General features: G+C 38.4%; 3 protein-coding genes across 3 annotated transcripts; 2 read left to right on the top strand and 1 right to left on the bottom strand.

The window, feature by feature from the left end:
• The first annotated feature begins 54,391 nt into the window (after positions 1-54,391).
• On the top strand, positions 54,392-105,271 carry LOC124165531 (homeobox protein GBX-2). The gene is made up of 2 exons (XM_046542975.1): positions 54,392-56,250; positions 103,559-105,271. The coding sequence occupies exons 1-2, from the start codon at positions 55,743-55,745 to the stop codon at positions 104,497-104,499; spliced, it is 1,449 nt and encodes a 482-aa protein (XP_046398931.1). The 5' UTR covers positions 54,392-55,742; the 3' UTR covers positions 104,500-105,271.
• Positions 105,272-107,365: 2,094 nt separating this feature from the next.
• On the top strand, positions 107,366-125,657 carry LOC124164908 (ancylostoma secreted protein-like). Its single transcript, XM_046542138.1, has 11 exons — positions 107,366-107,569; positions 108,890-109,060; positions 110,798-110,885; positions 111,901-112,033; positions 113,669-113,841; positions 117,820-117,926; positions 119,888-120,058; positions 122,219-122,306; positions 122,688-122,820; positions 123,829-124,058; positions 125,484-125,657. The coding sequence occupies exons 1-11, from the start codon at positions 107,453-107,455 to the stop codon at positions 125,621-125,623; spliced, it is 1,551 nt and encodes a 516-aa protein (XP_046398094.1). The 5' UTR covers positions 107,366-107,452; the 3' UTR covers positions 125,624-125,657.
• Positions 125,658-126,623: 966 nt separating this feature from the next.
• Positions 126,624-140,993, bottom strand: LOC124165750 (acidic mammalian chitinase-like). Its single transcript, XM_046543234.1, has 10 exons — positions 140,964-140,993; positions 139,530-139,598; positions 136,892-137,104; positions 135,681-135,781; positions 134,828-134,959; positions 131,593-131,720; positions 130,206-130,317; positions 129,304-129,489; positions 128,067-128,195; positions 126,624-126,801 (listed from the first exon to the last, which is right to left on the bottom strand). Exons 2-10 carry the CDS (start codon positions 139,582-139,584, stop codon positions 126,670-126,672), a joined length of 1,188 nt encoding a protein of 395 aa, XP_046399190.1. The 5' UTR covers positions 139,585-139,598; positions 140,964-140,993; the 3' UTR covers positions 126,624-126,669.
• Positions 140,994-144,179: the final 3,186 nt, after the last annotated feature.

Below are 144,179 nucleotides of genomic sequence, written 5' to 3'. Positions count from 1 at the left end.
TTATCAGTTTGCTAATTAATGCTCTTACTGCAGATGAAGTCAGGTATAGGTCGATAATACAGGTTCTGTGGTATCATGATTTGCTTTTTTGTTTTATATTTACCTCCCTAAATCTCTATTTTGTTTGAAGATAACCTCAAATCCACTTCATTGGCGACAGATCAGCTTTTAACGCCCATCTCTTTGGTTACATCACGTCCTTCACCACCACCGTGCTTGTAATCCCATTTTCCCGCTCGTCGGAATCCCTTTCAGCGCCGGGATAATCACCAATTAGCACAAGTTCCCTTGGATCCCTTTCAGAGTTTTATGGGACCTCAACGCTTCGTTAATTCGGTACGACGAATAGACCGTGGAGGGATTTTCGAAAAAGGGTGAGGAGGGAGGAACAGTATAAAAAAGACGAGCAGAAAGGAAAGTGACACGAAAATAGAATGAAACAAAAAATGAATCCTGCCCTTCCCTTGAGTTGGAGGGATCTTGACTCTTCCCTTAATCTATTCCGGGGATTCCCAAATTTTTTAGTCTCAGGCAGCTACAGAGTATTACATGTATTCTATACTATAGAAGCTATAGTATTCTTTGGCATAGAATATACTTTTTGATACAATATAATGAGTAATGGTTCTTCCAATTAACAATAGGAACAATTATGCAAAGGGGTAATTTAGTGTTTCAATACTTAGGAACAACTTTGTGACAGTCAGGTAATCAAGATATAGATGGACTTTTATGATCAGGATATAGAAATATAATTATGATCAAGAGATAGAAATAGTATTATGGCTATTGTGTCATATTGTTACTTTAGTAATGATATAGTGATGATCAAGACATCGATGGATAACAATGGATTAGCTATAGAATTTTGGATTTTATATACCCTTGCTTTTCCTTGTTTTTAAGCTCGCAATCAAAGTTTGGCGTAAATGCGCATGCATGGCAAGTACGCGCCTTGGCTTGAAATATTAATTGCGTTCCTTTAAAAATACTTGCGAAGTCTTTGATCTGAACCAGAGAGGTAGTGTGAGGACTCAAGTTTTCTACACATTACCATATCGATTCCGGGATTAGGTCCATAGAGTTAACCCCGGTCAAAATATGGCTGGATCTCAAATATTTAAAAATTACCAGTGAGAAAATAATGAAGAGGTTAAGATGTTTGAGATACAGGCGAATTTTGTGAACTTGGTGTGCTTTATATATCTTTTGACCTCTCCTCATGTAAATTTTCACTGGAAATATGATCGTAAGCTTTCCCGGAGAATAATTTGAAGGCTTTTTTTTTTTAATTCTTCTGGGTTCTCCACTGGTTGAGGCTCTCCATAGCACACATGTGCCCTGAGGATAGTGCCCGAATCGAGCATTGAAACGTCAGCCACGGAAATTATCATGTGGAGAACCCGCGAAGCATTTATTCCATAAATTCGATTGTTTCTGGCTTTACCTTGTGAAAATCCATTCTGAACAATAAAAAAGTCGCGAAACACTTATGGGAGAGTGACCACAGGAGCGATTTTGTTCCGGATATTATCTACCTCGAGAAAAAGGGAAGAAGGATGGACTGCTTGGAGGAGTTGGAGATTAGGAAGCACATCAAGAATGGAATTTTAGCGAATGAAAATATTTTTATCAACTATTCCCCCCTCTTGGAAATTCCCCTGAAGATGAGAAACGCTCCAGCCCCAACGCAACCCCCCCTACCAACGCGTAATAGCAACCAGATAAACAACAACAAAATAACTGTTAATATAACGATTTCTGTACCTGATGATGTCGCTTCTGAGACGAAACCGGTCGTATTGAATAAATCGTGTGAAAAGGTACCATAACCTTTTATTGTTCATTTATTCCATATTTTCACCTCTTTTTATATTCCCTTATTATTACTATTAAATTATTTTCCGATTAAGGTAGGTTACCAAGGATTACTTGAGAAGCATTCTAGTTACTTCCCCTTCTTTCATATGGGTACCTTCTTTTTCACTACACAGTTGGGCCTTTCCCTTTCATTCTATCTAACATTCCTATTCTCTTCCTTCCTCTCCCTCGTTTACCTAACATTCTATCCTTTAGCACTGTTTTCAATATCCCCTCTCCGCTAGGTACCTGCTTCATCCATACCTTCTATCTCTTCCGTATCTAATCTAGAAGCTGCATATTCTCACCCACCATGTCCAGCACTTCATCGTTCCTCCTCCTGTCCGTCCAATTCAACTTCTCCATTCTTCTCCACATCCACATCTCAAACGCCTCCAGTCTTATTTCGCTCTCCTGCTTAAGTATAAAATATATATCCTTATACACTATGAAAATTTTAAAATGATAGCATGAGTTATAAGAGAGTAGTCCATCACTGAATAATACTGGTCGGGCATAAGGTATGCGTTCTACCATTCTGAGTAGGCACATGAGTTATTACAGACGACCCATATTGGGCTGAAATCGAAAAAGCCGGTCAAAATGAATTTTGTTTTCACTTTTAACTTTGGGCAGAAACTATTGTATAATCTAATCACAGAATCATCATTGACCACATTATTGAAATAATTTTATTTCTAAGTAATTTCTTTTTTTGTAATTTTTAAGTTATAATAATACTAAGAGACGTCCGTCAAGTGAATATGAATTGGTCTCAAAAATGTTTTCCTATTTCTTGAGTAAAATTGACTGAAGTATTTTGCTGCAGTTGCGTTTTGTTTGGAAATACATATAGCATAAAGAATACTATAATATAAACAGGCTTTTTTATAATCCACTGTAGTGAAAATTTTTATTATATTCATAGTTTTAATTCCGTTTTATTAAACAATTAAAATACCTTATTATTCTGACCATAGGAGAAGCGTACATATATATCTTCACAATCGCAAGCAGAAATTTTTTCTGGGCGGAAATGGCTCGTTAACCATCTGGGGAACTGCGGAAGTGGCGGGCGCTTTTAAACTCTGCGGGTGGGTGCGGGAAGCGCGGTCGTGGTGCGGCATCTCGGGTCGTTCAAGAGCGTCACGGCTTTTGTCATGTCAGCTGCGGCTCCATCACCCCTTACCCGTGTGGCCTCCGCTCTGCTCGTACTGGCCTTTCTCGAGTAGAAAAGATAACACTTCTATTGATCCGCTCCTCCACCTCGAATTATTTTCTTTTTCCATGTCCAGAGTCGCCATGAGGGAAGTAGCCACGTGGCTATTGCGTACTCATACCCGTTCGAGACGTTGTACTGGTTCTTTTTCACCGCCCATCGTGTCCCATTCTATCTTATCATTCATTCGACCAGCCTCTTGGATTCGACCGTCAATAGTCGGACACTTTTCGAGTGGCGTATCTGAGTGCTCGCATTTAGCAACTGGCCGCCGCCCTTATTTCGCAATGTTTACTCATGCAAATTACGGTGACCGGTCCTACAAGTACCCTTCAAATAGTAATGTGTGTAATGTTCGTCGATGATCACGCAGAATATTCGATCGCAATACGATGTATGAGTCTTAATTACAACAGGATATGTATGACTGAACTGAAGATTTCTCTACGTATCTGTTGATCATCATCAATCTCGGGTCTTCCACCGGGTGACTGACTCGATAACTTTTGACGTTTCAATCATCGAATCAGTAAAATTCATCGTGAACTTCTGTAAGTAGTAATATTAGAACCATACTTTAACCATAAACTTAAAATTGACGATAGAGTCACCTAGGTAAATCGAGAGATTAATGAGGCACAATACACTACGAAAGTTCACTGAGGCTACGGCAGCTATTCATATATTGACTTAATAGCATTTGTTTGGTTAAATTCTCACTCGAGTGTTTATTGAGGTGAATTTTAATGAACGTTATTCCTACGACTGGTCTGTACTACCGCCCTCTATTTCTTCCTATCCCCTTCAAGAGAACTAAATATTATTAGTGAACCGAATATTGCGCTACACTGTACAAAATGAAATGTTTTAATGTGTATTCATACATTTGCCATCTTATTAAATATTCTAGTAAATTTTACGTCGAACTCTGTGATATTGATGCACTATTTAAATCTTCATATTGCATGTACTGCTTGCTGACTCTAAGGCAGTGGCGTAACTAGGAATTTGCTTTGGGGGGACGAGTGGGTTTAGGGGGGATATTCCTCCAGGAAACGGCGAGTTCAGGAAAAATTTTGAAAAATAGCATGCCTGAAAATGCATTTTATATTATTTTGGTACATAAAATTCAACTTTAAGCAGATGTAGTTATTATTTATCAAATCCAGACAGGAGTAAATATATTTTTGATATATCTGAGGCTTTGGGGGGGATACATCTCCTCAACCTCAGGTCCATTGTTACGCCACTGCTCCAAATATAGCCATGTGTGTTTCAAGGGGACACACTTTTTCCAGAATAATAAATTTCAATTTCTACTTCTATTCTATTTTCTATCCCAAGCTAGTTAATTAATGTTCAATTCTCGTTCATTCGTAATTACTTTTACTTATATGGAAATGTTCTTCGTAGCGATAAGTTAAAGTTTGTTAAAAGTTTGTTTCGTTTCGAATAAAATCCCAGTGGGCTATTTAGTGTTGAGTTTCCTTCTTTTCTCGTCTCTTACTTGTGAGAATATGCCTCCGCCTTCAAGATGGCTGACTGCAGCGGAGGATGGAGATGGAAGGGGAGGTGAGGTTAGGGGAGATGACGGGACAAATGACGGCGGTGTTGCGGGGGAAGCTATTTCCAGATTACGAGGGGATAAAAGCGGGTAGAAGAGGGGGGCCCGGGAGGGGAAGTAGGGGAGGTAATGGCTGAGGTGGCGAAGAGTGAGGATTTTTTTTTCTTGAAGGAAAATCTTCCAAGCTGCGGGAGACTGGAGAGATGACCAAAAGAGGGCGTCAACAATGAAGGTCGCTTAGTAGTAGTAGTATTGTGATTTAGGGTGCGTCGACGGCTAGGTCAATTCGCACCACTACTATATCATTTAATTCCGATATTTCAATGGAAAGAGAATAAAAGGATAGCCACTTTACATTGTGACTTCGTAAAAATCGGTGAGTAAACTTAAATTTAAAAAAAAATGCTTATTTCCTTGAGGAACCGAAGGGTATTATTTAAATTAGTGGGGTGGCCTCCTAGAAGGGATTCTAGGTCTCCCCCTAGATTAATCCGTCTCCGCGCGTCGCGGTACTTATCACATTCTATGAGGGTATGTCGGATACTTAGCGGTCATCTAAAATCATCGCATTAGGGAGGTTGCTTATTTTCAGTAAAGATATGCGCTTGAGTCAAAGGGCAGTGCCCTATCCTCAACTGTGTGATGACTACCTCCTCTCTCCGATTGATCCGGGAAGAGGAGGGCCACGCTGCTGCTACGCCCTTGATACCGCGGAGTTTGTTAATATTCTTGAGTCCTCCACGACTCCCTCCACTGTTCCAGTACTACATTTCTGAGTGAAGCTCTCAGGTCCTCGTAGGTCGCTTAGTGGTGATTGGAGCAATTTTCTTACTACTTACTATTGTGAACACTTTTATCGATTTTGGTGCCTCAAAATTTCTCATCGTAGCCAAGACAAAAAATTGTAATCAAATGTAAATAATAACTTATAATATAGAAACACACAGAGTAATATTTCAATATTTCACTTCTAAATACTTTAAAGAAAGTACGTTCCGGCACTGCTAATTTTTTCATGACACCATTGATCATAGTGTCATACAAGAACAAATACCTTTCGTAACAACTTAGACAGCATTAACCTAGAACCTCTCTATACAGGGTGGAGAAAAATTTTGTCGTTAAATTTTAGCCTTGTATAGCTAGTGCCAGTAGGAACCAAAATTACTGTTGAGTGATGTTTAAGTGAATTGAGAGTGTTTAAGTAATTAAGTGATGTTTAGGTTGAAAATGCATCATTTTCATACAACAGAAACTTTGAGCCAAGCACTTCAATTGGCCGTGAGTTTGCCCTGTTGCTCGATTCCTCGGATACAACGCGATCTCTGTCAGGCAAAGCATTCCGAGCCGTGAATTGTCAAGAGCAAGAGTTCTCACGAGACGGGAGGCTAAAACTCCAGACACCACATAAAACCTAAACCCGTGTCCTTTTTTCGTTGACGCGTCGCGACGGAATATCCATTATGTAACCGCGGAGCGAGTTGACTGTAAATACTGCCCCCTCCCGTTTTAATAATGAGCGAGAAATCGGGAGATTGGAGTGGATGGATGTCCTGAAGGACGCCCACGCACAAGAAGAGGGGGCGCTAATGAGACATTTTGCCGGCGTCGACGCGGATGTGAATCGGTGTCTGAGGCGATAAAAAGGGATTGCTCCATTGGGGCGAAGGGAGGGGAGGATACGGGGAGGTTAACGAGGTGGGGGGCGGAATAATTGGGGGGTGGGTGGTTTGGGGGGGGGGGGGGGTTATCGCCGATTTGGACTCGGTCGGGGGATCTAGCTCTCGGATTAAAGGCGGCCTAATGCGGGTACGCCGTGGACTTGGCAGAATGGAAGATATCTCCTTAAGGGGTCGCACCACGCCCGACCGACTTGTATTTTTTGTCACAGATCACGTGGTTTAAACGCGTAATTCGCGCTAATTTAAAATAGGTCAAACCTTGCGCTAGTTTTCTCGTTGAATTACCCTAATTTGGCGCTAATATTTTTTATAAACGCCGCCATCATCCTTAGGACAGTGTAATCTCCTACGTAGTGCTTAATTTAATGCGGTATAACTTTTTTAACTACCTGCTTTACGAACCAAGCCATGGCATACTTCTTGGCAGGTTAGCATATATTCTCCCCCGTATAGATGATTACCAATTCGATCGAAAAACCGTATTAGGAGGTATATTTTTTTCCGGCTTTTATTGAAATTCAGATATTCCTATTTTCGAGCATTTTCATTTGAGAGGACGCACGGCTACTGATCGAACGGTCTTTTTGGGGAACGGACAACTTGGGTAATATTTATGCAATCGTCTTGATATTTTCAAGAAATATTAAGGAGACCGTTTTAAGTTTTTTTGCTTCTCAAATAAAAAAAATATCTTTCCATTATTTACTCTGATGTATCGTGTAAATATTCGCGATACAGGTAAATGGTGAATAGGTTAAAAGAAAATACTTTGCTTTTTGCTAAGAGGTAATTAATTGCCTCGATAGTTTTCAGCAGCAACGTGTGACTTTTAAGGGAGGAGATCCAAACCGAAAATGGCACACATTGTTATTGAAATACATACATCTTATATATAATTTGGATAATTTTTTTTGCTGAAAGTCCTCGATTTTTTTAGTACTGCTCTTGAAAACTGGGGCGAAAATTAAAATAGCTGAAAGTAAATCACTATTCCCTTTTCTCTCCCGAAATAAAAAACAAGTGATATATATGTGAATACAAATTTATATTTGGTGAAGTATTTTTGGCTTTCTTCCGATATCAAAATCACTTCTCTTTTTATTTCTTCTCAGTGCAAAAAGGTTGCCTTAGCTATGTCCAATTCCAGTGCAAGTTCTTATTTTTGCGGGGTCTATGGCCTCGTTCTGGTTACTTTGTATAATAGTCGATCGTATATAATCTTGCTATTTTCTCCCTCTTTACTCATCTCTTCCTTTTGACTACACGTATCATTAAGCATCGTACTCGAGGCCTGAAATCGTTTACGCTCACCGCTGGCTGACTCATAGACGCCTTACTCGTCTTTTTGGGATGAAGCTTCAGTTGCGTTAGTCAAAGGAGAACCTACCAATAGATCTCTTTGGCACTTCCCTCCGGTATAAGTTAAGCGGTAGCGGGTAATTTCTTGCTGATCTCCTGTAATTCGAGTTTCATCAAGCTCACCATAACTGATTTCTAGGAATTGGTATGCGAATATCACTCATTGTAACGTTTCCAAAATTACTCGTGCGTGCGAAAATTTGCAGAAGAAGTTTGCACTTGGCCAAGTAATTATTACCACGTTTTATTATACTCGCTTTCTTGTTTGTCCTTTGGGGAAAAATCTTGCAACTAAAACTCCGACCACTTCCCGATTAACTAAAGCACTAAAATTTACAGGATAGGCCAGAACTTGATGACTGTGCAATTTTCGTGCTCTTTTACCACGATCGGAACAGTATTTCGTAAAATATTTAGAATTAAAAATTAAATCTGGAGTTCCAAAAATGGGCACCTAAATTCAGGCGCTGCAATCATTATAGCCGTATTTAACTAACTTTATAACGCCGTAGTCTAATAGTTATTGCACGAAAAATGTGGCGCGCACGAGAGATTATAAAATTAATAATTTCCGGTCAATATATATCAGATTTGTCCCCTAGCGAAAGTGAATGTAATTTTAGATGGGCACCACGTTTTTCGTTTTAGGTACTTGAAATGTTATTCTAAAACTTATTTTACTTTCTCATCAATCATATTGGAAAATTTCAATAATTTAAGGGGACGTAGGCAGTTATTTTCTTTTTTTTTAACAAAACGTTGTTTTTATAAAAGTTATATTTTTATTCTTTTATATTGTTTTATTTTCGAGTGGCAATAACGTTCTGAAATATAAAGTACTAATTTATTATAAAATCATCTGAATTTTGATACAAAAGGGATGTCTGTATTTATTCTCAGTCTGCCATAATGAGGCAGAGATATCACTTTGGCTACCGTGGTAGTTGCTACCTTCCAAGGATTTACTTTTCACTGTGTGAAGTTTTCATTGGGGTTAGAGCCAGGATCCCTTTCGCGTTGTTCAAAACTCTTCTTTGGACCAAAAATACTCTAAACTAACTGAATGAATATTGAAATGAATACTTGAAATTTTCAACGATTGTACAATTTATTATGACGTAGGAGTCAATGTTACGACATAATCTCCAAGGTACAAATAGTCTGTGGTGCATTCAATTTAGTCTTGCTTATTCTGCCCGACCGTCGGATTTTATTCGTAACAATAGCGTGGTAGTACTAACGAAACTAAATTGAATGCACCTAGGTCGTAATAAATTTTATAATCGTGGAAAATTATAAGTATTTATCTAAATATAGAAAAATTCCACTCCATATTGCTTGAATCTTGGGATTTAAAACGTAATGAATACTTAAAGAGCAATCCCTGTTCCTTAATTACTTCTCTAGATCAAGCGTCACCATGTGTTTTACTCTTAAGATTGAAATCTAGGTGGTATTATATTTTATAACCGTGGAAAACTGCAAGTATTTATTTTGATGTGGAAAATGCCACTCCATATCGCTTGAATCTTCGGATTTTAAACGTAATGAATATTTTAAGAGCTATCCCTGTTCCATAATTACTTCCTCTGGCTCCAACGTCACCACTGTATTTTACACTTAGCATTGAAGTACGGTACGGTATTTGGAGGAGGCGACCGACAGCTGAGGTCATTTGCGCCATGAGGGAAGGGTAGGTAAAGAAGGGTAGGTAAGGAAGGGTGGAGAGAAACCCGGCGTCGGCATTAACTGCTCTTAACGAAAGGTGCCAAGGGGACCACGGCTTAACGTCCCATCCGACGGACGGAGTGTTGCGCTTGAAATGTCCTCCACACAACATTCAAGCAGGGATCGGGCAGTCTCTGATAATTCTCTGCCGCTGCTGGGATTTGAACCCGGGCCCACCGGGTGGGAAGCCAAAAGTTAGCATTGAAACCTAGGTGGTAGTATATTTTATAATCGTGGAAAAATACAAGTATTTATCTAAATATAGAAAAATTCCACTCCATCACGCTTGAAAGTTCGGATTTTAAACGTAATGAATATTTTAAGAGCAATCCCTGTTCCTTAATTACTTCCTCTATCTCCAACGTCACCATGTGTTTTACTTTCGAAAAAAAGTTGCCTCCCTCTCCTCCGCGGGAAAAGACTTCGCGTCCCCGTTTTTTTTTCTCAGAACTAATTTTTCATCGTTCCCCTCCCTATCCGAAAAAGACCCGCCACTACCATCCTCATGCACAACTAAACTCCCTTTGTGACTCTGTCTCTATTCGAGGTCCGCCTCGCATCGTCATCCAGCCTCTCAAAACCAAAGCGAAGCCTTCATCTCCGATCTCAAAGGAGTTCTCGCTTATGCTTTTAAAACGGTCGATTAAGTCTTAGCACCTTCCCTTCACACTTCGGCTTCCTTTTCACACTTTTTACCCTTTAACTTCGTATTTCATCCGTCCCTTCCCTTCAGTGACGTGTACACCGTGTCGGTGAGACTCGCCTCCCTCTCTCCATTGCTGCATGAGGATGTCCAATGGAAAAGCCTTTTACTCTGGGCATATTAGAGCATGCGCTGATGTAAGATTGTGGGTACAGCGAGAATTATTTCGCGTGAAGTGACTTCGACAAGTAATGAAAGCGAAACTAGAAAATAGGTTTTTTTCTAACACATCTTTTTTTCTGGTGGGAAAGCATTTACTAGAGGAGCATCTTAGATTAGTGGTATGGTATTTAGAGGAGGCGACTGACAGCTGAGGTCATTTGCACCGTGAGGGAATGGTAGGCAAGGGTGGAGAGAATCCCGGCGTCGGCATTAGCATGCTGTTAACGAAAGGCTCCAAGGCATCGTAACGTCCTCTCCGACGGATGGAGTGTTTCGCTTTAAATGTCCTCCTCATAGCATTCAAGCAGGGATCGGGCAGTCTCTGAAAATTCTGTCACCGCCGGGATTTGAACCCGAGCCCCCGGGTGGGAAGCCAATAATGTAGACACCACACCACCCCGATCCCCTCTTAGTTAAGTGGGTAGAGTATTAACCTGCTGACCGAAGTATCGGATGCCGTGTTAAAATTATTATTAAAGTATAACTCTACCGATTAAGGCAGGTTTCGATGGTGTGCTTAAGAAGCATTCTGGGAAAATCCCCTTTCTTCAAGCGCTTCCCTCTTCAATTCACAATAGGGCCAACTCCCTTACATTCTATCTAAACACCCTCTCCCTCGTTTTCCTAACATTCTACCCTCTAGCACTGTTTTCAACATCCCTTCCCCGCTAAGTACTCGCTCAAAGCATACATTCATTCTCCTCCGTGTCTCCGTGTTCAAAAAGAAGCAGAAAAATAGAATGATTGTGTTATGGAAGAATTTCTGTTCCATCAACCTGCTTCGCAATTTCAATATTAAATAATTGGCCATGGTAAATGAAACAACTTTATACTTTCCGTACAGCTTTTAATGTGTACCCTGATCGATTTCAATGATTAAGCATTATTTCAAAGAGGGAATGCCTAAAGAAATAAGTTGACTCCCTACGTTATCGTGATCCGCATGGTTCTTTGGAATCGAATCTAGTATCTTTCGCATGCAATGATCAACGTTCGAATTTCCCCGAAGAGTAGTATTATTCCATTTGGTACTTTAACGATTGAATAATTACCGTTGGTTGTAATATTTTCGGTCGCCAGACATCTCGGAATCGATGAGACGAAATGAACCACTCTCGTCAGCGCCTACTTACCTAAGAAGATTGCGGAGATTAGGATGCGGCCGCATCGGGATATGCGACTCAAGGCCTCCTCCCACGCCATCCCGCTCCCGAATATCCCCTTGCCCCCTGGCTCAGGAAGCGAGGGTTTTCTGAGGAAATGTAAGGAACTGGCAAGATTGGACGGGGAGACATTTCCCCGACACTATGAGATGAGGGCGTGGAGATGAAGGGACAAGAAGTTCGAAGGTCCCAGGAGATTAGAGGGCTACACTACTTAGGCGAAAGGTGTGGCTTAAGACCATGACAAAATCTCTATTAATGGAATTCCCACACTATTTGTCGTATTTTCTTTCTTTACGCTACACATTATCTCTCTATGTCCCTAAGTCTTAAGTTGACGCCATAATTCCAAAGCATATGGAGTAAAACGTGTCAACTATATTCTCTATTTCATGCATAAAAATTTACCTCAAGTTTTAGGCAGTGCATCACAAAAAAGACTTACGATATACGAAAGATGCACTTAAGAAAACGCATCACACTCGTCACATTGGTCATATATTATTTTTATTACGAATAATTCATTAATTTATTGGCTCTATGGCGTTTTAAACTCGCAATTTGCGCCATCTATAACTCTTCCGCAGAAATAACAGCAATCTGCTGTACACATGGTATTGAAATTGAGTTGAGGTGTTTCTTATCCAGGCCGATGCCTTGTCCAGAATTTACTTCTCAATTCTACATAATATACGTGTTATTTCTTTGTTCTCATGTGCCTTATCCCATGACTCATTGCCCGGTGTAGTATGCCCTCTCCATGATTTACGGCCTAAGTTGTATATAGGTTTCTCCACTCCCGCGATTCCAGTGATTTCCACCGGTGGTCGTAAATATTGGCGCACCAGTCGCTAGAATACATGTCAATATACGTATTAGCTCGCGGCGAATGTAACCGTATATTGTTTACATTTAAGCGCAATATACATTCAATTCAGCTCAATTAATTAATATTAAGATCAAATAACCTATAGATAAAACGAAACAACGCATTTAACAATTTACAAGTGAAATGTATTCTCTTCCGAACAATATATAAACATGTGTTTCTGTGGCCCTGTGATTATGGTGCTCATATTTCTATGCGCTAGTCCTATGTTAGTTTATCGTCTACGGTACTTTCTTTCAATAGTTTCCGTAAAATTACGTTTCTCAGAAACCTCTTAATTACAATTATTTTCATGAATATCGCTGAAAATTTTATTTCTATGCGAGTAAATCTTTAGTACATAGGCGGCATGTAATGATATCCTATTTTTTTCACAAGGAACTTCATTTAAATTATTTTATTTTCGTGTCGCAAGTCGACCCATTTTTACGATACACATGTACTTGGTTTTCATTTATGTAGCAACACGATATTATGGACACATTCTTACAATTCAAGCCTATTTTTTTCTACGAACGCCGTCATTGACGTTTGGGTACGAATTCACCCTACGGTTAAAGTAATGCAAATTTGTTTGATTAAACCGGCACTAATTCGTGTCAAAAAGGTCTGATCGATTGGGATGCGTCGTGAGCGATGAGACCACTGCCGGGTTAAGGAAGGAAGGAAGGAGGACGAGAGCGATAATCCCTTGGGGAACCGCGGCAATCTTCACAGCGCCATTACCACGGGATGTCCGGGACAGGCAAGTCGTTTTCGGGGGAAGTTCACGCCCACACATCTCGTCCCACTCATCAGACCCTCGCTCGCTTCACCGAGAACTCCTTTTTTCCCAGGAATGGAAGAACACTTCCCTCACGTCCTAAATCTTCTGGAAAACTCTCGACCACAAAATCGCACACGAGAATCGGGTTGAAGCAGTTTTCAACGGAAGTCTGCCGGTGGCATTTAGTAATTGTGCGCAGATTGCGAGTGATAACATTACAATCAGCGGGGGAGGTAATGCTGTTCAAGCGAATTTGACCTCAAATTCGGATGACGTGGCATATTTATCCAAATACGGGCATTGTTTGGGGGTACAATAAGCGACCGCTTGCGGCGCGTGTGTGCGATCCACTTCAAAGTCCTCTGGATTGCCAAATAATAACTACCAAGTTATTATATGGCAATCCTGGCCTATTGAGGGAGTAGGGAGTTTAATACAGAGGACTCTGGCCCACTTCCACGATAATGGTTCATTTGCATCGTGTCGTCGATTTTGCATCGAACAATGAACGACTCATGGAAAGGAGTTTATTCCGAGATGTTCTAGCTTCCTGAATGTGGTCCTTTTGAATGATAATGTATAATAATAGTTATAATAAGTAATAATAATTAGTATAATAAGCCTCTAGCATTATATTACGTCACCCAGGATTTAATTCCTGTACGCAGCTTGTGCCTGGGGTTTATCAAGGAGATTTTTTAGGCAAAACTGCGTAAATACTAGTAAGCTCTCGATACTGAAACCGAGTGAATACCGAATTAGCTCATTAACTGAATCAACTCACACTCGACATGTGCTGCATTTAAAACTTTGCTATCTTCCCCACAAAACTTATCTCCAGTACTTCGTATCGGGCTATACTTTGATAGATTTAATTTAAAATAGACCTCAAAGGAGGTTTTGGGTTGTCTATTGGATTATATGAAAAAGTATGGATTTATGTGATATGTACTTCGCTATCGAAAATTTTATGCCCCAGCATAAAGTGGGAGAAGCAGTCAATTCACACCGTAGATTTAATTTTATTTAATGCAATATCAATACCCAGTTTATGGAGCATATAGTTAGAAAATTTCCATTGACTGACTCAATTTTAACGAGATGGATCCTCTAATTACGATATATAAAGCGTAAAACTGGATGAAACGCTCGTTTGTGCAAAGTTTCGTTTCAGCAATTTACCGATGTTGTAAAAAATTTAAACTAATGAAACATCTTAATAGTGACCTGAGTTAAGTAAAAGCATATGAGAGAAGAGAAATATAATTTTAAAGTGTTGTGTCTTTCATTGTTGCGAGCTCAGAGAGTCCCAACTTGTTATTACCCACCCCCATACTAGCATAACTTGGACCTACAGCCTTGTTTACGATAGCTAAACTTCACATAAATTGGCATAACTATGGTTTTGGAAACTCTGGCTCACAACTGCTTAAAATAGCGTTACTCGACTTTGGGAAGTCATTGTTTGGGGATAGCTTTTATTGCTCTTTTAATTTACCGGTAGCAAAGAAGATATTTTTTCTACGAAGAGATGTAAAAACTAAATTCATTTAAATCGATTTTTCAAATGATGCCCGATTTGTGCCTCGATTGAAGGTGTTACTGGTCTGTTTCATAGTAAATACTGGTGTATACAAAATATTAGCATTAAAGTACTTGTCGGGAGTACGTGTCAGACTTTAGTACCCGAACGTTGATGGCGGCGTTTGTAGAAAAACTATCGTGGAAACTGGCTAAATCAGCGGGGAAATTTGCGTGGTACTTGGTCGATTTTTTGCATAACAGCGAAATTTTGCATGATAATTCGGAACGCTCAGAATGGAAATCATTTTTTAATTCGCTTTACATCCAAGTTTTGTTTTGTATAATCGTAAATCATGTAGGGAGACAACGAGATGAAAGCCGGCATAAATATAATATGAGATTAATAAATTATCCTCGAAAATGACACCGATTTGTCTAAAAATCCGCCCAACTCAATTTTAATATCGTTTCCTCGTCAGCCTGCTGTTTGGTCTGCAAAACAATGCTACGTGTCTAAGCGTTAATTATTTATAGGTAAACATCCAAAAGCTGATAAATTAATTTATCGTTAATTGCCGACTTTAAATTTATTACTATTTTATTCTATGCACTGTACGTCCAGTTACGCCAAGTTATGCTGTTTTAACGGGGCACAAATTGTTATTAATTATCGCAGTCGTTATAAGAGATAGGTAGCGCTAATCTCTTACAGGAACCACTGTCTCTTCAACCGCTGGCCCTGCTGTAGCATGCGTAAAGTGTTAATTTCTATTAAAAAAATACACTAATGCATGTTGAAATATGTGATATTTCATTTTAAGGTTTCTTGGATAAATATCTATTACTTAGATTACTTACACTTACTACTACTTTTTTTTTTAATAAAGCGACCCAGGTTTCGATGAATAATCATCATAATCATCACCAGGCGTAAACTAATAGCTATTCACTGTGTCCGGCGATATCTGGTGGAAATGTTTTATATCTATGAGAATAAACTAAAATGGTAAACTTCCACACAATTTTGTTTACTGAAGTACCGATCCGGTTTCTCATTAATAGCTATTCATTCCAATTTGTAACCTCAGTTTCGTAAATAGTTCAAAAATCATCTCTTCTGCCGATATGTAAATAAAATTGCAATAGATAGATAAATAGCTATTAATTTACGCCTGATAACGATTATTATTCATTGAAACCCGGGTCGCTTTATTAAAAAAAGTGCTTAATTAATCGATATTCATGCGAAAAACCGTAATTATCTATGCTCTAGCCCTTTCTATTCCTCCGCATCATAGAAAAAAATAGAGCAATGCTTCATGTGTGGCGACGACACTTGACTGATCCGAACCAATGGACCCAGTGCGTGGAATAGGTTAGATTTAAAATAGCGCGACGCTTTCCGGGGCTTTCATCTTCCGGGGGCAGAGGAAACATTTTTTTAAGAACACTTGCTCACACATTTATCTAATTATGCACGTTGAAGAAGATAGAAGTATTCATGAGGACAGGATGATGAAAGAGTGATGACAAGCGATGGGCGAGTAGAAAAAAATGAATGTCGCAAAGCGAGGGGGTTGTTAGACGACGATTTTTTCATTACACTGGTTGCTACGCTCTTTATCTTGTATCTTCTAAAATTTTTTGTCCTTCAAAAAACTTTTTTACATGATTTTGAGCCAAGTTAGTTTGCAGCAACTTCATGTAGGTAAAGTTATTTCATTTCAGTTACAGCATAGATTTGATAACTCAGAAAGTAAGATCCTAGCAATATGAAATAATTATTATCGGGTTCTCCACAGGGTGAGGTAATTTGACCCGGTGGAGAGCAACAAAAGTCTTGTTTCCACTATTGCACCGGGAAATCCTACCATATACCTAATCTTAATTTGGTAAAGTTTCAACATTTTATTCGCTACCAAATTCTCCTGGTATTAATGAATTCATGCCAGTTTTTTTGTCAACAAAGCATTTCTGTTTCAGTTGCATTCGATTTTTTTGAAAAGTATTCGTATGTAAGTATGTCAATTTATGATTTTTATGTGTTATTTACAGAAAGTAGAGCGTGAAAAACCCATTTCGAACCCGTAATACACCTTTTTCACTCAACACCAGTATTAATTATTTGATTGGAGATTGATAAGGAGCAATCGTGCAATGATTAATGAAATAATGCTATTGTGATAACACTCCCAGAAGGTGATAGTAAAGTCTTCTGTAGCAAATCGGCGTCATTAGAAAATTCTCCAGATGCGAATCCCAAAAAAACGTTTTTGCACCCGTATTCGTATTCTGATATTGTCCCCGTGCGAGGAGATGAGGAAACACAAGTGACCATTAACTTCAAGTCCAAAATTGTCATCGTAATGGTAATCCATATATTGCTCAGTATGAGTTTTGGTATAATTGTCATAGGAATTTAGGAACCTGAATATCATAGTGCTCTTCGCAATGTCCTGTAAAGCCGTTGTTCGATTCTTTCGTGTAGGAAATGAAGTCAACTAACCACAAGTTATGTTACCGCCGTTCACGCCACATGCTTGTAATATCACACGTTCGTGTATTGACCGATTAGCTCGACTTACCACGTGTCTACAATGCCCATGTGTTTACCTCCTGCAATGTCTAACAATGTATCTATGTAGTAAGTTGCAAGGTTTGTGTAGCACCTTATATTAGCTCTGAGACCTGATAGGGGGTGTGAAAGAGGCGACAACAAAAATTCAGGAGCGAAAAGTAGTGAGCATCGCGAAGCGAGTGATTTGGTACACAAGTAACCACTTTAGCCTCCTAATATTAGTAATGCACGTTTTATTTTCATTGGTAACTATGAAGAAATCTGTGCTAAGTAATATTAACCGGCAATATAATTTTTCTAGATCATAGATCAATTATTTCTTTGCCTGACCTCTTTCTATGTCTAGCCATATCTGTATACAGTCAGTTATAGGTATGTGCAGCACCTCATATTACTCCGAGATCTGAAGCGGTGTGTGAAAGAGGCGACAAAAAAAATTGAGGAGCGAAAAAAAGTGAGCATCGCGAAGCGGGTGATGTGGTTTGGGAATGGAGCGGTGGGGTGGGGGCGCTTTGAGATGAGTGGGCGTGGCCGGGGGTTAGGGGAAGGGGGAGTTGCTCGCCACCGGTCCTCATTACGACGCTCCGGCGTCGGATTAGGGGGCCACACCCCCCAGTCAATGTCCAATCCAACACCCGCCCACTGCTAGCGTCCCAGGGACACCTATTCTCCGAACCTCAGCTCCCATACCATGGAAGCATCATGGTCGTTCTTACTGCCTGCTATCGCCGCAAAGATGTTCACCAATTTTCTTTTATTTTGGATTGCGATTGAGTTTGAAAAATAGAGATATCCATCATCGTCAATAGTCATTAATCCTAAGATTGGTTTGACGTAGCTCTCCTCTCAATTTTCGTTTAAGGTATTCTTTTAACACCTGCATAATTAATAATTGCACTATATCTGTCAGCTGGGCGAAGCTGCGTCAAATTGTCGCTGTTCAGTTGATATTTACTTTTTTAATCTAAATGGTTGAGATGAGATGGACTCACGGGAACAGTTTCCATGTTCGCACCTTAGGCGCGCTCGTTGCGTGAGATAGATCGCTTGGTGACCCCAGAAGAAGGAGCGCTGCATCACCTCCAAAACGTCGACCAAGAATGTGGACGGTGACAACTTGACGCAGCTCACCCCGAAGACCGAGATAGTGTAATTATTATTAGTTTTTACCGCGAAGCCTACCTTTAGAATTCAGAAGTACGTAATTCTTTTGTTTAAAAGTTATTTGTCGCCTACAAATTCATCTCATCCTAGGCCTACTTCTACCACATATTCCTTCCACCTGCTCTTAAACGATGATTTCATTAGACAATCGTGTCTCATAATATACTGCCTTCTAAACAACGTTTTCAAAAGACTTATTTTCGCTCCTACTCTTCTTAAAACTTCCGCATTTTTCACGCGGTTTATGCATCTTCATCATTCCTGTATATTACATAGAGATCCATACTTTTTTTTCGTTCCATCGCCTATTTCCAGTGCTATTTGCGGCGAAAAATCGACGATCTTTTCGACGACCGATTCGTTAATGACGTCATTGACTCGTTTCTAAACGGGCAACCGCTTCACAGCTACTCTTCGGATTCGCGTATCTGCCTCACGTTTACAATGCTAAGAAAGATTCCTTACCGCAATTGGAATTTCTTCCCACTATAATAAATGCAAGGTGCAATTTCGTTAAAGCACATTCTCTCCCCCCCTTCATACATCCCCCGCCACACGCCTATTGAAGCGGCTTATAATTATGAAACAGTGGTAGAAATTAAAAGAGAAGTACTTCGCACCCGTCCGGTCACTCGTTGGAAATGCTGTGAGCATATGATATCCGTTGAAAAACACTTAATCCGTTTATCCCGGGAGGAGGAAGTTGGTCTGATCACTATTGACAACACCAACTCACTTAAAGGTGCGGTAACTTTCGTATTTTTTTTATTTTACGCTGACAAATAAATGGCTGAGTGAGGCCTTATTTCTTTATTATCGCACCAGGCCTTATTTCTTTATTATCGCACCCACGTATTTATCTTTGAAGAAATTTAATCTGTCCGCCACTTTCATGTAAAGCAACTTTCTTCTCACCGTGTTTGAAGGCGGCTCTGACCTTTGTACCTCTTTGCCGTTCTCACGCTACCCGCATTGCGGAGTGGGCATGGAATATGCTCCACGGACCTCGTCGCGCGGCATTTCCGAAGAATCCTCTTTAGCCGCGCGACGACTTCCTGACAAGACGCGCAGGAATCTCCAAGAGAGACCGAGACGCGAGAGGGCGTGGGCGAGGTATCCCGGCCACTTCCGTCGCTGTGCGCGCGGACAAAAGGGGCGGGCGTCGAAAGCACGATTCTCGACGCGTCGGAAAACAATTGAAGTCCGAGACGACCGCATTCGGGCGATTTGTCTTCGGAAGAATGCAGCGAGCATTTTAGATTCGGCGGAGTAAGACTTAATTCTTGAACTTAATAAAATTACCGAGAAAATCTTCCCGTTTCGTCAGAAACTGCTGCGGGCGTAATAAAGCGTTAGGCAGATGTTAATCGCATTAAACTGGTACCCCCTAGAGACTCGGAGACTGCGCTATGCTTAGCTTGCTTGAACAATTGAGAATAGATATCTGTAAGAGCGACACGGAGAGCATCATATTAGAACCCCACTATACATATATCCAGGTCCGACAGAAATGATAAATCAAGACCGCACGACGACATTTCCAGGCGTAATTTCTTTGGAGTATTTCCTTTTTTTAATGTATACGGCAGGTGTCCAAAGACCACCGCCACACGTCTATTGAGGCGGTTTACTTGGTGGTGTTGGTGAAGTAGAATTCTGGTTACCTAATAAGCCATGGGTAGCAGGCCTCAACCAACCAGCCAGTACCAACCCCGCGATGTGGTTTATTTACGGGAAAGTAGAATTTTCGATTCAGTGATAACGATTGATTAACCTCGTGCATTGCTGCTGCCATCAGCGAAATTCAAATTTATTTTAAAACTTATTAATTTCAATTTTTTAAGCTTATTCAATTTGAATTTTCTAAGCAATTATAGCACTTCCTGCGTTTCCTTGTACCGTACCGCGCCGTAGAGCTCTGAATTCAGTATTGATCTCAGCCTCATGTCTTTGGATAGTGGCTACTGAACGCGGACTTGTGCTGGACCAAACGTTTAGCGACATCAAGTATGCATCTAGAAAGGGTCTAATTATTCAATATAATATATTAATCGCCGATTTACATCGAAGTATCCTCTTTAAATATTTGGCATTCGGACTCAAGTACGATTAGCGATTATGTATTCATTACCACTACATCCAAATTAAAAAATAATGTTGCGGTGACTTGGTGGCACTATTTCATTAAAAATAATCCGTTACACATTGCCATTTCTCCAATATGATTCCAGGCTTCGAAGTTCAGAGCATGATACCATATACTGTCAACTGTTACATTACATAATTAACGTCAAACCTAAGATTTATTTATTAGGTTTCTCCATTCCAGCAGCACTAGTTTCTCGCACGGCCGTAAAAAATGATTCTCCTTATTCTGTCACGAACCGATTACCTGTAGAGTTTTTATATGCGCCAATGAGCAAATATTATATCATTAACTAATTTTATGATAGTGTATAATAGCGATAATAGAGTTAGACAAATGGTGCTTCCTGGCTCCAATAACGGGGTTGCCGAAGTTGGAAACCTAGGAACAGTGAATGTCGGCTACTTCCCTTTTTTGTCATCAACCTGGAGATGATTTATATTGGTTCCCAAAGGTAGGACTAAAATATTCCATGCACGGTTAAAAGTGCTCTTAACATTCATGTCAATAAGTCGGGCTGCGCCTTCAATCTTCAGTTGAGGGATCGATATCATTTTTCGGTGATCTGTGATTTCTCAGAAAGCCATCAAAATCCGAGAACCGTTCAGCTATCATTTATTTGTATGCAGCCTTTTGATAGCAAGTTATAATTAATGATTGAAAGAAGCTAAACTGTTCCACTTGCATCATAAAGGTCTTTTATTCATATCTTAGTTCTTGTTTGTAATCTATCCAGACAATTTCGTGTAGAAAGAAGTTGAATGCTATGAAATTTTGCCTCTTCTTCGGCGTGTAATCTTGTCTGGAGCCTAAACTAATTATTTGTAGCTTTCTTACATCGTAAAAGCGTATTTTATCATTTTTATCTGGCTGTTTATAGACATTGTGTAACTTGTAATAGAAATTAATTGATATTATGTATCGAAGCCGAGATGTAGGTACGATTGTACGATTATATGAGAATATACCAAAATTTCCTATGAAATTTAGTCCACATGAGGTAAATGCGACTTTTTTCGTCGACTTTTGCTTTTTTTCCTTACAGGTCTCCATTACACAAGTTGTTGCCGTACCAATAGCCTTTCTTTTACGTCAAGTGAACTTACCAACCTTGGGCACACCCCGCTTTCCTCGGTAAAACCGTATGTCATGCAATTTGCCAAAAATCTCCTTTATTACCCGTGGCTATCGCAATCATCGGGAACACGAAGGCGCTATTAAGCCTTAATTTTCTATGGAACCAATATCGTTATTCGTAAGGGGTTGTACACCACCGGGTGTATTCATAAAATGTCACCTTTGTTCTCCAAACGCTGATTGGGCGATTAACGTGTTTAGCCTTGCTGCTCACACGTCCCATCGCTTATGCATGAGGAATCGCCGTCCATTACAAGAATATATATACGCAAAGTGTTCCCCCTGGGCTAAGCTAAGTCGGTCTAATCTCGATTTCGGCTCTGGGGTCTGTGACGAGTCACAATCCGCTTAGGAATGAATGATGTCAATCGAAGAATTTTCCGTGGAATGGCCCTGTAGGAAGGAAATACTTTTACGACGGTCAATTGTACGAGGTGGAAAATTAAAAAGGATTTTTTAAAAACAGACTTGCAAATCTAGATATCCCTGGCTGCTTCCTGAATAGGAAGTGATTCTTTTTGTTTACGAGCTCAAGAGCTTTATGACGCACGGTATGTCTGGCGTACGCAAGATTTTTGTGACTTTTATCTTTGGGTTTCATATCGTGAATAATAATTGAGTGGGCAATAAAAGAATTTGCCATGTGTGGAACCCTCGCTTCCTTTCATTTTTTTTTTGAAATGGGTACGTTATCTCATTGCGAATACGATGAGCGTGGAGGTTTTGCGCTGGCCACACGATACATACGCCCAAATATGTCAGCCTCTTCCTTAGTTATAGTGTTGATTTTGCGGTATCAATTAGGAAAGTTTGGAGTATTATTAGTATGTATTATATTGTTACGTATGTAGGTGCAGTAAAATAATAAGCCTGATGTGGAAAAAAAATCCATTTAAGAGCAATTAAACTTGTTAATCCATTTTTTCCGTCCACGCTGCTTGTATGTATTTCTGTCGAACAGAAAATGAAATGTGTGGTTAATGTCTATGATAAAACCATCTTTTTAATGTCGATAATGGTGATATCATACCTCCGCCACAGTTCTTAAGGGCACATCTAATCGAATTTCATTGTAATAGATAGTTACAGAGTATAGAAATCTACATAGATGCATATCTAGATTTTTAAATTTCCAGTATAGTGTATCGTATTGGATTCTATCTTGATCCTTACGTGAGATCTTTCCTTTGATGCTTTTGCTGAGAACCTATTTTTGCTCAACGTTCCTATCTTACCTAGGATTCTGTAGAAATACAGTCGTAAGTTTACCATTTTCAATTTTACTGAATATATTATGCTATTTTTGACGTCGCTCGAGGCCTCAGACGGGAGTGTGGATTACCTCAATTTGGTTTTGGAGGTGCCGTAAAGAGGATCTCAGTTTGGCGCTCAAAGAAATTATATAAGTACTTAACTATCTTTTATTTACTAAGGCCCTTTAGGTTTAATACTGAGCATTTTGAAATCATATCTCATTTTTATCATAACATAAAAATCTGTCTAATAAAATGACTCAATAGTATAGAGACTCAAAAACAAATATAGCGTTAACTATGTAATATCACCCGAAAACATTATGCAATTAACATTGTTATGCAATATTACATGGCTTCTCGGCACTCATATTTGTGAAATTATATTTAAATACGTCCTGTTGTTTGTTTTTTCCTTTAAGCTAGTTATTATTTTCATGAAATTCTGAAACTTTTTATGCTGCTTCATGAAGGTTATTTTTCATTTCCTTCAGGGTCAGGTAGCTCTAGGAATGGATTTTTCGATGGGGCTTTGGTATTCTTTGGGCAAATTTTAACTTAAATAGCTTTAACATCTTCTATTTTTTTACTTAATAATAGATCGAGTAAGTTAGTGTTGCGTTCAAACATTTATTTGCCTGATGCAGCAACACGGAATAACATTTCCCAAAATTTTTTTCAGTTTTAAAATCCGAATATTCAAGCGTGATGGAGTTGAAATTTTCCATATTGAAATAAGTACTTGCAACTTTATTCGATTATAAAATTGATTACGACCTAGGTGTCTATGTACTAAGTCATATTCAAGGTAAAAGCGGTGCCATTGCATGAGCCAAATTGCGCCATTGGTGTCTTGAATATGATGGAGTGACATTAAAACCGAAGTCGTAATAAATTTTATAATCGTGGAAAATTCCAAGTAGATATTTATTTCAATAATTTTTGTTGGTGCGAAAAAATTATGAAGCTTGATTTAAATCTACTGGAATTTATGCGTCAAATAGGGAGGGCTTACATTCTTAGCCCCCTAATCCTCTCCCACCTGTGAGCCCCCCTGATTTCCTGTATTGCTTTCCTAGTTGGATTTTAATTCATCAAATTTACTCTTATAATTTATGGTTCTACGTTAGGAGTCGTAAAGAAAGTGATTCGTGCCATCGCCTCGGACATCAATACACGACATCTAATAAGGAAACGTAGATGCCCACAGTCCACTGAAAATGTTGACTCACCTTATTGACACCGCCTCTTAAAAAGGATCACAATTGGCATCCGGTCATTAAGCCCTCGGTGTTCCGTATTCGTATCTGATTAGTTTAACCGAATATGTGACCCGAATGGTCAATCATATTGACACACCTTGAAGTATGCTCTCATAATCTTATAATAATTGTGGCAAATTGGTCTGTTATCTTAACTACACACTAATCGATGGCTACGCGTAAAGGAAATTCCTTCGAGAAGCAAGTGTTCAGTCATTTTAATGAAAATTATAAAATGCTCTTCTTAGTGATAATCGTCAATTGATACTAAAAAAAATTGGGTTTTCCATGCGATATGTTCTCGGCAATAATTACAATGTTTACATGCTCTCAAACGATGACGGTTTTCCAAGCTCAGGAAAAGTGTAGAATGCAACTGAAACATAAATTTATTGCTAAAAAAAAGGGATTTGAAGTTCATACAACTAGAAGAATTACTATACGAATAAAATGTTGAAACTTGGCTATCCTACTTTTACAGTATGTAAGAAAAACGATGCAGTTATTGAAGTCAATAACTTAAGTTACTGAAAATGCTGGAAACTTGGCTCACATATATTGAAAAAGTATTCTTTAGGGATAATTAAATTTGAATTTCTCTCTCTTGTGTGTTTTTTTAACATAAAAGGATGCTACCTATGAAAACAAAGGTATTTTCAAACTCGCGATATTTGTTTCTAGTTATTCAGTCGAGAAATTTTCTCCTTAACTTGACATTTGCAGTAAACATTATCATTTAAGTAGTGGTAATAAATTATACCGTAATATGTAATAAAGCCTAGTCAGTAATGGTTATTGCATACCTGTAGTGGATCAACCAATGTGCTCACAGTTAAGTGAGATACCATTCTTTTAATTCCGGAAATATTTTTAGTTTACCAGTGTGAAAAATTAACAAGTTTTGTTTTGTGCCTGATGCCTAATTTTGCGAAAGGTATTTGCACTGCACAGTGGATAGTTGAATTGTTAAAATACTCAGAGGAGGCTTTGCAGCCCCTAACACTCAACCCTCTTGGGTGACAAAAAAAGAACAAATTATCGAAATGCTATTGGACATATTGTGATTTACGTCTCAACCGCGTCCAGCTTATAGCCCAATTAAAGGGCTCAATCGGAGAACGTTTAGAAGTCGCGCATTGGCCTCACGTTTTTCCCAGTAGAAAACACTAATTTACCTACTTTACAGGGGGATTTATGGAGCTTGGCTGTTGAAACTTCTACTGGCTAGGTAATTGTACAGTATTTCAGAAATATTATGAAACCAGTTGCGTCTTCTTCCGTTGGGGGAGAGTATCATAGGATGGTTTGATTTGAGCATCACAAATGCTTAGATTTTTCCTGCCTACCTATACAGGGGCGTGGCAGTTGGTTGCAGTAGTGGTTCACTCGGGACATGATTCTTTACGGTATCACTTTCGTCTTCGTCCGATCAAAAAGCGTGGCAGAGGATAGTATTTACCCCGATATACATATCTTCTTTGTCGTACTGGGAAAAGAGAACGTAGGTAAAAAGTACTTAATGATTTTGTAATCGACCTACCCCCTCGCTGTACCTGGGTACTGCGGTCTTCTTCTAAGTAATCAACCCTTGGGTTGGTTTGCAGCAGTCTCTCCATCTCTGTCTGTCCTCCGCCAGCCTCTTCAGCTCTATGTAGCTGTTGCAGCCCATGTCCTTCATTACTTGGGTGATATAGCTCAACCTCGGCCTTCCTCTGCCCCTCTTCCCCTCCACAGTGCCCTCTAAATCTGTTTTTACCAATCCATTATTTTGTCTCAGTAAATGTCCAACCCATTTACTTCTCCTTTTAGTTAGAATACTCCACAGGTCTGCTTTCACTCCCAGTCTTTCCAGTATCTCCTCATTCGTTACCCGGTCTACCCATGAAACTTTTAACATTCTACGGTAGCACCATAGTTCAAAAGCATCAATTCTTTTTGTCTCTGCTGCTCCTATCGTCCAAGTTTCACTACCATAAAGCATTATGCTCCATACAAAAGTTTTGAGTAGATTCATCCTAATCTTGATACTCATGTTTTTTGAAACGTATATCTTTCTCTTCTTATTGAAAGCTATTTTTGCCTGTTGTATTCTACTGCTTATAGAACTGGTACTGCGGTAAAGAAATATATATGTGAAACACGTAAGTTAGAACGAATTGGAATACGCCATTAATTATTTTCTTGTGAAATCGCCGGAATACCTTTTCAATTTTTACGTAATAATGTAACTATGAATGCGAAAATGATTGGATATTGCCTTTGTGTGTCATTGCCGCCTCTTTAATAGCCTCACCTGTTCCCGTGTGTAATATTTTCAACATTTTAAGTTCCAAGTGTGAGGGAATGTACTTAGCTGAAGATAAGCTCGAGCATGAAAACGTGCTGAGAAACTGAGACATGATTGGAAATGTTGCCAAGACGGTTTTGATCACTGGATTTCTTTTTGGCGGCACACGTTCATGAGATCTTAAGATGTTTGTGTGCTGGGGAGTTGACAGAAAAAAAAGATTTGGATGAATATTGGCAGCGTTTAGCAACGGGGAGAAGGAGAGGAATATTTAATCAATTCAATCTGCATGTGGTTTACTTTGAGTTCACGTGTCATCCAGTAGAATGGGAAGTAAAGGTACATGCCATATGGAATTGAAGTGTTTGCGAACAGTTGTAAAAGGGTGGTTCGTTTGGACCTGAAATCGCTGTTTAGGGAAGGAATATCGATTTTTTTAATGGAGGGAAAGATAAGTTACGACCAATAATAAATCTTCCAATTTTTGCCATTCTCTCGTAAATTTAAAGAAAACAAACGCGAAAGTAGTTGTTCTTTCAAGTCAAACAAACCCGTGGAGTATTATACGATGTATTTCTGTAACTTATGTATGGGTCTACGGTAGATTGATTGAACAATTAGGAATTGATATCTATCAGCGCGATACGAAAAATATAGTCTTTGAACCTCACTATGTTTCAGGTCCGATGGAAACAATAAATCAATAAATTAAATGGATAGGTATAGTAATTCGTTTTTCCCTCGGACAGTGAAGGACTTCAATAATTTTGGGAGGGACTCTGCACACTCATCTTAATTTCTTTTTTTTTCGTTTCCTTTCTTTGTTGACGGTTGGTTCCATAACACCCCTTGCCACACACCTATTTAGACGGCTTGATTGGTACTATGCAGATGTAGATGTAAACAATACATATTGAAACAATACATATTCCTACTTTCGGTGATGGCTTGAACGAGGTGATGTTATTTGACTTCTTCAATTCTTTATTACTTTTCGTGTTCAAACTCGCTCCTTTTCTACAGCTCGTTGATCCTCGTATTTCCTTGTAGTATAACATGAAAATGCTGCTGAGCATGCATACATGTTGGTGGTGCCCTTAAATCGTTAGAAAAGTTGACGGTGTGTCAATCCATAAAATTTTGAGAACGAAGAAGTTCTCATTGTCCCTATTTTTCCCTTTTGAGATCTTCGCTGAAAACGTTCATTAGTATTTCAAGATTTTGTGTTAAATATTCCCCCAAACTGATCTTAGCCCGTATTTTTTTCCAATCCCTCCCTTTATTCTTAAATGGCATGGAGATCCGCGAGTCCGGGTACTGAAAAGTCTCTCTACCTCAGGCGCTTTGTTATCTGTGTTTTATTTGCCGGTTTTAATTCAAACTTTTGAAACTTATCCGACCTGTAACGTCGAGTCTATATCTGAGACGAGCGCAACTGAGTCTAATATATCTTAGCAAGTGTCCGAAGTAGCTTTTAGGTTTCTTCCGCCTCTGCGACGCATTTACCCTCATTGCAAATGCATGAAGGCAATACGTTTTACTCCCACTGGAGATCCAATTGGAAGAACAGCTTTTGTGCAACGACCGTAGACAACAGTTTCGCCTATGATCCTCGTATATATGGACGTTGTGTTGCCTCGTATATATGGACGTTGTGTTGCCTCGTATATCTGGACGTTGTGTGCCCCGGAAAATGATGAATCACCATTCTATTCACAGAAACCTGAAGAGCTTAATGTGGAGAAGTAAAGTTCATACATGCGCCTGTGTCTAATTTTCTTATTTTTTCTTATGTAGCTCTCTGTCTATGTATGTCTATGTCTATTGAAATGATTTTTAAAAGGACTTTAATACGTATTATTAATATTTTATTATTATTATAACATATGTTTTTCATTTATAATTAAATTAAATTAAAATTTGTCCATCTGCCTAATTTATTATTTTTCTAATGAAACTATGTCTATTGAAGTGATTTTAAATGGTCATTTGTACGTTTTATTAATCTTTTTATTACTATAGCACTTAGGTAAAGGCAGGGCAGTGTACCCTCGTCATAGCTCTATTAGATAGACTTGTCTTGATGCCGATTCGTAGGACTTTTCCGATCCTCTTTTTCTCGTTTATCACGCGATTATTTAGGTATCTCTTTGCGCTTTCTTACTTGACTTGTCGTCTCAATGGATTTCGTACTAATCGGAGCCTCGCCTTCAGGCTAAGGTATGGACAAGCGGCTTCGGGCATTGATATAAAGGAAGCTAGAGGGGGACCGGTGGCGACGTGCGGGAGGAACATAAACTATCGGACATTCTCCGCCAGATAGCGCGCGCGTATCGAGTCCTATCCCCTCCCTTCGCTGTCGTGTTCTCGGTGGGTGGGTTTTCCTCTGCGGACGACTGGAAAGACATCCACGGGTAGCAAGGCAGGCTCTCTTGAAGAGGTCTTGTGAAGAGATCGTAAATATCGGCTTCCAGAGTAGGCGTGGTCATCGGTTGGACAGGGAAGGAAGCGATGAAGTTTGTGGCGGGGGTTCTGCGCTGTTGATGAGGGGAGAATACTAAGAAAGCTTATAAGGGGATGGGGGCAAGCCTTACGCAGCTATTGACACTTGTGGGGGGAGTGTGGGAGCTTTGGCTCGCTTTGTGAGCTTCGCATTGGGGGACACGAGGTTGCGGTGACGCAGGGGACTTCAATGAACGCGTCGGTGTTCTATGTCGGGGGTGGAGTGCCTCAGGAATTTTTATCCAAAAGGAATTGAGAGGCAGTGGTCAACTGGGGAGTCGTCGGCGAAGTTGCGGAACGGAAAGTCAGCTAAAGTGGGGACGGATCAGATATACATAAGGCAGCGGAGAATAAAGGAGTCCAGAGGGACACAGGGTATTGGATACCTATGGGTCAAAGTTTGTCATGGTTTATTCATACGCATATTCCCGCCATGTTTGCGGTCCGAGTACATCAAGCCGTAAATCAACGTGCGGATATCTTTATAAAAGGGCTAGAATATCCTCGAAGATGGAAATGTCCACTGTATTTTAGGTATAACTCTGGAGGGAAAAAATCAATTGGAAGCTTGAGTTTAGGGTGCATCAGATGATAACGTTGCGCGGTTTTAACTCTTGAAATCCTCTGTCCACCACACATTTCTCAAAGAAAAAATTCTATCCTACTTTAGGCTCTATGTTTATCACAATACGCCCTTTTCTAACCAAGATTTTTCGAAGCGATTGACATTTATGAATGGGAAGTTGTAGAGCAGTTTCGTAACTAAGTATTGTTGAAGGAATTCTCATTGTTCCTCCTTGTATATTCTTCGTGCTGGTGATAATTCGAAGTATTGATAATTTCTGGACTTGTGACGTTTTCGTGGGTTCCGTCTTATAATGATTTTAAAGTTGATTAAAAAAAAAGGTATATTATACAAATACTGAACCTTGCGCTCTTTATTTAATACGAACAAAATAATGATAGCGTCTCATGTTATTTTCCGTTAACTAAACGGTTTTCACGCCGAAATTTAGACACATTTACTTCAGTATTAGTATTTTTGATGGAGTGCTCACCAGTGGCGGATACAGAGAAAATTCAAGGGGGGGGCGCAAAAGACATCTTGAGTTACCTTTACTTTTATCGCAATAAAAAATAATCAAGTCATATGCAGAGCTTCAGAAATTTTAACTAAAGTGATTTGACACACATTCAAGACAATGCCATCTTATGATATAAAAAAGTTAAAATTATGGTTCTGCTATGTTTGGCAATACGGGTGGCCCCGCAAAGGGGGGGCGCGCGCCCCCTGCGCCCCCCATCTGTATCCGCCACTGGTGCTCAATTATATCATACTTATAGCCATTACTTTAAAACCTGATTGTGTAACCAGTTTTTATGGAGGAACATATATCCTTGAATAGAAAAAATCCTGAAAATCTGTCTTCCTTTCTTCATTTATGTCTTACTTGCGAAAAAATAGCCCTTAAATTTTATTTCATTTCGTTAATTTTAAAGATTTGATCATATTTAACAACCCATTCCGTCGGAAAACATTCAAAATTATATATAACTCCTCGTCTACAGCTGCCCATATCATTTATGTTTGTTTAATTAACAAAAAAATATAATTGCCAGCGTTCGTTTCCTTTCGTCAAGTGAAGTAGCGAGAGCGTGATAAAATTTTATTTAAAGAATTTTTATTCTTTAACCAAATTTAAAAAAAATATATTAATATCCTACTAAAGGCGTTTATTATTGAATCTGTGAATTAATTAAGTTCAGGTATTTTAATGTGGGTTAGTTGCAAAAGCATTGGTTGGTATGAGTAGAATTTATGCCGAAAATACTAAATTTAACACCTTTTATCCTTGCCACTTTCATTCAATAATCCCAAAATATGCCCAATGTTTAGAAAGATATACATGCACAGTTATGCCGTAAGTATTCAAGGGAAATTTTGTGGAAATTTTATTTTTCTGATATTTTCTTTTCAGATTTTTATTGATCGTAAGAAAATACTTTGACATCTTCAATTTTACCAATTTCAGTTTCTAATAATAAACTTATTACAGAAAGTGAAAACATGTGTTCCCCATCATAATGCATGCTACATATCCTCTCTCTGACCACTTTCACTGCACAATGCATTCCCTATAGGGTTGTATAAATTATAATTTATTAAGTTGAAAAATGCGTGTGGGAAAATAAATCGGTGAAAATTCTTGGATTTTTCTGAGCGTGGGAAACCAATAGTTGATTTTTTATTCACAAGATCACGATACTATAAATTAAAATCTATCCCATTGGTTGTCATCCATGGGGTATTTTCTATTGTTATTTTTCTACGAGTTTCTGACATCCGTTTCTATTGCGAAACCGGAAGCTATAAATTTTATCGAGTTAATCGGTGTACGATGGGTTCGACAGGGTCGTTTTGCCGCGAGAACCTCGATTCGTTTCGATCGCTAACTTCACTCTAGTCACGCTTCGACAAGTCCTTGATCAACCAAACGGCCGAATATTTTCGACCCTGCGCGACCAAACCTACGTCTATGTGAGTGGCCGATACCTTTAGGGAACGCGAACCTCCCGTTCGATCTGTCATTTTTGACGACGGATGGCTGGCTTGAAACTTTATCGACTTGAAAATTTCTGGGAGTGTTTCAGTATGTAAAGGGCACTATCTGCAAGGTACGCTCGGAAAGTAAGCTCTGTTTTGAAATAAAAAGAACTACATCTAGATCTACATAATACCCTGCAAGCCAGTAAGTTAGGGTCCGACTGGCCATGAGGTAAACTCTTGATTTCAGAGATTATCTTTTTCAAACCAAGCTAAAGGTGCAGAATCCAAAAATTCGTTTCCCCTTTCTGAGAGTTCGCTAATCTCTCCGTCAAACATTACCAGCATCAGAAATTTTCCGAAAATAAAATACATTCTGGACCTAGCCTACGTTAGAATTAAAACTCCCACCTTCTATGTCTACTGTACCCTCCTTACGTTAGGGTATATAAATTATTCCTTGAGGGCCCCTAGTATCACCGCCACACCACGCAGAAAACATGACGATAACAAACCCTCTTCGCGTGAAGATTTCAAGCAATCATTCACACGTACTTCAGTGTCCTGTTTTTCTATAAGTACTCTACCCTTAAAGCAGAACAACAGGTAACGTCCTCAAAATGGCTTATAGTTATGCGAAGCTTAATACCTCATTTTTGCGTTGATAGTTGAATGGAAATCGAATATTCTCTGAAATTTAATATTTCGGATCAATTGAAATAATGACACAGAGATTACCATCTTCCGTGTTACGGAATGTTCGGATAACTGGTTAAAAATGTTATTTTCTGGCATCTAGTTTTCAATTCTGGACTCGGGTGCTGAATCCGAAAAATCGTTCTTTCCAATCCTCACTAAGAGAACGTTGCATTCATCCTCATAAACGTTTTTACCATCGTAAATTTACCGAAAATAAAACACGTCCCGGTGTTCTTTTTAAGCAAATCGAAGAAATGAAATCTCACGTGTTCCCTGCCTACCGTTTTCTCTTGAACTCTGAGCATGTGGATGAATTATTGGTAGACGGCTCCCAGTATTACAGTGAGCACTCAGAAAACCCCAACAACAACAAAATCTCCCAGTGTAGCGATTTAAACCAATTAACCCGCGTGCACTACAAACTAATTTCTGTTCATCTCTAAGTACTGTACCCTTGAAGCCCTCAGAATAGCTATTGACATTACTGCCTAATAGCCTTAAAGTGAGGCCAACGTTGATAAAACGTGAATTTTCAAAAACGCTGATATAATTATAGAAACTGTGAAAACAAGGCAGAATTAAGACCCTCGGAATAGATGGTATTCAAAGCCCGATAACTCTCCATTTTTTGTCCCAACACTGGGAATATGATGAATTGGAATTATTTGCCCACGATAAATACTGTGTATGGTTTCAAATAATGGTATTTGCAGAATCAGCTTCCCGGTTACGACACGTTCGGACGACTGGGAAAGGACTCGTATTTTCTAGGATTAAGTTTTTCAATTCTGGACAAAGATGCAGAATCTAAAATTTCCAGGCATTACTCAGAGAAGGTTGCACTCATCCTCATAAACGTTTTTTGCCATCGTATAGGTGTTTTCCGGATATAACTGAAGATGATGTCACTCTCGGATTATTCTATCACTTTTCTGTGTTCTACAACGACTCGCTAGAAATTTTCAGTCTATCACCTGAAACACCTTTCATTTCTGCCCTTTGGTTCCCGAGATATCGCACCGAGAGTGAGCGCGCGCCACCCCTGTCAGACAATTTTGGTGGCACGCGGGTTGCATACTCTCAATATTTGATTTTCATCATACTCGGGCATCGTAAAAGCATAAAATTCTTTAGATAAACGTTGAAATTTGTTAATTTAACCTTGAGTACTATAGTTATCACTTATTATTGCCAAAACTGGTTTAGTAGCAGTGGTTTATTCTCCATATCTAAATCTTATATCTGAGTACTTCTTTAAATTTACCGAAAATAAAACACGTCCCGGTGTTCTTTTTAAGCAAATCGAAGAAATGAAATCTCGCACGTTCCCTGCCTACCGTTTTCTCTCGAGCTCTGAGCATGTGGATGAATTATAGGTAGACGGCTCCCAGTATTACAGTGGAGCACTCGGAAAACCCCTACGACAACAAACCCGGGACGATTTAAACCAATTAGACACGCGCACTCCTTGACCTGAGTGGGGTACACAACCCGTGGCCTACCACCCCATTTGCACGTTCAACGCCGCCGAAGCCGGCAGTTCAACGAACACTGCGTGGCCAAGTTTCCTTCCTAAGGTTTGACCCATTCACGAAACGTTCCGCTTCGAATTATATACATTTTTTTTCAAATGTCCCTTGTTCCCTTTCGAAACCTTCTCTCTCTCTCTAGGTATGGAAAAGGGTGAAAGACAAACTTGACTTATTTCACACGAGTGAAGGGGGCATCTTTTTTGGGGAAGCCCTCGAAGCGATCCGGCACGCATCTGTCGCCGTTTCAAAGTGAACTGCATGCAGACTGTTGAGGGCCCCGAGGGTATTTTCCCCGTCTGCCGCTGGAGAGGCTTGCCGTTTGCCGCCAGTTTGGATCGCATTCCAGCCCGGAGTGGCCGTGACGAATCTCTTGGAAACGTCTGCCGGAAACCAGGCTGCGACAATCGACGTGGGGTTTTACTGTGGGTCCTCCCTTTGGATATGTGCGCAATTTTGAAGGCTGCAGCCGCCGAGCGGAATGAAAGACATTGGAAATTAGAGCTTCGACTCTAAACCATTCACGTTCTTCGCTTGGATTTAACACTTAACGTGCTGACCTGATCACTGCAGATCTATACCATAGTGCTGGCCATTTTCAATACGTTTGTGTTATTCCTTAATAACCGAACTTTGATATTTGATGCGTTTGGCATTATTTTAAAGAATGAATGTTGCTTTTGTTTTTTCATTTGTATATTTACAGGTTTGTACCACTATTTTTAAATAAAGGCAGACAACAATTTTTCAATAGACGGATGGCGTATTATTATGCCCGTTGTAAAGATCGAAGCATTTCACGTAGCGAAATATTACGCTCTTAGCACGATTTAGAGTGGAGGGGATCGGGGGATGCGGGTTCGAATCCCGGTCAAGACGAATGATTTTTTTCTCTGTGGAATTTTCGAACAATTTGTGGATGACTATAAAGTTAATACCGTGGCTAGTCCAGGTATAATTAAATTAGTTAGAGTGGCGGTGGTCTTCACCGACCCTTCGACACCTAAATCTAGTTCCACGCTGCGTCGTCATCAGGACTCAGTCGAAAATAAGACCGAGAATATTAGTTTTGAAATTAAAAATATTTCGGTGATGGTAGAAAGTTAACAATTTAAAAATTTATCTGAAAAAAATAAGTACCTCTTTCAATATTCGCACCAGTGTACTGTAGTTTTTACAGCTTGCAAGATATCGCGTTCCATTACGCTCGAGAATTCGGAAATTATTATCTCAGTTTTATGAATGGGTGAAGTGGTTTTTGTTGAGTAAATTTATGCAGGAATGATAATCGGCTACTGCGTATGGGACCAAGTTTCACCTAGCAAGATCCCATATCACGTGATGCATGTAACTTATCTAATGGGCCTGATTTGCTGTCTACTATATACAATTTTGTTTCGTTTGTTTAAAAATAAAATAATTAGTAATAATGAAATCTTAAATTAATTTCAATTATTTTTTTGCTAACAAAATATGAGAATTTTAAGGGCATAATTAAATCTATAAGTATTTCATTCGAAAATTACTTCAACCTCCCAATATAGTATTGAAGTTAGGATTTAGGAGTTCGCACCGGCTTTTGGTTATTGCATAGCTATCTGGAGAGCTCTTGTTTAAATGTACTGTGTTCCAAAGGAGGTTACGAATCGTATTTTTCTCAGCGTTGTTAAGTACCAGAATATTAATTCAGGTTATATAAAATAAATTCGTGAACATTCGTGAGTTCATGACTAATGAGCAATTAACCAGTCCGTGGAATACCGCAATGAGAGGTTACTAAATGAGAGTTATCCAGAGGAGGTTTAAAAAATAGTTGTTTTCATTGATGAGTGAAAATTTTTCTTTAATATTTAAGACGTAGGAAGTTATATTTCAAAGTCCGTGGAAACATTTTTGGATGTATATCTTTTGCCCAGCCCCATAAAACAGTCATATTGTATCAGGTCTGGGCTTCTTGCAAGCCACTTATGAGGCCCCAAGCCAGGGTACTGGAAATATCTCGTCCAACTACGCACGCACGACATTTGTAAAGTGAGATGGTGAGCCATCTTGCATAAAAATAATGCTATTGATGTTATCCCATGCGGATACAGAGAATCAGGACCCAAGGTGGGTCATCTGAGTGTTACAACGCTACGGGGCCGGGAACCAAGTCAGAGACTTATACGCCCGCTCTCCCGGGGAGGAGTTTGGATGGGAAGGAAAAAGGAAAGAGGCGCCGCCGCGATGGGAGCCCGACGACGCCTCTGGGATGGGGGTAGGGTTGGAAGGGAGGGACGGGGTAAACACCTCACCGCTATAGAGGCGGAAAGGGCCCACCATATAGCGAAACCTGGCATCAGCCATTAATGTGCCTACGATTTCGGTGGATACTCCTATTAAAGAGAAAAATCCATCGATCAAATCGTTGGACCCATGCGGATACAGAGCATGAGGGATCAGGGGAGCCCTCCGAGGATACAACGCACCGGGGCCGTGATCCAGCAATGTTGCTGGTTCCCCCGATCACCCGGGGAGGGGGTTGGAAGTGAGGGAACTAGGAAAGAGGCGCCGCCGCGTTAAGGAGCCCGACGACGCCTCTGGGGTAGGGAAAGGGTTGGAAGGGATGGAACAGGGTAAAACATCTTACTGCTATAGCAGCGGAAAGGGCCCATTCACTATTTCACTCACCATGCGGATTCAGTGGGCCATCTGGTAATCATAGCCTTATTTATTGCCCTACTTGTACACACTTTTTATAGTGATTATTTAAATATAAAACTTCTGCTGCTATTTTACAATAAATATTTATATACCAGCCACCCTGTACATTATATTAAAGTCACCAAACTGTATACATAGATTTAACCTTAGGTAGGACCTTGATTTTATGAATGGGCGTTGTGGTTCAAAGTTACGTGAGAGGGCACGTGATGGCCGAGGGAGACACGGGCGGCTGATGAATGGTGGAACAGGTGAGGAAGGAAAAGGCGGAGGAATGAGGGAGGGATATGCTTGGGGAGGAACACGAGCGTTGTGGGCGTGTGAGGATGGATCTGGGACGGCCAGGGAAAAGATTTCCAAGGAGGACAATTTGTCCACAGCCGACCTCTCTCCTCGTCCGCTGAAACGGCACTTCTTCAACTCCCGTGTTGAATGCGACGTCAAATCAGGCGGAAAATCTCTCATACCCTCTCCCTCAAACCTGCCATTTCTCTCGCGTCATCTACTACCCAAAGATTCCTCCATCTATCTCCAAATTTTTCGGGAATTTATCTCTTGTGAGAAGGAGTGAGGGTAGGTTGGACTTTTTTTCGGTGCGCGCGGCTTTCTTCTATCTCCTTGCCAGTGGCTAGAAAGGCTTTCTTTAAATGTCGCCAGCAAGGTGGTGATTGTGGTGGCAGCTGCTAAGGTTTGTGGCTCGTGTCCGGTATTTTTCTGACCGTTTGTCCGCGGTAGGTCCAGTTGCCTTGAAGGTGCGTGTTCGCGTGCCAAAAATGTTGTTTTTATTTAAAACAGGCATGGCATTTTTCGGGGACGTGTTTAATTTTTTGATCCTAGATATGGTGGTCGAGGAGACAAAGTTTCCTTAGGAGACAGAAGGATTAGGTGAAGCTAGTACTATGCCGGTTTGGGGTTAAAAGAGTCCGGGTTAAAATGCATGAGATTATAGGTACATTTTATAAAATGTACAAGCAAGTTTAAACTCGGTATAACTGCTTCTGGAAGTGTATTGTACGAGGCATATTCATAACGTAAGGGCCGTTTACTTATTTTTAAATATTGGCTCTTCAGAACACAGTTTTACTCCTGCATCCGCTGCATCTGCCATGTGCTGATTGAGAAGCAGTAGCAGCATATTTTTTTGTTTCAGAAGTCGCCTGCTTGTCCGTGCATGCAAATAACAATGACCGCGACAATAGAGTGTTTGCATGGGTGAGGAATAAGCATGAAACCCTTTCCATTTAGTGCATACATGTTTGAAGTTCACACATGTTTAATGAAAATTCCATGTGTTTTGTTATTAATTTATTATTTAAGTTTTAATAACGTTTGTTTTAGCATCGAAATTCTGGAGGGTAAAACGGCCTGTAATTGGCTATTCGTTACGTGACGTCATCTCCCATAGTATAGTTGCAAGCGGACGGGAGCATTGATGAATAACTTATATTTTACGTATTTTACGTGATATTTCTTCATTTTTCTGCAAGTAAATTTGCAAAATGGAACCTGGTTTCGTTAAGGCTTGTTCAAATAACCTCCCAGACCCCTTCGTGATCGGTGTATACCTAGGGCCTATCTTCGTTTTTGTAAGGTCTGTAACTTCGTTTTCTCCCGAGTTGGGAGAAAATAGACTCGTGAAGCGTTTCATCCAACACTTAAGTCTCTAACTCGATTGCATATAGACGATGAAGTAAAGAGTGAAGTGAGTTGTGAATGTAACATCTTCGAGGAAATTATTTCTTCCATGCTGGTTCAACCAATCGTATACATTTCGATCAAAGGTATCTATATCTATAAAGGTGACTATTGCGAAGGGGATATGTTTCATATTTGAACTAGCTGTGCTTTAGGGATACATCGAACGCGTATTAATTTTCATTCGTTTGTTCGCTTCTAAGTTCTGTTTGATTTTATTACGTATTGAACCTATTGCCAATTCATTGTGAGCTTTCGCCAATGTTTACATTTCACGCATTTCGTTGCGCTGTTGTTGGTTTTTGTTTTGGTCATATTTTGGTTACGGTAGGAGTGATAGTGAAATTCGAAGTTTTCTGATGTTACAATAACTGATTTAGCAATTTGTTTCAGCCTATTCATTTAATTGTCTTCGCAATGTTAACGTGAAATAACGTAAACTGATTCTAAGTCGTTAGTGATGTGTGGGAAGTGACATGTGAAGAATCCTTACGAATTTCAAGGAGTGCAAATTCTTTTAGTGTGGTGTGCAGAGTGATTGGAAAACCGATAATTATGCTTTATTAGTGTTACATAATAGTGTTTTATATTTATTGTGAGCCAAGTTCTTCATTGAAACAGTTGATTCGGCATATACTGATTATAAGTATCAAAAAGACAGCTCGTGAAATGTGTGCGTGGTAGTGCTATTTGTGATATGATGAGCAATAAATATGTACAAGTAAGGGTAATTTTGCATTGTTTTTTATACATTAACACCACTAGTAAACTATTTTTCCCTATGTTTCCGCACTTTTATGCTGTCAATATTTGAAAATTTAAATGTAGCGAGGCAGGTTGTTGTGTTTCCTCAACTATAACATTTTAGGAGTTGCAAACATGTGTCACTAATTGCTCGCATGTAGGTATTTGCAATGCATCAAATTTGTACCATTCATACATTTACCGTAACGTTATTTTCTTTACGATTCTTACTGCATTGTAAAATTTTTAAATTTTCCTTTTCCACTCCAACATTGTGTATATTTGCTTTTCGAGTATAAATGCTTACAATACTGACGTTGCTAATTATGTTTTTCCATAATCATCAAGCATACATAATGAAAGTAAGCATCCGAAGTGAAAAAATATGCAATGTACATGTATATCATCAATGAATACACGGCCGTTTGTAAACAAGAATAACTGCATCTCAAACATACATATGCTTCAGTATTACTCATTAGTCTCTCCTTTCTGAATGGAATAAAATACTCTTTTGTGTGTAATAATGGCATCGACTTAAGATCCCTCCGGGCTGCCAATAACCATTTCCGTCGTAGTTCAGGCTTATCGGGAACATCTACAAATATCTTGTTCGGTGTAGAAATACGGGTGCTCCCACAGATCGGAACAAAACAATATTCATTCCGGAATTTTGTCCTACAAGCCATTAATCTATCTTCGCTCATGGCTACGAACTTAAAGAATTATTGTACGAAATATACCACTAATTTATAGTAGGACAGATGGTTTATTCCGTCAGATTCACCTCAGTGTTCGTAAACAACAATAAACAAGGTTTCCATCAATCGCAGGTGATCGGAGGAACTGCAGTCAGTTGAGTATGGGGATTGACGTCACAAGCCGTCTGATATGGCGGCGGAGTGTTTTAAGCGCAACATTGATTTTGGAATGTTTATTTGTTAATAACAAATTCACCCATGGTCGTACGACTGTAGGAATTGAAATTTTGCTTAATAAAATCAAACTGATATTTTTAACAGGCCTCACCAAAAAAGTGCAAATACTCTATAGGTATAATACTTTCCTTCATCAAAGAAAACAAAAGGCAATAATTGCGATTCGTTACCCACCATTAGTGTATTCATAATATACAAATTATTTAATTTGAGGAATACCGGTTTAGACGAATGGCAATGGTCCATTTTTATCCTCATTTGAAAAGGGCCAGATTGGAGCCCATGTGATGCCACTCCACGTGACGTCACAGGGACCTAGTTTCTATAGGAGAAGATAGGAGTTATACATCGTCTGAGGTTACCAATGCATGCATGAGGCGCAGAGCTCAGGGAAACATGTCTTAATAATCACTTATTAAAACTGGCTAAGGTCGGAAAGTTTTCCTCGTTTGATAAGGTATTAATAATCCTTATTTAAGCCAAGCGCTACCAGCCAGCAGGGTACTCAGCTACCCGCTAGCAGCCTGCGTCGTATCAGCGCTAAGCCTCGCCTCAAGGTCACCTCACCGGGCGGTAGCGGGAATCAGAAATACGTCGTACGGAGAGATTTCCCGGCATGCGTCGCGTTTTCGCGCGCTAGAAAATTTTCACTTTTCATTTAATAGCGATAAATAGATTTTGTCGTTTAAAAATCTAAAAGCGTGAAATACGTACTCCAGGAGTAATAATCTTTCGATTTAGGCAATAAAAAAATTATAGGAAACCACCCTATTGTTCATCCCGCCAGCTATGAAATGCGTTCTGTCGTACGACTCTTGTATCCAAAATGATTGCCGATGGGAGCTCTTTGACCATCCACCATACAATCCTGACCTTGCACCTAGCGACTACTTCCTTTTCTTCCACTTGAAACAGTGACTCGGGGGACGTTTCGAAACCGAAAAGGAACTCAAGAACGGCGTTCTTAATTGGTCCAACTCTCAGGTGGCTAGTTTCTATGCGAAGGGGTTAAAGAAGCTGGTGCAGCGGTACGAAAACTGCTTATAAGTGAATGGCGATTATGTAGAGAAGTGAAGTACGTTTGTAGCCAACTGTAAGTGCCAATAAAATGTGTTTCATTAGAATAATTTTTTTCCTGTGATCAAACGGCCCTTACTTTATAAATATGCCTTGTATACTTTGTCTTCTGTGATTAAAAATATATTTGAGTCATTCCGCCTCAATTGAACGAGAGATTGACCCTTGGCGTCTTAGATTTGGATCAAAATTTCTGCACGAGTGTATATACTCATCTCAATCTAAATATCCTGAAACCGTAATGCGAAAAAAAGTTATTTGTGATTATATGAATTAGATTTAAAATGCGCCGAAATCTATAGATATTCTAAAGAGATTCGGTAGAGATTGGTAAGGAATAATTTGATACAAGGCGCTATTTTATGGTATGATTACGAGCAAATTTATGTATTTATGCTTTAATCGCGCAAGTTTTTCCGAAAAGAGTCTCAGGATATTCATTTTGAGGTGAATATGCACCCGTATTGAAAGATTTTTTCGGTGTAATCCCGCGCAATTTAGAGGTTGTTTCCTTGCTGTTGCTAGTCACGTTTTTTAAGCGAAGAAGTCAGCTAACCAGCTACAGAACCACCGCGCCGGAGGCGCGAATATTCGGGCTGTACCGGTGAGTCAAAATTCACCCAAACCAGCCAGTTGTCAAAAGAATATAAAAATGGCACATGTGTACCATTGTCAGAGTTATATGTTGCTTGTGTGGAATAGGAAACTTAAATCTAATAACAATAACAGGAACTGAGCTTTGGGTTACAATCACAAAAAGATATAAAAAAAGTGAACTAAATTTATGACAATAATAACCTATGATTAAAGAAGGAGAAGACGAACGAAAGACTCATAGAAGAGAGAATTACTAGGCAGTGTTATTTGTTTTAGAGTGTTTGAATTAATTGTGTCAAAAAGTGCCTAAAGCCTGGACTACTAACATAATAATATATTTAAGGATATTCGAGTAGAAGAAGTTGATGATTCCAGTCTACGGTATTTATAATGGATTCCTAGGTGGGTAGAGGTGGGAAGGAAGGAATAGGAGTTGTTATTCTACTAGAATTTATAAAGGATTCCAACTTTGGCTGTTTCTAAGGCCACAGTCCCTAATGAAGTTATCCTTGCATTTCCTCATCTCCAACGCCTCATGGATCGGCGGCGATATTAAATTTTTCAAACTGGCGATCATTTTTGTTTTTTTTTCGAAGTTGATTGCATCAGCGGAAGGAGAGCATCCTACCTCGAGACCCGCGATCGACTTAATGATTACGAATGTGCTTTAATCAATGAATTAAGCGCCTGTACAGAAATTTTTATGTGAATCCATGTCCCTAAGGACCACCGTTTGTTGACTTGGGGAGAAGTGACCCGTTTTATAATACTCCTACCATTATATTCTAAAATGCAAATACTTAAAGCTGTTTACTTGACCAAATAATTCGACATTAAGACTGTTTGCTGTAACGCTTTCTAGCGGTGAAACGAATGGACATTCCGAAAGCTTTCTCGTCGTGATCATCATTCATTTTATCTTTGCCTCCAGGGATTGCGAGGCAGAATAGCACAACGCTCGACGGAAATATCGCATCGTTCATTCAACTCCGTTCGAGGAATACTCGGAACACTCCAGTACGTTGATATTCTTCGGACGTTATGTCGCGTAGGCTCGGGACACGATCCCTCCGAATAAAGCCATAAATATATTTATCTTCCCCGCTGAGGGCGGTGACACAGCCGTCCGAAGTCAGTATGAATGGCTGACGCAAAGCCCTCCTAAGTGCTCCAAATCTGCTCTTTATGATTCGCTCTCTTTCCTCTCTTATGACGTTAATTCCTCCATGCATCCGACGGAGATCTGCGGTATCCATTTTCAAAGTGTCCTAAAAAATGAACATAATGGCTCTGCGGGGATCTGACTTCGCGGGTGGAATTTCCCACGGTTTGCGGAATCAATGGGTTACTAGTATCAGCTGAACAGCTGGAAAAAGGCGATTTGCAAAGATTTACTACTTATATATTTGCGGAAAGTGATTTTTTAACCTTAAGGGTCATTTTGGGTAATGAATAATTTTTTAATGGTCGTGGGGCTATACTATTAAAGAACAAAATAATGTACATTTTGAGCAACATTATCACTGGTTTGAGTACCGGTGGAGTCAAACTTTTGCCGGCCTCTGTGGCGGAGGGGTAACGTCCTTGACTTCCATCCTGAAAGTCGTGGGTTCGAGTCCCCCCCTAGCGAAATTATATCTATCAAGGGTATGGATGTTGTGTACATTTAATTTTTAATATTTTATAACCCCGATGTAAAGGCTAAGAAACGCTAATTTCGGTGGTGTGGTAATAAATGAATAAATAAATATAAAGAGAAAATATAAAAAATGGAATAATGACGTAGTGAAAAATTGAACATTTTCAGCAACATAAAAATGCTGAAAAAAATGTTGGTAGTTTTTTACAAATTCATCTGCTAAATTTTTTTTCTCGAATTTAACAATAGAAGGAAATAAAGTAGTAAAACTTTGAAAGGTGCACTATAGTGAACTCAAATTTCAGTAGCTTCAAAATTGTGTGTTATCGACATAAACAGCATTGGTAATTTTGGTTCCTACTAACTATCCAAGGTTGAAATTTCACGGCAATAATTTTCTCCGCCCTGTGTATTTACCGCATGAAAGCTGAAAATTTTCACAATCTTCGCGTCTCCTTTAATCCTGTTCGATGTAAGAAATGTGATGCGCCTCATTTCCATTTCGATATGAATTTTATGGCTCGTTTTACGATAATTATAACAAAAAATATTTTACCAACGAACAATCAAGCACAATTTGTAGCACATCTTAATAGTTCCACTGCACAGTTTAAAAATATAATAATGGTGATAATTATGGTCCATTGCGCACGTTGAATCCATGAAAATAGCAATGTGACTGGTAGCTAGCTCTTTCTTATGCATTTTCTGTCATTCTGTTTTGGCCGCTAACTACCTCAAAATTACCAATTAGGAGACATTTCAGAGCAGAATAGTCTAGGCGAAAGGAAACAATTTTGCGACACAATTTTTATTCTCCACCCACTATAGTCTGAGGTTTTGGATTGGTCCTCTGCCGATTTGACTCCAACTAGCGCAGAAGTGTGATCCGAGTCAAAAAGTCACTCAACCCATGAGTAGGGAATACGGCCATTCCGACAATCTGCGTGGGCCTCGCCCGCATGTCGGTCTGGGAGAGAACGAAGGTCGCCCCCAAGGGGCCTGGCCCATAAAGCCCTTCTCCGACCCCCTCCCCTGGGGCCCTCGTGTCAACCAGACTCCCATCCCATTAGCACACACAAACGGAGTCACTTTTCGGGCCGCGCGCTGCGTACGCAAAACCTTCCACCCCTTATGCCCTCTATACATTTTTTGCCCCCGCCCTGGGGCCTTTGCCCCATTCGGAAGTCAATTTGTCCGCCTCCACCGCAGCTCCCGCCGCTCGCCCTGGGGGGTTCGCCCCCTTCCCCGGGGTCGAAAGGCCTCCCCATGCCTCTTACTATAGAAGTCTTGCCCCCCCGAAAACTCTGCCTCCCTGTGTCGTTACTCAGGCCTTGTCTCCCCGAGGGGTAAGGAACTCTTTTGCGGCTAACCTCCATTTGGATCAACTCCACCCCCGACTAAAGAGGGGCTTTCCTCGACTGTCTCTCGTCACGTTACTGTCGCAAGTGCTTCTAGTATCGCGACGTAGACGACAATGAAGCTACACGTAACTTGAGTTGCAGCTTTTGCCGCTGATTCAACACACGGGGCTCTTATTTCAATCTTGAACCAAAACATTAACTAAGAATTCGTAAGAATATATTGGCTCCAACTGTGTAACGTAAATTTTTAATTATTTCCAGGGTGATTTTGGAACTTCACCCCATGATCCTTTCAAATTTTTTTCGATAGTGCTTCCAGACCCAGCACACGACATCAAGAGGACGATTTTAGAATCAAGCGCGTCAGAAACCTTAGATCCTTATGAAACGAGACGATGTGGATGGCTGTCCATCGGTAGTTTTGGGTTTGATACCGTTAATGGGTGACGAAAATTTGAGCCCAGAATCGTCGTAATCAGCATCAGATCAACTCCACCCCGGGCGAAAGAGTGAACTGACCTCGACTTTCTCTCGTCACATGACTGTCGTACGTGGTTATACCATCGTGACGTAGACGACTATGAAGTTACACGAACCCTAAGCTGCACCTTTTGCCATGGAGTCATCACTCTGAGATCTTTTCTCAGTCTTGAACCAAAACATTATCTAATAATGCGAAAGAACGTGTTGGCTTCAACATTGTGACTTAAATTATTAATTACGGCCTGGGTGATGTTGGAACTTCAATATCGGTGTAGGATAATTTTAATATCATCACCTGGCCGTGACGATCACCGTATCCAGACGATTACCATTGTTTTATCGGTCTCAGTGAAAAGTCTCGATATAATATGGTTATGTGTTAGTGGTAAGAAACGCCTACCAATAAAATTTCTCGATTTACCTTCCGATAAAAATCGTCTGCCGGTATCCGATATCACGATAGCGGACATAATTATCCTGATATTTAAACGGTGTGCGATTATTTCTCGGGTGATTTAAATTTAGCGCGATCCTTTTAGCGGTCATGGTAATGTGAATTTTGCTTTGGACCGATACATTGCATAATGCTAAAGGGAGGGACATTTTTTGGTAACCTCCGTTTGGGTAAACTGTACCCCGTCAAAGAGACCTTCCAGAGGCCAGAGGGGGGTCCAGGGGGTCCGGAACCACCCCCGAAATATACAAACACAATTATTTTCATTTATGAAAGAAAACAAAAATAATAATATTGAAATTACGTTAATAATATTGAAAAATATTGAATTTACAAAATATTTCTTTAACAAATGTCCTTTTTCAATTATGAAAAGTGTTAAAATTAGTTAAAAACCCATTACTTAGTACCCTGTTTTTCAGAAATTTTCCCTCGTGTTTCCCCCCCCCCCCCCCCGTCCCCCGAACGAAATTCCTGGCTACGCTACTGATCCACCCCCACGCACCCTTCAAGTAATTCTTGCGAGTTCTTCTAGACCCAGCAAGCCGGTAGTGGGCGACGAAAAGTTGAGACCAGATTCGTCTTAAGCATCCTTACCTTTCAGATCAAAAATTGATGTTGATTCAGAAACGTGATGATAACACAAACTTATCTATTGCTTTGTGTATTTCATGAAATTTTGTCTTTAACTTACGAGCGAGTGCCTTCACGTGGATGATCTTCTAATACTTTTTTTCCAATATTCTGAACTCATTAGTTGAATTGCGATTTCAGTTCGTAGTGAAAGTGACCATAACATCATTCTTAAGTATTTTTTTAAACTTGGTATTTTTTTATCGTTACCGTTTTCTTACACTTTGCCTTAAATATAAAATTATCTAAACTTGTTGACGTGAAAAAGACGAGGCCCGATTTTTATTCATTACTCTGTCCGCCGACAACGTCTCTAGCTCATCGTGGCGATTTATTCTAAATCACCGAATATGTCCAAAAGATAAGACCCATAGTGGAAAATTACCAATAAAAAACATAACCCTCTCGCAGATGAGTTGTTGTCGTCACGAGCTTATTGCGAGCGTGTGTCAGCTTCTTCGCTGCTCCTCCGGCTCGCACATTTTTAATATCCACATAATAAAAGTACTATAAATTTTAATAATCATTATGAATATATGTTTTATCAGTGCTCTATTTCTGGTGCTTTGATAGTTATTGGAGGACCATGGATAGCTCTTCTACCCTCCTCACAGTGGCGTAACTATGGGGGGATGAGGCCTCCCCCCCCCCCCCAAAGCCTCAGAGAAACCAAAAAAATATTTAAAAATCCTCTCTGAATATGATGTATAATGATTGCATCTGCTTTAAGTTAAATTTTAAGAACCAAAATGATTTAAAATGCTTTTTCATGCATGTTATTTTTCAAAATTTTTTATGAACTCCTGAGGGGCCCACTAAACCTCCTGATCCCCTCTCAAAGCATATTCCTAGTTACGCCACTGCCTCCTCGTGTTTTCCGGACCACACAGATAATATATTTTTACTATTTTCAGAATTGTGTATGGACTTGTTCGAGCATGGAATTCAACGTGGGAATTCTAACCACCCAAGCTCGGGAGGATAGGGAAACCCTTCTCCTCAACAAAAGGTAAGTGCTAGCCTTTTTTGCTTTATTGTTTCTGTTATTTGTATTGCAGATATTTTGACACCAATTTGTCATATTAACATGTGTATTTGCGAAGAAATATACGTTGGCAGCTCGTGGGAATCTACTTTTCCCATATATTCAAGGTTTGTTTAATTGGGAGTTTCAAGTTGCAGCGGAATTACATCATAGCTTCCCACCACGTTGTTCTGGTTTCAGATGCATGGTGGTGAAGATTAGATATGAAGTCACAGACAACACTGCACTCGTAATACAAAGGAATGTGATTGAAGTTAACGGTATTGTGCGACCTTGTTTGAGAGAGCATTATCGAAGTGGATGAGCGGTTATATTTGGATAATTATCTCGACAGTAAACGTCCCTGCTAGACGCAAAATTCGTGCATAAAATCGTACGAATTTCAATAAGGTTTATAATCAGAAATATACTCAAATTTTATTTCGTCTGCATGGATAAAATTAGACGATACTGAGTGTGATATTTCATAGATTATTTGTATGGATGCGATGTTTATTTTTTTATGTATTTTAATGGTGCCGTTAAAGTTTATTATTGAAATATATGTAAAAAAAATTCATCTGCTTTCGATTAGTGTCCATCCTGTTTGTGATGTCACTTCATGCTGCGTTGGTGATTCACTACGGTGTGCCCTTGAAAAAAAAATGAAACGTGAAATGACATCACAGCATTCGCCTACCAACGCAAGCCTTGGGTGTGATGCTCTCCTTCAAACACGTTTGGCTTCAGTATCGGTGGAAGATTCTCCCAGATTCATGTGAATATTTGTACAGTTGATATTCAGTCAACGTTTTTATTTTCTATCCATCGTATCCACTGCATAGGGGCTTCTTGAAGTACAGCATAATGCCATTTTCTTCATTGTTCACTCAGTTAAAACGATATAATTTATTGATTTTTAAACGCCAAAAGTGGTTGATTTTATGCTGTATAATTTTTTATGATCCTCAAAAAAGCCAGATTAATGATGATGATGTGAAACAAGCAAAACTGGCTGTGAACTTACGAAATTGGCCTATTGCCGCAAATAGCTACGGAAGTAGTCGACAGATAGATACATGAAAAAAATATGAGTCTTATCGTTTTTTGCCAACGAGTTTCGATAATTTGGTAAATAAGGCAGACAGTTAAAAAAATTTACCGATAAACAAATACAAATTTTAAAAAAGTAATAAAGGATCATTGTTTTGAAAGTTTTGCCATTGGTTATGCCGTAATTTTTTTCCTTAAAATGCAGTGCTAATTTCATTCGTACTCACAGACGTCGCTCGACGTCATCAATGTAATGACGGCGACATTAATTATCATTCATTGCGACATTAGTGTACAAAATAAACTAGCCCAGAGTGACCGAGAGTTCGGCGTAGATGCTAATTTCGTGAGTCAGGGGTCGAGTTAGGGATCTAGTATTTCCATCATCCCCTAGACACCCTTCCCCTTCTCACCCGGGCCCTTTGCCCTAGGCCTAGACCCCCAGGCGACCCCCTCCGTCAAAGGGTGTGAGTGAGGTGCTTTTCGGAGAGTTGAATGGGCGTATGTGAGCGAAGCATAAAGGTCCCCCGCCACTATGTAAGCAAGCATCTGCCTTTCAGGGTCCGGGACCACCTCCTTCCTGCTTTTACCCTCAATAGTCCCTGGAGGGGGGGGGGGCAGGGGGTGAGATTTTTGTTGGTTAGCTCATGGTGCTGAGGATGCCCACTGCAGTCATTAGTTTAGGATAATCCTGTTATTTGTGCCAGTGAGAGGCTATAATGTCTCTTTATGTGTTCTCTTTTTTTTTCCTACCGTCCCATACTTTTTCTTTTTTGTTTACTTTGGTTGGTGGGCCTTCTAGGGTATGAGTTTCCACTTATTGGCTTAGGATTTTTTAAACGAATATTGGGCTGTATGACCGTTCCAGAAAATGGTTGGTTCATTCGTTTGGCATTTGTAGAGTTTAAATGCGTGAGTGAGATATCTCTTTGATTGTTACGAATGTGTGTTGGGATCGAGGGTTGGCAAATACGATCCTTGTGTGTGATGAGGGATACGTAATCAGGGAATCCACACAAACAGTCTCTGCATTGGTAACCAGGGAGGAATAAAAGAAAAAAGAGAATGTATATTCTTTTTTTACCATTGCCATGAATCATTGTTCATCGTGCTTCTTGGTGATAATATAGTCAGGAATATTTACTCAGAATTAATTAAATTGAGAGAAAAAATAATGTGTCCTACCTCAATTGCTTTAATAACTATATATTGAAGTGATTAATGTATGTTATGATATATTTTTGTATGATTTAAGTGCTATGTTCTGATCTCTATTTATCAGACTATTGTAATTGGTAATAACCATAAGCATTTCTGTTATCCTTTTTCATTGATCCTTTTCATATATTATTTCTAAGATGTACTGTTGCATTGAACGTCAGACTATTGCGCTTTGTTAAGTTTTGTAAGGTGAAAATATCTCAATCGCTTATTAGTTAAAATAATTTAAAAAATTACTGTGATGAATTTCTTTAAGTTTTTCTCACCCCTTAGTCATTATTACTATGCATTGTTTATAAATTTGTAAGTTGTCCCCAGGTCAGCACGAAGCTATTATTAAACGAATATAAGGACGGATTATTTGGGTGTAATTGTCTCGGAAGTCATTAATATCCACCTTGATAGGGAATGATTTTAGTTTAAGTTAGTCTAATCTACTGTTTAAACGAATCAAATGCATTAACAGTTTATTTGATACAATTTGCTTTCACTGAGTTTTCAACTGTGTTATTTAAAGTGTTAATAATTAACCATCGTCATTTTCCCGATAAACTATGACTTCCGGTGACGGTCCAGACATGGATTTTCTAGTGCTATACACATATCGTGATTGATGTAAGTGTTATATTTCCTGTGGTATGTCAATGGTGAATGAAGTTTCTCTTCGTCCGTGGCGTAAAAATGACCACATAACGCCTGAAATACTCAACAACAGAAGTGTTTGTCGTATCTTAGGGTACACATTGAGCTGCTTAATAATAATCATTTCAACCCTGACAAGAATTATTTGGGTCTTGAATGTAGATCAAGTGGATTGTTTTTTCAACTAAGCTCGTGGAAAAAACTGAAGTTTTCATGGGAAAAGTTTTCATTTCATCTCACGTCACAAATTGCTCTGCATTTAGCTCCAATTTTCAGGAAAAGTTATCACAATATATAAGCTTGTCCAATAATGGATATTTTTCTCAGTTTAATATAGTTATTTTTGCTGTGACACGTCATTATGGAATGCAAAACTTCTCATTGAAGTCTCATGTCGGGCTAAGAACATTGATTTGTGTGGCATCCTTTGTCTTGAGTCTTCCTCGAGAATAAATATTTGCTTGTACGTATAAAAATGGTATCTGGTCATTTGATATTGCTTAATGATGCATGTGGAGGTCCTCTTGCATGCTGCATGTTGGTGATTGCTCACCCCCTGCCTAAACCCTAGAGGTGACTCGCAAGAATGTAATTGTAGATGTAGATATTCATGTGTTCTTACAAGATTTGGAGATGGGTTGATCATAATATCTCCACGTTTATACTATTAATTTGTTGATTTTCCACACGTATGGCCCTTTTACAATCCAGTAGCCTCGGAGTAAGATACTTGAACAAAGAAACATCCCGGCCTCCTTGACAACAATACAATATGTGATGGTATCACTTCCGATCGCAAAAGGTATGAATATCAATTTGAATCAAATCTTTTCCATTTTGCAAAATACATTATCATCTCCTCCAGTGTTGAGGTCCGATTCGGTATTTCCTTTGACTCACGCAGTCGTGGTGGAACCCTCTTAATGCGCCCTCTCGGATTACCAGCCACGTTCACTTTTTTTGCGGTGCTTTGCAGCGCCATTTACGGAGATGGCGGGTGGAACCACAATTATCGTTCCCGTCCCCACCGCCGGCGTCGCCACCCGCCGTCCGGACTTCTGCTTCCTTCTACTTATCCATTTCCACTCGCCCCACTAATCTGGGAAAATCGTCCGCGATAAATATTGCGACACATTAATCATTCCCTCAGCCGTTGTGTTTATATATATGATTTAGTCCCTCTATCCCTCCCCTATATGGCGTAGGGGGCTATTAGGGAACGAAATAAGGGTGGGAATTGAGGGGTGGTTTTTGGCGGAAAGGAACGGGGATGTGGTGTATATGGGTTTCTTGCAGCCTCCCGGAGATTTTGAGGGGGGGGGAGGTACAAAGTGGGAGGGATGTGGTAATAAATTTTCCCTTTGTTGAGCGGCGAGCATAAAAAAGAAAGACTGTCCAACCGCTTTGCCTACTATCCCCCCTCCCTTAGCTCTTTTATCTCATGTACCCTCGTCGTACATATAGTAGCACACACTATGTGCCATTTTTCCTTCTGGAAACCGCAGTTGCTTTCCTCCCTATCTGTCTATTCACTCCTCCGCTATTCTCTCCTGCATCTATAACCATCTAGCCCGGTCTAGTTCAAGTTCCTCCCCTTCGCTCTCCACCACGTCTACTAAGTCCCTGATTTAATATTCATGACCGTCCTGGCGTAATTGTTCGTAATAGCCTTACATTTCACCCTGTAGTCGAGCCATACCTCTGAGATTATGTTAAACCGTGCCACTCTATAGTGTATGAAAATACGTTCGCTCATCAATATGTTTTATTTGTAAATTGAGATAGAGTTTATAAGGTAATTGATAAGATAATTTTGGTTTTCTTCCGCGTCAGTTGGCATGGGGACAACATTTTCACCGATAGGATAGCTACGGAACTGTTGTCTTAAAGGCAACTGGCACGGAAAATAACACGAGGAAAATGTAGAGATCAAACCATTACCTTAGAAACCTTTGGTCTAACTAGACTCGTATTTATCCGGAGTCTACTTCTTTACCTATCCGCGGCGAATAATCGATGGACTTATCCTTTCATAGTTGATTCGACGATGTCACTAACTCTTTCAGAGGGTATCACCGTGTCTCCGCTACTTCCTTATCTCGCGCATCGGACTCACCTGATTCATTGTAATAAACACTCGAGGGAGCGATCCTCAAGGAGGTATTATCTCTGAACGAGATGATGACCCAAAACTCGGATATTGTCACAGGCTCAGGATAATTGGGCTGCAAATTTCGTATTTGTTATTTTTTTATATTCTGTAAAAAAAAGACAGAAGAAGGCTGCTTTTTATAGTGAGCTATATTTTCCTTCCATCTTTTTTATCCTTGAAAATATTAAGGTCTGAGTGAATGACTGCATTGCTCCTTGTTTTGTTATCAAAATTTTATCAGAAAAATACCAAAATCATCTTTAGTAAATTGAGAAAAAATCGTAAAATATGTCTTCAATTTTCGGAAGCTTAAAATGCACGCTCCTATATTTTTTTAAAGAAAGCAATGCAAACATATTTTCCAAGTGCATTGTTAAAATATTTTATGGAAATAACTGGTATAAATACATATGGTAATCGTTAATCTTTTGGCAAAGCGTTTTGACATGTGTTCCCATCCGCAGAAAAACATTTTAAATTTACTATTTACATTTTAAGACTAATTAAAGACCGGAATATAATGTTTGATGATGATTTTTTTAAATTTTTTGGTGGAAAAGGGTTTTCAGTGAGTGTTTAGAAGCGTGATGCGAATATATCCATGCATTTTGCTTGGTGTTTGTTGTTCTAACTTAGGATTTATAACCTGTTCTCTCTCCTCATCTATCCACGGCTCTGCTGAATTCGTTCCACATCCTTAATAAACAGTCACGTCTGACAAGCCACCTTTCCGCATAGGAATTTGTTTCCGTCACCGTATATATGCTTGCTAGGCCTATTTTAAAATATGTTGTCATAATTTCGTGAAATAATATTAAAAATAAAAGATTTTTTGTAGTTTTAAACGTTTTTGAAAGATTACAATCCTTGTTATAAAAGGAAACCAACTTAAAAGTCACGTATTAAATATTTTCTTAAGTTGAAAGATTTTTCAGAATACCAATCATTTATCGAAATGGATATCCAAGCTAAGCCAAAAATGAACCTATAATTAAATCTTTTAAACGTGTTTAAACAATTGTTATAACCGGATAAGCAAAGTGGCCTTCAGAATCAATTTTTTTATGATATCTTATATGCTCAGGACAATGTTTCTTATTATTTCTTTATGAGTTGAGGGAGGAACAAAATTTAACGGCAATACACGGTTTTAACCATTGTAACTCGCGGTTCATCGCCGTGTAACGTGAACAAAAGAACGATATGATCCGTGTTCAATTATTAATGAGAAGGAGAATTGAGGTAATCTCTATTTTTCTTCCCCAGCACGTATCCATGTTACGAAATAACTATCTGCTCTTTATTAAATCGCAATTGCTGGACAAATTTTTCCTTACTGCCTTATTAAAACGAAGAATGATATGAATAGACCTCCACTTTTGTATTATGTGTGCTCTAGATATCTCTGAGCATGCAAGTGCACACTCAATCATAAACATACGGAAAGCAAAGACACTCCTCTGGCAACGTCGCTTTGACCTTCCCATCCCCACAGTATTCCTACCCCCGTAGTTCAACTCTCAGTTCTGGTCTCCCCAATACAACCGCTCCCTTCTACCGCCCAAAAGCGGTCCCATTCCCTGGCGTTAATTCGAACACTAAGTGCTGGCAAATTACTCCGGCTTCCCTTCCCCCTTAACGCGCCAATCTCGGCTCCCACACACAAACTCACTGCACTCCACCCCGCCGCCTTTACAGCGATGGGCGGGGCGTGAGGATTGCAGGAGGGGTTGGGAGTGATCGGGTAGGAGTTCGCGCTACGAAAGGGGTGTATTAGGCGAGCCTCATGGAGTGGATTGGGAAGGGGTTGCGGAGGAAAAAAAAGGACAAGCGGTCGCATGTGTATGTAGTCGGGGGGACGTCCTTGTGGGGTCGACGGGCGTGATGCCGCATATAATTTCCGCTCCCGACCAATCCGGTGGGGCGGCGCTAATGAGCCCTCCCGCCGGTTGGCCGGGCGATGCCGGGACGGACCAATGGGAGTGCTCGATCGACCCTGTGGCGGGATTTTCTGGCGGCAAACCCATCCCTTTTTCTCTTACCGCGGAGCAAGAGAGTTTTGAGTCTTCATTCTCCCCGAACGAAGTGTGGTAGGGGAGGGGATTGGGATGGCAATACGCCCCCCCTTTTTTATACTGACTTCTCTTCCCCTCTCCTCCTCCCACCTTCTTCCACACGCTGTTGACATCCAAATTCACCCCACCCATATATTCCTGCTGAAAGTCCCCTATGCCTTATGCCGAGAGGGTCCGTTTCCTCCCCATACCCTCGTGGTCTCTCTCTCCAACACGGGGTACACCCCTGAAGATCGAGTCATTCGTGTCCAAACGAAGCCGCGAAGAGGACCGAAGGGTTTGCGTGTTGTCACCTGTGTTGACTCAGCGTGAGATGCAGTTGTGTTGCATAAAAGTGTAGGTGTTGCAGCAAAGGCGCGGAAGAGGATCATGTGTTGTAAGGACACTTCAAGAATCTCTGCTTGTCATTCCGATCATTCATCTTCGTCTTGGATTACCTCCGCTCGGGAAGTGAAGAAATATTGTTTGTCGTGACGTGAGTCAAGATTTCCGCAGAGTGCGAGATTTTTTATGGGACTGTATCAGGTTTGAATCTGCTGTCACTGTTGTCTTTTGTTTCAATCACTTATAAACTGTTATAATTGACTGCGACGAAATCGAGCGTACTTTTGGTGTACGTTTTGCTGAGGACATCGCGTTGAAAACCCCCGCTAAATCCTAACAGAATTATGTGGATGGACGTAAAACTTACCAGTGAAAGAATTTGTCTCTATCTTGTGAAAAAGAAATGCTGATTTTTTTGTCAAAGAGAATAAACATTCGAGTGAGATAAGATCTGAGTTTTCAATCAGTTTCATTTATATATTTTTCAATGAACTGCACATGAAACGCTCAAAGTACAAACGATTTGTTGTTGATTAGGAGGGGAAAAAATCGAATTCAGTGCCATTGGTGGAAACCATGTGGGAATTCATAAGATACTGAATACACAGTTTGCGGTCGCTGACTGAGTCTTTAGCAAAGAAGATGCAGCAAGAAATTCGTCATATTTACTTGCTCTGAAAGGCATATTATTACTATTTGGTCTTGATAGGCTTATTTACTGCTACCTTAAATTGTGCAACGTATGTATATCAAACCATTACCTGTAAGATGAACGCCGCTCAGTGAAAAGATATCAATTTACTATTATTCACTGAGAGAAATAAATTCTGCCTCATATCGAAGGGTGGCCTCTTCGTCAGTACCCTGCTCTTTATGTTTTGACTGTAAGAGGACCGTGCCATGCCATGTGACTTTTCTGTGAAAATATTCTCTGCCTTAGCTGAAAAGATACGGAGAAGCATCCGAGAAAACGATCGAAGTGTGACTCAGTTGAAAGCTGCCCGTAGTCCATGGTGTGACACTAAAATACGTCCATTCCAAACCTTAGGAAGTTATCATCACGGCGTGTTGCAGTGAAAAGAAAATCAAAATTTTGGTTCCCAAAGACACTTTAAAATTATGGTGCCGGGAATCCCCTGAGAAACATCCCTGAGAACTCTTTTAATTCAGGGAGTCACCTTCGACTCCTTTTATCGGGTCAACATGATGGAAGCCTATCACCACCTCCTGCTCATGCCCCCGGGACCGACGCCTCCACCGCCCCCGCCGCCTCCGACTCAGGCCTCCACGGCCCCACCGTCCTCCTTCTCCATCGAGGCCCTGATCTCCTCCTCCGGGAACCGCCAGCAGAATCACCGCAACGTCCCGTTGGGCGGCAGCGCCAACGCCGTCCACCGCGTCTCCGAATACCCGCCGCCGCCTCCTCAGACCTCGCCGCCGGGGGACGAGGCGGCACTCGGGGGCCTCCTTGCGGCCGCCGCCGCGGCGTACGCCCCCCTGCCCCTCCTCTACCACTCATGGCTCCACAACCACCGCCACTTCCCCCCGCGGCCCCCGATGGGCGATGGACTCCCGGAGGGGCTCTTCCCGAGGGCCTCTGGGCTGGAAGAGGGCGCCGCGATGGTCTCCGCCCTGCCGCCGCACCTCGGACTGCCCCCGGTCTCTTCAAGGGACTACGCCCCCACGGATCTCTCGACGAACGTTCAGACAGGTTGGTAAAAATTTCATTTATCATTTATTTTTCTATCACCCACTTTCGTATCTTCACCAACTTTTTTTCCGGGATCGACAGAAGCCATGGATAAAGAGTGATCTTTTGCCTAACGGATAGGTATAGGAATTCGTTTTTCCCCCGAACCAAAAAGGACTTCAATGGATGCTAATCAGGAATTTGTTTGAGCATTTGATTTTATATGTAAACGGCTGGTGTCCTGACATCCCTTGCCATACGCCTTTTAGGCAGCTAGTGGGGTAGTATGTAGACGTAGATGAACCACTTAAATTAATGCTTAATGACTTAACAGGGACAGGCCCACTGCATTTTGATGATGAAGACGTCGTGTTGAAAAACCCGGCTTGTTTATATAAAATTCCTTACAGAACCACATGCTCGGACCTAATAATTACCAGCGAAAGAATTTTCCGTTATGATGTGAAATAATGCTGAGTTTTTGTCGAAGATAATGAACGCTCTTATGTGAATAAAATCTGTGTTTTCAATCAGTTTCCTATGTATATATATTAAATACACTGCACATGAAACGTTCTAAGTATAAATGATGCCCATGCATGCGATGCGATGAATCTATTTGGTTATGTAAATAACTTATCTGTTTGATGACTTGAAATTGATATTGCTGAAAGTAGTCTTCAAATTTCAATGCCTAACTTTACATGTATAGCTATTCATTTACTCGTAGATTCACATTTCTTTGTTGGAGACAGTCTTATTCAATGGAATGGTGATGTTGTTATAGGGAAACGAGGCGTGATAACTTTATGAATATATATTCAGAAATTGTCTTTTTTCCTCAATATTATTCTTCTTCCTTCAGAATTCTGCTTTTTTATATCGTCTGTTATCTATCCTACTTATGTTGTGCGTTAGTTGTTACATATTTCCGGATGTTTTTTTAGTAATCATTCGTACAAAACTTTTTATACACAGAGATTTTCTTTTAAGAATTTGAAATAATGGTTGTGACCTAAAATCTTTAAAAGTCTTTGATTTTTGTCTGGTAGATTCTATTACCTAATTTGAATGAATGGATAAAAACACTGCTCATGTCGTGCACTTTTGTGAGAAAACAACGGTGCTTCATTGGTGAAGAATCGAGGGTTCCCAATGCTGGAAAATTCGTGAAAACAATGCACATAATTCATGTTGTTTTCAGTTTTTCATGAAAACAAACCAATTGTTCCTCTCCTTGGGGAAAAGTTGAGGAGTACATTTTTAGGGGAGGTCCAAATTGAATCATTGGGAGCACGCATTGGGCAAGGGTATTTTTAATATGGGAAGTGAATTCATTTTCATCTTCCATCTCTTATTTTATGTTTTATATATATTTTTCCGCCTTTTTCATTCCTCTGTTGAAAACGATTTCATGTTTAGAGTTTCGGAAGGAAATAGAAACTGTACAATCCTTTATTTTAGGTATGTTGCATTAACATCAATATTTGTAATTTCCTATTTCTTATTTCGTCCGACTTTCTTAGTTACGTTTTACTGGTTTTTCATTATAAAAAATTATCGAGAATGTAGGTAACCAATTGACCTTAGAAGTCCTAAGGCAATCAACCACGCTGATTAATTCCTGCAGTCCAATAAAATTATTAATCACACTAATGTTAACAATATAGTACCAATAAGAAAGAAAGTAGTCAAGTCTAGAAGCAGTGTACTGCGAACGAGAGAGATTTTCATTCATAATTTTTAATAACTTCAAATATGGTGAGGTCTCGGGAGATGATACTTAATTTTATCAGTTAGTTTTAAGGTCCTGTGATTTCTTTTCTCACTTTCTTCCAAATTAGATCTAGCAGTATTCTTTCCCCCCGAATGTGAAATAAACGATAAGGGAGTTCATGACAGAAAGAAAGCAATTTATGGCTATTGAAACTTTACAACGAGAGAATTTTACAACAAGGTTTGCCGTTTTTAGCCAAGTACATTTTCCTCCATTTTGAGTGATTACGCCTGCATATTTTATCATCGAAGGAGAAAAAAAATTGGAAGCACACATTGGGCAAGGGTATTTTTAATATGGGAAGTGAATTCAGTTTCATCTTCCGTCTCTTATTTTATGTTTATATATATATTTTCCGCCTTTTTCATTCCTCTATTGAAAACGATTTCATGTTTATCCTTGAGTTTCGGAAAGAAATAGTGACCAGATAGCTAGAATATGAATTTATACGATACACAAACACAAATAATAAAATTCAAGTTAGAAAACGCTACGAATGAGAAGGCTGTAGCGGATGTAGCTCTGATTGTGGAGCGCTGGCAATACATTTAAATACGTTCAACCGGTGGGTAAACAAGGGGAACTTCACTCCTATCTTACCCCAGGGAAATATGAAATCTTCTGCCCTTTACATTTTCCCATCAAGATTTAGTATCGTCCAATAGTTCTAGTATTGCCAAAAATCTTTCTTTGATTTTTTTATGACATGATGATTTTTTTCTCAAAGAAAATTTTAGTGCCGATTCTCAGGTGGTGGTGTGAATTTAAGACATGTTTCATAGTGTGGCTGAATATTTGTCGCTGTAATCATACTTTTTAGGATATTAGTTTTTCATATAATTTTACGAGAACTCAAACTAGTTTGCGGTGGCGTTTACTGATCTCTAAAGCGCAAGTAGTGAAAATTTGGAAACTTTTCGAATCTGGTATCAATCATTTAGATAAATTGGAATGTTTTGCATATCATCGAGGTGGATTCTATTTTAGAGAGTATTTTAATCATTCTTCTATGGGGTTTCCCATTTTTTCAGTTATCGGTTTTAAATAGACAGAATAATGACATGATTCGATCGAAACGTTTGACTGGTCCTCGTGGAAAACCTGACTAATATTTATGTATCAGGAAGAATTAAGTAAAATATTGTGCGAAGCTCAGGCTCAAAATAAGTGCCAATATTTCGCACACTTTCTTTCTCTTCGTCGTGCACTAGTGAATAGGTACCTAAATACTAATAATGGTTTCACGGGCATGACATAATATCATTTGTGACATTTGTGAATGTTACCCAAAATGTTCCAAGGTGACGCTAAAAAATGGTAAAGCTAAAGTGGCCAAATTAAATATTGTAAATGTGAAAAAACTCTGCCAGATGCCATTATGCAATGGTCTTCGTTTACTTGAAATATCACTCGTGGATATCTACTGAATGTTAATTTGAGAAGTGCTTATCATACCTCGGGGTAAGGGCATTAGCCAGTAGTACTCGGGGCAAAGTTCTGATTGTCATAAAGATAGCGCCATGAAAATGTTGTGGAAGAGTGAACACAATATTATTTGAAATCAACTAATTTGGGCGTTACCTGGTGGGACGATGAAATGTGCATGGTGAAAACAAAACCTAGTACTGTTCCACTAACTTATTATTATTAGCTGTCAACTAGTTTCGACTTCTATACCGTCATTATCAAGACTAACAGCTAAGACCTGTTAGTCTTGATAATGACGGTATAAACGCCGAAACTAGTTGACGGCTTATAATAAAAAGTTTGTGGAACAGTACTGGATTTTGTTTTCACCATGAACAATATTATTTGTTTTGAACTCGTGACGAGCATACCTATGGAATCCTGCGCAGAGAGACTCCATTAAATGAACTAATAAAATGCGAAGGAAAGCTGGGTGATTCGTCAAAACTGCAACAAGCGAAAGGAGGCGGTTAAAAATATTTCACACGAAATAGACTGGGAGCCGCTAGAGCCTCAGCGGCTACGTGAAAGGCTTGGATTTCATGAGCCGCTAAGAATATTTATTTCAGTGCGATTATCTCAGAAACACAAGATGATTCTAGTTTCGACAGAAACGATAAAATATGAGGGATATTTTACCTAACGTATAGGTATAGGAATTCTTCTTTCTCCCAATCAATTATGATTTGTATGAATACTCATTAGTAAGGACTGGTAGGTAGGACTAGGGTAAATTAGGTAGTATATAAAGTGGGACTCATTAGTCAAATATGTCCATTGCGCATCTGCTTTTCTCCTTTATAATTAGTGACTGGTCCCTTACATCCCCTTGCCTCACGACTACTTAGGAATTTTACCATTCAAAGGTACCTGATCCGTCAGCCACGAAGAGAAAATTACAAAAAGGTAAAAAATCATTTGTATTGATCGGTATACGGTCCCGTATCTCTCAAATTCCTGAAGAACGAATGCGGTCCATTTTTCACTGGCAAGAATACGGGAATGTACGCTGAAGGCTAATGAGCGTTCATTTACTTGAATAATGCCTGTGGTGATCGCTCTGTCGTTCCAAGTTCCAGGCTTTATAGCCTAGGAGCTTTGGCATTATGCGCACAAGTATACAGCTTTTAGGCATTGTAACGTCTGGCAGCATGAACCATCATGTCTTATAATGCCAGCAAAACTTCGCATAGGAGCAAAATTTCTTTTTAATTCAATCGGTAGAATACTTTTCATATAATTGGGAGTTCCGGATTCGAGTCCCGATCAAGGATTCTTCCTGCGTGGAATTCGTACTTCCCATGGATTTGCGGGTGACTTCCTGAAGGCACGTCGCTGGCTAGTGTGCGTTTATTTCCTGGAGTAACCCAGCGTGGGTTTTGTAACTCTGTGGGAATTTTAAACCTGTTATGCTAACACAAAATTACCACAGCTAAATTATTCACGGGTTTTTCTCCGCCTTAAAATCTGTTCAGTTTATAAGCATTCTACCTTTCGTTCGGAAAGAGATCTAACGAAACGTAGGCAACCATGAGGATTTTTACCCTCTTTAAACTTGGTAATTTACGTGGTAGAGCACATGTCGTAAATTCGGGAGATTCGGGTTCAACTCCCGATCAAGGAAACTTCTTTCTTTGTCGATTTTCTTTCTTTCCATGGACTTGCACAATGTAGCAAAAAGCACCCACAGCTAAATTCTTCACAGGTTTTTCACCGCGTTAAAATAAGTTGATTTGTATTGTACCTTTCGATCGGAAAGCAATCTAATGAAACGCCGGCAACTATGGAGTTTTTAACCCGGTGTAAACCCGTGAAGAATTTATCAATACCATCCGGGGAAAACCCTGAAATACCAAAACGAAGTAATCACGTCACTGCAAGAAATGATCGCCTTTTATTGCCATCGCTTAGTATTCCGGAGGATACGGACTTGGTCCGCCTTCTTCGTTGGGGGTTCGTCCACCGGCCTAACGCATGAGCAGTGGTCCGACGCTCCACAACCTTGCCGGCATGGATACAGTCGACATAAGTGCCCATTGTTCCGGAACCATCTCTGTAAAGGCTACAGAAACCCACCGGCGTATAACACATATATTTTTATACCTCAGTTTTTATTGTCACCGCTAGCGTATTTTTTTAGTAACTCTCTGCCTCCCGCGAGGTTCGCTGTCGATGTCTTGATTTGACATTCAGCCACCGTTCCCCGGCTGCGTGTGAGGTTCGCTAAGGGGCATCTGTCATCAGGGCCGATCCCAGCTGTCAAAGCCTCCGCGAAGATGAAATGCTGCCGTTCACCGGGCGGAATTAAACATTAGGTCATCGTTTGACCGCCCACTTCTCACCGCGTATCCTTTGATAATTCACGGCGGGTGTCCTTTGGAGGAATCGAAACCGTTGAGATATTTCCCCGCCGCGGCGGCTTCTCTTTCTTATCATCGCTATTGATTGTTTCGGTCCAATCGCGCGCCCATCGTGTTGTTCGGTTGTCGATGAATGGGAGACGTCGCGTTTAGTATCTTCGCGCGTAAATCCCTCATCGGGAGTGTGTTGTGGTGTCGATCGGATCTTCCCGCCTCTAGGAGTCAGAAGACGAAGCACAAGAACGTATCGTTAACTTGAAGAAGTTGTTGGGTCGAAACTGATCGAGAATATTGTTTCAATCGAGTACCCTGGAAGCCAACGGGTACAAGTGCAATTTTTATAATTTCGGAGGCAGGTACAGAACCTACCGTATCTCAGGAATAATAAGTATGATCATTTACCTTCACACATATACTGTGAATTTTAAAATGTAAACGAATGGTCGGTGGGGAAATAATAGTTTTTTTAAACAAAAATTGTATTTAAACAGTTATAGGTGAAATCTCTTCTCTTCAGAGCGACCATATCATATGACTTGTCGTAGTCCAGTGGTTTAGGTGAACGGTTACTCGCTATTTTTTGTTTAAACTATTCGTTAAATAACCCCATTAAGATGATTAATTCGAGAACAACGTTTGATTAAATTCTGAGACGTGGTTTTCGGACACTCCCCTTGTCAGTGATTTACTTATATCCCTTTGCGTCTAATGTGTTGTATACCCCAACAACCATTATCTTCACTTATCTCCAAAATTATAAAAATTGCACGTGTAATCCTTGACTTCAAGGTCCTCTATTTATAAAGTTATAATCTGTTCTTCTGAAAGTTTTTCGAGAACCTTAGAGAGGATTGCTAAAAAGGAGAGAATCTTTTCAGGCAGAGGAATTTTCGGCTCTTTTCTGTAATCCTTTTGATTAAATTTCGCTTCCATTGACTTTGGAAATGATATTTAAGCTGTGAGGAGTTATAAATTTTTGTGAATTACCCCGAATAGCTTTTAGAATAGCTACGAAAGCTGACAGCAAACCATCAGAACCTTGCCATTTGAATTGAATTTTCCCGAAAGAAAATTTAATCGACATTTGGGTAACTGGTAAAAATTCAAATTATGTTTTACGAAATAATTTATAGGCAGTTATAGAGGAGTGCTCTTTTAGGATTTCACTTTGAAAATGTGATTTGGGGGCTGAAAATAGTTATCATTCAATTCAATCACACCGACTCATCATGTTGGTTGCGGTGATTTTAGACTGATATCCGTGTGTGGGAGATGTTTCACCTATTGTCTTCGTGTTTGGTTCCTAAGTCCATCTTCGGTAATGCTTTGTGACGACCATCGCTCTTTTCACCCTCTGGGAGACAGAAGAAGAGACACAGCTCCGTATCATACATTGGAGGAATATTTTGCATCAAAATTACTATGAGAATATCTTGATAATGTGAAGAAAGAGGTCTGTAACTTCCTTGAAATTGTGTTAAAATTTCATTCCAAGTATCGTTCATTTCCTTAATTATTTGAACATATTACCGATACAGCCTGTTGATAAATTTTGGGTGAGCTCAGTTGTTTTTTCAAGAAGGCTGGGTCAAGGTATTTAGTACAGTCTATTTTTTGGGAGATATCTACTCATTTTCTATACGGTTACTCGCTCCATTGTGTAGATCAATTGGTAGCAACGAGATTTGATCCTTTTTATAGATATTTTAGGTATGCATTTCATCATAGTTTCGACCGTTTTTTAACGCCATTTACTTAAAAATTCAAATTTATTCTGGTTTGGATAATTGGTTCTGGTACAGCAAGGAAAGAAGATGGAACTCGTGGCGACAGAAGATGAGGTACGTACTTTATAATGTTTGACTGCAAAGATGGCCAACCGCTAGGTTAAGTAGAAAAATAACTGCTCAGAGGATGTGGAAAATTTAATAATTTCATCTCAAAGGGAGTACTTTCTCCTACTATTTGTGGCGATAGAAGCGTCATCTTCATGTAAGTAACGTTATTTTGCTGCAAGTTCTATCTACATTACCTAAATCCTAAAATATTATTGCAATTTTAAGCCAAATTTGTATTTTTATCATGCTTCACTAAGTATGACGATTAATATGTCAGTTTCCTATCAAATATTTACTAAAAATTTAGCATTAAACGTCATATTTTGCACCTAGTACTTCCGTAGGGACATTAATTAAAATGCGGATTTTTAATTGCATTTCCTTGAAAAAATAGCTTGGAAGCCTTTATTTAGTTAGTCGATGAGGTAGTTTCAATGAAAAGAACCTAGTTTGAAATTTCAGGCAAAGGATATCTACTTCAGTTGTCGCACTGAACTACACAAGAGCCTCAAGTGGAATTTTTCATAGCTGAAACCTTGGGTTTTCTCTCGTCTTTTTTCAAGCGAACTGGTTAGTTACTTTACATTTCGTTGCCACTAATTTCTGCTTTCACGCTAGAATGACTGTGAATTTGTAATGTTGTGCGTCAAGATGCATGAGATAATGGGACTAGAAACACCATTTGAAGCAAATCCACTCCCATGGTGGGATATGTACTGAAGCGTAACATATTAGACGATATTTCTAGCTCTGAGGAAGTCTTTGGCAGAAGAAATGTTGGTCGTTCTTAAATTGACGCTTGGGATACCCAAAAATAATGCAAACTAAAAATAATTTGTATAGAAAAACGTTTTTATCTCAAGCTAAATGAATACAAGGAAATTTTTGTTCAATCAAATTTTCAATGAACTTTGATGCAAACAAAGTTGTTGTTTTGATTCTGTAATTCACGTTCCTTTAAATGACAGCAGCGCTGACATCAGATTTTGGTGGCTTTTTTTAAACTAATCTCCATATTTAATTTTAAGTATTGAAGAACGATTGAGAAAAGTTAAAATCATAATAAAAGTGTCAGAATATCATCATATGTCCTCTGGATATGAGTTGTTCTGAAATTTTCAGCTTGGCAGCTAATCGGAAGGTTGTTGCAGTTTTTATTAGTCGTATAAGTGATAGAATGAATTATATTCCATTGGATACCTCATATTGAGCGTTTAAATGAGCCTTTCGTCCTTCGGAAGCTTCGTACACGGGTATATCTCATCATTTTTCCTTTTATTGGGGCAGCCGCTTACGCAGTGCATAAAATTTTCCAAGAATATGGATTTAACAACCTTAACGTCTAAAGCTAATTCTTGGATCACACATCTCCCGGCTCACTTTTTTAAATACGTGATGTAGTGGTTTCATGGTTTTGATTTTTATGCGGCAAATTTGTCAGCGTAAAAAACTCTCGTTAATATATACCAATCCTAAGGGTAGTGCGAAGTATTAAAAATTCAACAAATAGCAGGTATCAGGAGTAAAATTGCGAAATATCTCCTTAGCGGGAAAAGGAAACATTTCCTTTTGAGATACTACTAAGGTCGTTTTATTGTTTATATCAGTTTAATATACAAGAAGGTGCGAATAAATTGTATCTTTTTCTTACAGACTGCTGGTTCTTGCAGTCCTATCGTACTTACAAATAGTAGTTATTGTTAGTAGGGACAGAAAATATATCCAAGCCAATCGTAGGAGTGACGAAACGAAGAACACATAAATTTGGCATTTAGTGCGGTAGATTTGTTATCCACTGGGTTACGGGTTATCCACTGAATACCTCACATTGAGTTCCTCAATGGGCTGTCGTCTACCAGAAATATCACGGGAGAGTTATTGAGCATTTGAAGGAAGAGATGAGATCAAAGTGTGTTAATCGATGAATTAATCTCATTGGAATTACGAGAATATGTTCCAGTTAAACCAGTCATAGGACTTATATCGTCAATAGTAAGCGAGCTTACTTTGTGGTGCATCGAATTCGTTTGAGCATTAATCCTTGGAAAGTTTTCTTCCTGTGATTGTGATGCCGAGGACAAATGACATGCAGTGAAAAGGATTCGTAATCCACTGGTTAGGAAGATGTGATTTTCTCCCGGCTAATGGCGGCTGTGAATTTCTCTCGGGCTTATCACCTAGTTATTCCATTCACCTTCTGCCGACGCGACGTTCCCATTAAATAATATTTCATCGTTCTTAGGGCTGGTTGAGAACTTCATCAAAAGTATTCCATCAAAGCATCTGCAGAAATGGAGTGCCTAAACCAGTGGATTACTAATCCTTCGCGCTGGATGCCAAATTTATTTGTTCCTCAGCACAATCATCATGAGTAACAAACTTTCCTAGGATTAATGGCCACATGACTGTAATGAAATTTAGTAAAAATAATTTCTTTAACCTTATTTGGTAAACGTCGACCGATTTTGCTAAATTTCGTGATACCTCTCGAGTATTTACTTTTGCCTATGGCAGGTGTTTACTGTTTTTTTGAAAAATTAGGAAAACGGACGTATTTTCTTTTAACTCATTGGTAAAGAAATATATTCTGTGAAAAAATATGGGGCATTACTTATTGAACTACCCTAGTAATATTCGTGGTCCGCGTCGTCTATTCGTCTACCGGAAATATCCTGCAGACGGATATTGGCGAGGGATATTGAGCATGGGGAAGGAAGAGATCAGGAACTGTTCACGCCGCCCAATTTGCACCAGTTCTCCCCCGTCGTTATGTGGGATCTGTGTGCTTACGGGGGATGGAAGTCTCACACGCTCCCCTTCCACTCATCTTCTTTGAATGAGGGCTGCCGCAGTCGCAGCCTTCCCGATGCCATGGGTCGTTGCCACCGCACATGCGCCGGGACTTCAAAGGCAATGCCGTCAGGCCTTGTCGCCACCTCCCAGTTCCCCCTCTCTCTCTGCCAGGGGCGCAATATCTTCTCCGAGGGTGTTTTAGAAGGAGGTGGGGGTTAGCCGCTAATGGGGTGGTTCCCTATTTGTGTCTGGCCGCGCCTGTGAATGCCCTGACTCCTTGGAGGTAAAAGAGAGGAGGAGTAATGGATAGGATATGCGTGATTCTGTGCCATATGTCGGTGTATGCTGCCAATTTTAGAGTCGATCCAACATTTTTCGAATATTAATTTATTGTTTTTTTTAATAGTTTTCAAGACCCCTAAAACAGCACATAAAGGTACTCCCAAATACATGTACATTACATCATAGGCTTCCAACATGTTACATCTGTACTATCTGAAACAACTATTCAAAACAATCTTCGAGTAACCCTAACTTAACAACCAATGAATGTAATATGTTCAATTTGAACCTTTTGCTTGATCCATAGAATGTTGCAACCCCGAAATAAATGTGGAGAATGATTTTCATGGCTTTAGAATTATTTATGCACTGCATATCGTTTTAGCAACGCTATATATGTGTTCTATAATATTTACATATAAATGTCCAGCTTTTCATGTCGTAAAATATGTTTAAAAAAAGTTTAAGGTTCGTAATTAAGGAAAAATTTATAATTTCGAAATTTTTATCAGATACCTTAACGGTTGATTCATAATAGTTTCTCTGTACTTAAATTACACCGCGGTTTCATGACATCAAGATTTTAAAAAAATCCAAGATATTCGGGAATGGGCCAATTGAATGTAGGCAGATTGAAAAGAACGTCCATAAGGCTTGAAGATGATGTATAAAACACATGCTATCTTTCGTTTCGACAGGTATTTATTAAATCATCATCATCATCCTTAGTCAACAATCCCAAGATTGGTTTGACGCAGCTCTCCATTTCTCTCTCCTATCCGCTAACCTTTTCATAGCGACGTATTTCTTCTCTTTTACATCTTTTATAACCTGTCCGATATAACTCATTCGGGGCCGTCCCTTACCCTTTTTCCCTTCCACCTGTCCTTCTACGATTGTCTTCATCAGACCATCGTGCCTCAAAATGTGTCCAGCTAAGTTGTCCCTTCTTCTGCTTAATGTTTTTAGGAGGCTTCTCTTTTCTCTCACACTTCTTAGCACTTCCTCGTTACTCACACGGTCAATCCATTTTATCTTCATCATTCTTCGGTAGCACCACATTTTGAATGCTTTCACTCTTGACTTCTCTGCTGCTGTCAACGTCCAAGCCTCGCTTCCATTGAGAAACATACCCCATATGTAGCATCTGATGAATTTTTAATTCATCAGATGCTACATCATCACATTGCTCTTTATAATCAGCAGCAGATACTAGTGCATAATATTTTTTCTTTCACAGAGTGATTATGATCATTTTTCTTTTTCACCATTGTGTGCTCAAAATACAAAGAAAGACCAGCTGCAACAAAATCATCACACAATCACCTTTTCTTACTTTACTGCTACTTTTCTTGTACTATTATTACATTACTCTGCTCGCTCTACTATTGACTTTTGCATCGTAGGGATATGTTACGTCCGATTTGGACGCAAAAACGACTTTGAACTTTCCGGTCATATGATAGGCAGTAGTGACTGGTCTGGGAAAGGCAAGTCAACACGCCGCGAACGTAGTCATTATTTGGGCGTCGATGCCATAATTTACAGCACCACCTACTGCGAGTCCGCCTGTGTGTGGGCAATGCCTTGTTAAACGTTCCGTTGGGTCACAAACCGTCCGTCCCAAACAAGAGGGCGTGATGGGCCGTAATTGAGGCGACCGCTGCCGGAAGAAGTGAGCAAACAGGGTGTGGCGGAAAGAGAGACCCTACCATCTGGACACTCTTGTACCCTCCTCATCCGCTCCCGAATACACAGCTCACCTGTCCAGGGCGACGACAAGCGACAATCGCGCGAATATTTGAGAGTAGGCCCCTAAGGACACTGGTATGGGGTATAACTAGGACGAAAATCATGCCAAGCTTGCGTAACTCGGACCGTTGAAATCTACTATTCGACAATTATGACCAATCTTTTTGGATATTGGATGGGGATGGGTACAGGGTGTATTTTAGTATGATATATATGTAAACGTTTGAGAATTCCCGTATGCGGCCTGACGGTGAGAAGAAAGTGGGAGAAATGAAGGCTATTTATTCGTTCTGGATCACCAGTGAACGTTGAGGTATTTTCCACAGGTTCCGAAGTTTTGTGCAAGGGGACATACTTTCTGTCCATGTAGTTGGTGAGTTAAAAAAAAAATGATTTGTATTACAATAAAAACGTGAATTGCTAAATTTTAACGTGGAAAACGTTTGAATTCCTAAACATTTTATGTAATTGTGATTTCTCTCTCCCAGTGACATAACAACTTGGCTATACTTACATTATACACCTGTTAGTATGCGAAATTTTCTTTAATATCTCTAAAAGTGTATTTTCCTTTTAATTAATGCCTTTCTCGATTTAAAAGTTGAAAATTACTGCCTGACAAGCTCAACCTTGTCTCACTCCTTCCCTAAATGTCGTTTATTCACTACTTCAAGCGCTGTAACCGCTGTAACCACAGCTTGGTTTTTGTATAACCTGTGTATGATTCTCCTGCCATAGTGAGGAATTCCAGTTTCTTTCAGAATTCGAGCATTGAGTTCCAAACCATGCCTTCTCTACGACCACAAGCGAAACAAACGTGGGCTTGTTCTTTTCCATTCCTTTATCTATGAGCATTCTAAGGGCTAATATTACTTCGCTGGTGCCTTTGCTTTTCCTGAATCCGATTGGTCCTCATCTAGGCACTCTCTTCCTCTGCGTTCTATTCTTCTGTATATCGATGGCTAAGTTTTAACAATACGAATATCAAAAATCGGCCGGTCTGAGTTAATACTACTAATAGTGTTAATAAAAAATAAAATTCAAGCAAAAAACAATTCATCGTTTTGCAAATGTGTTCTTATTTTTCAGTTTTATGTATTTTTGGTTTTTAATTTGAATAAAAATTATATACAATTTAAAAAATCGTGTTTTTGCTCTCCTGAAAAGTTGCTATTTCTGAGATACGTGTTGCTAGAACTTAGGCATAGATATTCCTCTCCTTGTCAGTATTAGGTTGATGGTCCTTAAATTTTCTCTGTTCTTTACCCTTTTTATTTTCTGGTCGGAAATCTGGATTTTTATGTTCATCTCGTAGTCCTTTGGTATTTTTCCGGTTGAATACATTTCACTTATGATTTTGTACATTTGGTTCAAGGTCTTTTTTCCTGCATTTTTGTAAGTTCCTTTGCTATTTCTCCGGTTGAATACATTTCACTTATTAATTTGTACATTCGGTTCAAATTCTTTTGCCCTGCACTTTTTATAAGCTCTGCTTGAATATAACCAATCCCAGAAGTTTTATTCATAAGCAGATCTCCTTCTGCCATGTCAGGTCTTTAAGTTAAGGATCCCAATTCATCTGTAGTCACTCCCTCTTCGCTTCCTACAGCTTCTTTCTTAGACTGTTTCATATATACAATTCCTCCAGATAGTCCTTCCATCTCTTCTCTTTGTCTTCGTTTTCAATCATCAGTTCTCTATACTTGCACCGTAGGTTTATCCCACTCCGATTACCTTATGACATTTCAACCCTTTCTAACCCGGAACCGCTTCTGGGATAAATTGAATTTAAAGACTTCTCATTAAAAACATGAGAATTTTCTACTTAATCATAATTATTGTGTGAGATACATACCTCACTATTAAACTTTACAGCACTTAAGAACACGTCTTTAAATCTTTCCTTAATAGAGCTGAAAATGTATGCATTTTTGATGTTACTCAGAAGTAAATTTGGGGTTATAACGGGTTAATGCGCTCGACCAAATACGAGGATGACTGCTATTCAGGAATCGCCAGCTCGTCTAAAGGATCGTGGCTTACCGGACTTCCGTCCCATTCCTGGAAATCCATCGTGTGCTCTTGAGGTGGCCGAACGGAAAGTGAAACGTTGACGGGTAAATAAGCCAGGGGAGGGTGTAGGAGGTTGCTAGGGTTGAGAACACAAACACGGCTGGGGAAGTGAAATATGGTCAGGGGTGGACGAAGGCTTTTGACGGATTAGCTAGCCTTTTTCCTTTTATGGCCAAACCAGCCCCTGATATGTCAGGATCAACCCTAGTCTCCTCTTAGGGGAAATAAATTCTGGCGAGATGTCGGCCGAATTCCAATCCAGCTATACCGACTTAGTATTTACCGTTTGGTACCTTGCGAACATCTACGGTACGTATCATGGCTTACGTAATGACCGGAACGCCAAATAATACACTAGAGGATCCTCAATTCCGCCTCTAAATGTGTTGTCACCCACCGCGCATGTAAATGGGTTCACAAAAGTCGCCACTCGCGTCGCTGACCGACAAAGTGATCCTAGTTTCACGAGGTAATAAGGTATTTAATTATATCGGGACTAGCCACGGTGATAACTTTTGCGGGAGTCACCCACAATGCACAAATTGTGCGAAAAATCCGCAGAGAAAAAAATCATTACATAGTTTGAGGGATCTGGGTTCCAATCCCGCTCAAGGCGAATGATTTTTTTTGTCTGTGGATTTTCGGACAAATTGTGTATAGCGGCTGACCATATAGTTAATACCGTCGCTAGTCCCGGTATACTTAAATTAGATAGAGTGGAGGTGGTCTTCACCGACCCTTCGACACCTAAATTTAGTTCCACGCCGCGTCGTCATAGGGACTCTGTCGAAAACAAGACCGTGAATCTAAGTTTTGGAATTAAACGCACGAAATAAGGTATGATTAGGGATGTTAACTGATATTTTTATACATGATGATGTAATCCATGAAAAATATATAAATTTTCAATGTTATTCCTCGCAATTGTAAATAGTGTACAGCAAAATATTGGAAAAAATGGGATAGCATCGTACTCATCACCGCAAACAATTTTTAACCGATTAAAATGCGACCGAAGTGGCAGCAGAAATCAGCGTTCTATTGCATAGAATTGGGTCTCCTCTATGCAGTCCCCTAGACCGAAAAATACCTACTGAAGACCACAGCGTTGGTACTCCGATGCGGCTGTTAACCAACTTTAAACAAAAGCTTAGCGCTTTGCGCTTGGTTTTTTGAAGTGTGTCATGCATTTACATGCATCATATTTATGGATAGTGTCATGCATTTACATACATCATATTTATGAATCCCAAGAGTTTTTTGTGTGGGTAAAAAGAGTACTTGATACAGAGAGTAACTGACCGAATGGGGAAATACAAGCACTGCTTAGAAAATTAGTGCGTCAACAGGAAGTTTGGAGGTATTAATTTGGCTGCGGATTGGAGGATGACAAGTGTGGATTTAATCTTCAAATTTGATATAGTGCGTTATATTGCTTGCATTATCTGTGAATTAAAAAAGTAATTCTCTCCTCACTTTCATTTTGATATATAATTGCGTGTGATGAGCCGAACGTGAACATATACGAGTGTATGAAATTAGGCTAAAGCGCCGTATATCTCGTCTAAAATTAATGAACCGTAGATATTCACTTGGTAAGTATACGAGTCAGAAGAAAAGTGATTAGTTTGGAGGCATTTATGCAAAATTCCTTCTGGATAAAAATCAGTGTTCCTACTTTTGAACGCAGCTTAAACAGATTAGATACCATTTTGAGGTAAAATAAAATGGTCCAATAAAAATAATTTTTCATATTTCCACTCGTTAGTATGATTAATTTATTGAGTGGGGGTGGTGATATGTATGCTTGACTGAATGTTTTTCATGATGGGTGTTTAGTTGTTGCAGTACATTCTCATTTTATCCATAAAGCCCATCAAAATGTGTTTTACCGCTCTTTCGAGATGTACCTAAATGGGAATTACTTAGTTTTACGCTGTTTTTTTTAATCATTTTTATTGGAATGTTAGTGAATTAATTTCTTTTGCTTCAGCTTTTAGTGTCATCATACTTACTCTTTTTACGTTGTAGCATTGGCTTTTTATGAGTTACTGGTGCTGGCTTCAGAGACTGTGGGTGTTGTTTGGCAATATATTTGTGCCTCACTAAATTCGCATCAGCGTATATATTATTGAAAAATGATGAAAAAATTAAAATATAATTAAAATAATAGTTTCATTGATAAGAAAAAAATAATATTAATTAAATGAAAAAAATCGCGAAAATAATTATCTTCGTATCTAATTGTATTTACCAACTGTCCTTCTGTAATGCTAAATAGTTATATATAAACTTCCTTTTCACACAAATGACATTAAAAACGACAACGGTACATATGCGCCATTTAATTTTAATGTTTTTAACTGACTGGTTTAGGTGAATGAGGACCTCATTCACCGGTACAGTAGAACTCTAAGTGCCTTCGGCGCGATCATCAACGTGAGAGCTTATTGCACACCACCAACTTTCAGAGCTGTGTCTCACCCAATGCGTACGTTTATTTGGACAAACGTTTTTCCTTCAAACGGTGAAACTGACCCTCCTCCAGGTCAACCTAGTAGGTGGTGTTACCGACGAGGTAATTGCCGAATTAAGTTAATTGGGGTAGTGGCTTCCGGTGGTCCCCTTATCTAGGTTATCCAGGTCTGTTTCTCAGTCAGACTCTGCTAACCGTTAAAGTGCCATCCGGCTACTCTTGACGGTCATGACGAATTGATTTTATTTCCGCTAAGTTCTTTGTGTGTTTCCGCTCTCTCTATTCTCTCGTTAAGTGCAGCTGTGTGGTGTGGAGGTGCATCGAGAGGAAAGGAGCATAATTTACTACAGGCTGGGAGTAATCATTGATTTCCTCTGTTGTCGGTATACCCTTATCTGGCTATTTTTTGTGGTAGAAATTTCACATATTTCGCTAGAAATGTGATAGCCTTGTCTGATTTTACTCGCTCAAAATTTTTGTAAAATCTTATCAAATCTTATAATTTGATTCTTCAAAATTTCATAATATCAGGCCTTTAGATTTCCGGCACCTCGTGGGTACATGCGCTATCACTGAGGCCAGTAGTCCCCAATCACCTTTAGCTACTATACCAACTGCTGCTGTATCAACGATCTTTAGAAGTTGTGACTGATTTTATGGGAAAATATATAATCAAGTTGTGCTTTGACTATCGATAATCGTTTTTTATGGCAGTCGTTTGTTTTCAGTTGTCTAGCATAAGATAGCAATGATTTGAATTATCATTTTTGGTGCCCAGTGCAAACGCACCTCAACAATCTCTTAGTTAACATTTATTTTATTTTATTTTTTAAATGCCTGTCTTTTCATGTTTGTATAGTCTGGCATCAGTTGGCCCTTAGCAAGTTATGCAGTGATCGTCATTCAACTGTATTGAGGTCATTCATGGGCATAGAGGTGGCCTGTCCCCAAGAAGCTTAATCTGCCGCCGTTTTGGTCGCTTTTCAATAATGTCCGCAACGCGGCCATGAGCGCTGAGCGACTATTTTATTTTCAATATTTGAAATTCAGTATTTTCTACCACAGGAAATAGTGTTGAAAAGTCATTAATTTATTAGATCAAATGCTAAACAAATGTATCGTGCTGCCCACTTTATTTCACAGCTCTATAACATGTATTTTGATTGGCTTGCAATCATCATTAGGTACTGCAAGCCAAGCTAATCGAAACACGCGTTGTAGAGCTGTGATTTAAATTAGTACGATATTTTTGTTTATCATTAAATAGATGGAGCTATCGTGAATAAAAACGTCTTAAATAGCCCTATTTAAAGCTTATTTGCCCGAAAAATTCGGATCACTCTACCGCCAGCGACGCTAGTGGTGAATTTCGTACCGTCATTTAAATGCGCGGTTGTTAACAGCACACCTATTGCTCTATTTATGAGCTCAGCAAATGAACGCGGATGTTGATTCGATTGATCGCAATCAATACGATGCTTACGATCCATCGCACCACAGAGAAAGCTTACTGTGCGTGTACTGCTGACACCCCGAAATTTCCCAGCTCCCTGCCCTGCTCATCTTCCTTCTCCAGGGGGCAGAAGTCAAGCTCCTTCTCTCGGAAAACACAGGATCAGTTACCAAACCCTTCTCTCGCCAATGAGGGGAAGGCCACCGCGGCTCCGTAGGGGTGTGAATTTTGTTCTCTCAGCCAGGGGGGAGGGAAGGGAATGAGACTTTTTCTGGGTATGTTTAGTAAGCTACTGGGGAGGTTCGACCAGAAAAGGGTGACGGATATACCAGTGGGAAGGAAAAGTTGTGCTGGCAAGTTGGGAAAGGTTCTGTGGCCGGAACGGATCGTAAAGTGAAGGCTGAGTCGGCGAGAAGGCCTATAAAGAGAGGTCTCGGGATAGAGGAGGTATTTAGGAGCGCATTGGGTCCCCAGGGGGTGTGGGAGAGGTGGGAATATCGGATGGGTGGGATGTGGGAGGGGCCCACTTTACTTCGTGCTATGCTGCTTTATATCGTCTACGTCCGCACTCCTTGCCAATTCGCTCTTGTTCCTAGCGCCCAAACCCCTCCGGAGTTTTTTTTTCCTACACCTCTCTTCAAGCTCAGCTGTAGACTCCCTAAGGTGTTGAGACCTTTTGTGGGCCTGCCGTCTTTTTTTCCGGTCGATTGGAAGTCCTAAATTACCTTGCGCTTCCGCCAACTGAGCTGGGCTGAGCTGAGATTAGGTCAAGGGCGGTTCAGACCAGATAATCTTCTAAATTATCGTGCGAAAATCATTTGATTGTGTGCGTCCGGCTCATGACCTACTATCTCATGATGAAATGCAAAAACTTTGTAATCTCACATAAATATATGTACAATTTCAAACTTTTACTTTTAGTGAAATGTAAACATTATATATTACTGGTACCTAGTGTACATTTTACATTATAATGAAATATAAATCTTTATAATTTCACATAGTTATACGTGGAATTACAAAGTTATTACATTTCTTTATGGTGAGTTGATTCTATGAAGTCACTCCCGAGACAACGAATTTAATATTTCCTATGAAAGTGTGGATAATGGAAATCCTGGCCTAGGTGACGGTGTTGTGAAGCCCTCGCCTGTCATTTTCGGGTTCCAATTCCGCGTGAGTAGGTTAGCCCTATCCAAAGCAATGATGTTTATAATTGTCCGTTGTTACTCGTGGAATTTCAACGGCCGCAGGCCATGTTTCTCCACATAGCTTCCGAGAACTTATTCTTGTTAATTTACTCATCCATCCATAATTTTCTATGACATATGTCCTTCTCGCTTGAGGGTTAATTAGGCTTTTCCATTTTGAACTACGTGTAAACGCTCTGGTACATTATCGCGTTTTTATTAGCTGTGGGCTTATTATGAGGTTTATTCTGCTGAAAGCTTATGAGAGGCGGCCATCCAAATATATTCCAAGCATAAAATATTCCGGGCATTAGAGCTGTATACTTAAAAGAGGAGCCAAATGCGCTTTTAGCTGACCAATTCAAGCAGGAGCGTCGAGAATACGTAATTTATGGTATGACTTTCGAGAACGCAGTCAAGCGAAATTGGGATACATAACACGCACAATGGATCTGTGGCCACTGAGGAGTGGATGACCCCAGGAACTCCGAAATGTCGTCGCAATGGTGGGTGCATTGATTTCTTCAGAATGGTATCTTTCAGAGCGACACAGAGCGCACAATCTTAGAATGTAATGAAATGTAACGGTGTTTTCAGGTTTAATCTTGTCGATTTTCAGCGTCTTAAAATAATAAAAATAATTTGTCCGCAATAAGGAAAATCTCATAGTGGAATGTTATACGGAAATGTATTTTATTAATCGTCTTAGAACTTTACTATACCTACAGTTGCCGGTACAGAAACGATGAAGTAAGAGAGATATTTCACCGAACTGGTTGTCTCTAGTAGTCGTTTTTGTAAGGAATTTAATTTATCCTGGGTCGAACTCCTTCAAATCACCTCAATGCGCTCCTATTTTTATTATCTTGGTGATGAACTGAAGGAGTCCTAATAACCCCTGCCAATCGCTTATTGAGGCGACTTACATGGTGGTGTGTATATGATGGTTATATACTATTTTCAATCCAAAATCATATTACTGAACTTCTAGAATTTATCGATTAATGGCGCAATCGAACCTTATGACTCATTTACGGCGGAAACATGGCCACATTTAATTTCAAAGGATTATATGCTAGCCGCTATACGCGCCGTATTTTAGAATGTTTATTTTAGGATATCAATCCTTGGCTACCTTATCATCGTGGTAACATCTTCAGTACCATTTATTTGTTGCTACCACCATGTAATACAGTAGGTCAATTTAGCAGAGCTGATCAAATTGGTTTCTTACCTGCATCATTATGTCCATAGGCATCTTGGAATTCGATAAAGTTCTAGTTTATGATCTTCACCGCAGCCATGATTTTGATTTTAGGTCTTTTATTTATTTTTCAATAGAACCATTTGCTGTTGATGAAGCATATTAATATTTTAGAAACTAATCCGTAGGTAACGGTCAATGTGTCTTTTACATATCGATTGCCAAAAATCTCTTGTTGACCCTTTAATACGAAGTTAGTGAAGTTTTGTTACCGTGCCAGGAGAATCTTAGCTCATTCATTTCGGGTCGCGGGCGATCAACCGTGTAAAGCAGTCCCTCCCTACCTGTTGCCATGCTCGACGGAATAATCAGTCACGAGTCAAAGAATATTTGGGCAACTCGGCGGCTTGTCATGCATGATTAACCTGACTGACGTTGCACATCCGCGTGCAAATTTTTAATCGCCAAAGAGGCCACCAATCTCGAAATGTGATGCTGGAGCCTGAATCACTCGATCAGTCTTTATGCTCATCTGAAGAATCAAAATGAAGACTGTTTATTGAAAAAAATAAACAATAAAGCCTTGTGTAGGCTTTCGCGGTATAGAGAAGATACATTGCAGAGGTTTACTGTGTATGCACCGCGTGTGTTCATATTCATATTCGTGGACAACAGTTAATCCAGCAATGGCCGTTTTATACGGAGGACGTAATTGCGCAATCTGACGCACGTACGAAGGCTTATTCAAAAATGCGTCGTGTGAAGCGGTGAATTGCTGGAATACATGCGAGAATGCGTGGATTCGAGACAGAAAAGTAGCCCATGCTCTAATTCCGACCTCGTATTCTCGCAATTTTAACATTTTTTCCGATAGATGTCGCCGTGGTAACCATGAATTTTATTCAGAATATTCTCGTCAACTGAGTAATAATGCTCCTAATTTTTACATATAAATAGGTATCGGTTGTGAAAATGACATGTTGTGTTAGAATAAATGTCTAAGTACGTATTATATGAAATATTTGGTGTGCTAACTTTGAGTGATTTGGCGATCATGGTGCCTTGAATTATGTCTCACGATACTCCGGTGGTAGATAAGTAAACGCGAGGAAATATCATTAGAATATCGTTTTTCGCGCATTTATGTTTACATGTTACATTCATTATTGAACTATAGGAAGGTTTGCGACCCATAAACTTTCTTATTCTGCCATTCGGGTATAATGAGTGAATGATTCATTGATTCGTCTCGGGTGTACGTTCTATGAACATACATATTCATTTAAGTTCATTGTGTACGTCTCATTACATTTCCGAGAGATATGAGATTCACCATTTTAAAATATTTTTATTCATATGCAACTATATTATAGAGGATTCCATGAATTTGATAGACGTGAATTTTTTTTAAATTTCGATTATCATTTCAGTCTTATTCTGACTAGTGAGCGTCGCGGAATACGATAAATTTTTGGTAGTGGCAAAAGCAATCTTAACTATGCGTGGGATATTCGTCTCCCATTTCACTGTTTTACCTTATTAATTGTACGCATATTATCGTTTGCTTAAATTTCAGGATAATTGCCTTTGCGAAAGTGCATTTACACGAAGCAGACCAGTATGTCGACAACGTTGCGCACTGAATTTCGTTTGTTCCTTGTTTTAACAAGTGACACGCTACTCACGCACTCAGCAGAAGACGAAATTTCGTGAATTCATGCGTGATTTCGAGTACCGCGTAAAGCGGTAACGCATTCGTCTGCGCAATAATTATTGCCCGCAAGATGGAGAAATGAATGCAGTGCTAACCTGCGCGGTGACGTCCCCCGTGTAAAACGGCCTTTGGAGCTGGCTCCTTCATTTCATTTCTGGCTCGCTTCATTGGCCAGAAGAAGCCAGCTGTAACGCCGGCGAAACTGTCGTCGACCTAGATGGTCACACGAGGTGCATATCCCGCAAACTTCTGCGTTGAAGAACAATAATATATTTACTTTATGGAGCACTTCGAGCGAGGTTGCAGTACCCACACGCCCATGGAAGGATGTCAAAGAAACAATTATCGTGGACTTTGGTGAAATTTACGTAAAAATTAGCGTTAGGTTTGGTGAAATTAACGTGAAAATTAGCGTTGGGTTTAGTGAAAATTACAAGAAAATTAGCGTGCCGTTTGGTGACATTAACGTTAAAATATGTATGGACTCTGGTGAACTTAACGTGAAAATTAGCGTTGGGTTTGATGAAATTAAAATGATAATTAGCGTGGGATTGGGTCAATTTTCAGTTACAAAAAAAATTATCGTGAAACTTCGGAATGCGCAGTGGCCAATTTTCTAATGCGCTTTTTATCCGCGTTTTGTTAGCTCAAACCTTAAATCATGGATGAATACATATTGTGATGAAAAATAAGATGGATATATTGTTACACTGTTTGAGTTGTTATAGATTGGATCTAAAATTTTTCATTGTCAGTAATAAAGCGAAGATGATTTACGTAATGGCGATTGTTTACTCATAAAAAAAACTCTTGGAACGAATTTCAAGTAGACTTTGGCCCAGAACGACAGATGCCATTCAGTTTCTCTCGGTAAATTTTGGCAACCACCGGTCTTTGTATGTGAATCTTAGCCGCATCAAATTCTCAGGACAGACATCATCGTGTTAGGAGTTTTAATTTTTTGGCTCTGGTCCTTGGTCCCGAAGATCGATACTCCAAACTGATTATGCCGAAAACGTAGAAGATCATGGGAATTTTTGACGGATCGTTTTGCGGCGTATTGAGATAAACGAATGATCAATTGCTGCATGTCCACAAGAAGAGGGCTGTCATTCGATTTAAAGTATATGAGATAGTGAATTTATTCAAAAAATGAAATCGAGGACACAAATACCTAGATCTTATCCTCCCAAAATTTCGAGATGCTCTCGAGTGTATGACGTCTCCTTTTATCGTATATTTTTATTTTTGGAACCATTCAGTATAAGAACCTCGTTAGTGATTAACTCGTAATGTGAACTCATTTTGCAATTCAAAAAATTAGCGTCGTCACCATTACCATTCTCATTCAGCTACTGTGATTCATTCTAGTTCCTGAATTAATTTAAAAGTAATTCAGAAAGTATACGGGTGAGGTGCCTTCGTTTCATTTTTATCATAACCTTTAATCTTTTACGCACTACATATTCGATTTTGCTATGAGAATATTTTCGATGTAGCTTGTATCCTAGTATCGCTTTCGGAGCCAATGGTAATTTTCGGTTCATCATCGTAAGTCAGAAGTCCTTAGATTGGTTTGACGCAGTTTTCCATTCCACCCTTAATTCGTCTAGCAAGTAATGTATTTTTTCTCTTTACCTCCATAATAACCTGCCCTATGTAATTTATTTGGGGCTGTTCCTAGCCCTTCTTTCCTTCCACCTGTCCTTCCACCGTCCTGTTTTCATCAGGTCGTTATGCGTTATAATGTGGCCAACTAAGTGTGCTATGAGAATATTTTCTATCTAGTTTGCTTCTTTCTCACGCATAGACAATTAGCGTCATCGAATCTCATAGAAGTTGTCGGATAATTAGTTGAAATTTATAAAAAATGGACACCTTTATTCCATTTTTATAAAGCAGCTTTTCAGTGAAATTTTTGGCAAACATTTTGATGAAATAGTTCTAAAGTTTTGAGGATATTTTAGACTTCAAAAATTTTGCTGTTTATTATTTGATTTTTATCATTATGCCTAACGCATATACAATCATTTATTTATTTATTTAAATAAATAAATAAATATAGGAGAAGGAATAGGACGACAAAAATAAGCAAAACAGCGAAGATTAAGAAACATAGGAGGAAAAGGAATGGAGTGGGTCGTTTTATGATTTTAGTGTAATTAATATATATTATTTGGAGCTGCCTTTCACCCCTCTTATATCGGTGCTGACTTTCCCTTGATCACTTCTCCTGGAATCCTAAAAGAATAACTTAAGGACAAAATAATATACTGCCACAATTTACATTGGTAACTCTTCCAGTATAGAAAGTCTCCAAACATATTCATTGTTCTAAATGGGTGATTGATTTTATTTTATTCGACGCAGAAATGTTTCCTTCAGCTGAATTTAATGCCGTCTCTAGAGCTCTTGCATTGTAACACCAATGAGAAAATCAAAGTATATATAACTTTAGCACTATCCATTATTTTGATGGTGAAAGTTTCTTTCAACGTGTTCCCACGTTTATCGTTATCATTAGGTTAAATTAGTAAGTTTTTAATGAACTAACTTTTTATTAACTTTCTCCGAGGAAAAGAGTGGATAGTACAAAAAGTTTTATTTATTGAAGTTTTCTGTGGGTAACCTCTAACTAACGTGCCCCTCTCGTCTAAGGACCACAATTTTGTGGAGCGTTTCTCTCTAAAAGTGAGAGGTTTGACTATACCTATTTTCAATTGCCAAAGCCATTATCCTCATCTTGGGTTTTCTGGGGATGATAATTCCCCATCATGCTGCGTCAAATAGGTTCCTTACATGCACACTAAATGGTCGTAAAAATGCAAAACAATAATACTTATACATTATTGAATATGGTATGAGCTTGCACTTGGCGTACATCGCTCTATGAAACACGAGACTAATCGAAATTCATATGCATAAAACGCTAACGTTCACTAATTGTTAGTTAATTATATAATAATTATATCCATGCAAGGTTAGAGTTATGCAAAGATTTTTTTAGAAGAAATATTGGTCAAACTACACTCAAGAATGATAATATGAAGAAATAATACGGAGATAATGCTGTAAAAGCAAAAAAGTACAAATGGAATAAATCGTGCAATTAATCATCTACCTGTGCAGAATACCCTACCAGCCACCTCTTGCAGTGCCCGTTGTTCTTCCATCACCAATGTTCAACAAACAGCATTTTTTCCGCATGCACACTACATGCTCTTAAAAAACTGACTTTCAATTATGAAAATTATTTCGTGTACATTCATGCAAGCTCAGCTCCCTTCAAGCAACCCGAGACGAAAACAAAAAATTCACTCAGTACGTAGGAAACCAAATTTCGCCAACGGTTAGTTCTCAATCAATTAATAATGTATTATTATTGTGGTTTATCCTTGCAAGGTATGAAATGTGAAAAGTTTACCACGAAGTATTACAGGCCTAAAAATGGTACAAAAATTTCTACAACAAAGTTGAAGATAAAGGGATACACAAATATAATTTATAAAGAACCAGGAAAAACTAAATAAAGGAAGAAACGTATGCAATGAGTCGCCCTAGCGAGTGCTGCGATTAATTTCATTATTGAAGAAACCATTTTTGTCCCTAATGACAACGGTTCTCAATAATACTATGTTCGACCTAGCGATTGCTGCTTCTCCGTCGTGCTCGATCTGTCCCCGCTTCTAGACCCTTCTCGTGCCGCACCTTATGTCGCTTTCCGCTCACGTCCCTCAACTAGCTCTTTTATTGCCTCGCCCGTTTTGGTGACTGCGGCTTCTTGGCTGCAGTGACCGTAGTAGAAGACTCCACCTGCGACGTCGGGCATCCTGCGCAACGTAGGTGGTGTGCAAGACGTGGTTTTCGCTCGTCTTCCTCTCCTCGCTCTATGCCGTATTATCCTTGCTGCTAGAGGATACAGTATGTCGAATACGGAGTATTGTTATTTCACCATCGTCGTCGACCAATAATGTGGAGAGTGAACCGCTCAACTCTAAACAATCGATTTCTGAACCCCTCTCTACGAGTGAAACTAAGAAATTGAGCATCTCGCCATCTTGAGAAGGACCTTTAGGGCCGTTTTACACGGGGCACGTACTTGCACAATCTGACGTATGTACGGAGCACGGACTCAGAATAATAGGGTTGTTCACCATATTTTTTTTATTTAAGAAATCGAAAGATCGTGCTTCAGAAGGAGCAATGACAATTATATTATGCTATTTTCTTCACTGTACATGTTTAGAGAAGGCTTTAAACAGTGACAAATTTTACGTTACGCCAAAAATCCCTACTTCCATCTTGAATTGATGTGTGATGTCACAAGCCTGTAGATGCCCTACTGCAGTGTTGTTTAAGTGGCTCAGCAGGGTTATTCCACTTTTTTTAAAAATCTCCAGCGTCTGCCGCCAGATCAGTGTTTAAAGAAAATCCAAATTTATCCTTTAATAAGAGTAATAATAAGCAAAATCACCCTTACTTGTACATATTTATTGCTCATCATATCACAAATAGCACTACAACGCACACATTTCACGAGCTGTATTTTTGATACTTATAATCAGAATATTCCGAATCAACTGATTCAATGAAAAACTTGGCTCTCAATAAATATAAAACACTATTATGTAACACTAATAAAACATGAACAATCGGTTTTCCAATCACTCTGCACACACTAAAAGAATTTGCACTCCTTGAAGTTCGAAAGGATTCTCCACACCTACGTTATTACGTTATTTCACATTGACATTGCGAAGACAATGAAATGAATAGGCTGAAACAAATTATTAAACTAGCTAAACCAGTTATTGTAACATCGAAAAACTTCGAATTTCACTTTCACTCTTACCGTAACCAAAATATGTCCAAAACAAAAACAAACAACAGCGCAACGAAATTCGTCAAATGTAAACACTGGCGAATGCTCAAAATGAATTGGCAATAGGTAATAAAGTCAAACAGAACTTAGAAGCGAACAAACGAATGAAAATTAATATGCGTTCGATGTATCCCTAAAGTTCAACTAGCTCAAATATGAAACATATCCCCTTCGCAATAGTTAGATACCTTAGATCAAAATGTATAGGGTTGATTGAACCAGCATCGAAGAAATAAATAATTTCGTCGAAGATGTTACATTCACAACTCAATTCACTTGTCGCTTCACTCTTTACTTCCTCGTCTGTATGCAATCATTCACTTAGGGGTACATTAAGGGCACAAATTGTGTTCACTTGCACTAGAGGCACAATGAAAGTTCACTGCACGCAGTTTCCTAGCAAATGCAGCTATACAAAACTTTCAGTTCCTCTCAACGCTACATACGTTGCCTGCCTAACTTGAAGAATGGATTTTATGTCGCCTTGATCCATCCGGAAGTTTCATGCACAACATAGGCCATTTCAAAATAAGGAATAACCTTGGTCAATGTCCAGTCGGCATGCAGAGTGCTCAGCTTGGCATCGAGGGTACAGGCCAGGCGTACAGGCTTTCTACGTCATCACCTCTATATCAAGATGGCGGACCGTTTTTGGCGGCGTTGAAATTGTTCGAATTTTGATTGCTAATAATTCCACCATTACTTTTTCAACGCATCTGTAATTGAAATATGAAGTGAAACACTTTGCACTTTCCACATAAAATATTTTTATTACACACGAGTCAACATGTTTCACTGCACTGCAGCATTTTCAAGACTCGAGAGTCTTGAAAATGCTGCAGTGCAGTGAAACATGTTGACTCGTGTGTAATAAAAATATTTTATGTGGAAAGTGCAAAGTGTTTCACTTCATATTTCATAATGGATCTGCACAAAGTATCTGCCTCATCCATCCAATGCATCTGTAATTATTCCCAATCAAAATGAAATTACATCAGAAGTGATATCCATTCGTTTTTTGAGACCGTTCTGATAGGCTTGAACAACCCTATTACGGAAAAATAATATTTATATTAGAATAATTAATAATAGGTACGAAGGCGCAGTCAAAAATGCGTTGTGTAAAGAGCGGAATTGATAGAACACATGCGAGAATGCGTGGACGTGAGATGGAAAAATAGCCCCAGTTCTAATTTCGTTCATACATTCGCGCAATTCTACGCCATTTTAGAAATTAATGCAGTTCTAACTTACGCAATTCCGCGCTCCGTGTAAAACGGCCTGTAGAATTGTGCTCCCGCTACTTACAATTCTTACAATAATGGATTCGCAAGTTGGCGTCTAGATATGTTGTAACCGACCGCGCATTTTCCTGATTGGGAGTGCTAAAATTGCTGCTCGCGTCGATGACGGAAAAAAATCTATCCGATTTTCACGAGGAAATTGGTAAAATTAGTGGTATAACTCGAAATCCATATTGACCGTATTGTGACCGTACTCTTTTCTGGGCGAAAAAGGGTTGTGCAGGATGGGGAAAGGTAGTGCGTTGGGAAGATAGTAAGGTCACCGATGGGATGAAGTACTATAATTTTCAGCTACAAACACCAAAACTCAAGAATACATACATTCGTGCAAGCTCACTCACTCACCTAGTAGATATACCTAGTAAGTATGGGAACAAATTTCCACGTAAGTTTCAAGCAACACACTCACTCAGGTTTGCAAAATTTGACTTCCGCTTGTGACTCATTCACACTAATTAAATGTTGAAAAGCGGGATAAGTTAAAAAATAATGGTGATAAAAAAGTAAAATAAAAACTATATCAGGTACACGTTCACTCACACTCCTCGTAAATTTTCTCAAAGGAGCGAATTTCACGTAGGACTCGCGCACACAAACACTCAGGTTTGCGAAGTAGTATTACTATTGCGTTAATCAGGTTTACTTTTGAACGCGCTAACGTTCCTATTCATTTCCTACAACTTTTCGACGGCCGTAGAACTTTTTGCTTATACATGCGCGGGGAATTACGTAAATTTGATTTTTTTCCCAGCACTTCAAATGAATTTGCGACTTGGATGACATATTTTTTAAATACCAGACGACGGTTTTTTCATGTTAAAATCGAATGTAGCGCATTCACCCCCTAAAATGCACGAGGTCAGACATATTTGGGTGGCCCGGAGGAGCCTCAGCTTGTCTTCAACTACCCTCACGAGCGGTGCATGATGCCCAGCTTTCCGTTGTTGAATTGAGAGGGTCGAATCCTGGATTTTTATTTCACCTATTTTTGTCTTTTTTTAACTGAAATTAGCGATACTACGTGTATTTTTTAGAAATATTTTTTTCTCCAATTAAGTGATGAATTATGTAATCGATTAAATCTTAGTGGTTAAAAAAAAACTTTTTTTTAAATTCCCATTGAAATTTAATCAATTAAATAAAGCATAATGAAATGAAATTTCAAGTGTCCGATTATTGGATATTGCAATGTCATCAAAAGCAAGCAAGTGCGCATAATTTCAAGCCGATGGGACAATAAAAAATTGTTTAAAAATCAATTATAAGATTCCAAGGATTAAAGACTAAAGAAAAACAAAGGAAGCAAATTAACAAAAAAGCGTGTGATAAGGACCGGTAGCGAAGGAGGCATGCATCATCATCATGCCAATAAATAGCTGAAATCTGGGTCGGTTTTACGGCAGTCAGGGTCGAAAATTCACAGGTTGCTTTACGGTTATGATAGACATCCATCGGCTTCCGGGAGGTGGGGCGTGTCGCAGTCTCAATTTCCACCTGTGCACCATGCGGTCATGCGCGTCCAACTGCAGTCCAGGAGGTCGGTGGTGCGGGGTAGTCGCGATCCAAGACTATTGGCGGTCGCTCTGGCGGATCCATAACGAAAGCGTGGGCGGGATTTCGAGTCGTCTGGCAATTCGCAATGTCGCTCGCCAACCGACGACATCGTCGACCTCATTGGGTAGAGCCACGGAAGACGGTATGCTCGTAGGGAGAAACTCCCGTGCATACTAATGCGAACGGGGTTAATTCTCAGTGGGTAGGGTATATTGCAATGGGATGGTTCAACTCTTCTATGAGCCTATACTTCTAGCTGTAATTTTTGCATGGTTCCTAGTGAATAATTGTTTGTTGGAATATGAACAGCCTGAAAATTAATGTATATTATAATACAAAATTAATTATAGGAAAATATAAAAAAATATTAAGATATTAAAAATTACTGCTTGCAATGGAAAAAAACAATAAAATTATTTATGAAAAAAGGAAAATAATCGTAAAATCTATGATAACATATAAAATTTAATCTTTCTAAAAATAATGTGAATTCACCAATATTTTCAATCTAGTATTAAAGTTTCTGCTATCACTAAAAACACACACAAACCAAACAAAAGTTATTGTAAACGATTTTAATTTCACCTGGTGAATACTATTGATGAATTCTTCTTCTGTGTGGAATTGGACTTTCAAAGAGTAACACGGCCTTGAAGATGGGAGACAAGTCGTCTCTCGTAACGTCGGCTTATACGACAGAATTTGCCTGGCTGAGAACCCGAAAAGAATTCATAAAAAGTTAGTGTACTCTCAACTGGCTGGTTGTGGTGAACTTGATTTACCGGTATGGTTAAAATGCGACTGCAGAGCGTCAAATAATGTGAGATGGTAGTGGCAAATTTTTAAAACGTCATCTTTCCTCACACACTTTATGCCAAATAGGAGTTACAGACGCTAAATAATCAAATAAAATATGTTAATTGTAAAACCCTCTTCCGATATGCTATAAGGAAATGTTGGTCGTCCACTTAATACTTCACTGCGGTGTATCAACAGGAATGTTGAAGCGTTACGTACTGGGGAAGAGGAACGGCGCGGCGTACCGTAGTGAAGAGGGGTTGAATTTTAAAATGTTTGCTTATTTGGGCGAACTACCCTTGTATTAAATACGGTTAAAAGGCTAATGTTTTAAATATAGCTTTATCTGATGAAACAATATGATACGTCCATGATATGTAACGAAAAAACTGAAAACGTATTACTAAGTACCTATAGTATTGTTTATATTTTAAGTAGACGCGCCTAGACTATTTTAAGTCGGCTTATTTAGTATCGACTTGATATTTTCAGAGTTATATATTTTAGATGCTTGTTAACATTTGCCGGTATCACAAATATAAATATTTCTTATTGGATACAAATCTGAGTTTAACGTTTTTGATCCAAAGGTTATGTTAATGAGTGTGTACTTCATGTTAATACGTTTGACGGCCTCGGTAGCGGCGGGGATATGTTCTCGCCTACCGTACCGAAGGTCGCGGGTTCGAATCCCGCCTGGATAGGTTGCCCCTTTCAGGACATGGGTGTGTGAGATCGTCTGTTAATGAGTGTTTAAACTCCCCATGTAAAGGCCTGATTGAGCTGTTTGCGGGGGTAAATGAGATAAAATAGAAAATATTCTTCTGCGTTCTCCAAATACTTGCTTTTTTTGAAGATAAAGTAATACATTGAAGCACGACATTGGATAATCTTTTGCTATCACCTGCGAATATAATCCTTAGGTTTTTCGTTCTAGCAAGAATACTTTGCTCCATCTGGCATGAAAATGTATGGAACCATTACGTATTAGGTCACGGCCACGAAATTATGAATTATTTATTAGAATTTTGTTGCTCAGTCTTGCTGAAATGTCAATGTTGCTACAACTTTTTCATTCTCTGTCGTATGTTGTGAATCTTCCATTATTACTTGTGGCCTTCTCGTCTAAATCTACTTTCATCTTATACCGTTGCGCAGTTTGGTTCAAATGAATATGTGTCCGCTCTTCCGTCCTCCATGTAGGTGATTAGGTAATTGATTATTGTGGGTACCCAAGGGTAAAGTGGTGATGCATAAGGTTATCCATTGAAGGATGATATATTATTTTTTGCGGGTTGACGTTTTGGTTTCGAGAGTCTCTTGTCGCTGTCCATCGAACAACCTTCCCCTGGACCCTTTTTCATGACTGCCAACATTTGTTGGTGTTTCGAACAAAGGGGATCGGGTTGGTGTGGTGGCTAGAGTGTTGGCTTCCAACCCGGCGGGCTCGGGTTCAAATCCCGGCAGTGGCAGAGAATTTTCAGAGACTGCCCGATCCCTGCTTGAATGTTGTGTGGAGGACATTTCAAGCGCAACACTCCGTCCGTCGGATGGGAAGTTAAGCCGTGGCGTCCTTGGCGCCTTTCGTTAAGAGCAGGCTAACGCCGACGCCGGGTTTCTCTCCACCCTTCCTTCCACACCCTTTCCTCATGGCGCAAATGACCTTAGCTGTCGTCGCCTCCTCCAAATACCATGCCTGTTTCGAACATTTTGAGTGTTTAAAGCCATGGTCCATAGCGTCAGAGAAGATACGACAATTACCCTTACCATTGAGCGCCGTTTATCATCTTGGGTGATGTGTAAATTTCTGAGCTTGAATCATGTGTTTAGTGCGATATTAGAAGGATAACCTTAAATCGAATATTTTCATGGTCCTTATCTGACGCGAGCTATTTGATTCCACCGAAAGGAATGCTTTCCCCATTATCTTCTTACTCAGACTACAATATCAGCCTAATTTAAGCTCCAATTGATTAGGGAAACTAATTATTTAATGTTTTTTTACGAAAATTAAACATATTGGCATTAACAATAAATAGTTATGGTACTTTTTCACACGATATATTCAAGACGACCGGTTTCGTCGCAGAGGCGACATCATCAGGTAAAGAAATCGTTATTTTTACAGTTATATTGTTGTTGTTTATCTGGTTGCTATTGCGCGTTGGTAGGGGAGGGTTGCGTTGGAGTTGGAGCGTAACTCAGCTTCAGGGAAATTTCCAAGAGGGGGGAATAGTTGACAAAAATATTCTCATTTGCTAAAGTGAGAATATTTTTGTCAACTATTTAGTAAGCCGCCTCATAAGTTAGCCGCCTTTCATGCCATGTTAAACAGAGCACTCAATATCCCCTTCTCTGCCGAGAACCTCGCCATGGAAATCAAAACCATCAAACACATTGCAGTTAAAAACGGATACGAAGAAAGTGTCATAGATAAATTGTTAAGGAAGAAATGCTCCCTCCGGGCACAGAGACTTATATACCAATCATCCATTCATAATGAGCATAAGAAACGCTGGTGCAAACTGAGTTATTACGGACAAATTTCACAGGCAACCGCAAACCTCTTTCCCAGAGAAGAATTTAGAATTTCATACTATAACACTTCTAACTTAAGGGCGTTATTATGCAATACGAAAGATAAAATTGACATAAATGATAGAAGCGGCATTACAGACTCAAGTGCAGTGACTGTGAGACCTGTTACATTGGCCAGACTGGACGCTCGTTCCGATTAAGGACAGAGGAACGCGGAAGGCATTTGAGAAACGGGGAGATAGACAAATCGCATTTCGCGAAACACCTATGGGAGATTGACCACAGGAGCGATTTTGTTTCGGAAATTCTCCACCTTGAGAAAAAGGGAAGAAGGATGGACTGCTTGGAGGAGTTAGAGATTTGTAAGCACATCAAGAGTGGAATTTTAGCAAATGAGAATATATTTGTCAACTATTCCCCCCTCTTGGAAATTTCCCTGAAGCTGAGTAACGCTCCAACCCCAACGCAACCCTCCCCTACCAACGCGTAATAGCAACCAGATAAACAACAACAAAATAACTGTAAAAATAACGATTTCTGTACCTGATGATGTCGCGTCTGCGACGAAACCGGTCGTCTTGAATATATCGTATGAAAAAGTACCAAAACTATTTATTGTTTACAATGGATTTTCACAAAGTAAAGCCTGAAACAATCGAGTTTAAATTGGCATAATACTGTAAGTACATCAATGAGTTACACTCAAGGGGATGTGTTCTGTTAGTATTAATTTATGAAAGGAATCTTCCAAAAACGACACTTATTCTAGTACATATTACAGTGTGGTCATATTTCAGGACCTGACCGTCACGGGTTTTAAATTATTTGCCATCTATTTTGGAGTGTGCCCTCATAATGCGTCAACGCAGTGAAAATGGCTATGCACTAGGTTTTTATAGCTACCAGATCAATGAAATATAGCTGTCGGAAATGTTTTTTGCATGAAAATCGACCATTTAATTGAGGCTTATCATCGGTGGAAGTGTAACTTATAAAAATACGTTTAAATGACTTACGTTCAGTATTTGATGTGTACATTTATTTTGTAAAAGTCAGTTTAGCACTTTGAGTTCTAGCAATGCCATTATTCAATCTTAGCTAACAGCATTGAAGCTTCATCGGTTGATTGTAAGAACTTCGTAGTCCATTTAAGATGGCTTGCAGGAAGTAACTAAGTTTCTACAAATAATGTTTTAATTTCTCTTGTCTCAAGACTTTAGTATGGAGTACTGTTATATTATTTCAGTTGAAATATTATCGAGATGCAAATTGAATAAATAAATTGATTACATATTATTCAGCTCGTAAGATTTTTTTATCCGAAAGTGCGTTAAATGGAGAATAAATATTATCTCGAGTAGATAGTGCCTTCCCTTTTAGGGACAATTTAAGTTATTTTACGGATAGTTTAATCGATGTATTCATGACAATATGCACTGCATTTTATGAACGAGTACTGTTTCTCTATGGGCCATATATTATTTTCTAATTTTCAGTCTAAATGTCCTATCAATAGAAAAGGAAGAGCGACCGCAGTTATTCACCCTTGGTCAAGAATGTCGCCTGGTAGTTTATTCCCTGGAAATGGGAAGTGCTCTATGGCATTACAAATTGCCTATCGATTATTGAATGATGATGTCACTGACAATGAGTGATGAATCATGGGTCTGGGGAGATGCCGCGCCAAGCCATGGAGAGAGCCGAAGACGTTCAACGAGGAAAATATGATACCGGAAGCCACACTTGTTCGAAGGTTCGGTTGATATGCGTCATCCGCACTTAAAGCTCAGTCGACTACATCGAATGTCAATGTCTACGAATCCATATGTTAAATTTACTTTGATAATCGATATTCGACCGACTAATGTGGTCGTCTATGTTTTATGGCACATTGTGGTTGGCATTCTGAATATTGATTTAATAAGACATTGATAGACTTTTCACGAAATTTATTCGCGCCCGGTGAGTTAAGTTGTATGAGTTTAGTGAGTGTAATGAAGCGTGTCATGGACAAATAAGTTTTGTAGAAACATTGTTCGAAGACTGATTCAATGACTGCTATTGTTGGTCTACTAGATTAAAATTGTCAACCGATTGTCTATAATAAATTGATTGTCCATAGTTTCCTGATTGTAAACTGTCAATTGTCTACCAAAAAGATGTTCCATTGGTATCCGTATGTCAAATTTTGTATCGACTGTCTTTGGTTAGCCGTTTTTCGAGTGGTCTCGGCTGGAATATCAGGGCTCATTGATTAAGTTCTACGGAAATAGAAATGAAACGCCGCATTTGCCCTGTTCAGACATCAAGGCAAGGGCTACTCCGAAAACATTAGCAATTCATAGCTTTATAGATTTCAGTTTCTGCTTCAATTGGCCTCGCGTTTGTTATTTAGGCTCCCTTTACTATGCATGCGAGTCTTGGCGCAAATGTTTTGTGACGAGTACACCCGAACTCCTCGTCAGAACAAGGTAGTTACGCTGCGCGTGTTTTATGATATTCTGATAGTCAGTATGTTTCTGCCGCACTGTTAAGATGGACGAATTTGATGAATTTTATTCTCTTGAAAGTCCGTTAATGAAGTTATTATCGATAAATAGTGATGAAATAGAGCCTGTCAACCAGTTATTTCGTAGTAGAGATGACAAAGGACACTTTCAATTGCTATTTCAAGAATTGTGGGGCTAACTGGAAAAGTTTTTTTTCTCCAGTGTTTCAGGATGGGAACAACCACATTTGAATACATACTGAAGGGGATGGAAGGGTTATTTGGGATATGACCATCGGTAATTATTGAGAAATCAAGGCTGTCCTTTATATCACTCACCCTCCCGACATATTTACCATGAATTCATTTTGTACGCTCAAAATCACTCGTATAACAAGCGTGCCGAGAGAGCCATGCAATGTGTGCTTTTTATTTTTTCCTATCCTAGCTCTCTAAAGTTGGCAGCCATGTCTTGCCCGTGCCTTTTAGTGCTTTTGTGTGGGAGGGAATGTTTGTCGGAGGAACCGGAGATAATAAAGGCGGTGCGTGCTGCTTCGCTCCCCGGAGTCGTCCGTGCTGTGACTTGAACACATTATAAAAGGCTGTGATTGATGTGCGGTGCGCGGCCGACGACACACGTCGGGCCTAGCTGGGGACTCTCTATGCTCTTGGAGGAACCAGCACGGCAGCCACTACACTAGAAAGGGGAGGGAGCCGTATTGTTGCGGACAAGAAAGCATTTTAGGGGGGATCGGTAGAAATATGATGGTCGCCTTGAAGTGATGGTATGAAAGAGCGTCGTTTGGCTTTCGCTAATGCGACCAATTTAATAATCCGGGACCTCGCTGAGTGAACGTGGAAAACCAGGGACCCGCTGCATATACTTATCCCCTGGGCTTTTCTATGTTATGGAAGACCTGGATTAAAATCGAAATATCAATGAAATATGACTTGTTTGGAGTGAGCATTGACTAAAGCGAGATTCCTATCGTATGGGAAAAGTGAACTTCTTAAGTCAAAGCGAATCGTAACTATTATTATTATTTCTATCATTAAATTGTTACAAGTAGGCCAATAGCCTGGTGATAACATGAACATACGATGCAAAACAATTGGAAACATCATAAGAAACCATTGGTCCCTACTTCTTTAACCGATTTTTAAAAATATGAAAATTTTTCGGGAAGGGCTCAAATAGTTTTGCTGGTCGGTCGTTCCAGTCCCTTATGGTCCTATTCAAGAAAGAGAACTGCTCTGCATTTGTCTTTTGTGATCGGAAATTTATCTTGAACTGGTGATCATTATCACCGATGGCGCCGCTGAAGAGCCTGACATAATTTGCCAATATGGCCGACGAATTGTGGATAGTGCTATGATCACGAATATTACAAAAGACGATCTTCAAAGCCTCCTCTAAATGTTACATTACAGACAAATTACATGTATTATATGTAAAGTTACAAAATAGGATTCCCAAGTTGGCATCTAAATGTGTTGTCACCCTCCGCGCATTTAATTGGGTTTACAAAAGTTGCCACTCGCGTTGCTGACGGACAAATTGATCCGAGTTTCACGGGAAAATAAGGTATTGTTAGGGGTGTTGACTGAAAATTTTACACATAATGATGTTATCTATTAAATTCATAGCTTTCCAATAATATTCCTTGCAATGACAAAGATTATAATGCAAAATATTGGAAAAAAAGTGGATCGTATTGCACTCATCACCGGACATTTTTTGAAAAACGATTAAAATGCGACCGACATGGCAACAGAAATCTGCCTTCTATGGGATAGAATTGGGCCCCCTCCTTGCAGTCCCATTGCTTATGATGATGTCGTTGGTGTAACTGGAGGAATCGTCACATTATCTAAAAATTGTTTTAATGATATAATTAAATGAAACACAAAAATTAAGATATATCGTAAAAATAATTTCCAAGCTGCGTTCTGGGGATCAAAATATGTAGGTAAGATTTTTGTAACGTAATTGTTGCTCACATAACGACTCAAGTAATTTTGGCCAGCGTATTCCAATTTGGAACAACTGTTCTACTGGCTACTTTGCGTTTACTTCCTTGAGAAATGAAAAGACGAAGGCTGAAATGAGCAGATTAAGATGATGCACTTTTGCCCACGGGAGGTGAATCTCGATGGTTCCTCAAGTTTGTTCTAACCTTCATGGGTTAATTTGATTACCATAATTTAAACGAGCGTAGTTTCGGGTCTGGATTTCAGATCAGGCTTGATCCGGTATTACCATTCTGGTGACCTTTCTGTACGTGTTACCAGCATGATTTTTCAGACCCCAATTTAATCCCACCCTCTGGTTTCTACTGTTTGTTTTCTCACGAGGCTGATCCCGATCTCATCTCAGCTCGTGCGGTTGGAAGTGTCTGCGCAAGCAGATCACGACTTAAAGTGGAAGGATGACCCGTTTGCAGTTTGCGGACCCATAACCCCCTCCAAATATTAATCATGAAAATCCAGTCCCTATCTCGGAAAAGATTGGCTCCAACCTAATGGCGGAATGAAGGTAATGCGTCACTTTTATTACCCGTCCTTTTTTCTCCGGACGACCGCAAGGAGAGCCACCCTTCGGCGACATCGAAAAACAAGACCCATTGTTGTCCCGGCCGTCCGCCCTATTTAATCCTTGACAAATGGGATCAGACTTATGTACTCACTCGGTAGCAGGCGGAGTGTGCTGTTGGGGTAACGGTTCAACACGTGAGGTCTTCGCTGGATGCCCATGAATTATGCAAAGTGGGCGGGGAAAAGTGGGATAAGAAAGCATCCCCTAATCCACTCAAAATATTCATCCTTTTCTAAAATGACCCGAGGAGAGTTTTCATCGGGCGATAAAAATGATTTTAACCCTTCTTTTGTGTTTTGAAAAGACTTCTTTTGTTCCTTTAGGCAAAGACGATACAAAGGATCCATGATAGTGGTTCTACTCTTATAGTGTGGATTAGTTAACCCATTACAATCCAATGTTGCTTCTAAGTAACATCTAAGGTGTACACATTTTTAGCTCTATTCAGGGAAGATTTGATCTACGTGCTCTTTTGTGCTGTAAAGTTTAATGGCGAAGTATGTAGCTGCCTTAATAATTATAATCGAGTAGAAAATTTTCTCTTTTTAAAAAGTGAGATGTCTTGAAATTTAATTTTTCCCAGAAGCACCTCTGGGTTAGAAAGGCTAAAGTTTACTAAATGAGTGTAGTATTTCGAAGCCTGCTGCATGAACAGTGACAAAATATGTATGGCATTGCCATGAGAAAAAATTCCCCTGGACCGGGAATCGAACCACGGCTTTGCGGGCCTCTGCTTAGACCACTATCCTATCTATGAGAATTCATGCATGCTCTTTGTAAGATTCCGTCTCATGGAACTTGTCGAAGAACTCAGATGAGGGAATTCGTCATATCTAGCCTAGATATCTCGTCTAAAACTTGTCGGTGATTTCAGTTTTCAATATTTTTGTGAGAAAGGATAGATAGATTTGAAATGTTATCTTATTAGATAATTTTTACATTCATTTTCTTAACTTTCTTCGTCTGTTTCATCGAGGGAATCTTGTAACTGATTTTTAACCCACTGCCCATCGTCGTATCGGCTTGAACTTTTGCATACGTACTTGTTTCTAATTACAATACAAAATTCAGTAATCAGGGATTTCAAATTTTATTCAATTGTGCTATAATTAATTTACTAAGTTCCTATTTTGATTAATGATTTAAATATTCTCAATATATGGCGTATGTTATTAAATGTTTGGCCGAAATTTCTTAAAGAGCTCTGGTTTAATCGATTGTATGATTCGCCACTAAAAGGTAGAAAGTACAAGATAAGATAAAGAAAGATTTATTAAAGATACACTTTTTCCGAAAACAGTGTAAAACGCTTAAAAAAGTAAAAGATAAGGTTTCCATTCCTCAGTGGGTGCTAATTAAGATTAAATATTAATATTGCATGTCAATTCTTACTCACCTATCAGGCTTTTCTGCGTTTACTTATAATAAACCTAATGAGCACTCATGCTTTATTTTCAAGGGGAAAAAGTGTGTTTTTAAAATCTTTTTTAATTTCATTTTTAACTTTTATCCGTGCATAAAAATGAAAGCATATGCGCGCCATCTCAAACAACTACTACTCAAGAAGATTTACGTATACAAAGCGCAGTTTCAAACAAATGCAAAGCTTTTTATCCATCAAGCAAGGGCATCTTATTACTCACCCTATCTCCCTCCATTACCTCTCCTCGTTTATATACAGTGAGTCCTCGTTCTACGTCACCCCGTTTAACTCATTTAGCGATAACGTCACGAAAATTTTGAGACCGTCATTCGTTTATCGCATCTACGCTTCGCGATAACGTCAAGTCTTTTAAATTTCGCGCGAAAAAAAGGCGAAGCGGCGGGCGTTGCAGGTTGTTCGTTTTGTGGGCGGTAATATAGTCAGTCTATACAAAGTGTAAAACGGTGTTGTTTATTGATAATTGCGATTATGGTTTTAGCAAACATTTCTGCAAAATGAATTCTTGCGTAGAAGCGAAAGGTTTTACTTGACATAATGGTTTTCAGGAACCTAAGAAGTGATTTCAAGGCATTTTTCTGTGTAGAACTCGGAGTTTTTGTCGTCCCTTTTTTCGCCGTGTTCACAATAATTTTGGTTCGTGTAACTGCGACGATGTTTCAGCGATGATGATGCCCAGGCGACGCTCGCCCTGGCGACCACCATAGCGAAGCCGAAAAGCAAATGCTGGAAGATACAAAAATGGAGAAGGATTTACGTCACTGCTGCTATATTCGTCGATGAAGACAGGAACTCTTATTTATACGATATTTTGGCATTCCCATCGTAAAAAATGCCTCGGATATGATACGCTAACATTTTTTTCGCGTGGGAATAGTGAGGTCTAGGAGCCGATGTTCACTTTTTACATTGTTTCTTATGGGATATTATGCTTCGATTAACGTCATTTCGTTTATCGTCACATTTTTCAGGAACGGTAAGTGACGTTAAACGAGGACTCACTGTACGCAATTTCCTCCTTGCACTAGGGCAGTCTGCATGACTGTGCCGTAGAGCGGTGAGCGCCGCTTAGGGCGATTTTAGTATATTCCTAACGCACCTACATAAAAATCTCTTTATTTCCATCATGAATATTCCAAATTCCCGAAAAATTGATGAAGTCTTAGTTAAAGATCTTAGTTAAAAGTCTTCAATTTTCAATACGTACTATTACAATAGCTATTTACTATTGCATTGCATATAAACGTGGAGTTGAATGATAAGTTTATAAGACGATAAAAGTGAGTAAGTAAAATCTTTGTTTTTGAAGGGAACCTTTTCTTTTCAGCAAACATATATTATCAATCAATCCCTTTCAGCCTTCAGACAGAGAGAGGATAGATTATTGGCGGCGTCCTAAGGAACCAATTTCTTTCATGCGCGTCGAATCCCCGCAGTAAGTAAGTGTTTGTCCATTTTAATTCCGCGCGGGGCCGACGTGGACAGGAGCCATTTCGAATGTCTTGGCAGTGCTTGGAAGCCGACCAACGGTAGGGAATGGGCAAATTTCACATTTTCCCTCATTTGAAATTCACGCGGCGCGGCGGACGCGTACCTCAAGGAGCAGACAGAGGCGCTCTACGTGATCGTCGATGGGCTGAGGCCCCATTCCAATTTACAAAGGCGGCTCCGATTTCCTCTTTTTCCTACTTTGCTTGGCATTAGCAAACAACGTGACGTTAAGGAGATTCCAGAAAAAAAATTAACCACACGTCGAGGATAAAACTCCCATATTCTCCCCTCGCGGTATTGTATTCACTTACGTATTTTACGATATGAATAGTGTAATAATTTTCTGCATTAAGCTGTTCAGGGTGTTTCAAGTGGAAACTTCAATTCCTTAGAAGTTGGTAGTGGAGACAATTTTTAGCATCTTTATGTCTCTGAACATGGGGTCGTAACTCCATATGCCCAGGGATACATTTTTTGGATGCTCTTTGCAGTTGAGTTAACTTCATCAGTCTTTGAGCTTAATTAAACGAGAGCTTTGAGCGAATATCAACAATATAATTGCGCAATATAACCCATTTTTTGATTAATGGGAAATATACAAAAATTTTAATGCTTTTTTGTGATATCCAGCATTTTTACCATTCTATTTAATAATTTGTTAAATCAATAATTAATGATAAGTAAATAATTAATCTCAAATGGGCATATGTTTATACACATGCTATGTTATTTCCCATGTTTATGGCCAAAAAATGCTTAAAATTTTCTCACCGACCACCTCTTGAAGTTTTGCTGATTTTTCCTGTAAGACCTGCGCATTAATCCTTATCGAGAGAATCGCGGTGAACTTTTACATTAATGGAGATGGTAAAACATTCATCTGGAGCGTAAATGGAACTAGAGGCCTCTGGTTTTTCGTGCCACTTCACAGATTACTATGATGTCCAAGTTCTTTGATGTATATGGTAAATTGTCGTGGACCATGGTGTTAAATATTAGGCCCAGAATTTAAATATATTAGATTAGGCGCTGGTATTGAAGTCACCACCGAAAGAAGCTTCTTTGAACCCTATTTGCCTTGCGTTTTCATGATTGAATATCCACAGAAGCAAAACAACTAATAGCTCCTCGAACCTTTGTTAAATTCTATAGGAATAAAGGCAGATTGTAAGCGTCGTGATGTGGGGGGTCTGAGGAGAAAAATTATCTGTCCTAGGGATCTTTTTCCGGTATTTATTAAGGTGGATCTGCATTGCATGTAATGTTTTTACAGCGTATTTTGTAATAATTTTGTGCAAATTTGTCTTGGGGCGGATAATGAAGGAATTAAGAGCATAGTGAAATTCAAGGAATTAGTTTGGGATTGAGAGATATAGCGGTCTACAATTTATGAATCTTAGGATCGGAATACGATGAATGAATTAAATAACCGTGGTTATTTTCGAAACATATGTGCATATTACTGTTTCTCACCGTAATTTCACGGACTTCAATTTAATGATTTTATTATCTGCCCAAATTGGAGGATAATGACTCAATCTATGACGGAATCCTCTTTTACAAACATGAGTAACTATGGCCAAATTACCTACGGATACTTGAAATCAGAGCAAGGCAATCCTATAAGGAATTGCCACAAAATTTCCCAATGCTTCTGTTTAAAAGATCTTGCTCTACTCATGAAATGCGTCACATACTTCATTTCCTGTGATTCTACGAAGAAACTTAGCTGTATCACGTGTGCGTAGCGATATGCGTTAATATTTGCTCTCAGAACCTCTCAGTCTCTTCCCGAAGTCTATCTGGTCGATTTCTGTTTCTCTGTAGATGTTAGTCACAAAACTACTGTATTCGAGTTCTCGGTATCACAAAATCCATACTACTACCTCTTTAAGTGCATATTTAAAAAAATGGCATTAGAGATTTAATTGCTGCGAGTACATCCGCTTGCTTATAGGCACAGATTATGTATGAGACTGAGTAAATATGATTGAATCTCACACTTCACTCATTGGTTAATTACCGGGTATTCGTTGGTATTTTTTAGCCAATGAAAGTCGTCACAAAAATGATTATCGTGGGAGAATCTCCAAACAGCAACAGCTGTCGGAACCTGGTCCACACAACCAAAGAAGACCGATTATAGGTTCGAGAATCCTCCCTCAACTTCCCCGCTCATATCAGGCATTCGGCATCAGTTCTTTCTCCCTTTCCTTGTGGCGGCTAAGGCTTGTTGTATGGGTCTCAGTCGGAGCATAAAAAGGTCCCTTCCGATAATGCGACGATGAAAGGTAGTCTTCCTGGCTCACGTCCGCAGGGTGGCGGTAGCGGGGGAGCTGGGTACAACAAAGGAAGGTCCCAGAGGCGGCTGAAGTTGACTTCTCACAATCGGTCCTAATCCCTCTTATTCACCCACTCCTTCCTCGTGTTGACGAAGACAAAAGAAGTCCCCGACTGACACCTGCTCTCGCCTTTATGCTACAAGGCGTGCGCTCTGTGGCTTTTTGGAAATTCCGATGGAGCCCAAAGTTTTTCGAGAGGGAAGGATGGAGACTATTAAAGACTCCACAAACTCCTTCATTGTCGGTATATTATTCTATTCCTTTCAAGTTTGAAAATTTCCGCCTACAGGACGGCACGCCCCCGCCTGGATCCAAAATATGAATTATTCTCTCCTTTTCTCTTTTCTCACCCTGTCCCACGTAACTTTTTTGTCGGGAGACAATTGAGACGCGCATGAAATTAAATTTGTCTCCGAGAGCATTAGATATTTTTCCCAACAATGAAGTCGTGAAGCTCTTCACGTTTTCTTCCGCTGAATTCTTTTCAAAACCCAGTCTTTTCATTCGTCTTTGTCATACCTCTCTGGTCAACAATTCCTCTAACGTTTTCGAGTAAGACCGAATGTACAGTTAAAAAATAGTACTGTATAAATGAACAACTTTTTCATAATTCACTTACGACCCAAAACGGAAGTGAAAGTTGAAATGCATCTATTTTAGATTTTCTTCTAATGTAATCTCTAAACGCTTTCCTTAGGTAAGTAGAAGTTGAAAATTGCGGAATATTATGGAAAGTGTGATCGGAATGCATTACAAATGATAAAAAAATATGTTGAACAGTAAAAAAAATTATTAATATTAATTGCTTTATCACAGCAATGTTTGTAGACAATGGAAAGGGACAAGGCATTAACGATCAATAGATAGGAAAATGGCTCCTGAGCTGAGGTGAAATTACTTTTTCGGGGAGTTTCTTTGGGATTTATCATAGCATGGCTGGATTTGGCTGAAAATTAATAAACTATAACTGGTCGCGTTAAATTTAAAATACTTTCTCGAAGAATTATCTTCTCAATGAAAATCCATAGTGTCTCTTCAATTGAACCTAGTCGTGAGAAATGCTTAATTAAGGCCATTCACGGAATTCTTCTCTCGCGGCTGAGAATGGCTCCCCAAAAAAGTGAGCCACTATTTCTCTCTATTTTTCTCCGAGAATATTTCTTCGAACACAATCGTGCATGATATAGATGCATAGCTTAAACACGTAATTTTCCTCTACATTGAAAGTAATTGATATATTAGGACAATAATTTGGTTTTATTCCCCCGTAGTTCGAAAGATATCAACCTTAAATTATATATTTTATTTTATGAAGATGTTTATGGGCTAATTTTTATGCTTAATTTTTGTACCGAGTAATGCAACTATTGTTTGAAATGGACCCAAATTGTGACGTAGAACCTTCATGAGTAATAGTTCTTCTTTCCGTTAAGCCTCTTAGCAATTCTTAATTATTTCACGAGCCAACCAATAATTTTCCAATGTACGGGGAAGTTCTTTGATAATTAATTATTGGCCCTATAACATAAGACACTTTTTCTTTCCAAAACCTTTCTTATTTCTATTCAAATACAACTTCTGTCCTCGTCTCCTTCCTTACAGATCTTTTCTTAAATGGTTTCTCACACAACAATCCCCTCTCCTTCCACAATAACTTCCCATAAGCAACCTTCCATTTCTCTTCCTTGCTCGTAAACATCAAATCAATAGAAGTATTAATTAAACATAAAATAAATACCAATATCTTAAAGTCTGTTACGGCTGGTGTTATCTTTCCTTTGTCAACTATTGTGCCTTCGGGCCTCACCGTTCCCAAGTTGCGCACCATCCATACCCTTTATCTCGCTAACCCTTTCCAAAGCTCACTACCATTCCCGCTACAATCCTTTTCACATCCATCCCTCCTTCCGTGAATCTGAATTAGCCTGCCACCGAGAATGGGGGTGGGCAGTTGTGCCTCCAGTATTTAGAGGTCTGTCCCTTTTGTGGAGGCCGCCGTGAAGCGACGTCGCTTGCCGACAAGAGAAAACGGCCGCCCCCGGTAAAGACCGCTGGCACGTACGCCGTCGGTGGGAATCTTGGGAAGATACAATAAACAATCCATCTTGACGCCTTCCTCTAGCACATCCACTATTCTTTTCCCCTCGTCTGCCCACGCTTTTGCCCCTGCAATCAATTTAAAACGCCGGTTCAGTTCGATGTGTAGTTTTCTCTCTCTTCATATTTCATCATGGGGAGTGTGGTAGCCTAGTAGGTAGGGTGCTTGGCTACAGATATAATGGTCCTGAGTTCATCATCTCAAATCAAATCCTCGAAGTGTTCGGTGGAACTCGTTTAAGTTTTGATATTCACACGCCCATAGCTATGTCTGGGGAGATGGAACTTCACCTATCCAAACACACATTCGGAATGTTTTTTTATGAATGTTTTTTTATAAATGTTTTTTTCGGAATGAATTTTTATAATTGTTAATTAATAATCAGTATTCGGTTATAATGCTTAACAGGACGCAGCGTACCCGCTTGATCGGTCATATTAGGTCTTTTTCCCGAAGATTAACAGGTTTTGAACTTAGAATGTCATTTTGAAATTTTCGTAGGTACATATTTAGTAGACCATTGTAGAAATTAACGTGTATCTCTAATGTAAAAATGAATATGTGATTAATGTGTAATCTGAAAAAATACGGCGTTGAAATTCTCAAATTTGGGACACGGGAAAATGTTGACCAAGATCCAGTCTATGTTTCCTGAAATTTCCAAGAATATATCTTGATTTTAACTGAGAAATTTGTCGTGAAAAATAGTTTCTCCGGAAGTTAGGCGTACTCGTTTTTCTCTTCGTTTGCCACTCATATTATCGGCCTGAGGACATAAATAATGAGATAGGAACAGCAACGAAACAATGATGGTTACTTCTGGTATCAGCAAGAGATTATATCAATAGAATTTTGCCCGAAAATATATTCTTATTATCATTTTCTCCCTTGTAAAATATTCCCTCCTTCAATAATTTCAGCTTATAAATGACGCTTTGTCCTCAACAACTCAACGTGGTGGCACTTAAACTGAATCCAAGACTTGTAAAGATGTAATAGTGCACAAAAAATTTAAGTGGTGTTTCAGTTTTTCATGCAGCCGATAGAAAAGCAAATTTCATATTTTTGTAATTTTTTCACCATATCAAGGATCATTCCAATGATACTCCGCAGTTTTAAAAACCGTCTAAGTCCCAAAAACTTGGTGCCATACTTAATGTGCGGTCTGAGCTGAGAATGGTGGAATAATTTACTGCTTGGTCTAGGCCACGGTAATCTCACTAAATTATTCGTTTGGTATGACGCTCAAGAAAGGGCTGTGAATCCTACCTGTCATTTTAATGTGTTTTTTTTCATGTATTTTCCGTATATTTTAGTCTTTCCAACCATATGTTTCATTATGTACCGATTACGTTTCCAGGTTATGCCTCCCAAATTTAGCCATCTAACAGTATTTTTCCTATTTTCTCTTCCGTCAGGATCCAACGCAAGCAAAGCGCAGAACGGCCTCTCTCAGGGTTCATCGGAGTCTGGGGGTCGAAAAGTTGATGATGAAGACGATTGTGAAGGTCCTGCGGATGTGGAGGACGATGTGGAAGATGACGAGGAGGTTGCGGGGGAGGACGACGACACGGAGGCCGAAGAGGATCAGACAAGGAGCGAGGGATCTGGTACCAGATCCTGCGACGAAGAAAGCTCAGAAAACCCGTCCAAGAAGAAATCCTCCACGCCGTCCTCAAAGGGACCTTCCGGTTCCTCAGGGAACCGCGGCAGTACCGGAGGTCCCGGAAGCGGTGGCAAGACCCGACGTCGAAGAACCGCCTTCACCAGCGAACAGCTCTTGGAACTGGAGAGGGAATTCCACGCCAAGAAGTACCTCAGCCTCACCGAACGATCTCAGATAGCCACGGCCCTGAGGCTCAGCGAGGTGCAGGTCAAGATCTGGTTCCAGAACCGTCGTGCGAAGTGGAAGAGGGTGAAAGCCGGGTTGACCTCAGCATCCGGTAGTTCAGGGGGAGCTTCCGGTTCAGGTCCCGGTTCGGCCTGTCCCGGTTCCTCCGGCCCGGGGTCTTCTCCGGGAGGGTCCGGGGCCGGTGGCAGGGCCTCGAAGATTGTGGTGCCGATCCCCGTTCACGTGAACCGTTTCGCGGTTCGCAGCCGGCATCAACAGATGGAAAAGGCGGCAGCCGCCGGCAGGATGGCCGTGCCGATGTTACCAGTTCACCATGCCATGCACCATCCGGGCCCGCCGCACCTTGGGCACCCATCACCTCACGGGGTGCCGCTTCCTCACCCCAATCTCTTCCTGCCCCCGGGGGCTAGTTCCCTGAGGACGGGTCTTCAGGTCGGGTTCAGGCCTCCGCACTCTGGCCTAGGTCCCGCTTCTCCAAGCCTCTTGGATCTTGGTGGGCAGCGATGATGTACCATTATTGCGAAAAGGGGTAAAGACTACGACAGAGTGAATCTTGCTGAGGAAGCTCAAGCTGCTTGAAATATCTGACGAGAAAGCTATTGGTGCAGGAAAGAAGACGAGGAACAAGCATAAAATTCGAAATGTGAAGTCAAGTTTTCTTGTGAAGAGCATTACTAAGGCCTCTGCCGCTTGAAGTATTCGACGAAATTTCTCTGCACTCGGCGTAGGCGACGAGTGATTTACAATTTCATAATTTTGAGGACAACATTTCCTCATGTAATTTCTGGAAGTATTCGACATATTAGCAGCACACACAGACATTTAAAGTTCAACGTTGGACACGATAGAATGTGCCACGGTGAAAGTGTGAAGGATAGTGTTTTCCTCAACATTTTGGTGAACTAGGGGATTACGAATAAGTTATTTTATATCTAGGCACATAAAAGCACATATGCGCTCACCTTTGGGAATTAGGCTCTACTAATTTCTTAAATGGATCAGAATTGTTATTTTCAGCATCCAAATACATGTGGTGTGTACTGTAAATTATTTTTCATTCGTGTGTCCTGAAGACTCGTGTACGCTCATTAACGTGATTATATTCTTATCGTTCCGTCGAATTCTAATTGGAAGTGACACTCATTTGTCAGTGATGGTTAGTGCAACCAAAAACTTGACTCATTAGGGAATGAATGTCCATTCTTGATTGTGTAAATTAACAGACGATATCCTGAAAGTAAATATACTATGTATGTAAATATTAAATGGAGGTATAAAAATGGAGTGGTTTTTCTACTAACTACATTTCCTCATTTACACCTTTCACTATAGTGTATATCTTCTGCCATGTAATATTTATTACAATGATATGTACTGGTTCGTACGATAGATCCGTCGAGAGCATTCTTCTGTTTTTTTCTACTCGTGGTTAATTCTGCTTAGCGTGGGTTGAAAATTGAATCTATTCTTCACAATAAGTCTGTTTTTTTATTAGTTGTTTGTTTGCCGTATTAGATAACATTGAGATGGAAATTTGGATACCTGATTTCTATCAGTATGATTATTTGTAATGGATTTTAACCCTGTTGTGCTATTAGCACTGGCTGATGATGTAAGACTATACTTTCATATTGGTGTTAGTTTCGATGGCTGATTTTTTTATTTGAAATTTTCTGCAATTCTAAGGAACCTAAGATATTGCTCAATTAATTTCCATACTAAAAATGGAGTGATCAACACAATGTATTTTTTAACTATATATCTGCAAACTTAGTTTTTCAACACTTTGTATGCTATTTTTTGTACCTGTCGAGAGATCTTATGTTACAAAGAATTACCATATTTCTACATCTGTTCATTGTGTGTTGATTGAATCAGTTGTTTGTGAATTTTTCCGTTATTATCTCTTTTTATGTCCCGCGGAATGCTAAAATCAAAAAAGAATTTTGGGAAGGAAATCTTTTTTGGTTTTGCCGTTTCGTTAAGACATGTGAAGTATAATTCGGGCGTGCATAGGGCGTTAACCAGATGTTAAACAAATTACGCTGGGAGCCGCTGGAGACTCGAAGGCTGCGCGCTAGGCTTACATTGATTGAAAAATCGAGAATGGATATCTTTAAAAGCGACACGGAGAACATAATATTAGAGTTCTACTTTATTTCCAGGTCCGACTGAAGCGATTAATTAAGAGAGCCGAATGGATAGATTTAGGAACTCGTTTTTCCCCCGAACTATAAAGGGCTTTAATAAATGATAATTTTAATGTAGCATTTCCTTTGTATGTGTAAACGGCTGGTGTCCTAACACCCCTTGCCACACGCGTTTTAGGCATCGCACGGGGTATTATGTGGATGTTTAATTCAAGGTAACGCTTCCAATACCGTCATGATGCCCATAATGTACCATCCATTCCACAGAGTTGAGACCATCACGAGTCACGCCCGGGTAGAGGAACACGCGCTAATCCGTCACGTACTTGGACGGAAAAAAATGGAGATGATTTGCCTTTTCTCTCGAAGTTTCTTGTTGAGGGAAAGAGAAATTTCTCTCGTCAACCATATTTGAACCGTATATCTAGCCAATGACTAACTTCGATAGGGCTATTGGTTATAGTAGATTTTTTGTTGCATTCTTTGAGGCAGTTTGATGTGCTGCTGTTTAATTCCTGTCAGAATGCTGTTTAGGATTAATGATTGATTCAAAAATGGATTATTCCTTTCAATCTTCTTTTATGTTTTTCAATTGAATTTCTTGTTGCACAGTTCTAATTGGAAATTGTGTCATCAATCAAAACTACATTGGTATTTGTTTTGAGTAATTCGTTACTGATTTCTTTATCTCTGTGGATTTTCAGGTAGGACAGCATCAATAAGTACATAATGTGTTCATTTTAAATGAAATTTCAACACAAGGATGGATTTTTTTTTGAGCGGGCAAATGATAATTACGAACTGATTATTACGCTCCTCAAGGAGCCCCGTATGTACCCCTTAATGTTTCCTATGTTTGCACCAAGCTCCTAAATGTTCAAATTGAAAAGCTACTAGTAATTGTCCTCCGTCGAATTCTCGAAGAATATTTTATAGGTACCAGATACTTTGGTTTCGCCTGCAAGTATTCTTTTGATCCCATTGGAATAAGTTAGATTCGTTTACATTCATTGTGTGTTCTTCAGAACTTCACTAAAGCGAAATATTTGATGTTCATGAAACTTATTAAATAAGCATAGTAATACTAATTAAGGAAAATTAAATATTCATTCGCCTTTTTATGTGTAACTTAAGAAGTATTCTGCCATCTTCTCCTTTTCCCAAGGAAATAACGTGAATAATTTAATGTTTATTTTCATTTTACTTTAACCATGGTTACCGTGTTCAATTTCAAGCCCAATGAATCCCAAATTGAATTTTCGTGGCTAAATTTTCTTTTGCTATGCGCTGTTCATCCACAAATATTTTCAATGTCTTCTATATTGGTGTGCGAGTTACTTTGTCTTCATATCCTATTTGGATTAACAACTGTCAGTGCCGATATCTGCGAATGTAAGGATGATGCTGGGATCATGTGCCTCTATCCTGTAAGTGACATATTTTCTTAAAATTGAATTATTTGTGCAATGCAACAAGATGCTCTGTTCTCATTGCATATTTGAAAAGTTTTCTGCAATATCGAAGTTATGCCCCGCTCAACAGGGATCTAGGAGGTGAATAACCTTCGCCATAGCTTATATCATTCCATAATTACGATGAAATAACTCTTCCCAAAGATATCCTCCTCGCTTCTCGTGTCTACTAAATTCGTTTTTTCAACGTCTTCCTGGTCTTCGTATCTGTATTTACCTTTCTCAATATTGTTTTGCGTAACTATTGCTGCTCTTGAATTAATCTTGCACTCTTTTAATATGTCATAACCGTATAAACCTTCAGTCTATTTTTTATAAAATGCATTAAAAATGTTTTCTTCATTATTTTGGTATTTCCTTCTTTAATTTTTAACAGCAATGGTCTCAAAAGTATCATTTTTACTTCTGGTACCAATACTGCTATCTTTTAGTTTTCTTGTTTCACTACTCTGTAAAACTATTGTTACATACTACGTCTTCAGTATAAGTCTAATAGATTTGAAAGTGGAGGGCAATAACTTATGGAAACGTAGTAAATTCACATTTAAAAAAAATTAAAATTGCGGACTAAAAGAAAAACAGATTTTAAAAAAATTAACAGTTCATATCATGTATCAATCGTGAAAATGATTAAAAAGAACTGACTGTGTTTCGTATGAATGTCAATGGGCAGTACTAATCTGGTGGCTAACTTGAGAGGTGTCTTTCCCAGCTAATGACTATTCCAAGTCGATTTTTCACGCTTTAAGCTGTTATGAATCAGTGCAGGCTCTTTTCAAGTGTTCAACTCCCTAGTTACATCTGCTTCTGTCGAGCTAAGTTGTGAATGAGTCCTTATTCTCACCTTTTACGTCACGTCACGTTAATATGTCATCGTGGCGAATAATCTTTAAAGAAATCACTTTGATCGATAAATTCTATGGTGTTCCATCATCATCCTCAGCTGGTTTTCTGCCCTACACAGGCAGGTTCCAAACACCAAAGTCGTCACCAACTCACTGTCTAAGGCCTTCCCTTTAGTTTCCATGTATCTTCCTCCCAACCTCACCGCGTCCGTCATTATCAGCCTTCTTCACCCTTTTATCTTTTCTCCTTCCACTCTTCCCTCGACTGCTGCATTCACAATCCCCTTCCCTCTAAAAATATTCCCTATCCAATTCTCTTCATTACAGTTCCCAGTAATGTTCTCAGAGGCATTACTGCCATCCCATTATTATTAGTGGTGTTTCATTTCAATTTATATTTTACAACAATCACATTATTACTTTTTTGGAGGACACTAAGCCAGGCCCTAATTGCAAAGACTACAAAGCCAATTTGTTCACTGATAAGGAGAGGGAGCAGGTGGTGAAAAAGATGAATGAATACCGAGATAGAGTCGCCAAAGGGAAGGAGACTCTAGGTAATCCAGGTCCCCAGCCTCCAGCTTTGGACATGATGACAGTGGTAATTATATTTGTTTTCATTGATAAATTGAACAGATATTGTTCAAAATATTTGGGTGATTACAGGACTGACTAATTTCAATAATTTTAGTTGTTTGATTGAATTTTTATGATGTATAATTAGAACAAAATTATATTTTTGAATCATCTTAGTACTTTCAGAGGGCGCTGGTATACTCTGGTGTTTTTAAATTAGCAACTGCTCATTAAAATTCGACATGCGACAATTAATATGGCTTACATAGGCTCTTAGATATCATAATTTGATGATTTTGTACTGTTTTGAAATATTTCTACAAAAAGTAGGAACTCATGGCGATGCACTATTATTTATTCATTAAAAGGTTAAAGTTAACGTATTTGCATGATCGATTACGGTAATATTTATTATAAATTACCAGAATTAAGAAAAATCGCGCAATATCCATCGTAAAAAACTTAACGTTCAAAAATTAATCCCGCTCGGAGACAGGAGAGATATATGTTTTAATAATAATTAGTGTGCGAGATGAAATCCTGCTCCTAAGGCCACTACCTGAAGTACTATATCACATTATTAAGATGGCTACATAAAGCAACGAAGTTGCTTTTTAGTATAATACAAAACTTAATACATCTTTATTTTGAAGAAATGGTCTTATTTTCCGGGAAAGGGATAAAATCTATGTAGTGGTAACCGTATCACCTGATATAGACAAAAAGGCGCCATATTGACCTCGCACGGTACTTCACTGCACCTCATGCAATTAGTATCGTAGGTTTTCATTTGATGGCTGACTTTTTAACTCTGATCCCTACAAGTCTCTACTTTTTATGATCACATTACCGTTTCCATCATCCTCTGGGACTGTAGAGCATATTTGAGAATGATGCCTCAGCGGTATAATTAGCGGTGTATTCTCCAAAGATACACTGGATTTCAACATAGCTTTGTGCAATTTTTCGAGATTAGATTTCATATTCTATACGATGACGAGGAACGTCAGTAAGCATGGGTCAACTCACTCCGTTGAAATTCTAATACAAATAATGTATTCATTTGGTGAAAGTAGCAACAGGTCAACTGTTGGCCTTTACTCTTCTTTTTTAATGAAACACGAGAGAGGAAAATGTTTCACTCACTCAGGATTTGAAGTCATTTGCGTCTTTATCAGATCGACTGGCGAAAGTTACCGAAATACTACTGAGGAAACGATTCATCAAATGCTAAATATGGAGCATGTTTCTCTATGGAAGCGAGGCTTGGACGTTGACCGCAGTAGAGAAGTCATGAGTGGAAGCATTCGAAATGTGGTGCTACAGAAGGATGATGAATATATAATGGATCGACCGTGCCAGTAACGAGGAAAAGCTAAGAAGAGTGGGAGAAAAGAGAAGTCTTCTAAAACCCTTAAACGGAAGACGGGACAGCTTAGTTGGCCAAATGATGAGACACGATGGCCTGATGTAAACAATCGTGGAGGGACAGGTGGAAGGGATGAAGGGCAAGGTACGGCCCCGAATGAGTTACATAGGACAGGTTATAAAGGATGTAATAGAAAAGAAATACGTTGCTATGAAAAGGCTCCCACATAGGAGAGGGGAATGGAGAGCTGCGTCAATCCAATCTTAAGAATGTTGACTAATGATGATGATGAAGTAAATGAAACAAATATTTTTTCATAATTCCCTCAATTATTTAGAATATATATTTTTTTCCAGAATACCTAACTGTTTGGAGTCCATGTTTCTATTTCAGACATGGGATAGTTATTTGGAGACCACTGCTCAAAGATATGCCAATCAGTGTATTTTCGAACATACCCCTGGGGCGTGTCGAAAGACAGGTACGCTTCCTTTCTGTATAATATTTTAAGACATCATGGTGTGTTGCACATTGCCGGTGTCTTCAGAATGATTTCTGGAGGCCAGTGGCGTAACTATGAATATACTTTGGTGGGGGGGATGTCCCTTGGGCAACCGGTGTTACGGGAAATTTTTTGAAAAATGACATCCCTGGATGTACATATTATATGATTGTGGCGTTAAAAAATTCAGCTTCAAGCAGATGCAATTATTAAATTTAATAAATAGAAAATAGATTTAAATTACTTTCTTATTTCTCTGAGACTTTGGGGGAATTCTATCCCCCTCTTCCCCCCCAGATTTACTCTACTGCGGGAGACACTGTGGTGACAAAACAGAATATGTATCAGTAACTCATTTAATTAAACACGCAACTCATTCTGACCCTGTTCGAATCATTTTGCATATTTAGTTAGGTTCCGTTTAAGTAGTAAAAATTTCAATCTGAATAAATTTACTACTGTAAATTGAAACGTTGATGGATCAAAGTAGAAAAATTTCTTGACACTTTGAACGTTTGTCTCTGAATTAATCGTGTATGTGTGCATTGGTTGTATAAATACAGCATTTCAGTTTTAATTTTTACTAAATTGAATGAATAGACTTTTTAAGTGATACATGACGTATTTTTTACATGAACTTCCAATTTAAAGGTCCTCGACTTATAATTTTCACTTTGAATATCTCAGAATTTCCCATTTTTACTCTTAGTGAAGAAATAGATATATTATTTCTCCTGCGGATTGCTGTATCCTTTCATAATTTCAAATAAATTACTGGTATCATTATAAAATTACTGGCATAATCCTCACATAAATTCTCAAAAATATCACGACAGCATCATTTCTCATTCACTTTAACCGTCTAAGATGAAAGCACCCGGTGAAACAGGGCATTCTCGGCATATTCGAGCCCTGTAAATCATTTAAAAATACTTGCAATTACTTTAGTGAAATCTATAAAGGTTTCGTTAATGCGTCGTTCATTTTCTTACAGATCTTTACCAGATTGGTGAAAACCTTGGTTGGGGCAAAGGAATGACTCATGATACTTATTTTTTGGACCATATCGATAGTTGGTACAAAGAGGTTAAAGATTTTCCATCCTACTTAGTTGACAACTATGATCCGTAAGTGCCAATTCTTGTTATTTAAATATTGTCAAATCTTTACTTAAGAACTGATACAATGTTTTAGTGAATTTGAATTGGTTTCACTTTAGGTATGAAACTCTTCTCTTGGATCTATAATTATTTCATTCAAGTACACATGTTTTTGAGGATGTAATGCCTTCCTTTTTTAGATCAATCGTTCTTTTTTTTCGAAAATTCTGGAATCCTTTAATGTGAGGCTTGTCCGAAAATCGTATGAGTGCCAATTTTTTTTACTGCAGCACTATACTTTTGATTCTTCGATTTTTTAAACTAGTTTCTCTAGTTCATCTCCAATTCGCATGTACCGCTAAGTCAAGTTTGATGGTTTTTCTGTGATCAATGATTTTTGTACGTCAAATCATGCGATATTTCCGCCGACTATGAAGTACTTAAGGTAGCTCTTTTTTATAAAAAAAATACCGTACTTAAAACTACTGCTAGACGACTAAACCATTTGGACAAAGTTAAAATATTCCGTTATAAATTTGCATGTATGTAGTGGGATTTTATAATTGTTTAAACTTTTTTATTTGATGAATTCGGCGTAAGGGATTTCCACTATTTTAAAGTAACGAGCGTGATGCGCCCGCTCCCAGTGGGCTTCCCCCGCTCTTTTCAATGCAGGTCCACAAAGGGATAGGCGCGTTTCTAATTTTAAAACGTAGAAAAAAAGGCGGGGTCTTGTGTACAAATTTAATTGGAATGTTCATGTACAAATTGAGGTAGGAGGACCTCTTTAAACACAACATTGGAAGTAATTACACTATCCTGTGTTAAACGCACATGATGACTCATATTTGCGTGTCAACAGGAGACTTGAATGTGGAATCAGACGCATTTTGATAAAAGTTATTTAATGGTTGCGAGATATTGTAGCAAATGAACAAATGTATAATTTTGTGCGCCGTTAACCTCATGAATATTTACCGCTTTTTTGTTTTTTTTTATTATTATTTAAAAACCAATTTTAGGAAACAATAGCAATATTTAGGAAGTAAGATAAGCCGTCGCATGTTCTCTGATAAATTATGTGCATTTTGGTACCTCATTTGTAGAGTTTGGTAGCGTATAAGTTGAGAAAAAGGCATCTATACAGTAGAAATAATATAGAAAATTATTCTCTACCTTGAGCTAAAATATTTGAGCCTGAATCACACGATTTTCCATCCCTCTGGAGCTACAGCTCCTTCTACAGCTCCAGTTACGAGAGAGAAAGTGACTGTTCCTCGCAATCATTTCTCCCTATGACTCGAGGGAAGGGATTTCCATCCCTTTTTTCGTAACTCGTCGCGTCCATTTTTCCGCCGCTGAAACTCGAGCTCCAAACCATAGTGCGGCGTCCATCTTGTCAAGTGTCACCACCTCATAATTTTATGATCATACATAGCCACTTTGGAAACACATTCACCCAAATGATGGCTCAAATAAATAGTGTTTTGAAAGAACGTAAATCCATGCAAGGGCTCCACAAGAACTTCAACCATCTATATTTTTTACCTTGAATTGTCATAGGCTCTTAGTATTTGTAGATGAAAATGTATATTTGATTCATTGATAATCCTGGAATATTAAACGATATTTTTCGTTTTTAACTATATTAAATTATTTTAGATCCCAGATTAAAAGTGGAAAAATGATTGGTCACTATGCGCAGATGGTGAACGGTAAAACATATCACATTGGCTGCGGAAAGGCGCGATATGGGGATGAAGACATACTGGTTTGCCACTTCGGACCTACTATTTATGCCTATCAGCCCTTGTATACGCGTGGACAGGCTACTTGTAAGTGTGAAAAAGTAGCTAAGTCAATTTTTTAAGATATATGTCCGTCTGGTGACCGTACATCTTCATTAATAATGTATTTAAATCATGAAGTAATTTTAAAATAGATTTTATATTGAACGTTTAAATTTGGCAATACTTCCGTAGAATTCATGGACAACCATTTGAGCTCTTAAGTTTAAAAATAAATAATTTCCGTGGCATGCATCTAAAAGAAGTTTATCGCAATTTAATTTAATGATTTTATCATGACAGTTTTACCGAAGTTTTTGTTGTTTCATGGCCTATCATAATATTATAGTACCCTATCCTCAAGGGTGTCGTTCAAAGAATTATACCGTAATGCCTGGGCAACGGAGTTTAAATAGGGAGGATTGTACTATTTTGAATGAGCGTGAAGTTCCTTAAGTAAGCAGTGTCTTAGTCATTTGTTTCAGCACTTTTTTACCGTATTTTGTTAGCTTTACCGAGAATCATGGATGTAAACATTTTGAGATGCTAAATTACATGTATTTAAGAAAAAAATCTGCTTAAAGGAAATAAAGATAGTGAAGTAAAAATTAAATTTGAAATTAAAATACACCTGTTTGGTGTTAGTCCTTAGAAAAAATGATGGACGGCATCATGTCTAATTTCTTCACAAGCGCTTAGGAGCCGTAACTCTAATATTTTATAATTATTTTAAACATTTGGAAATTTTTTCAATGCTTTGGCCTTTATTTAGCCATTTATTGACCCTAATACAAGTATTACTTTACCAATTGCTGCTGGAAAGTTAATATATAGCGATGCTTTATCAGAATGTTCGGTCCGAAGTTATAATGTGACGACGATTTCAGTAGTTTTATGTGTGGTTTTAAGAGAGAGTCATGAAAAAGCTTTCCTGAAATGTCGCTAGGAACTCCAAGCGATTGACACCCTAACACCCGCAGCACATTTATACCACTGCTATGTTGCATATTTTTTGTACTGCAAACTTCAAATCGCCAATAATGTTGGCAGCTTATAAGAATAAATGTCGGACCCTATCATAGCGTTAAAGCCCTTGTAAAGCTGACTTTTTTATGTGCTAATAAAGCGAAAAATAATCGCTATGATGCCTGGGACTCATCGATCCTATTGAGCAATTTTATTTGAGAATATAATTGGTCAAATTCTATCGGCACACGGTATTGTGGGTTTTTAACGAAATTTCGGGACTGAAATTAATTTTAGTTCTGGTTATTCGATGAATATTATGAAATATTATTCGGCGAGGTAGAGCCCTAGTTTAGTTGAGTAGGGCTATGCATCGTCGAATTGATGTTGCTTCAAATGCTATTGTAGAGTATACTAAGGTTCATATTTATCTAAGTATTAGAATAGGGTAGTTTTCTGCATCAAAGAAAACGAAAGCGATTAGTAACCCACTATTAGTACATTCAGAATATGCTAATTATTTGGTTTTAGAAATCTCAGTTTAGACGAATATCAATGGTCAATTTTAACATCATTTGAAAAAGACCAGATTGTCGGCCATGCGATGCCACTCCGCGTGACGTCACAGGGACCTAGATTCTACACGAATAGATGGGAGTTTTACATCATCTAACATTACCAATGAATGCATGTGACACACAGCTCAGGGAAACATTTCTTAATAAACACCTATTAAAATTGCCTATGGTTGAATAGTTTCCTTCGTTTGATAGGGTTTCGATCCACATTTAAACCAAGCGCTACCTGCTGGCAGCCTGCATCTTAGCAGCGCTCATAGCCTCGCACCAAGGTGGCCTCACACAGCGGCAGCAGGAACCATAATAACGTCTGCCTTTTCCCAGTATTCATACTTAGCCGTCGCGTTCTCGCGAACTTGAAAATTTCATTTCAAATCTTTTCATTTAACCGCGAAAAGTAGCTATCGTCATTTAAACACCTAAAAGCGTGAAATGTGTACTCCAGGAGTAATAATCTTTCGATTAAGGCATTAAAAATATAGGAGATCACCCTATTACCTAACGTTGAAATTGAAACTCTATATCATAGTTTTATTTTAAATAATAGCGTTAAAGCGCCCATTACTATTCATGGCAAAGTAAGGTCTTTTTACTAACTGAATATTACTTAAAATTATAAATACGTTCGTGGAAGCTATTTATACTAATGAAAATAGGATCTTGGTATTTTTGTTTCTCTTTTATACTGCAGAATATTTATCATTTACATTTTCGTTTTTCAGGTACCAAGAACTATCCTGTCATTTTTGTCGTTATTTTCAGTATTTATTGTCTTTATTCCTATGCGTGGAGATAATTAACTAAAATTTGTACCGTGTAAAAGCTTGATTGCGTGCAATGGTGTCAAGGTGAATATAAAACTCTTTTTTTTCTGTAAATCCTTGGAGTTTTGAAGTCTTGAAATGTTTCATTGTATTTAATTATTGTATATGAGGTTATATGTGATAGGTGCTTATAACAATGTCGTTTAGCCATCGAGAAAATAACCGTGAAATTGACGGATAATAATAATAAAATTATAAAAAATATTAATTATCCAACTATGTAATTCTATTACTCAATAATCTGAGTCTTCCCAATGCTTCATTTTAATAGTCTAAAAAGCCTAAAAACTTAAAGGAAATATTTGCAATTTTTTTTTTTTTTTCAAATTTCCAAATATTTTCGCACGTACTATCTTGCTATCTCTGTACGTACTCCTTCACGAATCCTTTCGATCGCAACTATTAATCATTATTTTTTGATTAATTAAGTTAATAAGTATAACAATTAAACAAAAATTAAATATTCAAAATAAGATTTTACCTATCATTCATATTGGTACGTAAATGTGAGATTACTTAATTAAAACCGTTAAAACTCAATGTCGACTGTTTATGTTTGAAATTGACAAATAAACAGATTTTATGGATGAAGCCCATCGATTTGATAAACGATAGTTGTAGAAATAGGTGTATGTCATACAGATACCTTCGATAGCGGTGTGATGTTTTAAACGCAAGCTCTGGCATCGAAAGGTACCTTATTTGTATTTGATCTTACCTCATTTTAATTATAAATAGATTTTTAGCAGCAATAATATATGTATGGAGTCTAGAAATGAATTTTTTATCTTTCACAGGGATATACTTTCTGGTTTTCTTCATCTAATTATATTTATTTACCAATTGTTTTCATTTTTCATGTTATTGTCTCTTCTCTGAGTTAATTTAATTTATTAGTGGTTATATTAAGTTCTTGAGCTTGCAGATATATAAATGCATAGTTCTCTTTTAATGTGATTTTTTAAATCTTTCTTTGGTGTTTGTTACCATTATTCGATGTATAGAAAAAAATGATAGCACTCAAAAATGTCGATAAGCTCATGCTGTAATTGATTATTGCCTTTAGTTAAATTAAATGCATATTTTTATTTAACTTTAGTTGCATGATGATTTGCTAATAATGTCATAAGTGTCCCTTTCGTAATTGCCGAAATGTTACTTTATTTTGAGTCATAAAGTGCTCCTTATTATTGTATGAAGAGAATTTTCAAGATTATAAAAATCACCTTGCTAATTCATTTTTATAAGTACTGTAAATTTAAATTAATTTTTTTTCGATCAATTATTCCATTTTTTTCTCACTTTGGAGCTAGAACACGCGGTATTTCAGGATACACTGCATACATGATAACACTTAATATGCACGTGTCATAAAGATGATGAGTAAACCTTTGCCAACGAATTTAAGAGTCAGCTGTAAAAGCACGCGGGGCATGATAAGCTTATCACAAGGAAGAGGAAGTCAAATTGGAGTAGGTCGGAGAAGAAGACTGACTGTATGAAGCGAGTTATTTTAGTGGTCTTGTGGCTTGCATTTCCCGTCAAGACTAATTAATCAACAATGGTTCAGTTAAAATGTAAACTGACGTCCTATGACTGCGGACCTCGCTTTAAAGCTCTACGGATTAAGTAGTTATTGAGCTATCATCCATGATTGAACTCCAAGATGACTTTCTGGATGTTTTTTGTGGTTATCTTCGTGGGAGTCTCGTTTGTGAGTTCAAAGGACTGTGAGTGCAGTGCACACATTTTTTGCCTCTATCCCGTGAGTACTCATACTGCATTTATAATGTACGTTTATCCTTAAAAATGTTAATATAATTGATACACAAGGTATCTATTATGTTGAATTTAGTACTTTAAAAAAAGTATATTATTATTAGTCACCATTGGGTATATTTATCATGGCTGGGATTTAAACCATGGACCAATGACTTGTTGGGCCAACGCTGACATCACTGCTGCCTGTAGAAAAAAGGAAGATACTCGAAGAGTTCAATTGTCCAAGCGAAGCCAGCAATTTTAGGTCAACAAAAAGTATAGGAGAGAGCGTTTATTTGCACTTGTTTTATCCCCAAGGTATTTCTTGTACTTCATTTTTTCTCAAAAAATGGACCTGTTTTATGGGCGCAAAATCACTTCCCGACACTAAGTGCCTGGTTTTCTCATTAATTTTGTTTCCACGACTTTCATTTGTATGTAAGGAAGCTAGATCTATTCAGAACTGTTTGCAGAATATATAATGTCTATATTCCCTGAAATTAGACAAGTTCTACGCTAGGAGGACCAGACCCGTCCTTTGATGTCCAATCTCTACTTAATTTGCCTAATATTGCCTAAAACTTTCTTCTGTCGTCATAATTTTTCTGACTTGTATTATTTTTTATGGTACGTTTCTGCTTTAATAAATTGAAATTTTATGAAAATCTTTTACTTACGAATGGAGTTGCACCACCTGTCTACCTTAAAAGACCTGTCAAAAGGACTAGTTAAGCATTTGTATTTTATTTGTTACGGTAATTCATGTTTATTTAAGGTATCATTAATGCTTATAACGTCTACCTATTTTGGTGTTTTAGTTAGAAACTTTAGTCCTCAATATTCCTTATTACATTTTTAACGGAAATAAGCAGCAAAAGCGCCGTACCGAGTGGCGTGTAGTATGTCCAGGGTTCCCACTCAACTGTGAAAACCTTAAAACCGTTAATAAGCCGTGAATTTTGTCCACCGTGAAAAAAACCTGGAAATAGCCGTGAATTTCGTCATAAAACCTTAGAAATCTCTCAAACTTGATTGTAGAACTACGATAGATAGATTAGACGAAAAATCGATATTTCGATCATGTTTCAAGACCAAGTCACGTGCGGATACTGTCCAGGCATTTTTCTGCACACGTGTATTCGAAGCACAATTATTTGGTCCGTGTGCCATGACAGCACATTGACCTTAAGCCTGCGATTGGAAGACATTAACCCTAGAAAAAAAATCAGGCACTTCTTCACTTCCCTGTCACACTGCTCTCTCCATTTTCCCACCCACACCCTTTAGCAGGACCTGAATTTTGCTAACTATAGGTGACGTCATAAGAGATAGCACTGTCATTGCTGCGTTTGCATTCAAGGCATCTGTCGCGATTGTTACATTAGTAGTTAACATGCGGCCGATGATTGTTACGTGATCAATATTTCTGCCTAAAATACCTTATCTAAAAACCGTGAATTTGATGACATTTAGACCGTGAAAACCTGGAAAAACCGTGAATTTTATAATGTAGTTAGAGTGGGAACCCTGTATGTCAGACTAAGTGATGCTGGAGCGGCCTGACCGCTGTTCATTTTAAATTTTTTACTGTAAAATGGACTTTTAAGTTGAATATTGAAATGGACTGGGGACAAATTGAATTTTATAAAAAGGTATTATTTTATGAATTAATTTTCAATAATTATTGTCAACATAATAACTAAGAAATATTTAAAATAATTACTGCATTTCAAAATGACGGGTAATGGTCCTTTTAGGTAGCCATAGAACCTCTGTCTTTCTACTGTAACGTAGTAATGCTGTAGTGTTAGGCTTGTACCCTGGTGTACACCTTAAGGAGAGTGGATAGTATAGTCGTCTTAGAATGGAACAATCAAGTCAAAGGTCGGTGGTTAGGTGTCCGGGTAAATTCTTTTCATGGGCATTTAGAATGTGACTCGAATTTAATTGTAATACTTTTTGCAGTCAAAAACTCCGGGACCTGCGTGTAATGATTTTAAATATAGCGGATTCAGTGAAGAAGAAAAGAAGGTTGTGATACATAAAATGAACGAATATCGGAGCAAAGTGGCATTGGGAATGGAGAAGCGAGGAAACCCCGGACCTCAACCTCAAGCCGCCGATATGATGGAATTGGTAAATATTAATTTTGGTCGTTAACTTAGCACAGACACACATTTCACCCCTTGTTAGTCATACGCGTCTTTGCACCTATGTGAGTGACTGCGTGCAAAGCTACCGTTTGGTAAAATGCAGTTTATGTGGTACTGTAATAAATTTTCCGGGAAAGAATTATTTTTTATTATGAAGATGAATTAAGTATTATTTCACAATGAAAAAGCCGTTTCAGTTATGGCTTTTTCACCGCTGTGAACTAGTCTGGGAATCCTGATCAATACTCACTCTTGGGGCAATATGGATTAGTGTGAACATTATTCACATTTGAATGCATGATTGGTCCACAGGATAAATGTGAACAAAATTGCTTCTGCGCATGTCACCGTTATCGGACAAGAAAGTCCTCATTTAATTAATCCCTCTGGCCTTTACGTGTCAAGGAAAACCGCTAACTGTCTAATAGCAGCGATATATTTTGTTGCATACTGTTTATTTCGATTGGAAATCATATTTTCATTAAACTAAGCTCTCACGAAAAAAGATAGGTAGCATTATTTTGATAAAAAATATTTTTGGTATGCAAATAATAGATTCCCTCAACGTTTTTCCTCACATATTGAAAATCATTGCTATCTATGCGATATGTATTTTCGCTGCCTTTGGTTCTTCGATATGCATTTTACTCGCTGATTTGGTCAAGGTAGGCCTAGTTTATCAAATAAATATCTCGACTTTTCTTTTTCTTATAGACTTTTTCTATATATATTTCGTTATATTGGTTTTCATTCTCTGCTCTTTGATATTAGGACTGGAAAGGTGTTTTCCTTTAGTTTCTATTGGTCTAACGCTAATAGGCAAAGGCGATAGCATCTGACAAAGTGTGGTGGAATTGAATTCTAATGCATAAGAAATACGCTTCTCTTTGTATAATTTAAGAAATCCATGCCGTCCAACGCGTACATTCCACGGAGAGAGTACAGGCTTTCCTATAAAATAGACTTATTAGAAAATTCCTTGCATTAGTTAATGCACTGCAAATATGATATTCTGGCATTCTAATCGACAAATATGACATTATGAAAGGTATGGCCAACCTCCCGATATTGAAAAATCATCCGTTTTGATGATATTATCTTCAACTAATTGTTTAGCATGAGCTCGAAGACGAGTGATTTTTCTATTTTATTTTATTAGTAGCCCATTTGGAATGTGGATTAAAATAATAAGAATGGATTCGTTTCTCCACCTAGATTCATTGCAATAATTCATTGCTGAAGTGAAGTTTCGTAATAAATATGTGTAGAAATACGAAGTTGTACTTATTATTTCTTTACGATGAGTAAATTCCACGAAGTCCTTTCCGGGTCAACAGAATGAAAGCAAACTGTTGCGGATTTATCTACATATAGACACTCTGGAAAGGAAAAACTGAATTTTTAAAGAAAATTTTTTTTCTTGGCCAAATTTTCAAGACATTATCTTAGCAAGTCTTTCAATAATTCAAATACCTTACCTTATCAAAGCAAATCGTACTCGGCAGTCAATTTCACGTGGAGCAATCAAGGTAAAAATTCTTGAAATATCATAAATTACGGCGTATAAGGGGAAATTTTTAAAATCGTCACATGAGTAATGCGTGTATCTTATTGAGCGAAAAATCCACTGTGAAAAAATTATTCACCTTGACTCGGATTCAAACCCGGGTCTCCCGGTCGAGTGCTTGGCTCTGTGGGCACGGTTTGGACTGCTTGTCTTATCATATGGTCAGCAGCTTATACCACCTCGTCCGGTATAGCCCTCAAATTTCCACGGAGTTAACTCTCTAAAGCCAACCTGAAGCACGCGATCGGGAATCGGGAGATCCGGGTTCGAATCTCGCACAAGGCAAATGATTTTTTTCCTCAGTGGAAGTTACCCACAATTTTGTACATTGCGGATGACTTCGTAACGTTATCACCGCGGCTAGTCCCAGTATACATTCACCAGCAAGTATACTCTTAGGGATACGTGAAATTCTAGGTTAGGACTGCTTATACATTCTTGAATGTTCCTGCTATCGCAGAAACTGATAGGCAACGAGTAGTTGCGGTTGAACCTTACTTAAGCTAGTTAAAATTCATTCAGTAAGAGAAAATTCAGCAAAAGCCCTAGTTTTTCAGTGAAATTTTTTTATTTCAGACTTGGAATGACTACTTAGCATCAACTGCACAGAGGTATGCAGACCAATGTATTTTCCAACATTCCGTAGGATGGTGTCGGAAAAATGGTACGCCTTTCTCCGTTGTTCCACTCCGTTATTTTTAAGATCTTACTTGTTAAATTATGGTATGATCTGATGAATATCCTTATTTGAGGAATAAAACTGCCGTTACGTAAATATTGTTTTAAGAAGAACCGTAATTGTAACTGTAATCGATTCAGGGTTCTTTCAATTGTACCATAAAAATATTCACGGGAATGGCTCAGTATTTAATTTTTTATTTGAGTTTTAACCAGTAAACTGAAGGATAATTAAAATGTCACTTAGTTCGACGGCATTCTGATTTTCATATAGTTATTGCGCTGATTATTATTAATCTATGAGGTTTTCACTTCCCTTGCTTCATTTCCTAATCGTATGCCATTTTTCCATGATTTTGGTGCACAGAGAAGTACTCTATCGGCGAAAACCTTGGATGGGACAGAGGACATATGACAAATACAACTTACTTGCTACACATCGATATGTGGTACAATGAGGTGAAAGATTTCCCATCTTTTTTGGTTGGATCTTATAATCCGTAAGTTACCTATCAGATTATTCAAGCCTCTTCTCTATAATTTTTTGATTCGTGGACAAATTTGCTCTTTCAATAGTTGCTGTTTAAATCTAGATTGTTTTACATTATTACATGTGAAAGTAGTCAATCAGAAGAAGAATACCGTTTTGCCAGGACTATTCTGCTCAGAACTATCTCCTTTTTGGTGAGTTTGGGAGATTTGGCGGTCAAAAGAGCAATTATTACGGGAAATTTATAAGAAAGAACTACCAGTCATATTGCTATTTTCAAGGTTTCCACCTGCGTGATGGACCATCATTATTTTAATTCTTTTTTTTTAACTCTGCCATAGAACCATGATATGTGCTACAAATTGTGCTTGATAATTCCTTGGTAAATACATTTATTGCTATTATCATAGCGGAGCAAGTCAATAATATTTACATCAAAATGGAAAGTTGTGCATCACATTACTTGCTTAGAAAAGGAGTAAAGGAATAATAAAAAATATGAAAATGCCCAATTTTCATGTGGTAGAAATTGGTTTTTCGAAAGGGAAAAAAGTTTCAAAACGTGAATAAAAGATAGGGATAAGACAAACGAAGGGTAGCACGCAATAAAATGTAGTGATTTCATTTTTCAGCTATTCATTCCATGTATCATTTGCCTGTTTTCTACAAATTATTTTCACATCTTTTTATGGTTTTCTAAGTGCTACTCCTTGCAATACTTCAACGATGAAATATAAGGCTAAGAACTGTGCTTATCGCCGTTGGAATCACGTGACAGATATGAGTTCCGAGTCCTTTTACTCATAAAATAAATTAATAGGCGAATATCTCATCATAACAAGGCGATAAAAAAATGTAATGTGATAAAAAGTTTTCGATTTTAATTTATTTTATTTTTTTATATTTGGCTAAAAGAAATATTTGGTTGGTTAGAGGCTCCTCATGGAGTTTGAAATGTTGATAATTTCTGTTCGAATATTTTTTTGATGATTCATAGAAATTATTTATTGATTTCCAGAGCTCGTGTCAGTCTTCCCCCTAATGTGCAAATTGGTCACTATGCACAGTTCATAAACGCAAAAACGTATGACGTTGGCTGCGGCAAAAGTAAATGGGGTGAAGAGAATATATTGGTCTGCCACTATGGTCCAACGGTTTTCGTAGATTTGCCTCTCTATACCCAAGGACCTCCGGCTTCGATGTGCAGTAATGGAAAGAAATCACCTTATAAAGGATTGTGTGGGTCAGGTAAAGTAAAGTTATATTTATGGGCAAATTTATCTGTATCTTATGAGAACTATCGACGGTAATGTAAATAATGAGCATTACTGCCCTTAAAGTAAGCATTAGGTGAACGCTGGTGACGTCACGACTTTGATCTTAAACTATGTCGAGCGTCTAAATGGTAAAACGTGTTTTTTTAAACTATACGATCAGCGACTGGTACACTATTGCTGCGCATTTTTATACCAAGAAAAATCAAATAAGGGAAGCTTAGGATGATATTTTAACCTTCCGTCGGGCGCAACGGGTCTGACGGGCACAGTGCGAGTTTTTTTTTTCATTTCTCCACACCACAATGTGGGATAGACCTTTGACGCTTGTTGTAGCTTTTTTGTTTTTACACGCTTCACGCATCCTTTCACTGTTCGCGTTCAAGCCAACAGATTAGAGGCGGATTATTCATGATAATTAATCGAAATAATGGTACAATAAAGCAAAATAAAAGCAATATTAGCTAAATAAGTTACCAAAACAAATTAAATTGATACTCCCAAAGATGATGTAGTATCAATATTTTAGTCGAAATCATTATTACACCATTTTCTTTCGATTTCCTTTTTCCATTGAAATTATTAATTTTAGTTTATTGGAAAGTTAAAATTAGAAACAATCTAAAATTTCCCGCAGTTCCGGAAATTCAAGAAAACAAAGGCACACCAATTGCCTCTTTAGCTATTGAAAAATATTCGCGATATATTTACGGTGAAACATTTTACAGCTGTCTGCGTGGGAATGGATGGCCATGGTAAAGCTGTCATGACGACATTCATTAGTGTTATAACGACAAGATGTGATTCTTACCCCGCGTATGCTGGTAGTGACGGCTGCTTGGGCGCTCCACCGATAAGTCTCCTCCATGAAGGATTTGGTGCTTTACCGGCGAATCTTGCTGATGAAGTCTTCTCGGGAAAGCAGCCCAGTCGAAATGGATGTTGCTGCCAGCTTTTTGACGGCCTTCTCTGCCATCTTCATCAGGGTGAATGATGGGCCTGGTTAGTGCCGGGATTATATACACAGTTGGGGCAGTCAAGTCTTCTGTGATTGGTCCGATTTTGGTGTCCATGATTCACCCTGGTGAAGATGGCAGAGAAGGCCGTGGAAACGTTGGCAGCATTGTCCATCCTGACCCGGCTGATTTACCGAGAAAACTTCATCAGCAATCTCCTCCATGTCTGCCGACGTTTCGGGGTACGACTCGTCAGCAATGGAGGAAATTGCCCGGTGGAGTACCCGACAAGTCTTCGCTACCGTTATAACGACAAGTTTACGGTAAATACAAAGGGCGACGCCGTCGATAGTTGTCCTGCTCCACTTTTCTTCTTAAGACCTACTTATCCCCACATTTTAATACTTTTTTCAAGCATTCATCCTTTGACCTTTTCATTTCAGATTCAAACTCAGGATCTGGTTATATCAATCTTGATGCTTCACGGTTCCCAAAATCGTGTTCAAGGGGCTTACGTCCTTCGTGTGTAGCCTACATAATAAGTTTATTTTGGCTCTATGCTGCATGTATTTATTTCTTTTAAATTAATTTAAGTAAAAATTCTTTACCAAGATATACATTTGTTGTATTATTTGTCACAGTGGAGGTTTCTTCAAATAAATTTCTCACCAGGTGCAATAAATATTAATTATTATTTATTTGCAATGTAAAGGGTATTCCATGGAGTGCTTATACTATCAATTTTCTCATGATTCCATGGGTAACGTTTGCGAATACCCATCTAATACAATATCATTCGCGAAGCATGGTATCCTAGTGGTTAGAGCGATAAACTTATGCCATTTATTCCGTGTTATAATCCCTGCTAAAACCTTAAGACGGATCCAATAAAAAGATCCGCAAATGTATTGGGCTTACCTACTAAATACCAAGCTTAGTACGTAGTACTGGTAGTACCAAGCTTAAAAAGTTCTAGTACCAAGACCAGTGTCCCTTTCGTAAGGATAATTGTCTCTAGTGTTATTTTAAGTGTTTTAAATTAGTTTTATTTTACATTGATAGGTTTAATTTCTCACTTTAGCCTTTTTTACGCATCATAACTATTCTTTACAGTTTCAGACTGGTATATCTGGAAACATAGTCCTAATGCCTTTTTATCATTGCTAAAATCAGTTACCACGTTTCCGCTTGAAGGAATAATATCAGGGTTATCTTAACTTTTCATCTGTCGTATAAACCTTGTTGTTTGTTGAGAATACCTTTATGTCCTACGTATTTAAGGATTATCACCGATTTTTCGTGAGTTAGGGAAAAAGTTAGCTGAAGTTAACTAAAAAAGTCTGGATATTTAAACAAATTTCGATTATTTGCGCCAATAAATTTTGGATTTTTTTAAAGCTGATATTTTGTTTCTATTTTTTACGTCGGCTATTGAATAAAATAAATACTAACCTTTTTAACGGCATACGACTCTTACGCATGTATTTGCAGTCACTTACCTTCCTAGTCTCTCCTCGTCCGCACTTGTGCTTTAAGGTGTTTTTTGTGGAAATTTAACTATGGATAAAGAAGTATAATTTAACTAGAATATCACATGTTTATTTCATATTTTAAAAGGCATTTCAACTTTTATCCATTCAGTTCGGTGTACAAGGTGCGTACAAGTGGGAACGTATCTCCTCCGTTGACTCCTCGGAAGTCATCCACGTCAATTGTGAATATCATACCTCCTGCGTAGCCGTTATCTTTGATGTAATCAGCCTGCAATTCAAATTGTGTCATTAGAACTATTGCTTTTACTTCAGTTATGTTATCTCGAGAGTGTTAGTCAGTTTTTTCTTACAATACGTCGATATTTCAGTGAATGTATTCATCTTCATCAGGGCTAATGACAAAAACCACAGGCCATATCACAATCATTAACATTTTTACGTTGATGTTATAAAAATTACAGTGAAATACGAAAGCACACAAATAAAAAAGGAATACAAATTCCTCATAACAAAATAATTTATATACCTATAAATGGAAAATGGAAAAACTGACCAATGTTCCACAGAGAACATAATAAGTGAAAAATCTGGTTGATGATATAATAAAATATGTTACCTTTTCACCATCAATTGTTTTTCGGATGTGAAGCAATCGTTATCACTCCTCTTGGTGGAATAAATTGAGTAAAGTGATGCATTTAGCGATTATAAATCACCTATGATATGATGACTATTAATTATTAGTTATATTCACTTATTTTACTGCCTTTTTTCTCTGCATCTTGCTTTTTCTTGTTTCAACCAGAACAGTACTTCCTGTTTTTGTTTTAGGATTTGACCGGTTTAACATTTTCTGATGATACAATCAATCGCAACATAAGCTTGCAAGGAGAGAGGCCCTGTCATTCAGGTTATTAATCATTATTAGATAATCTCATATACGTTTTGAGCTCCTAATTTTGCGTACTTAATCACTCTTCCTGTTCTTACAATTTTGTTGAGACATATGACGCAACATGATATCTTCCTCGTCACAGTAGTTTGGATAATAATTCACGAAATAGTGACATTGCATGATTTGGCCTAATTTTTTTATTTTTGAGATATAGCTAGATGTGGGGAAGGTTTTCGTGCGTGCTTTCTTGAATAGCTTTCTTTCTGGATTAAGCTTGAATCTGTACCTCGAAAAATTCGCAATTCGCAGGTTTTTACTGTGTTTGATTGATTGTCCCGCCTTATTAGGCGATGACTTAGACTTTGGGCTTATGTCTTTACCCGCCAAACTAAAGGTCGCGGGTTCGAGTCCCGCCTGGGTAGGAATGTTTGTGAACCATAAATTGTTAAATGTTATGAAGACCCAAATGGCGCTGTGTTCAATTCATAGTATCATTCTGTCAATAAATAAAATTATTTTTATTCGGAATTGGTGGGATCGTTCGTGGGAAATTTTCTCTCATTCGGGAAGGCCATTGTTGAGCTAGGACAAGACTAGGCTTGATTTCAAGATACTGAAATATCTGCTGCATATCTCACCTTCTTCTTGATAGAGACTTCGTCATCATAAGAAATCCAATCCAGGTAGTTCACTGCGTAAGGTGCTTGAGAAGTGTCGTCCCTGTTTTTGGTCCAGTCGCTTGGGCTTGCAGAAAATGACTCCATGATCTGGAACCAGATGAGCGTATTTGGGTTACTTTATCAGATCAAGTTACTCGTGAATGAGATTCAATCCAACCCTCTTATTCAAATGGGGAGTTTAATTAGGAACAATCCGGTAGAATTAAAGATTCCCGGACACCTAATCCCAATTTTATAATGATCATATTCATTTAAAGACTTTTTACGTTTATCTTTAAAGTACCATTTTTCCGAGGTAATTTACCTGAATGACCACTTTCCCTAGTTAAATATTTTCCTAATGCATTTGTTTCGAATGGAAAAGAGTTCCATGGTAACGGCTGCTTATTTATTAGGATATTTGTTTCGGTGGAATTATTTTTATTTCTTACTTGGTTTAGTTTAGCTTACTTTATATTACATTATATCATATCATATTATGGCTCATGTGGAAGTCATTGAAGAAACGAAGGGCATCATGTCTTTATTTATCAGCGGGCAAGAGTTGAACTTCTTCGATTTGTGAACAAATGATTTAATTTTTTGAAAATAAATGCATTAGGATTTTTAAACATTCGAAAATAGTATTTGAGAGAAAATGGTAATAAGAGAATTGGGATTATTGAGAATGTCCGGTAAAGAGATTTCTAATTTAATTTCAGTTTAAACTTTCTTTCAATTTTCCACAAGCAATTCTATTCGCACGAGCAGCTTAAATAAATTTCCTATTATCACCAGGTCTATATTTCTCTTCAGCATATTTGAAAGATATGCTTCGAGAGGAAGCCACCCGATGATAATACGAATATATTGAAATCGGTTGTTTGAATAAATTCCATTCTTACAAATTGCTATTAAGATTTAATTTATAGATTCACATTCATAAGTCCTATTTCAACGGAAACAACTGTAATTTTCGTATCTAATATTAATAGATATTTAAAGTATGATACTAGGTGCACTAAAGACTTACTAGACTTGGCTTTCTTGCCCATTGTGATAAAGAGCAAAAAAAATACGTCAACGCCGTGGACGGAAACGGTATGGCTAATATATTTGATGGATGATTTAAGAGGATCTATAATAATTTTTTTAACACTTTTTCTTAATTTCTTTGCAAATGTTTGAGGAAAAGATAAGAAACGTTTTACGCTACCTCGTTGTATCCTAAGTATCCTGGCTGCTGAGTGTAACTGCCTCCTTCACCTGGTCCTGATACATCAGCTCCAATACCTGCGTCTTCAGGGCTTCTTAGGGCAAATGTCTGTGCAGATGCTGGTATTCCCATCACGATTTTGTTCTTAGGTAGCCCCAGATTTGCGTACATTGTCATTGTGTCATTCTGGAAGAAAAAAATATTTCTATTACCTGACTTTCTGATAAAATGCCTCATCCAGTGGAAAATAATGAACCCGCTGTTGAAATTTCCTAATTCTCCGGTAAAATCAACAAAATTTTATTTTGGAAAGATCGGCATTCGGAAGATCCCCTGAGGATTATCAGCAAGTCGCTGCTCTAAACGTCAAGGGAGACATGGACAGCATCAACCGGTGGAAAACCCGAGAAACTTTTCTGCACCTGATACGCCGGGAAAACCTAAGATCATACATTATTCGAAGAAAGTTAAATCCAAATGCAAAACAAAGTGGGAAATAAAAACTTTGAAAATGGATTATGGGTTTACGCATCCCTGGATTAGAGAGAGCGTGTTATTCAATAAATAGCTTGGAAAATAAATGAAACTTCGTATTTCCCCTGCCTCTCGACTAGTGAAATAAATTTTCTTCCCGTTTAATGGTTGGTTGGTTGCTTGAATCATCTGAAGTACCTATTCCAGGAACTTTATTTCCTCTTAAGTTAGCTTTCAGATATTGCAGAAATATTCAGCGGACATTGTCAGTTTGTGCATCGTTACTTGACCTGAAGTTGCCAGCTTTAATGATGGTGAAGCCTTTTTCATCTTGAGAATAGAACATGCAACGGCATCCCGAGAAAATGTGAAGAGAAATTACTACGCTGAAATGTAATAGATTCAAGAATTAGATAATATGTAATTACCACATCAGGAATTCCTCTTTTGTCATGGTAGTAGAGAGGAGCTGCAAGCCCAGTCTGTTGATCCCAGTATCCGTGCAAGTCGTAGGATAGAACGTTGACGAAATCCAAATTCCTGTTTTAATCGAAATTGAAACAATATAATCAACTAATGCACTACTAGGCGAAGTTGTTCACAAAGACTTAAATTGACTTATTATGAGCCAGACCCATTAATGACGTATTCCTTCCCTCACAGAACAAACGGTGCATCGATCTTTTCTATGCTTATTGAGGTGTTGTTTTTGAGTTACTATAGTGCATATCGAGATTTTTTGTTTCTAGTAGTAGCTATAATATTTGAAATTTATGAAGAATAACCATCATCGCAATTGCTATTAAAGAACTTATATAGTTTCTTTATCTCTGGATAGTCAAAATTCTGTTCCTAGCTTACTGGGAATTTCCGAAGAAATTTGAATTTTTCAACTAATAATTGTTATAGGTTGAATTATTTTCGAGTTTTCCATAAAATTTTCGAGAGTTCCATTTTGAGTTTCATTGAACTTACAGACCCTATTTTTTATTTTTTTTAACTCCATTTTAACGAATAATAGATTCAAGTTAAGTATTTTGTTAACTGGGCTAAAATGTAGGTAAATCCAATGATAAAGCCTCTTTTTTGGCCCCTTAGCATAACTTAACTTGGCGTGCCCATGGAGTTGTAAGCTTGGAAAGAGAGGCTGTCGGTTCTCAATTACTTAAAATGGTGTTAGTCGAGATAGGATAGTCATTAGTTAATCCAAAATCTTTTTCACAATTTTAAGCCTTATGGGCATTGGGCAGTAATCGGAAAAATATGCCATCCAGTGGGGTGCTTTATAATAATCCCAGTTATGCCGCGTTATTTTGTTGAGGGTGATACTTATGGTTTGCGTATTGAGCAACGCTTGTTCTTGAAAGAGCTCGTTAACTATGGTAAATTTACAATTTAAATAATTTTAAAATACTCATTTTAGATTAAGTTTCAAGATGTATATGGTTTCTGTTTTAAAATAGCTAATGGAATAAAGTTTAGTTTCAATTATTAATAGTGCGAGTGGTATAAATATGAAATTGTTCTTCTTCATTTTAGAAAGAGTCTCCTCATTTAAGTTTTAATGAAACAAATTTAATTCTATCCAATTCATTGCCTTGATGGAAGTTGTTTTCAAAATTTATAATTACAGGAACACGCCGAAATTAGATTAAAGAATACATGTAGCCGATTTACACTTGTTCTCAGTGCTCTAGTTATTAACAAAAAGAATGTTGCCACGTGTACTTTTCATTTTGGTTAACCTTATTAGAAATGTAGGTAGCTTTAATGAACATTCGATGTTGTTTTAACAAATAATCAATCTGTACTTACTTGGCCACCGCATCGATGTCATAACCAAGGTGCACAATTTCGTACAGAGCAGGAAGGGTTCCAGTGAGTATCAGGCTTTCCTTGTCAAACTCTTCCCTTAGCTCGGCAATAAGGAGCGCGTAATTTTTCTGAAATTCAATGTTGAGAAGCTTTGTTAGTCGAAGTCAATGTGAAAGTTTATTACCTCCAAGTTAGCCGAATAGGGGAGCTGAAAGTTGTGGGAGGGACTAGGGAAAAAAAACGGAGAGGGAAGTAAGCGGTCAGAATGGCTAACTCAGTATCTGACATTTAAATTCGCCATCCATTGGTGCGTACAAATTTTTAGAGTTGTTTTTCTATGTTATTTAGATGATAACACTTTTTTTGGTGGCTTCTCTGAGTAAGATTCAATAAAAATTCCAGGGTATACCTACTGGGAAATGAACGTCCTCATTAATTAGGTTTTTATATCATGTTAATGGTAAAATCTGTCTTATATTCTTAGATTCTCGGTATCAAAAATTTTTAATTGAGTATTTTATATGATACTCGTATATCAAAATTACAATCTTAGAAAACAGACTCTTCCAACCCTAAAATCATATTCTGCTCAGTACCTGTTAAGCTTGTCGGAGGGCTTTAACGAAGATTTGAACTGTGATGTTTCAGAATATTATTGAGTAGTATTCTCGGTACGCAGTATTTTCTTTAAAAGACGGTGAAAATCGCTGGTCGTTAGCATTTATTTTCATTGGCTATAGATTGGCTCCAATGGGCTATAGTTTTGGAATGAACCCAGCTTAAATGTTGTAAAATTGCGTGTAATATTGAACAATTATTGCAATGTTATCTAGGGATATTACAAAACAATGCTTCCCTTTCAAAGTTATGCATTTTTGAAATGATAAAATCTGAGAAGTGGCATTTTTAACATTTCTTTTATGAGGAAACTTTAAATTTTTAAATCTGAAAAAATAATGACTCAATGAAAATGTTCATTGATTTTGAAATATGTGTGCAACGAGAGAGAAATTCCCTAGAAAAAAAATGATTTCGCATGATCAGAATCCGTAATTCGCCGAGGAGAAGGATAGCTTCATGATGTAAATGGCGCCGTGCCTCACTGCGTACACATTTTCTTGTCTCTTACAATAAGTTTGACTATGCATCTCGTTCACGCAATAAGTAATATGTCGTGCGCTATAGTATGGCACTCATGGTAAAAATTAATCTTGAGCTCGTCATCGCATTGTATTCGTAGTTACTAGAAAACGAATATTGTAATTAAAGTCATGTGCAAGTGTGCTTTCATGAAAATGGCGCCATGGTCGTACCAAACTTAGCGTTATGATTTCTAGCATTGAGTCATCTACATTCTATGTGCCCTCTAATTGCTTTGTAAACTCGTCTAAGTCGGTAAAAATCGACTTGTACACAGCATAAATATTTGTTTTGATTCGTGTAGTAGCGTCCGTGTCTCAATGATTCTGATGTCGTAACCTTTATCTTAATTCCTAGGGAAACCATTGTTTGACTAGATTTATGCGTGACAAGACGCTGTCGTCGGCGTGTGAAGATTTATTTTACGAATGGGTTGACAGTAATCGTTCCTAATGTGTGAAAGATCCGAAAGATTAAGTTTTTTTCCCCACCCGGGTCGCTTCATGATAAGCAATGAGTTATTGACACGTTTTATTCGCTCCATTGGAAGATTTCTTCGTATGGCGTAATGGTGTTATCATGCCAAAATATGAGCTGACTTTCACGGCGCTACTGAAGTGAGGAAATTTTATCTTGTCGCTATTTTTTTAAAGTCAGGTCGGGAATTTGATATCAGTCGTGTTGCCTTAACAACATGTTTCTCTTCGTCAGTCAGTGTGTGAAACCTCAAAATCCGATTGTTTCAGCTAGATGTTGTCTATCTTGTGGAGGAAATTTTAATTTGGAACAAATATTCATTAATAAGAAAGAACTCGCGTATCGAAGTTATATTTCATACGCCTCTGCCATGATTAGATTCAGTCGAATTAATGGTGTTTTAAAAATTCATTCTAAAGTTAAATATCTTTTTGCACGTATTCTTGTGCTACCGGATTCATATTTTAATACCTTTTCAAATGGAGGTTGATAGCATCTCACTTTAAGTAAGAAATGACAAACCTTTTTGGCGGCTGTGTTGCAAGAACTATGAAACTTCAGTAGATATATTCCAGAACAACTCGTTGACTGAGATAGAGGATTTGACCTCTTATTTGAAATTCAAGGAGGCATGAGATTTTCTCCACTGGGGAATTTGCATGGTTTTACTACGTCCGTTTCCAAACCTGCGAGCAACAATTGAGATAATAATACCACGTTGACAAGGCCCAGAAATCTCATGACGTTGTTAGATGGAAGATGGGACTAACTAGTCCCAATCTCGCCCAATAAAGACGTATTATTATTATAACTCATTTAAGTGGGCAACACTATTGGAATTTCCATGCATTGAATTTGCGAGATAATGGCTGAATGGGGAAGACATTTTCTCGTCCTAAATAATCTTTCTTTTTCATCTACTATGTTCTTATATCGACTAGCTCTTTAAGGCTTGAGATAAAGGCCTCACTATGTAAATATTCTGTTATTAGGAAGGCTACTGAGTGGAACGGGAAACCTTTGTGATTATTTAAAATTAACCATACCAATTTATTCTAGTTTTAGAGGAGGTATGTCTCTCCTAATTTAAAATAATGAAGAAAATGGAATGAGTGGCTCCACCATCAAAAATAGTTTTGAAGATTTGAATTTGTTATTACGTTTAATTAGTTGCATAAATGCTACAAAAGAAACCATTATTTATTTCTCTTAATTCAAGACATTTAAAATGAGCCATTGTCTCGCTAATTCTTGAATATATGATCTTAAATACTCAGATTTTTTCGTAAAATATTACTTTTATAACAATCAAATACCATTTAAACCACTTCGTGTATTGCAAAAAAAGCTCTGGAGTTATCATTTTGCAATCAAGTAAATACGATTTTCCAAGCCCGATCGAAATCAGTTATCATTGGAATCAATGATGCCTAACTTATGGTCGAATTTGTGTTGAATAGCCAATACCTATATATTTATTAATATGACCACAATGAGAGATGGATTTGAATTTAGATTTTCCGATGAATTGAATACAAAAATGTTATCTTGGAGGCGTTTTGAAGAAGCATCTCCCGACGTGTAACCAGAGAAACATTTTTACGAAGTCCAATAGTACCTTGTCCAGCGCAGATCCACCTCGGTTACCAGGGTATAGCCAGGCCAGGTCCATTCCATCGAAGCTGTGTTCCTTGAGGAGCTCAATCACGCTTGTGATGAACCTTGAGCGGCCGGTCTTAGAAGATGCCATCTGTAATAGGGTGGTTTCTTATTATTTTTTATTGCCTAAATCTAAAGATTATTACTCCTGTAGTACGTATTTCACGCATTTAGATTTTTAAATGACAATATCTATTTTTCGCGATTAAATGAAAAGTGAAAAATTTCAAGCGCGCGAGAACGCAACGGCTAAGTATGAATGCTGGGTAAAGCCCGTGTGACGTCATTCTGGTTCCTGCTGTCGCCGTGTGGGGTGACCTTGGGGCGAGGCATTGAACGCTGATACGATGAAGGCTGCTAGCAGGTAGCGCTTGGCTTAAATAAGGATTATTATTCCCCTATCAAACGAAGGAAACTTGCCGAACTCAGGTAATTTTAATGTGTTATTATTAAGAGATGTTTCCCTGAGTTCTGTGACTCATGCATGCATTGGTAAACTCAGACGATGTAAAACTCCTATCCTCTCATGTAGAAACTAGGTCCCTGTGACGTCAAGGGGAGTGGAATCACAATGTGGCCAATCTGGCCTTTTCAAGGATTTCTGTTCGAATCCCGATCAAGTCCAATTACTTTTCCTTAGTAGAATTTTTGCATTTCATGTGCATTTGAGGGTGACTTAATACACCGTTGACTAGTTCGCGGTAATTTCTTTGAATTATAGAACTTATTGTATTTTTTTAAATTTGGAATATCAACTGGTTCACAAAAAATTTGTTATTCAGTTAGAAAGAGGTTTATGGAGTTTAACTCACTACGGAGTATTTTGCTGATCCCTCGTTCCATCCTCCTACACCGAGGAGAACCTTCAAATCTGAATTGTCGTTCTTGAGGGCAACAAATCTGTTGTAGAATCCTGAAAATGAAGAAGAAGTTATAAGGATTTTGCAATCAATTTTACTAATTGATTATTAGCTAAAATAAAATATAAGAGAAATAAGTTTTTCTTTATCGTCGTGATATTTCTTTTTAACCGTTAATTGTTCTGGCTTCGTTTTGTCTTTCAACCGCCTTGGCAAAGTTTTTTTTAGGGTACTATTTCCATTCTTCTGTTGTCTCACATGATTTTTTCTTCTTCGATTCAACAACCTGTGCTCCGTTTCAGTCTCAGACTGATCAGAATAACTTTATGGGTGTATGAGTACCTCTTATTAGACAATGACCTGTTTTTGAAAAAACATTGATGCCTTATTGCATTGTATTAAGTTATTTATATAAATATATAAAACTTTATTTATATGAAATATATTGCATTCAAAAGTACTGTATATGAATTATGTATGTGTAAATATATTACATTATTGTGAAACATATATAACCCAGGTGGGTACTCGGAGTTAGAGCAGAATGAAAGACAAGACTAAATTTTCAGTGGCGCTGCCACCTTCCTTGGAGTCTCTTATTCCTAACTTAAAGCGAGGTGGTAGTGACACCAAAAATTTAGTCGTTTGAGTCTTTTGTGTCTTTCATTGTGCCCTATACTGTGTACTCATCGTGGGTTATATTTGTGTTCATATACCTCACCGAGGAACATCTTGAAGTATACATTATTATGAAATAAATATAAAATTATGCCTTATGAAAAAATTTTCCTTATTAAAATATGTTCATGTTTTTTAAGAGATACTCCTTAAAATCAGTGCCTTTAATTATAATATTTGTAATAGCTCTGCTTGTGATTCATGCAGAGAAATAGTTTAAGGGTGTTTTTAGATCTTTGTCTTCGGAATCCTCCTCAAGAAATTATGGTGTTTTTTTATTCCATTTTAATATCTCTTTTTAATTTTACTTTTCCTTTGTTTCGTGAATAAAGGAAGCTTACTAGAATAACTCATGTGAGGCAATAGAACGATAGAGATGGTAACCTGAAAACTTAGCCTAGGCGGTTAAAATACATGACGTAACCAGAAGGTCAAAACCAAATATCTCGACGTTACACTGAAATTTATTCGCCAATAGTGCTCACCTTTGCCACCGCCGTCAGTGAGGTCGTTCCACGGGTCAAGGGGCTTCACATGAGCGGTTTGCTCGTCCAGTCCTGCGAAAGCGTAAACTGCATGAGTGCAGATTGTAGCGTCGGTGTCCTCTGGAGTGAAAGCCCCCAAGCCGTTGCGGTATCCGGCCCAGCTGGAGAAGTAGCATACAACGTTGTAGCTGGCTGCTCTCTTAGTTGCCTTACCTGCGATGCGGTGGAAAAAGTTTTCAAAAACATGGGTGAGGTGGTGAATAAATGAGATTCCATCGCGATTAAAGGACTAAAACGCATTATTTTCCCTGCTGTGTAAATAAATATTTTCTTACATTAGTCAATATATATTTAATACCCTGTTATTTAATCCCGGAACTAAATTCAACGCAAATAAAATAATCGAGAGGGCCCATATTTGAAAGTAAGTGAGTGAACTTAGAAGAGGATATTTTGATATTTTTTCATCAGTTTTCAAAAACATGAATATATTCACTTTCAAACAATAAATGTATGAGGTTATATCGCTACTAAATGACTAAAAAATATTTGTTGCCTGTTTTACTAAGAAAATAATCGATAAGGCTCATAATTGAATGTCTTTCAGTGAAATACTACATGTAGGAGAGCATATTTAATATTTTTGTATCTCCCCATGTAATGGCATAATCTTCATTAATACTGAGTTCCTTCACAGCCAATTTCTCTGTTTGCGCTAATCTAAAATGCCTTTGGTCACAAATATATATCTTAGTCACAAATTTTAATAGGTATGTCGTGCAAAGGCTTCCACAGTGTTGCGTAATGAATGGCATTATCTTACGGAGTTTTCAACCATGTTTGTTGTTTATAGTGGCAACATTCAAAGTGGTGATATCCAGGTGGCCTACCTTACATAGGCCCGTTGAAGGGCTCAATGACGGTGTAAGCGTCGAAACTAGTAGACTGTAAAAATATAAGTTTGTGGAATAGTACTGTGTTTTGTTTCACCATGAACATTTTATTATCTTCTGGAAGCATGGATGAGTTGGACTATAAATGAATTTCCATCACGACTTTTTTTACGACTAAACAAAATATTTATGCCTGTATTGTCAAGGAATGTTTTCTTTCATAGATGTAACCCAAACGTCAATTTAAATTTAATATTCACCGTTATAAGATCCCGGAGCTGTATTCAATAGAAATAAATTATAATTGGGAGGGCATATGTTTGAAAGTGAATTTAGAAGAGCATATTTAGAAATTTTAATAGCTTTCAAAAATATGGATGAGTATAAATAAGGTTCAATCGTGACTAAACGATTAAAAATCATTTTTTTGCATGTTTTATTAAGAAAATAATGGAGAGGGCCCATGTTTGAAAATCAGTCCATGAAATACTGCATTTAGAATGGCTTATTTAGAAATTTTAATGGCTCTCACAAACATGGATGAGTTGGAGTTTAAATGAGGTTCCATCGCGAATTAACGTCCAAAACAAATTTTTCTAAACTAATTTCGTTAAGAAATATTTTGTTTCAGAGATACAACCCATTAATTTCATTTAAATCTAATGTATACCGTTATATCAACCTTGAACTGAATTAAATGCAGAGGAAATAGCAAGCAGGGCTCATGTTTTAAAGTCAGTCGTGAAGTACTACATTAAGAAGGTCATATTTAAACATTTTCATGATAATTAATGTCCCTTCGGTTCGTAGTATTTTCAAAAGGGCCTAAAATTCCTTTCTCACATTCACGAGTTCTCGTAGTTACGTGAATATGTTCATTGATTGATGCATCGTAGTAGCATAGCGGATAGAAACATTGTCGGGGTTTTACATTCTGTGCTGCCCCTCAGGCGACATGTTTCCAGGTGTGGCAATTAAGATTTTGTTTTGTAAACAGTAAACTCGACTGGAAATTGCGGGATCCGGGTTCGGATCCTGGTCAATACGAATGATTTTTCCTCTGCGGAATTTCGCACATTTGTGCATTGCCAGTGACTTCGTAATAGTTATATCCTTGGTTAGTCCCGGTATATTACAATGATTTAACATCTTTTAAGAATACCGGGACCAGCCGCGGTGATGATTTTTACGCAATGCACAAATTGTGCGAAAAATCCACAGAGAAAATATCTTTCGCCTTGACCAGGATTCGAACCCGCATCCCTCGATTTCCGGTCGAGTGCTTTAGCCGGTTAAAGCACTCGACCGGAAATCGGGTTCGAATCCTGGTCAAGGCGAATGATATTTTCTCTGTGAATTTTTCGTATATTTAACATATGTTTATCGGACAGATTGGCCCGAGAAAAATGGCTGTATTTCCTCTAGAAAACTGCACTGCACTCATGAAATCGGTGTAAGTGTACCACATACATTGTGTGGATTTGACTTCGACTTTTTCTATTGTGTAACGTGTGTTAGAAGAGGCCGACTGGCCCCCTCTTCCTCTGACCTAGGTAGACCAAGTTATCAACTTATTTCATTGACGAATAGTTGCTCTACTTTTTAAATATTGTCTAGGGTTTTAGTCCTGGTAGCGCCGTCGGATGTTTTCAAAGAAAAAAACTACCGAGGAAGCGGATTAGGAAAAACCTCGGCTATCTATTATGTAATGATGTGAAACGCTTTGATATCTCTGTGATACTCACCTTCAATGGATAGGCACAAGATAAGGCCGAACAGGAGACTAAAGAGGACCTTCATGGCTGCGAGGAACGCTGTGGGAAATACAAAGAATTAAAATCGAGTTACTCGGAATTCACCGATAGCAAATTTCATCTCTGCTCTTATATTTTTATGATTTCTGCTTCTTGTGAAATTGAAAGGCTAAGTCCAAGTGTACAAATTCTTTCTAAATGCGTGAGGAACGACCTAGCGTTGCATTGGTCTTCAATGGTATGAATACTCGTGAAGCGACGGAATCATAATTTCTTATTATTTCCATTGAGAGGATTTATTTACCTTCTTCTTTTGCGGGATCAAAATTGTAGCTGCTTAATAGCTCAACAGATTATTTGTTCCAATTTGAGGAGACTCTAATTCTATTTAAGTGTGAATTAAGCTCTATTTATTAAATGACATTTTTTACTATCGAAATTATGCTTGGTAATCCCTCCTAATTCAATGAACAGTATCCCTTTTTATGAATTGGTTATGAAAATATGCCCGTGAAATGTAATTTATCGTGAGAAATTGTAGCTTAATTCGATGTCAACTGCCAAATTATGTCTCTAATTCCACTGATAATAGCTTTTAATATTGATAATTTTGACTAGGTTAACTTCTTTTCAACTGATGTATACCATAATTATAGCATTGGGTAGTTTTAATGAATTAAATTAATAACTTAAGTGAATTAAATGCGCGGTTGATGAATAATAATTTTTGTTTCGTGTCCTACTAACATTTCCTCTTTTTAGAAGATTTTATTCCTATTCCCCTTCAATTGTAGCCATCAAATGTTCAGAAACTAAATTGTGTCACCGGCTCGTCTCTTTTCAAGCTTCTACGGTTATAATTTTCGGCGACGCAGTCGAAGCTTGAGGAGATGACGTCTCTTTTTCTGCCAGTTGAGTAAATTTTATCCGTTATAAAGTAGTCTAATAAAATTATCTTTTATGACATTTATTAATATTAATTAAATGTAAAATACTGTATAATTATGTGCCTTCTAGAACAGTAAAACTAACTGGAGGAAATGCTGAATGATTGAGGCTTTTACTTTGTAGAATTCCATTTTAAGTTAGAAAAATAAAAAAATGCGTCCTACGAATTAACTATTACTGTAAACTAGTTTTGATGCACTTTATCATGTTAAATACTAGAGTTGAAGACGACATAATAGGATCGAAACTCATTCTAGACTAGTGCTGAAGATGTACCGAAAATCTTCGAGAATTAAAGTTAATTTGTACGAAGCAAATTTTTTGTTTTCTTAACTTAACAGAAACATTTATAATCATCGCGTTACGTAAATTGGAGAAGAAAAACATCTTAGCTATGAATACCACTCAGCCCTGTTTACGTAAATATTTTGAGAAAAAGATAAACAATCATGATTTTATGTGAGATATTGTACTTACCGTAGTCGTTCCGCTACTAGTGACTGTGAAGATAGCCTTCAGATCTCTCTTTATATAGCATCCATATCTGAGTTATCACCTCCTATCAATTGTCTTGCGTCTCTAAAGTGTGAAATGCTGCCACAATGATATCGTTTTCAATCAAATTAATTCACAAAATACTGGTAATGATTGGTTTATTCTTTCGGGAAATCCTGGCTGCAACCAAGCCATGTCATACATTTATCTCTTCCTTCCTTGTAAATTTCCTTCTAGCGTCATAAGACTCAGAATTGCCAAATTCTTCTTCATTTTCCTCGAACTCAGCAACTATCTTTGATAATTCAAGATTCACATCTTTAAAGGTTCTGCGAAGAATGTATTTCCTGGCTGATTCATCTACACACATAAAAAAGTACCAGAGGTATCGTCATGTACTTTTGGGAAAGTATTTCTATCGTGGAGAATAGGTGCATCAAGAAATATTTTTTACGATAGTAAAATAAATGAAGACCAACAAGTGTTTATGCTGTAAAACAATATTATGATTATTTTTATTATATCGACATTAAACTTTATCCTCTTCTAAAAACGTTAACTTCCGTGCTGATTCTTCTTGTAAGGAATGTTTATTATATTAGTCCTAGCCGGGATAACTTTTTTTTATTACTGAACCCAAATGGCTTTTAGGACTGCTATTAATAGATTTCATTAATCGTTTTTCTGCAGCTCTTGCGTTAAAAGCTACTAAATAATTGTAAATTCTTTCTTTCAACAATTGATATTTCATAGGTAATAAGGAAGGAATATCCATCTGAATATGATTTCATGGGTCTTAAAGGAATGAAGGTATAATATGTGCTTAAAATCCAGTGTTTATTTTTATATTATACTAAGCTAGCGATTGGATCAATGAATTATTCAAATTCATCAGGACTCTTCCATGACTTCAACCCGAATGCAAGCCCGAGAATAGTTCGACATACAAAATTACCGTATTCCCCTTTTCATCTTCTTATTAGTCTTCCCATAATTGAATTTATTCCGCAGGAATTCCACTCCCTTGCTTTTGCCATCAAAACTGCATTCATTTTCTTCTGTTCATTATTATTATTATTATTATTTGGCTAACGTTATCAGTATCTCGCCATTTCCAATCATGTCGTAACTCATTAAAATTCACTGCTCCAGAAAAAAATTTAGTGGTAAAAATAAGGTCGCGTTTTTAGCTATTTTTCCCAAGTTCCTTTCCAATTTCCTTCGGTTTTTTCTCTTTCCTGAGCGTAGCTCGTAATAAAATTATATATATGGGTGGCGAAAAATAGTGCCACGAAGTTAATGGCGAGTTTGCTCTGTGGTCAGATGCCATGGATGCTTCGCGTTCTCCGCTAGGCAAAGCATTCGAACTCATGAATTGCCCAGAGAGCACCCGGCAACAGGACAAACTCGCGGTCGCCGATCGGAGCGCTTGACTAAAAGTTTCTGTAGTTTAAAAATTGTGCTTTATTGACCTTAACATCATGACTAATTTAGGTTCCTACCAGTGGCATAGCGAGGGGGGGGGTTTGGGGGATAAACCCCCCCCCCCAGAGCTCAGTGACATTTTTAAGTTTAATCCATTAATAAAATATCCCTCAGAAAGCCGTAAAACTAACCATTTTGAAATATTTATCTTGAAAATTCCGCAACTTAATAATCTCGCACCTACCGCCTATCCTGGTGGGTATTCCGGCTATCCAGGGTTAAAATTTAGTGACACAGTTATTTTCCAATCTGTAATTTATGCACAACACTGATTTCATGTGAAGGACTTTCCTAAAGGCCGTTTTACACGGGGCTCATACTTGCAAAATCGAAGGTGTGTGAGAAGGAACGTGTTTACAAAGGCGCAGTCAAAATTACGTAGTGCAAAGCGGTGAATTGCAAGAACACGTGCGAGAATGAGTGGACGTGAGATGGCAAAATAGCCCCTTTTCTAATTTCGTTCATGCATTCGCGCAATTCCACGCCATTTTTGAAATTAATGCAGTTCTAATCTGCGCTATTCCGTCCCCCGTGTAAAACGGCCATAAGTAATTGAAATATCGCTTTGATAAAAATTCTCCGGTTAATCCGCGGTAAAAATGTTTATTGAATCTACTGACTTGTTTACTCATATTATTTTTAGAAATAGAAAATTAAATCAATTGGTTATCTCTTTGGAGTGTTCTCAAAGCACAGCGCCAACTATATCACGGAATTGGACCGTTGACTATGTTTTTATGGATTCAATAAAAATCGACCGCAAATAATGGAAGTTGGAAAACTTGTTCAAGCCGGTAAGTCTAGGCTAAAATTGTAATCGTTAGAAGATTCTAATCTAAAGCAAATTCCACTTCATTGAGTTTCAACGGCAGTGTCATCATTGTTTCCCGTTAAACTCGCTTTTTATTTCATTATTCTTTAATTTGTACCATTATTACTTTCATTTTTAGATAACAAATGTTCATTCTGTACCCATTCCATCACTTCTTTCCTATGCACACTTACCTTCACAACCTGGCTCTGACGCCTTCTCTTACCTTTTGAAATATCTCTCTAAAACCCCTTGCAGTTGTTACAAAGTGATTAAAAACGATTGAGAAATATGAGTAGACAAGTGTATAAAAGACTCAAGCATCATCTCTGTTCGTAATTACAAAGTAATTAAAGTGGCCAAATATCACAGTGATACTTCTGATTGCACTGCAATATTTCTTATATAGAATCAATCACATCTTGCATTTTAGTTATGATTAGGGTTATCGTATCAGCATTTCGATTGAAAGAATTAGCCTGGAATGGGTGATAGGGAGACTTCGGCTGTGAAGCTTATGAGATACATACCTACATGAAATATAGGGTAAAAGTTCCAGTTGCACATATTTCCGTGTTATGATATATAGTCATCACCAACGAGTTAAAAATCCTAGTGAAGTTCGATTTAAGTGGCAAAATTTAAGCTTTTCTTTGTGAACGGCTAAATATTTGAATCTTAACCTGGAAGGCTGGAAGAGCTTTAGAGACCGTTTGCAACCCTAAGCCTCACCTTGATACGTATCTCCTATTTGATACCTATTAAAAGTGTACGATAGTGTTCAGCGATTTATTTTTAAGGTTTATGTTTATTATTTAGTTATATTTCCTACTTTTTTCCCACAATCACCTTACGTTAATAGACCCAAATATTCCGCGTCGTTTTCATCCCGAACTTGTTTG

The sequence above is a fragment of the Ischnura elegans genome, chromosome 9, assembly GCF_921293095.1.
Source record: "Ischnura elegans chromosome 9, ioIscEleg1.1, whole genome shotgun sequence".
Classification (NCBI taxonomy): domain Eukaryota; kingdom Metazoa; phylum Arthropoda; class Insecta; order Odonata; family Coenagrionidae; genus Ischnura; species Ischnura elegans.
This window is presented reverse-complemented; position numbering and strand designations above follow the sequence as displayed.

What these genes read in the sequence shown, in the direction of transcription:
- LOC124165750 (XM_046543234.1), bottom strand. Translation starts at nt 139,584, where the DNA reads ATGAAGGTCCTCTTTAGTCTCCTGTTCGGCCTTATCTTGTGCCTATCC. An exon ending in GACATCGATGCGGTGGCCAA is followed by an intron (nt 130,318 to 131,592) that starts GTAAGTACAGAT and finishes CGATTAAAACAG; the next exon opens with GAATTTGGATTTCGTCAACG. An exon ending in AAAGAGGAATTCCTGATGTG is followed by an intron (nt 129,490 to 130,205) that starts GTAATTACATAT and finishes TTTTTCTTCCAG; the next exon opens with AATGACACAATGACAATGTA.
- LOC124164908 (XM_046542138.1), top strand. Translation starts at nt 107,453, where the DNA reads ATGTCTTCTATATTGGTGTGCGAGTTACTTTGTCTTCATATCCTATTT. An exon ending in CTTTGGACATGATGACAGTG is followed by an intron (nt 109,061 to 110,797) that starts GTAATTATATTT and finishes TTTCTATTTCAG; the next exon opens with ACATGGGATAGTTATTTGGA. An exon ending in TACGCGTGGACAGGCTACTT is followed by an intron (nt 113,842 to 117,819) that starts GTAAGTGTGAAA and finishes ATCCATGATTGA; the next exon opens with ACTCCAAGATGACTTTCTGG.
- LOC124165531 (XM_046542975.1), top strand. Translation starts at nt 55,743, where the DNA reads ATGATGGAAGCCTATCACCACCTCCTGCTCATGCCCCCGGGACCGACG. An exon ending in CTCGACGAACGTTCAGACAG is followed by an intron (nt 56,251 to 103,558) that starts GTTGGTAAAAAT and finishes CTCTTCCGTCAG; the next exon opens with GATCCAACGCAAGCAAAGCG.